Genomic DNA, 138,543 nt, shown 5'->3' with positions numbered 1-138,543 from the left:
GTGCTGAGTGGTAGTAATTTCATTTTGATGTTTTCTTTCTCCAGATTGTGGATGCCTTTTTCATTGGCCGCTATGTCCTGCTGGCTTTCCTCAGTGCTGTCTTCCTTGGAGGCCTCTTCTTGGTTCTAACTCATCATGTCCTGCAGCCAATCTATGCCAAACCACTGCGGTCCTACTGAGTGCTATATGGGAAAACCAAGACCTTGCTCTCCTCTACTTCGATGTGATGGCATTGATGAACAGAAAGGCACCATTTGGAGCCTTGTTTTGACAGCCCTTGTATATTAAGATCAAAGGACTATCCATCCATCAGTAAGATAAATCTCTTATGTCCTGGCTTCCAGAAACAGGGTTGCAAAATTTTCCCTGTGGGGATAGATTCTCACCAGCTTATGAGAGATTTTGCAGTCTTCTTAGTACTTGTACCTAAGAATTTCCATCCTTTGAAAGGGACATAGTAACAGTGATCTGCTTAGAATATATTTTCAATCAAGTCATTAGTAAGTGGATTTTGAGAAAAGGAGCATTTTGGCTTCTGTTGTCCAATAAAAGAACCTGGTCCATTTTGATATGTAAAATTCTTTGTTATGAGGTTAGAATCATTTGGAAAGGAAAGGCACTCAAATTCAAAAGTTATTTTAATGTGGTAATTGGGGAGACTTACTCAGATATTGGTTACTGATGACTCTATGCATGTAATTCCACAGAACTTTGTAAAGGCAATGGGTGTCACTTTCCTCTGCTCTAATATAGCAATAAATAACAGCCAAAGGCCGCCTTTCACTTCAAACTCTTGGCCACAGCTTTCTGAATCCAGTATTTTTATATTTCTAGTTTACTTGGGGATTAGAGGAAAGATATGGTCTGGTTCCATTTTGAAGTCTGATCCTTACTTCCTGGAACTATTTGCAAAAGGGTCTTATGGCTTAAAATTAAGAACCAAGAAAACAAGTTGGAAAAAGAACATTGAGTACATGCCATATGCCAGTAGCACACTAATTCCTTTGAAGTTTATTTAATTTTTATAACAATCTATTATCCCATTTTAAAGTAGAAAAATTGAGGCTTGAAGAGATTATATGACTTGCTCAAGCTTCACTTAACAGCCAGTGTGCACACCCAGTGTGACAGACTCTAGGGCCTGTCTCAGACTGGAAAGAAAACACACTAAGCTTTATGGAGCTCAGATTGAGAGCTTGAGGAAGGTTAAAGCCACTGCTCCTTCTCTTTGTTTGCTGGACCTATTGTCAGATAGTGAAGGTACCTAGTCCTGTCACCCCAGGGGGCACTGAGCTCTAAATTACAAGAGGAGAGAACACATGACCATTGAGTTATGGGCTGGTGAGGGCCACATGTATTATTTCCACACTTGTACTGTTGCCTTATCTTACTCAATTTGGAAAACCTTTGCACATAAGGCTTTATACAGAAAGCTTCAAAGGAAAAAGTTTCTTAATCTGGCCTAAGGCACAGAGGTCAGAAAAGAAAAAACATCCTCCAAGCAGGTTGAAGGAGAGAAGGGAGAAGGCAGAATTATTGAGGGAAGTGGGGCAAGCTTGGGGTTTCATGCTGTCATGCAACTCACACTGAAGCTTCCAGGTGCCTGTGCGTCTCCATGCAGAGATCTTGAGCCAGCCCAAGTGGAAGTTTGACTCATAATAAACACAGGCTATCAACTGTTGCCTTCTTTTGAGAGACTTGCTGAAAAAACAACTCTGGGAAAACTATTATAGGTTCCTAACCATGACTCCATCTTTTTCCCCCCAAAAAAAATACTCAACTATTAAATCAATGGATTATAGCTATGAGGTTTGGATGACTATTTAGATGGAGAAAAATGTGTTAAGGTTAGAAATGATATTCTTTCCCAAACGCCACTGCTATCTAATAGTTTTCTTTGCCAGCTATACATGACAGGCTTGTGTGTTAAGGGCTGGCTTTATGCAAAAAATATACTTTGCACAAAGTGTATTTTAGTGTGGCCTACCTTCTATGGATCCTGAGTTTTTAATTACCAGCTGTGGTAAAATGAATGATAGATTACTTTCTACCTGCATACTCAAAGCAGTCATGTCCAACCCCTAAAAAAAAAAAAACCCATGGCGTTGGGAAAAGAAGTGGAAAGCTGAAAGGGCACACAATGAATTTCACTGGGAGTTCAGCATGGGGGATTCCTATAGTCAGTTTCTGATGTAGCATCCCTTATGCTCATGACCTTCTTGGAGACAGGGCACAGAGGTGATACCTTAAATACAGGCAGAAATCATCTTTGGGTTCCATTAGCCAATCTTTGATCAGTGGCCTTAGAGCAGGTTCCCTACTATACTGCTTCCTACCTAGAGGGGACCCCGTGGCAGAGCCTGGTGATCCCCACCGATGAGAAGGTGGAGAGGGAGCATAAATCCAGGCTTCTATGTACGAAGACAGGTACTTCATGACAAAAGCTAAATTTGCAGGACACTACCCTACCCCGACAATAGAGATCACACTGGGTATTTTTTTGATAAGTTCCTTAAATTTTTCACTTAAAAAATAATGGAAGTAAAGCTGACATTCTTTGTTGATCCACAGTCTCATACGTTTGATGTAAAACTGCAATAGAGCATTCTTGCATCCTACCAATGTCCAGGCACTAGGGAATGCATAGCCATTGATTGATGCATCTGACACACATGCTGCTCTCTCCACATTTATTGTGTGCCCTGGTCCTGGTTGGGTAAGCTGATCGAAGAATGGCTCTCAGGTGTCTTGGCTGTCTTCCTGACTTCAGCCCAGAATGAAGGCATCCAAATTATTTTTAAATGTCTTTACTGTAACATAAAGTAATTCATTTCTTGTTCTGTCCTTTAACACAAACTTTTCTGTCAACTCTATTTCATTGTTGTTGCAGTTGAAGTATTTCTGTTTAGTTTTTTGTTCAATGTGTAAAGAAACCTGCTGCCATTATTTTACAGAGGAGAAGGGATTTGAAAAGTTTCACGGCTAGTTAGTAGTGCGGCTCAAACTTGACATCAGGATTCCTGACATCTCAGGTAGTTTAAAGATCCCTTTTGGCTTTCAAACAACTCTTTATTTTTACTTTGGTTAATCCTACTTCTTAGCTATCTGCACTCACCATTTCCCTAACATATCCCAAAAGGTAAAAGTTTCATTAAAAGGATTCTAATTAACATTTATAGTACAAATAACAAACATTTTATCATAATTCCTTGGCTTAAATCTTTAAGTATTTGGCTGTTGTTATATAGAAATAAATTTCCAGATGTGAGAATCAGAACCGTATGGAAACGAATCTGGAGAAGTGTTGATTATCCTCATAGGAGCATAAAAACTCAGGATTGGAAGAGATTTTATGGCTCATAGAGTTCAATCTTTAATCTCTGTTTCCATCCCAATACTTGGAAATAAGTCTAGTCTTCCACATGCTAAAATCACACTTTTTGTTACACTTAGCAAACATGTGCTAGGCATTTCTCTGAGTACGTTGTAAGTATTAACTTATGTCATCCTCAGATCAACCCTATGAAGTGGGTACTCTTAATATCCCCATTTCACAGATGGGGAACAGGCACAGGCTGCTAAGGTCATTTGCTGGAGATCACTCAGCTCAGGATAAATGGGAGTCAGGATTTGAGTCTGGCAGTTTGGTTCCAGTGTCTAAGCTCTTTACTACTTTATATCATACTTCGTTGCTCCATCAGATGAAAACAAGGTCAGGCCATGCAAATCCTCTTGGTGGAAATACCAAGGAAAAGCAGCTGCGTCTGGTAGGAAAACCAGAATCTTAGGAACTGTGCAGGAGTCTGGGGCAAAGCAACTAAAAGGCACATGGGACCTCAGAGACAACTTCACTGATGAACCATGTGGTTTTGGCAGGTCTCTGCTCAGAGTTTGGCTTTCCCCTAGTTTAGAGATACTAAACAGCTGAGCTGTTAGTAGTAGCATTTTCAAGGACATATACAGCAATCTCTCTCTTAAGCGCTGTCCACCTGGAATGTTGACACTTGGGTTGGTTTTCAGAGGTGCCAATGGAAGACTCAAAGCCATGAGCCAAGAATGTTTTGGTTTTTCAGGTTTGCTGTTGTTGTTTTTACTTGATCTCTGCTTCTAGCAGATCATTGGTGGTTGCTGTTTATTCAAGGGGGAAAAATAATATTTACGAGTTCCTGCACCGCACCCTCTTTTCTCAGTTTGCTTGGACCTAAGAAATGACAGCTGGGAACCAACTCAGGCCCCAGAAGCACAGATAGAATAAGAAAGTTTGCTTTTATGATTTTTTATCACATCACATTGGGGATTGTGAAGACTGTACCTTTGCCAGGCCCCGCCCTCAGAGAACTCTTGGGGCAGTTACACAGGTAGCGTTTATGCTGTTGCCTAAATGCCATGGGCCATAGCATCTTCTGATCTCTGATACTTCTGCCTCCCTCTGTGATTGATAAGGAACGTTGTGATTACACTGGGCCCATCCTGATGAGTCTTCCCATCTCAAGCGCCTTAATCACATTGGCAAAATCTTATTTGCCACATAAGGTAACATATTCACTGGTTCTGGGAATTAGGATGTGGACATCTTGGGCAGGGGTGCATTCTGCCCCACCTTCCATCTCAGGATTGCCTTCCTCTGCACCATCTCCCACCCCCCACCCCCACTCCTTTATGTACAGGGGCTGTTCCTGCATCCGCTTCTCAGGGGTCCTGGCAGCATCTCTCCCACCACTACCCCAACACCTATGATGTGTTTTAAGAGTTCCTCCCCCAGCCTCAGTCTTGGTGGTGGCCTCATGGTTCTAAGATCTATCAAGAGCTGCTTTTCCTTTCTTTTCATTGCTTCTGGCCGCCTCCTCCTTCCCCACCCACCCCCCAACACATGCTAGCCCAGCCTCCCAGTGGATCTCTAAAGGAGAAAGGCAAAGAGTTATTGCTTTTTAATTACAAGTGCTATTGTAGCATCTATAAGGAAGAACATTTTAAGCTTAATTGAGACCAAATGTGAAGTTAAATTAAATGAATAACTAATTAACGTAATGCTCCTGCATTAGACCCGTGTGAGTGCCGAGGCCCATAGAAGAGGCAGGTACCAGGCCTCTGATGAACAGGCAGTGCCCAGAGCTGCCCAGGTGGGCCTGGGCCCTGGGAGATGGGTGCAAAAGGGCAGACTTCAGGGCTGGGGCTCCCCCAACCATTGGTATTTTCCCAACCCCCCACCTATAGCCCGAGTCCTCATTTCCAAGGCCAGGCTCTGAGCTCCCACATGCCCTTTGCACATGTCTGGCGCCTCACTTACTTGCTGGTAGGAACGATGCCTCGTGTTCATTTTTCAGTCCCTGATGCTGAACACAGTAGGGGCTGATGAGTACTCATGCTAACTTCCTCCCTTTTCCACTTCCCCTTGCTACTTTATCAAACTAACCATCCAACTCCTCTGAATTTTTTCTCGTAAGGAAGAATGATTCTTTCCATTGCTGCTGGAATCGCCCTCCTGCCAGCCCTATCTTTATCTGCTGGACCAATAAACAGTGACACTCTCAACCTGAGCCCTGTATTGTCATATTCCTATCTTATCCCCTAACTAGACAAATTCCTCCAGGCCAGGGAGCATGTTTAATATGTATTTGTCTCTGTTTATACCAACCTTATGATGTAGGTAATGTTGCCATTTTCTAGATGAGGAAGCAGGCTCAAAGCTAGTAGATGGAGAAACTGGGGAAGAGAAGACTGAGAGAGGCTTCTTTCCTCCCCTGACCTGTCTGCAGCAGAAAGCAAGCTGCAAGTCTTTTTCCAAGAGCCCCAGCTCCTAGCCCCCATTCCGGAAGCAGGACAGGCCCACACTGGGCTTTATCATGGGGTTGCATCGCCATCTAGTGGCTCAGGTAAGGAATAAAGTTTCTCCTTAAGCTGGCTCCTCCTAAGGTAAGATGGCAGATAAATCTTTTTGGTCTTGAGAGAAGCTTTCATGAATACTGAACATAATGCAATATATTATAGCTCCTGCCCCGGTGGGATCTGACGACTTGGAGGTCCCTGACTGATTCCTGCTTGGAGAGCTGAAGTGACTATCAAGCAGTACGAGCCCTCCCTGTTTGTTACCGTAGGAGTGTGTGCGACCTGTCTCAGTGTGTTGGCATGTGTGCCCAGCTAACGAGCCACCTGTGCACCTGTGCAGTGCCTTGGGAAGTGCAATGGTTGTATCTTGTGCTCCAAGCTCTGGTTTGCTCCGAGTGTCACCAATGTCACAAGCAGCCCCTCCGGGAATGCCTCTTATCACCGGCCCCAGTATACTGGACCTTGTGGTCCTGGGACACCACCTCGACAACCCATGCGAGCCCTGCTCCCTGTGGCTGAGCAGCCCCTACCAAGGACAAGCACAGGCACGTCTGGTAAAAGGCAATCTGTATTGGTGCCGATGGACAGCTTTAGGGTCAGATGGAGATGCCAAGAGTCAGCCGGGCAGGATTTGGGGATTTGGGGTGGAAGAAGGATGCGTGTCAGGAACACTGGGTAGAAAAGGGAGCTGCATGTGGTGCTGAGCAACTGCACAGGCAGAAGCTGCTTGAATGAACCAGGCAGTGCGCTCATTTCCTTCTGGTCTTGTCACCCTGATGCCAAGGCATAAGTCCTTTTTGTGTCCATTGTCTACTTCATTCCTAGAGTAGAGCTGGCATACAGCTGGCAGTCAGTAACCACTGGCATTTCATCCTCAAAACACTTAATACACACACTGCTATTCTTAGCCATGCCCAGCCCCTCTTTCTATTCGCCCCACAGCACTGGCCCTGATGTCCTTTTCCTCTGAGGACATCAGGGGCTGGGACCAGAGTTAGTCAAGGGCGGCACGGGCCCAAGAGTGAATGCTGCTTTTGTTCTGTGCCAAGGCAGCCCCCTTGCCTCAGCCTAGTCCTGGCCCGGGAAGAAGAACGATGATGTTGGAGCAGGGTGGGTGATGGAGTTCTCAACAGGATCAAATGGAGGGTAGAGGAGGGTCCAACTTAGGGAAATACAGAGAAGGAAAAGACTAAAATTCATGCACAAAGGGAAAAAAGATAGGCTGAGCACTTTTGAAATGGAGTGAGATGCCTACTTATAGGTACAGGCTGATTACAGAGATTAAAATTTAACATGAGAAGGAGAGAAAGACATTTTCCAAGCCATGGCCCTATTAGAGCCTTCTGTCTCGGAATCTAAACAAGTGAGAGTCTGAGCATAACCTTCCCTTATCGATATGGAGACAGCACTCAGCTCTGATCCCCATCCTTTCTGCTTATAGCTTCTAGAGCTCAGGCTCTTGAATCTTCCATTTCCTCCTGCTTGGCAGTTCCCCTCCCATGGACAATCTCCTGTACCCTTAGCAGTCCTATGGCTGGGCTGGGCTGGCTTTGTCTCCCCCATCTGTGGAAGTTTCCATTGTCTTGCCCATGGGGAGCATGTTGGAGACCCAGCCGGGACCCTCCATGCTTTTCTTCCAGTTGGAGCTTCATATTTCTTTGTACCTGCATGAAGAGGAGAGAGGTAATGGAAGAGAAAGTGAGACACAACTTAATAAGCTCTTGCCCAGTGGGGAGAGGAAAGGCAGGTTCCTAGGGTCCCTTAATAATTGCCTTTCATGTCTGCTGTCTATAATTAGAGCTCCCTTTCCCCTCTCAGGCAGAGTATGGCCAGCTGGAATGATATTTACAACCATACAACAATTATGCTGCATTTGACAGCTTTACAAAGCAGCATCGCATACCCCATCTTGTCTCAGCCTCTGATCAGCCCTGCCAGGTATTTAGGGACAAGCACTCCCATTCATTCAGAAAATCTGGGTGGTAGGCCCAAGATCCTATAGGGGAGTGAGCAGAGGAGGCAAAACTGTCCAGGGATTTTGGATTCCAAGCCCAGTGCTCTGTCTGCTCAAATGACTGATGCCCCTGAAACAGGCCTTTCCACTGAGGGACCAGCGTGGAACGGTGGTGGTACAGAGAAAAACAAACTACCCTAAGGCCCAGTTCGGTGTCAGGCTGTGCTGGGATGAGCTGAGGCCTTGGGCATATTCCCTGAGTTCCATTCTCTCACCTCTAATTGAGAGATTACTGAGAAGTAAGCTAAGATATCTAAAGCTGGACAAAATTCCAGGCACAGAGTAGTTGCTCATTAAATATTTCTTCTTTTCCCTTCTGCTGCTTTTCTTCCCCTTCCTGCCTCCCCTCAGGCCTGGCCCCAGGGGAAGTAGCTCTGCATCTGCCTGAGAACTCCAGGGCACAGCAGGACAGGGGCTGGAATGCTTCCTGCTTCCAGGGTGTCTTTCTGCTCTCCATTTTCGCTGGGGCTGGTGTCCTCCACAAGGGCAAGTGCTTCCCGACAAATAGCTGGTTACCATGACCCCAGGTGCCTTCTCACATTCACCATCCAGCCCAGGTGCACGGCTCCCGCCAGCTCCTCATTGGCAAGAGGCTCCTGCTCAGCACGGCCAAGGGAGAGGGTCACCTGGCCACTAGACCACCAGCACCAGCAGGTAGCCTCAGCCTCTGGCCAGCCAATGCTTCCAGCCACAACCTATTTGTGCCACCTCCACACCGGCCACCACCAGACACCAGGCAGAAAGCACAGCAGGCCAGCCACCGGCACCTGATTTGAATTTTCCTTTAGAGGCTTTGATTGGTAGTTGCTCGTTTCTGCATACCCCAGGCAGAAGGGCCAGATGGCCTTGGGTTCTGAACTTCAGGAAGCACCTGGTGCTCAGTCTGAGTTCCCAGGGAAAACAATTTCCCCATCTCTGCCTCTTCTGTTCCCTAAAACTCTCCCCAGGGGAAGAGGCTGCCAACCTCTGCGGCATCTCAGACCCCTTGGGAAACACTTGCCAAGCACCATGCTTTGCTTGGGTTGAGAGTCTTTAGAACTGGCTTCCAGGAAAACAGAGAAAGTTGGAAAATACCACACAGGAGAGAGGATTTGCACGCAGACCCTGTTCTGACAGCACATCAGTCACAGACCTGAAGCAAATACTCACAAGAGTCATGAGACTTGAGGAAAATACTATCGCGCGTGGGTTAGGGCCACATTAGAGCTATGGAGACACATGGGGACAACAGAGACAGGTTAGTGGGGCTGGAGCGCGGCGGGGGTTCACACGGCACAGCCAGGGGTGGGCTCAGCGCTCCCCAGGTCTGGGCTGGGCAAGCCTCAGACTGGGTATGGAGAGACTGAGCACTGATCCCCACAAGAACTGAGGTTGGCAGAGGGGCAGCTTCAGCTCGCTGGAGGACTCACCCTCTGTCTCTGGTCAGGGATGACTTCCAGGCCAGGATCTCTTTGTACACCAACCGGCAGAGGAACTGCAGGGAGCCCAGGGCGCAGAGGGAAGGGAGGGCACCATTAGCACTGAGCACTTGGTTCCCAGTGTCAGGGGACCAGCGGGCTGTCACTGGGCAGGGGTCACCCATGGGCGGTGAAGTGCAGCTGTTCTCATTGTCCCGGAACCCCCAGTGGCCAATGCTTTGGACCTCCAGCCTGGGGGCACAGAGCATCCCGCAGTACCCATCAGTGTACCCCCAGAACTCTCACCAAGCAGGCCAGGATGTCGGCAGAGATGAGCATGTAGAACACGTTGTTCCAGCCTGTGGGGGAGATGAGCCCGGCCAGCAGAGGCCCCAGAGCCGCGCCTGCGCAGAACAGCGTCGTGAGGAGGGGCTCCCTCACCTGTCCTGCCCACCTGCGGGCGGTGAAGTGTAGCGGGGGTCTGCCCTGGACAAGGCTCAGCTGTGAGGGGCCAAGAGCTCGTCACATACCTATGGAACCAGTGCCATCGATGATGGCCGTGACGGTGGACAGGGCCTTGGCGTTGCCCTGCAGGCTCTTGTGAGTGCCCTGGGGAGAGACAGTGGAGAGGGGCCCAGCTGGGCAGCAGCCCCGAGCCAGCGAACCAGAGAGGGAAATGGATGCAGAGACAGTGGCCTTGACCCAGCCCTCAGCCCAGCTTACCAGGTCAGCGGAGACCGCAGTGGTGATGAGCGCGTAAGGGCCGTTGACCAGCGCCCCGCAGACGATCAGCATCACTGGGCGTGAGCAGAGACGCCCTTAGAGAGGAGGGGCCGCCACGCCCCAGCCCCCAGGCAGGAGCACCCCAGGCCCCCCACCCCCGAAGTCCCTCCACCCATGCCCCTCAGGGGGCCCCCAAGGCGTTGCCTTTCCCGGGGACTGGCAGCACTTGCGACGTCCTCCTCACCTATGGAGCTGGTGACCCCGTTCTGGCCAATGTAGTTGTACAGGAACATCTGAGAGAGGAGCAGGCGAGGCACAGTCACCAGGCCCGCCCCTGCCAGACGGGAGGCCGAGGTCGTACAACCCGCCCTGCCCCAGAGCTCCGCAGGTCATCTTATTCTTTTTCCCTTGAACAGCCAGACTTCTCTGGTCTTAATCCAGGGATAGAAGTGCTAAAACCTGGTCATCTGTTGTTTCCCTTTCCCCAAACAGTCTTCTCTCATATCTACCCTCAATCTCCTCTCCTTTCCTTGTTCGAGAAGTTTAGCAGCTGGTCTCCGTCAATGTCAGCCAGTCACTAATCCCTTTCCCAAACCCTCAGTCTGGATGTCTTTCCAGGTGCCTGCCCCTCTGCTGAGCCTGGCTTCTCCTCCCCCGACGTGTGCACAGAGACAGCATGTGTGTAAACCACGCATGTGCACACAGGGCAGAGGCCGCACGGTCCCTGCTCTCGTGCTCGTGCACTTTGCCCTTGAGTTATACGCACCATGGGGGCAGCCAAGATCAGCATGATGCAGCAAGTGGTGGCCCTGCCGTTGGTGTGGTCAGAGATGAGCCCCGCCATGATGCCGCCTGGAACACACACCCCCTCACACACTGCCACCCACAGAGGACCTCGCCGTCCCGTCACCTGCTACCCAGCTCTGCCCCGTCACCCTGCCCAGCGCTGGCCTGGCATTAAGAACCAGCAGAGACAGTAGAGAGGGGAGGCCCAGCTGAGCGGCAGCACCAAGCAAATGAACCAGAATGGGAGCAGGGCTGACTCCGGGAAGGTGGTGCCTCCTCTGCAGCCCTCCCCAGCACCTGTCACTACAGGAAGACCAAACACAAGGGCCATCTTTCTTAGGCCAACCCAGCCAGGCAGGAACAGAACTGAGAATAAACCCAGGAGCCTTTTTTGTCCCTAGTGCCACCTGTCCAGGTCACAGCCCAATGGGCCTGTCCCTTCTTTCTGCTCCCCACGAGAGAAGAGGGGAAGGCAGCCTACTGGCAAAGTAGGGCAGGGCCTCACCTATGATGCCACCAACATCGAAGAGCGTAGATAGGTCCCCAGCCTCCTTGGCACTAAAGTGAGCTGTGGAACACACAGAGACGTGGTCAAACCTGGCGGCTCAGGGCAGACATCCTGGAGTGCCACCACCAGCAGAATCCCTGCAGAGCACTGACCCCAGCCCAGAGCCTCCTTTTCTGAGGAAGGAGCCGAGGACCGGTCAGGGTCCCAGAGTGAGTGTGCAGCAGTTTAGGACGGATGCTCTTCTGGCCCCCAGCAGGATGACCTTGACCACTTAGAGCAGCCCCTCCCCTGAGAGCCCTGGGACCTGGATCTGAGAACCCTGCCCCGCCCCCCTGCCCCTGCGACCTTTTCCCTGGAGCACAGCAGCCCTCCATGAACCCCCGGCCCAGCCCCACTAGCAGCAGGTGGACTACAAGCTGCTCACATCTACCTGTGCTCACAAACAGAGCCAGGAAGAAAACTTGCAGGAAAATGGGGACCTTGGGTCATAGGCCTTGGCTATGGTTTAGAAAAAGCAATGTCTAGAAGCTTGAATTGTAGCCCCACCTTCAAGATTGCTTCATACTCTGAAGTCAGCATCAAGGCCACAGCACAAAGAGTCAAATGTCCACCGCCCTAGCTTTCCACTGTCCCAGAGAGAGGCCCACAGGTACAGCTGCAGGGGAGCTACAGCTTAAGACCTAGCTGTGACTAATTCCTGCAGTATGCCGTTCAGAGCAAGTACTGTGTGCCGCAAGGTGGTGGTGTCCCCCTCAGGGCTGTGGGCAGGGCGGCAGCTGGGTGAGAGGTCCCGGCCCTGCTGGAGCTGGGAGGCTCCTGGGGGGAGGGGAGGGTGGGGCGGGCTGCTCCTTGGCAGAGCTTTGTGTTCCTGCTCCAGCTAAGCTCCAGCTAGGTTCCAAGGGAGGAAGGTGGCTGGAGTCAGGATCTAGGGGGCCGTGTACAGGGTAATCCTGCCTATATACTGTCATCTCCTGTGTCACCATGACACAACGAGCTTCCTCTTCTACCAGAGACGGCCTTGGCCTCCTTAAGACCCCTTCTCCATGCACTCACCCACATTGAAGATGTAGAGTGGGAGCCAGTAGAGGAAGGTGTAACTGACCAGCTTGGCAAAGAGCAGACACAAAGAGAACTCGATCACGCCCTGGGGAGCAGGACAGAGGGCATGATGGGAAGGGGCCCAAGAGATCCTGGGCCTGTGGCATTCCCAAGGGCTGGCTTGGCACCACCCAGTACTTTTCCCCACCTGCCACGGCAATCAGCCTCAGATACACACCCAACCTCAACGAAAGCCCTGTGGCTGCTGCTCAGTGTTGTTTCTAGACAAGTCTCCCTGAGCAAGCCACCCACCTCACACATCTCCTGTAAAGAAATTCTGGAAACCGTAGATCCCCCAAGCACCCCATCTCCTGATATCCAACAGAAAAGTCTGGAAAGCACCCCTCTCCCCTCCTTTCCACACATTTCTCACCGGGATCCGGAGTGCCCCGAGGAAGCTGATGGCGGCAGGCTCCTCACATGACTCCCTGGAGCATCTGGTTGCAGACTCAAGGCTACTCTCCCTGTTAGAGTAGGGGCTCTTCCCAGGGTCCTCAGGGTTGTCCTGGTCCTCGCCCGGCCCACCCTGAGCAGAGGAGAGGAACCCTTGCTGGGCATGTCCTTGTACCCCTTCCACCGGCCGGAGGGGCAGCCCAGGCTGGAGGAGGCACATGTCTCTCTCCTGGCCCGACTGACCTGCCAGGCCCATCAGATCGTGCGGGACCAACCCAAGGCCTGACATCGGGTCTGAAATCCCTGGGGACCAGGGCTCCCTGCAGCAGCTCCCCAGTCCTGTCTGGGTCCAGCCCTCTGGAGTGGGAGGGCAGGGATGGGACCGGGAGGGTTCACACTCACATGGTGCTGAGGAGGGGTGCAGTCCACATCTTCCGGGTCTGGAAAAAGAAACCTTCTAAGAAGCTTCCCAACAGGCCAGGCCCTCACCTTGCACTGGTCTGAACTGTCCTGGGAGCCAGCCCCACCCTCTACCCCTAAGGTGGCCAGTGTAGGTCCCTGCAGGAGGGAGCAGGAATGGGGCTCAGGAGACCAGGTGTCTGGGCCTGGCTCTCCTAACAGCCAGCGGTGTCACCTGTGTCTCTGGGACTTCAGTGCTCCTAGCTAGAGTGGCTATAATGCCTGGCCTGGCTGACAAAGCTGTCAGGGAAAGAGATGGTGACACCTGTCTGCACCAAATGCAAGAGATGGTTACTACAGGAATGTTCCAGAACTCCGCCTTCCCCTTTCACACGTCTCAGATTCAACCACTGCTTGCCTGCCCATCATGGGCCAGGCGCTTAAACCACAGTGTCTCACTTAACCCTGCAGAAATCTTATGAAGTGCATACGACTATTGTTATTTTACAAAAAAGAAAACGGAGGCTCTGAGAGGTGGTTTGTCCAAAGTCACACAGCTGGTCCTCCCACTCTGTGGCCGGCAAGCTTTCCAGGGGACCCAGCTGCCTCCTCCCCAAAACAGAGCACTTGGAGGCTCACTCACATTCGATGAGGAAGAGGAAGGTGAGGACGCCTACGGCAGCAGTAACGATGCCAGGCACGATGAACGACAGGCCCCAGTCGTCGTTCACCCAGACACCAGCGATCAGGGAGCCCAGGATGTTGCCCACGGACGTGTGGGAGTTCCACACGCCCATGATGAGGCCTCGCCTGCAGGGGAGGGCAGGCAGGAGAGCAGGAAAAGTAAAAAATGAGGCGCCCTGTTCTCAGCAGCTGCCCTGGCCTAGCTCGAAAGGAGGGCTGCCCACAGCTCCCACATGGCTCCAGGACCACAGCCAGCGAGGAGGGGAGGCCCTTGGTGGATGGGGCCCGCACCCCATGCCCAGCTCCCTGGGCGAGCACCGAGGGCGGGCCCCGTGGTCTCGCTCTGAGGCAGTGTCCTCACTAGGGGATGATTCTGCCCCAGGGGGACATCTGGTAATGGCTGGAGACGGTCACAACTCAGGGTGTGCTCCTGGCATCCAGTGGGCAGATGCCACAGATGCTACTAGACCCCCTGCAATGCCTAGGACAGCCCGAGCCAGGCTCTGACAGCCCAGGAGGGCAACGGTGCCGGGCATGGGAACCCTGCCCTAAAGCAACTTATTCTGCACACAAACCAGTTCAAGAAAAAAAGTTTTGTAGGCTTTTGTCTTCATTCAAAATGGAAATGCATCTACTATGAGAAAAAAATATAACTAAAGCTGCCTGTTCTATGGGTCAAAGCCTCGCCAGCGGGAAAGTCAGCACCGCTCTCTAGCTGCCGGAGCGCTGCCCGGATCTCAGTGCGTGAACGGCAGCGACACGGAGGCAGTGTGCTCCTCTTTCCCCCTGAAATTACATTAGAGGCCACGAGTGGCCGCCTGGGGACCCCAGCCCTCTGCATCCTTCCCACTCCTCCTCCTCGGGCACAAACTCACTTTCCCTTGCCGAACCAGTTGCCGACACAGGCCACCACGGAGGGCCAGCCTGTGGTCTGGACGAGTCCATTGCAGATCTGCAGGGAGCAGGACAGTGGGAATGGGCCCGGGCCGCGCTGCTGGCCCCACGCCCCGCCGCTCTGGGTCGAGGGGCTTCAACAGCAAAGCTGAGGGGCCCCACGCCCCGCACTGCCCACCCTGCCCATGCCCCATGCGCACGTCCACACACACCCAACGCCACCAGCTGGCTTTTCCTCCAGCTCAAGGCTGTTCAGGCAGAGGCCAGCCCCAAGTGCAGGGGAAGTGACGAGTGAATGAAGGCACGTGAGACTGGGAGGCAGGCCCCAGCGCAGTGTGATAGAGCAGTGCTGGGCAGGGGACAGGAGTCCAGCCCCAGCCCTCTGTGGCCTGGGAGTGCCGGGGAGGGACCAGGGGTCTCCAGGGTCCTTTCTGAGACAAAAACAGGCCTGAGTGTGAGACAGAGACTCATACCTGCATGAGCACAAAGTACCAGAGCATATGGATGTTCCAGAAATATCCCAAGCCAAAGAGCGAGGTGAAGAGGCCACTGAGCAGCATTCCTGCTGAGAGGTAGTAGCGGAGGGGGAGCCGCTCCCCGAACATCCCACTGGTGAGGAGAGGTGGATTTGTGGTCAGCCCCCTCCCTGTCCACTCCCTGGCGCTCTACTGCCCTGTTCCTCCCTGCCACACTATGACCTCCCTGCGCCACTCGTCCGGGTGGCCTCAGTGCCCCACCAGCCAGACTCCCGCGCTTGCCCTGGCACTGCCGGCCATGCTCTGCGATGTGGGTGTTGCTCATTTTCCTCCCGCTTGGGTGGCACTCCCTGCCACCCCTGCCACTCAGAGCAGTCTCTTCTGTCACTTTTATGGGCCCAGCTGCCACCCAAGCTGCCACCCATATGCTGAACAGCCCCAACCACTGATCTCCAGACGTGATCTGTCTCCCAGAGTTTCAGGGTCATATCCAGACGCCTTCTGGACACCTTTCCTCGAAGCCCCCAAAGCATTTGAAACTCAACACTTGAACACTGAACTCCTCTTCCTTCTCCTGCCACCCAGCCCTGCACCCCTCATCTGAGGGAAAGCTGCCCCTTGGCCACTCAGGCCACGCCAGGCTGCTCCCTCAGTCTCTCGTCTGTCTTTCCACCCCTCACAGTCAGTCTCCAAGGCCACCCACGCTACCTCCTAACTAGTTCTCCGGGATGTTGGTCCTTTTGCGTGTCCATACTGCTGCCGTAACACAAGCTCTCCTCACACCTGCCCCGTGGCGTGACCAGCCTCCCCCTCTCTCCAGTCCGCCTCACGGCCCTCTCAGCTCGCTCGCTCTGAAACGCCAGTCTGAACAGGACTCCCCGAGGAAAGCCCTTCCGCGCGTGGCTCCCAGGCCCTCTGCAAATGACCTTCAGGCCTGCTAAGACCTTCCTCAAATTTTTCCTAAGCCTGTTAGCAGTTCCTCCCCTGGCTCACGCCATTCACGGTTCCTGCTTTCTCATACTGGCCCTTCTGCCTGGGCCACCTTCTCCACCGGAAACCCACCTAACCTTCCCAGTTCACGTATCATCTCATCTAAGAAACCTTCCCTAACCCCTCCATTCGCCCCAGCTTGGGCTACATGACTGCGTCTGAGCTCCCAGAGCACCTGATGGCCACCTCTGTCGCAGAGCCATCACACAGTTTTGTCACTAGCTGCTGATGTATCGGTCACCCCCACCAGCCTTGAGCTCTCTGAAGGCGGCACCCTGCTTTAGTCATCGCGGATTCCTGGCAACGACACTGCGCTTCTGTGGGAAGCCCATGCTTGCTGCCCAGTGTCGCCACAGCCCAGGACGGGGATTGTCCCAGCCATCTCTGCATCCAGGGTCATCCTTCAAGGATCCCGGTCCCCACCTGCCAACACTGCTATCTGGGTGAATAAACTCAAGAGGAGCTTCCAGGAAAACCCTTCCAGGAAAAAGAACTACTGACAGCGGGACCCTAGCAGGTGAAGGGCGGCCTTGGCGACCGCGGTGAGGGGGGGATGGCTGTGGGCAAACTGTGTGTGCAGAAATCTCGGTCTCACATGCACCTAGACGAGCCGTCACTCCCCCGAGGGGCTTACTTCCACCCGGCTGCCCCAGCTTTGTCAAGGGGAGGCAGCAGCTCTGAGCTGTCCTATCTGCATGGTCACAGGCTGGGCCTGTCATTACCTGATGAACATGCCAATGGCATAGGCCACCAGGAAGGCGTTGTCCACGGCCCCCAGTAACTCCTTGTAGTCGTCTTTGTCTGAAAGCAGATGGGAGAGACAGAAAGCTGCAGGAAGTGCCCTCTGGCTCGGGATAAGCCCTTCTTGAGGAGGAGGGGATGGGGATTTGGGAAGGGCAACCTGCCCTGTTCTTACCAAATGGGGCCCAGCTGCACCACGTGGTGTCATTGAGACTGTAGGTATCATTGTTAGGTCTAATCAGCTCCGAGCAGTTCTGGTGCAGCCGGCTCTGGAGAGGCAATGGGACACGCAGGTCAGGTGTCACGGCATTGCCCCAGAGCCCACTTGCTCCAAAGGGGAGCAGGCAACCGCCCATCCCAACCACACCAGGGCTGCTGCCTCCCTCCAGATTCCACGCTGCCCCCTGCTGGCAGCTCCTGCAGGAGCTGACTATAGGGCAAAGTGGCCACATCAGACCCACGAGGGTCCCTGCTCTCCTACTCCATCCACACCCACCCACACAGCCGTCTCGGTGAATAAACTCCAAAGGAGCTCCCAGGAAACACTTCTGGGCAAGGGCCGCTGAAAGTGGGCACCTGCCAAGGCAAGGGAGCAGTCTGGCCACCGTGGTAAGGGAATGGGGATGGTTACAGACTGAGCTCTGGCCCTTCTATCGGAGGCCTGGCATCTGCTACACCCTTCCTCGCCAGCTGGCCCAGCCTCACCTTGACCACACTGATGGGCTTCCTGGACATGTGGTAACAGGTATAGATGAGGAAGGTTAGCAGCAGGATGAAGCCTCGGAACCTGCAGGCAGAGACGGGCGTCAGGGCTGGCTGCAGGTCGGCTGGCTGCAGGCTGGGGGCCAGCATCCACCCACCATCTGGCAGCCCCAGGGCCTCAGCACCACCAAGCTTTTCCCGTCAGGCTCCCCTTCCAGACACAAGTTCTTCGGGGCAGAGGCCAAGGGGAGGCCAGGAACAGATGCCAGAGGCCAGGGTGCTCAGGGTGACCTGCCTCCCCAGTGACCTGTCCTAGTGCCTGGGTCCTCTGACAGAGCCGGCTCAGCACTCAGCCCCTCCTGCTGCCCTGCCCACCTGCCAGCGCCTCGACCTTTCTTTGGCATCGCTGAGGTAGGGGTGCCTCTGTGTGTGGGGGGGGGCAGAGGTGGGGGAGGAGTTGGAGTAATTTTTAAAGTGTCAGAAAAGATGGGGGTGGGAGGCAGGAGAAGCAGGAGAAGGGTCTGTCTTTAAAGCAAGGTCAGCCAGGCGCGGTGGCCCACGCCTGTAATCCTAGCACTCTGGGAGGCTGAGGCGGGTGGATCGTTTGAGCTCAGGAGTTCGAGACCAGCCTGAGCAAGAGTGAGACCCTGTCTCTACTGAAAATAGAAAGAAATTAATTTGACAGCTAAAAATATATAGAAAAAACTAGCTGGGCATGGCGGCACATGCCTGTAGTCCCAACTACTCCGGAGGCTGAGGCAAGAGGATCTCTTGAGCCCAGGAGTTTGAGGTTGCTGTGAGCTAGGCTGACACCACGGCACCCAAGCCAGGGCAACAAGAGTGAGATTCTGTCTTCAAAATAAATAAATGATAAGGCGAGGCCGACACTCCTCTTAAGCTTAGAGCACAGCAGACACAGGGCCTGCTTCAGCCCAGACCATAGCTGGAGGGAGTCAGCAGCGGGACAGCTGGTGACAGAGCCAAGTCCTCCTCCCAGCCCCACTGCGTCCGTTCCACTGGACAGAAAGCCCATTCTTTCCATGTGTGGCTCACATGTCGCGTGTGCCCCATGCCTCATCCCACGCACAGGTCTGGGGTGGAAAGAGCAGTCCGGACAGGCTCCACTCACAGTTTCCGCGGCGCCAGCCCTCCCCACTCCTGAGGCCTGCAGAAGGCCCCTGAGCCTCCTGAGTCACTCACTGTCTGCGTGCCCAGCAGGGCATCAGCTGAGCCCAGTCAGCAGGCAGGGGCCAGGAAACACATGGAAAATAGACCTCAGAATGGGCCCCTGCCCAGGAGGAAGGGCCAGGCGTCAGGGAAGACCCAGAACCATTACCGATCTCGTGGAGAGGGGTGGGAGGGTACTGCAGCCCTTCCATCCCTGGCTCCATGAGCCTGAGGCAGGACACCGGGTGCTCACTCTGCCCTCCCAAAGAGTCTGCCTCTGAACCCCAGACTCACTTCCCCAAACGGCCATGAAGCAACGCAGGCTACCACTTGTGGAACAAAGGGGTATTTCAGCGAAGCCTGAATTTGAGTAGGGCTACCAGGCCCCTTCTCATGCCATCCCCAGACTGAGCTTCTTTTCTGGGACCCCCATAGTTCATCTTAAGAGAATGAAACCGCACTTGCCCTCTCCATTACTTTGCTAAATAATTATCAGTGCCTTTCCATCCCATCAAGCATGAGATTCCAACTACATAGTCTGGACTGCAGGCAGCTTCTCTGGCTGCCAGTTTCTGAAGGTGCATGGGCAGGATCACAGAGGTCCCTAGGGATGGTAACTGACATCAGCAAGCTTGGTGGCAGCAATGTCTTATGGGTTCTACCACTTGCCATATGGCTCATGACTCCTTGTTCAGGGACTTCTAACCTCTGGGAGAAGTCCTCTGAGATAATTTGGAAAGGGTGTCCAGCTGGCCTTCTGCAAAGAGCAATAGATGGAAGGAAACTGTAGCCCACAGCTAATGCCCTCCTGGAGTCGGCCGGGCGCACTGCCCGGTCTAGGCAACAGCAGCCTTGAGTGATGCTTGTTGCTAATTTCCTGTGTAACCCCATGCAAGTTCCTAAGCCTTTTTTGCCTCTGGTTTCCTCATTGGTTGCACATGGATGACAGCATCAACCCCATCTATCTCACTAGACAAGTGGACACTATAGTATGCTCTAGTCCCTGGGTCCCTGGATGTGCCACCTTTAAGACCCCCAGCTCAGCTGAGCCTACCTTGGCTGACCACACGGGTGTGCTGGGGCCCTTGCCAAGATGTTTGTCCATTGAGCATGGTGACAAATCAGACCCTCTCTGGGTCTGAGAGATTGCCATGGCCTTGAGGCCCCACTGGGGCACCTGGCTGTGAGTGGTCTCCCATGACAGGCCTGGCAGTGAGGCCCTTGCCAGATCTGGGCCCCCAGTGCTGACTGGGAAGCCAGGATGTGCCTCAGAAGATATGCTGAGCCCTCCCAGGGCTGGTCAGTGACAATGGGGGCCCAAAGGAACAGTGTGGCTGCCAGCACCCTTTCTCCTTCCACCGGCCACCATGCTGCTTCAACCCAAGGCCTCAGTCCCCCTCCCCTGCCTGTCTCCTTCCTGTGGTCCAAGTGTTCTTCCCCTCCTGTCCCTTTCGTCTGGAGTCCTGGCCCTCAACCCTTGTAGGAGATGCTGTACCAGAGTGCGACAAACTCATGCCTGTTTCTAACATCCTGGTTCTCTTTGGCAGAAACAAGACTGCTCTCCTATCCACCCTGTGCCCATCCTGTGCCGGGCTCCATGCTACGGATCCAGCAATAGCAAGAGAAATCACAGAGGGTCTCAACCCCTTCGAGCACAGGGGTCGGGGAAAGAGACAGAACTGGTGTGACGGTGCCATAGACGACAGCATTCCTGGGTGACATGGGAGCACAGAAGAGGGACAGTCAGCCCAGCCAGATGACAGCAGCATCAGGAAAGGATTCCAGGAGGTGAGGCTTCAGCTGCCTCTTCAAAAACAAGCAGGAGGGGCCGGGTGCAGTGGCTCACGCCTGTAATCCTAGCACTCTGGGAGGCCGAGGCGGGAGGATCGCTCAAGGTCAGGAGTTCAAAACCAGCCTGAGCAAGAGCGAGCCCCCGTTTCTACTAAAAATAGAAAGAAATTAATTGGCCAACTAAAAATATATAGAAAAACTTAGCCAGACGTGGTGGCACATTCCTGTAGTCCCAGCTACTCAGGAGGCTGAGGCAGAAGAATGGCTTGAGCCCAGGAGTTGGTTGGAGGTTGCTGTGAGCTAGGCTGATGGCATGACACTCTAGCCCGGGCAACAGAGTGAGACTCTGTCTCAAAAAAAAACAAACAAGCAGGAGGTGGCCAGGCCAATGAGGGCCAGGGCAGGGAGGGTGTGCCCGGGAGAGGAAACAGCATGTGCACAAGCATGGAGGCTTGAAATAACACTACTTGTCTTTGGAACTCTGTGCTGTCCAAGATATTTGATGGTGGGGTAGAGCCGAGCATGGAAGCAGTGGTGTCGGGCCAGGCCACGCAGGGCGCTGGGTACCGAGCTGTGGAGTGCAGGCTACCTCTCGAGGGTGATGGGAAGCTAGTGAGAGGGCTGGGATTTCCTAGGCCAGGGGGCGTCCGACACCATCCAGGTAAAGACCCAGGGCTCTCCCCTGTGGACTTTGGCAGGAAGCCCCACACAGTTTCCTCGCTGAAGAAGGGCCAGCTCCCTGTGCCTTTTCCATCCTGCCCGCCACTCCCCGGCACGTGGCAGCACCCAGAGGACCCTGCGTGGTGTATTTCTAGGAGCCGATGTCTATAAGAGAAAAGAGCAAGGACTCAGGAATCACGCAAAAGGTGGTTTCATTCCTTAAATCCATTTGGTTATCTGAAAAGCAGAGAGCTTATTACCTTTCTCATAGAACTACTGACAGGTTAATGAGATGATGTATGTAACAGGTCTTCAGTTGTTCCCAACATCCAGTGGGCACTTAAAACTGACAGCCAGTATGTTTCCGATTTTTAGATGAGGAAGAAGAGGTGGTCCATGCTGCTGTGTTAGGGGTGCAGAATGGGGTCGGAGTCTGGCACCAAGCCCCTCTGGGTGTTGGGAGTTCCAGGTAGATTCACCTGGAAGGTAGAGATTTGGATACCAGTATGGCCCTCTCCTGCCTACCTCCCTACTGTGCATACGGGGGTCTAGATGAAAATGAAGACCCCTAGAGCCCTCCCCTTGCCTGGGATGGGTTTGAGTGTCTCTGGGGTGGGGGGATGGCTGCTGGGGCCTCCCCACAGTGCTCCCTCAGGAGAGACAGGGAGACCGGCAGGTGTCCACACTGGTAGCCCTGCTAGATCCCAGGATTCCAGCCCTGCCCTCCTCCCCAGACTGGTCTGACTTCCCTCTTAACTCTGACACCCAAGATAGCAGGAAAGGCATGATTCCTGGGGGCAGGAGGTCCTCAACTGTGTGATACGAGGCTTCGCACTGGGACTTCCTGCCTGGACTCCACAGAAATGGCAGGACAAGCTCCTAGTCATTCCACAACCTGAGCACAGAGCACTTGGAGCCTGGCCTCCTCCTCTTTGCCTGGTGTTCTTCCCATCCACTTTGGCAGGTGTTCTGAGCAAAAGGCCAAGGGGCCATAATTCAAAGGGCCTGGGTATATGGGTCCGATTAAGGTCTAGCTAGGCCGAGGCCAGGCTGCCAAGTGACACTAACTCACACAAGGGCGGCTGACATGTTCCTCTGGTGTGTAGAACCCATCAGTTTCACTTCTCTTCTCACAAGCCCTTCCTCATGAATCGAGGGGTCCAGAAGAGGAGACGGGGACAAAATACATACAGTTTGGCCTTGCCTAGCTAGCCCTGGGGTGGCTATGAGGGAAGGGATGGCAGCCAGCAGGCCAAGGACCAAAGGCCATGCTGGGCAAGGCCCCCACACCATTCCAGGTGGGGCTGGCTGCCCCGTGACCCTCTAAGTCTTTGTTAGCAAAAGTGGCACTTCTTAGAGTCCCACCTGCTCCCACCCCATACTGGTTACTGAATGACCGAGTCAGACAGAGGTGGACTGTCTTTTAACTACGGCTGACAGTCCAACTTATTCTTTTGAAGGAGCTCAACACTAGCTTTATCGACCTTGTTAAAACTTTGCACTAGAAATTCTTCTGGAGTAGGAACAAGGAACAGCGTCCCAAAGCGGCAACAGAATAAAGACAAACAAACAAACAAAAACCCCAAAGGACCTGCCACCACCACTACAACAACAGAAAACCAAGAAGAAACAACATAGCTGAGGGACACTGACCTTAGGAGATGGTACAAACAGGCCCCCTTTCCCTGGTGGCTACCTTGTCACCCCATAGTCCAGGCTGGCTGTGGCTGCAGGTGACCTTGGCACTTGCCCTGAGGAAATGGGCTTGGTGGCCTGTTCTTGGATTTGCCTGGTCTGAGACTGGGCAGATCTGAAAAGGATAGAGGGCTGAGCGTGCTAAGTACCAGGCTAGGCCGATGGTGACAGTCCCCCCCTGCCCCGCCCTGTCCCTGCCAAGTCCTCCATTGCCACGGGAGGTATCCTGTGGGGAGAGGCCAGCCAGGAACAGGTCCACAGGCCAGAACCCTGAGCCAGGCCTTCAGTGCACCTGAGGGGAAGGCCGGTCCAGGAGGGCGCTGAGAACGGCAGGCACGAAGGTCTCCAGGGCGAGAGCCAGCCCGGGGAGCCATCTCCCGTTGCCCTTCCTCCAGCTGGGACGCAGGGCTTGGCCCCAAGATCCTTCCTGGGGAAGGGAGCCATTGGCTAGTGGCCACAAGGAACTCAGGACTCAGAAGAGATTGGTGGCTAGGGTGATGATCTGGTGATCTTTTTCAGGAAAGAGGCAAAGACAGTACAGGTTGCTTTGCTTTGAGAAGAAAGCGGAGTGGGGGCAGCCTGAATGCTCCTACCGCCCTCAGCTCAGCGCGACCTTCTGTTTAAGCCGCTGGGGTCACTGAGGAAGAGTGTGAGAGCTGGCGGGTGTGGAAGAGGTGGCTGGCGGGTATGAAGTGGGCCTCTCTTCTGAAGAAAGGTTGTGTAAACAGCACGGGTGGAAGTGTGTTGGCGATGGCAGAGCTGTGGCCCTGCCCGGGGGCAAGAGTGCTTCCTCACAGCTCTCCTCACCTGACACCCTCCTTCCCGGAGCAGGAAAGATTCAGGGGACCAGGCTTGAGCCAGAGGCCGAAAGCGAGCGGTGACACCACCGCCCTGCGCCCTGGCGGTATCCACACCAACCCTGCAGTCAGAGAAGGCGGAGTGCTGGCCTTCAGGGACTCTGCCCCTGGGTCCTTCCTCATTTCTGTTGATACTTTGGGACTGGTCAGCTCTGACCTTGGCACTCAGTTGCTACTGCTTAACTGGGAGAAGTAAGGCCTTGGCCGACCATACAGACGATTTCAAAATGCTCACTACCTTCTAGACCGGTCCCTGGGGCCTGAGTCAGACAGCCCCACTCAAAGCCAGTGAGGTACCGGCCAGGCTCCGTAAGGAGGGAAAGAGGAAACAGCAGGGTGGAAGAGGAAGCAGAGAGCGGCTGGGGGAGAAGCTGGCAGTCACGAGGGCGTGGGGGAAGGGACCGCCACACCACAGGCACGCGCTCCGCCCGCCATGGGGGCCGGGCCCCAGCTCTCCCCCCGCGCCCGCTCTTCCTTTCCAGAGCAGCCCCTGCCCTCACCCGGCACCTCTTCACAGGGAAATCAGAGAAAGCCGCACGGCCAGCATCAGGCCCCTGAGCTGACGGGGGCCATGGCGGGACATGGAAAGGATGTCAGACCAAAAGAGGCTGAGTCTTAATTTCTGCTCCTGCCTCTGACTGTGACCTTGGGCAAGTTGTTTAACTTCTGAAGCCTCAGTCTGATCATCTTTTCAGCAAGACAGTACGCTCCTGCTGCAGGGGCTTGTCGCCAGGATTAAATGAGATAGGTGGATGTGAAGATACTGCCACCCAGCACGTCTCCTCTAAGGGAGCATTTGAAGGTACTTCTCCCACACGTTCCCATGGGTGGACGCCAGGGTGTGGCAGTGTAAGCCCTTAGCTAACTCCACAGGCGCATCCATCTGTCCCAGCTGCAGCTCAGCCCTGGCCTTTCCCAGCTCGCAAGGGCAGATCAGGGTGTGGGGAAAACAGCGCCAACGTGGGAGTTCACAGTCCCGCTCTTCCTGCCTGCCCAATCCACCGCCAGCCATTCCTGCTCATCCAGCTGCCTCATCACCTGGTCCCTCCTCCCACACGCTTCTCTTCTCCACGTCCTGAGCTGTCCACCTCACATGCCCCTGGGAAACGGGCCCAGCCCCAGAAGTATCTGCCACAGTCATCTTCCCTGCTGCCAGCTGCCCCCGGGCACGCCCACGCAGACACTGGCGCGGAAGGCAGGCACCTGCGCGGCCCAGAGCTGGGGAACCTGCAGGTGCCCTGTGGCTCTGGAACGCCATGGAAAAGCTATTCATTCTCATCCCGACAGAGGGGATCTGACAGGAGAAGGAGCAATAACACCTTCCCGGCGGAAACTCCTCGGCCTCCACACACCTGACTCCAGCCTCAACTCCAGGGACTGCTCCTGCAGCGCCCCACGCTCCTGTCGGCCGGAGCGCCACCTTTCCAGTCTGGAGACGGGAGACAGGCTATGTCTTCACCCCGTGCCTTTGCTGGCTCTGTGACCTCTGCGCAGAATCCCTCCAGGTCCAAGTCAAAGATCACCTTCTCCTCCTAAGAGGGCAGACTCTCTCCCTCCGCATACCCTGATAAGCACCTAGCAAGTGCTACGTAGGCCAGCGCCTGGCCAAGTGCTTTAAGCAGTTTCTCATTTAATTTCACTACACACTGTGATATAAGTACATCATTACTTCCAATTTACAGATAAGGAAATTGAGCCTTAGGGAGACTAAGTGATTTGTCCAAGGCCAAATGGCCATGCGATCTTTTCCCCATACCATGCTATTATCAGGAAGACGCGGAAAGACCACGGGCTTCCCAGTCAGCCTAACCTGGATTCAAATGCTAGCAATGTGACACCGGACAGGCTTACATAACGTCCCTGTGCTTCATTATCTCCGTACGTTCAGTGGGGAAGCCAACATTCACCTTGCACTTCTACAAGAATTACAAATAAACAATGCCTGGCACAAAGTAGTAGGAAAAGCATAGATAACAGTCAATAATTAATGTTCCCTATGAGGCTGGTGCTGATCTAAGTACTTTACACACTGTGCCTCACTGACACCTCACAACACTCGTATGACACAGGTGGTACTAATGTCCCCATTTTATATATGAGGAGTCCAAGACCTGGGCCAATCCACCTTCGGCTTCCTACCCTGTCTTCTTCACTTCTGCTTAAATGCCCTCCTCGGGGACATGTGAAAGCAGTAAAATGTGACAGACAGTTCATTTCTAGATTTCGGACTATAAGTCTTTGTTCTGTTTCCCTCCACCCCAGCCTGTGTGTTGTTTGGCACAGGAAAGGTGAGCTGAGTTAACATCTCTCTGTAATAATATGATCACTAACAATAACAAGAGCCACCGTGTATTACATGCTTCCTACATGCCGAGCAATTGGCACATGTAATCTCCAGTACTATGTGTCAGACATGCTCCACAAAGCAGCTTTCCTCAGCATTACCGCAGCTGACCTCTCCATTCCGCTGGCTGGTCCTCTGAGTGACACAGCACGAACAAAACATCACCCTTTGGCACTCAATACACAGACCGTGGCCTTCTAAAATTGCTGACTTATGTGTACACACCCTCTATCTACTTGATCCTTAGTTCCAGAAGGTCTTTGCAGGCCTCAGAGTTTAGCATAATAAAGTACCTGCAGTAGACCTACGTTTCGTGTTTGATAGGAATTCAAACCCATTCTCATCAGGGAGGAAGTAAAAGGACACCCATTGAGTACCCACGGTCAGCCACAAGGGGTCAAGTATGTTTACATATATTGTCACATTTATCCTCAAGAACCCACCTGATTTTTACAGACGAGGAAACTGGGGCGGGGTGGAGATAACTATTCAAGGCCCACAGTGGTGGAAGGACTTTAAAACAGGTCTGTCTAAATCTCAGAGATAGTGGAGGGCACAGTAGCCAAATTCATACTTTGAGGAGCATGCAAGTGACATGTGGTTGGAGAAAGTTGCGTAACACTAATAAAACACTGGTGTGTGACAGATTGTTTACAATGATCCGCTCTCCCCACCTCCCATTTTCTCTGAAATATCAGTTACTTTGGCTAAAGGATATAATTAATATACACAAATGAGACTCTGCTAGGAGCAACAGTGGCAGAGACATATGACTGTATGCATGAGAGTGAAATGTGTTTTTATTTATTAAGGGGAAAAAAAAGAGTTTTATCCTAAGTGAAATGACTGGTGAAATGAGAAAGAGGACAGTCAAGGACAAAACCTACTGGATACATTTGTAAAAGATTTGTGGAAAGGGAATTTGATTCTACTATGTGCAAATAATAACTCTGAAAATAAGCAATTAAATGTGTTAAAATTGGCTCAATTTTGGTGAGTTTATTCATGTTGTTTTTACAAAGAGAGACCTGGATAATGACAAAGATGTATTCTTTAGTCTTTTAAAAAGAGAGGTATTGGCAATAATTCAGGTTTATTTGATATGCTAATATTGATCAGTTGCATCGGAATAATTGTCAGATCAGAAGAGATACTCACCCTCCTCTAGGTTAAATTTATATAGGTAAATATTATTTATATAAACATTTCAGAAATTGTAAACTATACGCCGCATGAGAGTTCCTGGTGCCCTCTCTGTCCATGATGTTTCCATCTATCGGCACCTGGTGGTGACCTACCTGCTGACGACAGTGTAGTGTCACCAGCTGTTATTTCAGCTACGATTTAAAACGTTACTCGCTGGCTGCAACTTCTTAAATTTAAATCTAGCATCTTCCAGGCCATCAGTTTTCAAGGACTAATTCCAGACTTAACTGAATCTCTTTAGTTGATATTCTCAGTATATTATGTAAATTATGTCTCAGGGCTTTTGTATGCTATATCTTAAGATTTTTTTTCCCTCTGTAAAAATTATGTTCATCCATTTTTATAAATTAATGTAACATTCACTGTCTTCTTTGAAATTAGCCTTATTATGTTCTTAGACATTGTGTAGAATTTTTGTTTGTTTAGGTTGGCTTCTTTTTGATTTGTAGACCACAGGAGCAACCAAATTGCCTTGTCAGTTGCATTACCCTTATCATGAATTCTCATCAGATTGTTCACTTTTGAAAATTATCAGTAATAAGTTAACCAGCGCTTTTTAAGTCTCCGTCACCCACAGATAGTTTTTATTTTACTCTGTTGCTTCCTAAAGGCCCTGCAATCAACTATAGGATAGAATTTTATTTTATTTTATTTTACTTTACTTTATTTTATTTTTTTAGAGATGGGGTCTCAGTAGGTTGCCCAGACTGGAATGTAGTGGCTGTTATTCACAGGTGTGATCATAGCATAGCACACTACAGCTCCGAACTTCTGGGCTCGAGCAATCCTCCTGCCTCAGCCTCCCAAGGGGGGACTACAGGTGCTCCACCGTACCCAGCAGGCCAGAGATTTTATTGTTAATAGCCAAGAACTGCTCAGAACAGCACCGTACTGAGTACTTACTTTTAGGTACAGACTTTGAATGGCACTACTTAGATAACTTTGAGAACATACTAGTGGACTGACTCAGAAATTCCAGAACTCTTTAGTCAAGAAGCAGATGGGTTTTTGAGATTGCTAACCCAAGATTCAGAGGGACAGAACTAATCCCATAGGACTGAATTAACTGATAAAGGATGACTGTCTTTTATGTTTAAAACATTGTTGCTGTTGCTACAGTGTTCTATTTTCTGGATATATAAGGAAGACCTTTCTCTTTCTTCTTAGGCTATATTAAGCCATAACAATTTAGTGGACTCTGCTTTTGTAAACTGAAATGACATATTTATAAATATCTTATTCCCACTACCTAACTCCTCAGAATTCAGAAACTCTTATTGAGTCTTCTTGCTTTTAATGGCAACATGGTTGTTTGCATAGGTTTAATGAGAATCTGTCTTCTTTTACATCAAGACATAATTAGAAAAATTTGTTATACAACCATGGCCTTGCCTGGAATGTCATATTTGACAAGAATGCCTATTTAATCAGATATAGCCAGGAACTAACATTCACTGTATGGAGCCAATACTAATAGAACCCTCTCAAGAAAACTGGCTTTACTAGGTTCCCAGCTCTCTAAGTTAACTCCCTAACTGGCCCAGAAACCTTAAGATATTTGAGACCTTAAGAAGAGAGGAATTTGCCCGATTTTGTAGGTACACAAGGTAAAACCTGGTGGAAATAATTTCCTGGCTTGGCTTCCTAATCTCAGGATAATACATAGTTAAAGGCTTTTAAAAATCTAATCTAAGATTCCTTAAGAAAACTTCCAGTAAAGCAAACTGAACAAGGCCTATATGGTAAATTAACATTTTTGGTATACCTATATAAATAAATCAGATGAAATCTAATGACTGTTAGATTTTGTGACCAAGAATAATCTTTCTAGGATACTATTTTTTAAGTCAAAACAGGGAAGACAATAGAAAAAAAAACTGCGTGGGGAACCTGTAGCCTCCAAGCTACCTGTGGCCCTCCAGATCCCCAAGTGTGGCCCCTTATTTTACAGAACAAATCCTTTTAATAAAGGGATTTGGTCTATGAAGTTTGGATTTAGTCAAAAGGCTGCACTCGAGGATCCAGAAGGCCACAGGTTCCCTACCCCTTACAGATTCTAGCCTTTTATTCACTTTGAGCTATTTTACAATTCTTCAAGGTAATAGGTAACTGATAAATCATGCAAAATATGTCTATGAAGATAGTTTCAATAGTCTTCCCTCCCAACCTGTGGAAAAACCAGTTTGGTCTCAGTATTCCTGATCTGTAAATGGGTATGTTCTTTAGATTTTCTTTTTTAAATTGTGGTAAAATACATACATATATATATAACATAAATTTTACCATTTAACCATTTTTAAGAGTGGCATTAAGGATATTCACATTGTTGTGCAACCATCACCACCATCCCACTTCAGAACTGCTTTCATCTTCCCAAACTGAAACTCCACACCCATTAAGCAATAACTCCCCATTTCCCTTCTTGGATTCTCCTTTGAACCAGTTAGAACATCTGGCTCCTTCATTATGAGTAAAATAAAATCTTTAACACATGTTCATTTTTATATCCTTATGAGAGTCATGATTTTAATCTTTTTCTGAAAAATATTTTTTAATAGTCCCAAACTCAAAAAAGACCAGGTAAGTAATCCAAATTAGTGAAGAAGGTTGGAAGTGACGAAGACTGTCACCAGTTGGAAAGTGCCTAGGATCACCAACTGTCTTGCTCTGCCCAGGACTGAAAGGGTGGGGGACAAAAGACTTCCTGTTTCAACCAACAAGTTGGTCACCCTAAAAACACCAGCCCTATCTAAAAAGGACTCCTCAATCCTACTAATTTCATTTGGAAATTTAGGCCTGGTATTGCTACATCATCTATTTTTCAAGAGAAGCCAGGAATCTATTCTCGTTAAATTTTATAATTTGTAAATGATGGCGACTAACACAATATTTACCAAGTATGCAATCCAAGCAGACGGCTCCAGCATTTGAATGGCTCGGGGACACAGAGTCAGCAGAACATCTCCGTCCTGCCAGGCAGCCCCTGTGGTGGCCTTCTGTGGCCAGGCGGAAACTGGCACCAGCTCCCCCACTGGGGGGACCACCCAGATGTGGAGCAGCTGCCGCTCTGCTGAGAGGTGCGCCCTTTCCGGGGTGTCTCTCAGCGCCTGGACCCCTCAAGGCAAGCTCCCAGGACCAGTGAGTTCTGGCCTTGGTGCTGCCCAAGGGCTAACAGAGACCGAAGAGGACACTCATGAACCCCCACGGCCAGCTTTTTACGCTGCCACCTGGCTTCCCTTCCCCAGCCTCCAAGTCCGCGTCCCCCAGGTGCTCAGTGACATGAAAGTGAGGTGCTCGGAAGGCTCCCCGGGGTGTGTGTGGCGGGGAGGATGGCAAACGGGAAGTGATGGAGACCCTTGCAGGCGGGCTGGTCTTTGGCAGTGTCCCGTGGCCCGCGGGCTGGGGAACGCGGCGGGCGCCGGGGGGACAGTGCGCGCTGTCAGCCTCCCAGGCTGGCGCCGCTGCAGGAGCCCGACTAGAGCCTGCCAAAGCCTCGAGCGGCGCTGGGGCCGCCCCAGTCCCGAGCCCTCCGGCGTCCCGCCGGCCGGGCGCTGCTGCCTGGCCGCCTCCCTCCCCCAGCCCGCTCACCAGCTGTCCCGGGAGAAGGAGCGGAAGAACCAGACACCCGGAGCCAGGGAGGACCGCATCTCGCCCGACCGGTACCCGAAGCTGAGGCGACGGAGGCGGGCGCAGCGCTGGGCGCGTGTCCCGGACGGGCTGTCAGCGGGGTTTAAATGCCCCGCCGGTCGGCCCGCCCTGGCCCCGCGGCCGGAGGTCAGCAGCCCCCGCCCCGTTGCACCTGACCGCCCTCGGGGTCCGGCCCAGCGCAAACCGGCTGGCCATCCCCCAGCCCGCTCGCTAGCACCGGAGTTTCCGTGCTGTGCTTCGCCTCCCGGGCCAGAGACTGAAGCTCTGTTTCTGGGGATCCTCTTTCTGCTCTGCACTTTCTGCCTCACCACCCTCCAGGGAAATGAAAGTAGCAACCCCAGACATTGCTCTATGTGACGTTCACGCCCGCCCACAGCTGTCCCCTCAGCACTTCCCATCCTGAGAAGCATGGGCCGGGACACAGATTGGGACACCGGGGCAGGAGGGCTAGAGCTGACGCTCAGTGATCCCTGCATCACACCGATCTGACTGCGGGTGCCTCCGGGAACGCAGGAGGTTTTTCAGGGATGGACAATATTTGGCCCCAAACACACCTCCCAGCCTCGGGCTGGAGCTTCCTGCTGTGCTCAGATTCCAGACCAGGTATTGGGCCAGCCAGGACTATACTAGTCCCTTCACAGACCCTGGTCTCCCACCTACTCCTGGAACAGTGTGGCAATCACTGCTGCTCTCCCTTCTGGAGGCAAGCAGCCAGGTGGCAGTGAAGGGCCAGGAGGGCCTACCAGCAGGGACTTCTGTGCCTCTAGCCTTAAGATTTCAGGGTATGTTTGCACATATAAGAAGATATTGTGAGATCCTTGTATGTGAACCCAAGGGTGAACGATAGAGGGGTGGAAAAGGAAGTATCCGCCTGGAGAATAAAGTTGTTAATAGAACATAAAATCAGAATGTGTCTGTGCAAATGGGTTTCAGCCCTAACCCCACCCTGCCCCTAACTTCTAGGAGTGCCCAGGCCCTAAGAGCAAGGTCGGGGAAATGATGCAACAGCTCCACCAAACAGGTTAGGACCCAGAATAATGGGCTTGGCTGCTAGCAGCCCTGGAAACAAGCGAAAAGAAGGTAAGCAGAGTTGTAAAACCTTCTTGTTAATCCCAGGCAGTCAGGGGCATAGGTCTGGCAGAAATGAAGAGGGCAACAAGCCAAGGACAAGAGGTAAAGGAAGAAAGGAAAGAAGAAAGGCCAAAGGAAGGGAGGCACAGATCAGCAGATTAAGTGCGGTGCGGAGAGTTGAAACACCAAAGGAAGAGTATTGCTACCAGCGGCTCACTTAATCAACTCCTTAATCTTACCACACTGTGCCTAGGTGTACGTTCATTGAATTCTTACAAGTCGGTTAGGTGGCTATTATCCATCTGGGTCAGGTGACTTTATCTTGGTTTGCCTGGGCAATCCCAGAAGGCATCTGTTGTCCCAGAATGTGCAAAGCACCAGCTCTGGAGTCAGTAATTCCAGGTACCCCAGGTTAAGGTACCCCCTTTCAAGAGGTCGAAACTAAACTGGAGGAATGAGCTGATACACCCAGGAAGATAACTACTTATTTCTAAAGGACCAAAGGGAAGGATAAACTTGGAATACCAACGAGCCAAGGCAGCTGAAGTTACTCGAAGCTACATGGGGGGAGTGGGCGGCCGCCACCGGAGGAATGGAAGAGACCATCTCTAGAGCTGCACAGGTGCTGTCCAGACTTCAGTAGTGTGGAACTTCTGTCTTTCCATTCCAGATAGTGAGAAAGCAAGGAATAAAGGTCACTACTGCTCATTTTTCATTGCCCCTCTGGAGAAGCTGTGTTCCTGCTTCTCAGGACCACGCTTGCCTGGGCTGGACCTCTCAGAAGGCATTAAGAACACACCGCATGGTAGTATGGCCATTATTCATGGTGTGTCAACAAGTATCTGGGAGTAGGGCCAGTCCTGAAACAGTCTTTGCCTGGACCCTGTTACTTGCTGTGAATTCCAGCCACATATCCCTGTTCAGAGACCGGGATGGCAGTGGAAATTAATGTTAATTTCCTATTAATGTTGGAGTCTTCCTCGCTTGCTCCTGTAGGTAAGTTGGACCATCTCTTTGCTTCCTGCTGGTTGAGGGAGTGACAAAGAGGGATACTGTGGCTCAGGTACCCCTTTACTCAGCTATGCACCCTCACCACTCTTGACTCACCTTCTTGTGATGGGCACCTGTCCACACACAACCCCCTGGAGCCCTGCAGGATGTGGACAGTACCTGAAGGAAATAAGGAGGGAAGGGAGGGGCTACTGAATCAGACACTAAAGGAAAAATCCTCAGTTCCTATATGGATAGCCCTGTAATTTGTCAAAAATGCTTACTATGGTTTAGTATCAGACACTTCTGAGAAAGGAGCCATTTTACACATCAGATCTCTGTTCCAACTGCTAGCAAGTTTCGCTGGCCACCCACAGGACTCTTTGGGTAGTCAGTTAGCTATTTAGGGCCTTTTAGACATGGAAATAAGTGTTGTCCCTGGTTTTATCCAAATGGACAGGAGGACCTGAATGCTTGAGAAAGTCTATGAGGACAAATGCCATGTGAACAAACCTCTAGGCAACAGAACCCCCAAATTTACCACAAACACCAGCTTCGTTCTTTGAACACATTTCCCTCTTCCCACTGCTGTCTTACTAAATAGAGAATAGCATAATTTTTTGTAATAGAATCAAAACCTGGAGCCTTGAATGAGGGGGTATAAGTTCGGATATTAGGAGAAATTGTGATTATGCAAATTACTCAATCTTTTAAAGATTCAATTTGATATTAGACCTTTTTACTGAAAGGCAGAGTGGTATAGTGAAAAGAACATGGGCTTGGAATCAGAGCTAATTCTGGCTCACGTACTTACTACTTCTCTGTCTCTCAGTTCCCTTATCTGTAAGATATTGATAATAGCACCTACCTTGCAGGGTGGCTGTAAGAATTTAGAAATTATACATACAAAAAGTGTAACAGTGCCTGTCCATATTAGTTTTGGTAAGTGCAGTAATTATTATATATATATGAATTCATATACAGTATTGGGATCAGATATTGACTACAGCTGAGAAAAACCAATAGCCATAATAAATGAGAACAAAATATAGGAGTCAAAGGATCAGAGTCCTTAAAAGGGATCAATGGGCATAAGAGAATATGTTTGACCAGCAAAATCCTTAATATCATGTGTTTGTGTCTGTATCTGTGTATGTAGATACACATAACTTAACTCATTGAGTTACTGTAAGAAATCTCACTGAGAAGAGTTACTACTAGAACCCTCCCAGCCAACACAGTCAAAAGATAGATAAGCAAGGTGACCACATATCCAGAAAGATTTTGTTTCTCAATAAAAGTGAAAGTTCTGGGGTGTTTAGCAAAGAAAGTACCTGCCCTGATGCAACTGGCCAAAAGCAAGGGCTTCTGTCTAGTAAAGACAAGATCGATGGTTCAGAATGGCCTGAAGAATGGGCTTTGGGGACCACATCACCCAACCAACAGGACAGCCCTGCTCTCAAATGGTCAACCTCCTGGGGATACCAGTGGTGGCAGCAGGTATGTATGAAAACAGTCTGAAAGCCAGAAGTCCTTAAGAAGGAAGAAAATGGCAGGACACGGAAGTGGTTAAATTATCATCATACTTTCCCAAAGTCACTTCATTTAGAAGAAAAGTTATAAGGAACATATGGTAATGATAAAAGCCACAGCTAACAACAAGTTTTGGTTGCTCTAGTATCTGAAAGTAACCACTCATTTATTCATTTAATAAACATTTGTTGAGTGCCAACTATGCGTGCCAGGCGTGGTGCTATGTGCTGAGGATACACTGATAAGTAAGACAGGCACAGTCCAACCTCGAAGAATTGACAATTGAATGGGACAGAAATGTATAGAGACAATCCCACCTCAAAGAGCTCTGGTAGAACAGATCAACTCAAAGAAGAAATATTAAATAAGTTATCAAGGTATGTTCATACTGCTAGGGTGGCACTGAGAAGGGATCAAATAACTGTGGTAGAGTGTCAGAAGACTTCACTGTAGTATTAGAAGAAGTAGGTTTGAAGAAATGCAAGGTGCGTGCCAACAGGGAAGAGGATAAAGGTAGGACTGACCAGCAGATTGCAGATGCACTAGCATGAGCAAAACAAGGAACCATGAAAAAGCACGCTACACTAAAGAAATGGTGCGTAAGAAATTCTTTGTAGCTGGTGAGGACATGTACATGGTGGGCAGCTGCAGAAGACATGATTGTTTTTACTTGTGGTGAGATAGTGAAAGGTCTTTTTTTTTTTTTTTTGAGACAGAGTCTCGGTTTGTTGTCCAGGCTAGAGTGAGTGCCGTGGCGTCAGCCTAGCTCACAGCAACCTCAAACTCCTGGGCTCAAGCAATCCTTCTGCCTCAGCCTCCCGAGTGGCTGGGACTACAGGCATGCGCCACCATGCCCGGCTAATTTTTTATATATATATCAGTTGGCCAATTAATTTCTTTCTATTTATAGTAGAGACGGGGTCTCGCTCTTGCTCAGGCTGGTTTTGAACTCCTGACCTTGAGCAATCCGCCCGCCTCAGCCTCCCAAGAGCTAGGATTACAGGCGTGAGCCACCGCGCCCGGCCTGAAAGGTCTTAAATATCAACATTAAGGGGTTAGAATTCGCCGGGTGTGGTGGCTCACACCTGTAATCTTAGGAGGCCAAGGCGGGTGGATTGCTCGAGGTCAGGAGTTCGAAACCAGCCTGAGCAAGAGCGAGACCCAGTCTCTACTATAAATAGAAATAAGTTAATTGGCCAACTAATATATACAGAAAAAATTAGCCAGGCATGGTGGCACATGCCTGTAGTCCCAGCTACTCCTGAGATTGAGGCAGTAGGAATGCTTGAGCCCAGGAGTTTGAGGTTGCTGTGAGCTAGGCTGACACCACGGCACTCACTCTAGCCTGAGCAACAGAGTGAGACTCTGTCTCAAAAAAAAAAAGGGGGGGGGTTAGAATTTTATCCTTTGGACAGTTGGGTGCTTTAAGAGGGTTTTAAGAAGGGTGGAGATAGGATCAGATTTGTGTTTTTAGAGGAGAAATGGCCATTTAAAAGCACTTTGTCAAACACCAGTTATGGATAAAGATGCAATAGATACACTTCTGTTCTTTTCACAAAGCACCGCTAAATATACCGTTTTATGTATAAAGCAAACACAAAGCTCAGAAAAGCAGATTAACTAGAGACTTGGAAGTCTGAGGAAAGACACAGCAATGGGTTATCTGGATGAGTGGAGAGTTTGGTTTTTGCTTCATGTATCCTGGACTGTGCTGGAGAAGCCAGCACCGGAAGCACCAATGGCACAGACCAAAAAAAAAAGCTTCCAGAAACACTGGCTCTGTGTAGTCAAAGGACCAAGAAAGGGGTAGCCTAGTATTAGGGTCAACCTACTCCAAACAAAAACACTGCAGCCCCACCCCAGTCTTATCAGCAAAGGCAAAGTGGGGAACCTAGACTTCTACATGCACCTGGCTGTATTGAGGGGTGCCCCACCCCCGCCCCACCCCCAATGTGTCGTGTGAGGTCACGCGGGGAGCAGAAGGAGGCAGCTTCCCCCGCCACACAGGGTGGTGTCAGAGGAGGCCTAGCGGAGAGCTGGAACGCCTGCTCATCCAAGCGGCAATTCGGTGCCCTTCCCTAGCCCCCTTAAGGGTGTCAATTGAGGCCAAGTGGGAAACTTGAACTTTTACCTCCTGATACCTGGCAGAATGGATAAAAAAACATGATCCAAATGCATGCTGCCACTTTCCTAAAGGACTAAAAGGCACTTACGATACCCTTTGTAGCACTACTGGGCACTTACCCCAAACAAGTGAAAATTTCCATCCATACAAAAACCGTACGTGAATGTCCACAGCAGTCTTATCTATACTATCAAAAAACTGGAAATAACCAAAATGTCCCTCAATAGGTGAACAGTTAAACAAACTGTGGTATATTCATACCATGGAATACTACTCAACAATAAAAAGAAATGAACTTTTTTTTTTTTTAAGAGACAGGGTTTCACTGTTGCTCAGGCTGGTCTCAAACTCCTGAGCTCAAGCTATCCTCCCACCTCGACCCCCCAGAGTGCTAGGAAGAAATGAACTATTAATATACAAAACAACTTAGATGGATCTCAATGGTATCATGCCAAGTGAAAAAAATCAATCTCAAAAGGTCACATACTATATGATTTCATATATACAACATTCTCAAAGGGACAAAATTACAGAGATGGAAAAGAGATTAGAGATGAGTAGGAGTCAGGTAGGGTATGGGTGTAGCTTTATGGGGTAACACAAGGAAGATCTTTGTGGTGATGGGATAGTTCTGCATCTTGATTGCAGTGGTGTTTGCATGAATCAACACTTGTGATAAAATGGCACACACATACATGATGTATCAATGCCAACTTTCTGGTTTTGATATTGTGGTTTAGCTATGTCAAACATAATCACTAGGGGAAACTGGTTAAAATATACCCAACATCTCTCTGAACTATTTTGTACTCCCTGTGAATCTATACTTATTCTATAAAAAAGTTTTATAAAACTTGGGGGGGAAAAGCTCTTTGTTAACCTTTAATTCCCTTCCAGTAGTTCTCAGTTTGCTAATGCTAGACATGGGATGGCAGAAATTTACTTTTTAAATAAAACTCTTTCCCTTTGAGAATATGCTATGAAACAGCACTGTCAGCTGCCTGCATTAACTCAAGTTAATATCTAGCTCACACTCATCGGTATGGATATCAGTACTGTGCCTCAGATTCCAAGTTAGTATAACTCTGTTTTTATTGAACAATTTCCTCTGCACCTTTGGAGGACTAGGAGATAATACTCTTCCCCATTCCTCAGACAAGAAAATTTAACCTACAGAGGAGAACAGGCATGCCCGAATCACACAGCTGTGATAGTGGAAAGATGAGATATCAGCTCTCCCCAGGGGCCACTCCATTTGTAGAAGCAGATTCCTTCTTAGCACGTGGGATCAGCCTCTGTCCCTGTGACCAATTAAGCCTAAGATATTGCTCAAGGAGACTGTGAGAATGCCCTCCTGCCTTACACTGCCCCTGTCTTGGGTCTACAATTGGGAATACATTCTTATTGTAACATTGTGAAGCAAGAGGAATGAAACAGGGAGAACAGGTTGAACAAATGAAAATTGGAAATTGGGTTTAGAAATCAAAAAGCATGTGACTTCAAGAACTATGATGCTTTTAACAGGCAAGGACTGGAAGGCCTTCAAGGGAAGAATGTCACTATAAAGATTAAAGAAGGCCTGAATAAATAAACCAGAGCTCCACAATAAAGACCAGAGATAGTTCTGCTGCCCCAAGGTACCGATGGCAGCAAAGACAGGCCCCAGATCTGGAAAAACTCTTGACTCTTTGATCTCCTTTGCCCCAGCAAAATCTTCATCCCAGAATTTCTTTTTTTTTTAGACAGAGTCTCGCTTTGTTGCCCAGGCTAGAGTGAGTGCCGTGGCGTCAGCCTAGCTCACAGCAACCTCAAACTCCTGGGCTCAAGCAATTTTGCTGTCTCAGCCTCCCAAGTAGCTGGGACTACAGGCATGTGCCACCATGCCCGGCTAACTTTTTCTATATATATTAGCTGGCCAATTAATTTGTTTCTATTTATAGTAGAGACTGGGTCTCGCTCTTGCTCAGGCTGGTTTCGAACTCCTGACCTCAAGCAATCCACCCGCCTCGGCCTCCCAGAGTGCTAGGATTACAGGTGTGAGCCACTGCGCCTGGCCTATCCCAGAATTTCTACACAAAACTCTTTAGCATTGGCCTCAGACCCTTGGCTCCTAGTACACTGTTGACACTCCTTGTAAAATACAGAAAGGACAGGATACAAGATTCAGGAGTCAAGACTGAGATTGAAATTCCTGGGAGAAAGAGTCCAGATCCCAGACCTACCTTCTTACAAATTCTTATTCTAAGGCCCAGATGTCCCCTTCTTCAGAATTACGTATCATTCATATGTTCCCTGTATGCCAACGTGTGCTCTAGTAATTTCTATTTTCTTAGCACTATTACTAAACCTTTCTTCCCCCTTCCTAGTAATGAACTGGAACAGGTACTTCCCAGTTTATTATGACAGATCTTAAGCCAGGGAGAGGTGGCTATGCCCAGACATCTCTAGAAAACCCAGAAAACATACCAATTTCTTTCAAGTTTCTGTCTTGCTTTATCAAATCTTTGTCTGTTGCACAGAATGAGAGATAAGGCACACACATTTCAAATTTTTAAAAGCCAATCAGGTTGAAAACAGATGAACTATGAATGAATATAGTCCATTTAATTAACAAGTATTTTTAAAAGTCCAATCTGAGATTTCTTAGGAAAACTTCCAGCAAAGCAAACTAAAGGTCTATATGGTAAATCAACCTCTTCTTGCATCTGTAGAAATATTAATAATCAGATCCAATCTAATGAGATCAGCCTTATTTTGTAATCAAGAATAGTCTTTCTCTGAGGCTATTTTTTATCAATACAGGGAGGCTATAGAAAAAAATGTTGTTTCAGTAGAAAATTATGCATTGTCTAGAGAACACCCCTCTGAAGTTATATAATTTGAGCTTATAGTTCTCCTAGAATTATTTTACAATTCTGCAAATTGTGGGAAAATGTGAAAAAGACCAGCTTCACCTACATTTGCACATTCAAGCCAACATTCCTCTACTCGTATAAATTTGTACATTTTTTCCTTTCCCTGAAATCAGTAATAACATCCACTTACTTCCCTCATGATTTAAATAACATCTTTAGCACATGTTCATTTTTATATCTATATGAGAGTCATGATTTTATCTTTTTCTGAAAAGTATCTTTTAACATACAAACAATTATCACGGAAGGCAGGAAACCTACCTGCCAAATAGAGTTTACAAGTAATATACTGTGGTTGGACAGGTTAATTGCTTCTGATGGAAGAAATCAGATAACTTTCCAGAGAGCAGGTGATAGGAGTACTTTGCTTTAAGGGTTATTAGAATTTTAAAATTGAGAATTTGAAGAACATTTCAGGTAAACAAAAAGCCTGTTAATTCTAAGAGACGCTCTTGCCAACTGACCTTAAATGCCAGCACCCAGTTTCTAGAGTCCCAAGCAGAGGCCAGCATCAACACCATGATATTCATGTAGGGGCAATACCCAACTTGGAACCATTCCCAGTGAATCTCCCAACAGATCATCCGACCTGGCGAGGCTTCTTGTCTCAAGTACTGAGCGAGGAAGGGCTCCTGGCAAATACAAAAGCATGAGACATGATGGTAACTAGGGTAAGTGGCTCATCCATTCAAAGCAATGTGTCTATTTCCTGTATGTCATATAGCAGATCTGTACCACATAATATACTATAGCCTAAACAAATCCCCTCTCCCTTGCTGCCTCAGTGGGCCAGGTAGGTAGTGATATGAATCCAACTGTATCTTACTTCTGGAGTGGAACTAAGTTTCATTAACAGCTATTCATCTATACATTTCCATTTTGCAAAAGGTCAAGAGGAAGAGGTGAGTAAGTGGTTCAGAAAGTGTTATGTTTAGAAAGGTACATATTTACAGAGCATTACCTAAGTCTCCAGCTATCATTGTTTACCTGTGTCGGATGACATTCTTTGATGAATGGAGTCTACTAGATCAATAACAAATACCTTCACAGTTATCAGAGACTTATGTCTAGCTAAACTACTGATTCCTGTTGTGTTGGCTCAAGCTCCAATCTTGCTCAACTTTAAACTTTCTTCCCTTGATCTTCCATCATTCATCTCAGTCTCAGTCCTACTCTTTGCCTTGTGTCTGCCTTCTCAGTCTCTGCTCTGTTTCTGGTTCCCACTAGTCTACAATCTTTGACCCAAGTTACTTATAAGGCAAGAATAAGAAGTTACAGCCATGTGGAACAAGACTACTTGATCCTAAGCCCTAAAAGACGAGCTGTATCACAGTCAAGTTTTATGTGTAGTATGTAAAGTCCTAACGTGTGACAGAAAAAGTTGTATTGGTCACCTACATAGCAAATGCTTTGAACTCCTTAGAGAAACCACTGTGCCTACCTGGGAAAACAGGGTAGACATGTCCTCCTCCAGCTAAACCATAACTCAATCTTGGCAATGTGATAAGGTGGGTGGAACTTGTCAGATGAGGGTACCTAGAGCTTTGAACCAGGAAGGATTTAGACATAGGCATCATCTAACCCGCAGGCTGAGCAATAAAGAAGGCGTGCTAATTTGCAATTTAAATGACACACCCATCTATTTGGCAAACTCTCTCTTCCTTTGATCCTCCACCTTCAAAAAAAATCTGGTTTTAGTGGCAAGAAAGCTCAATGTAGGTTGGACCACTGAATAAAATCAAGTAACTAAATACAAATCAAATGTTAATGCAATCATAACCTAGGGACACAGAAAACTTCTCTTAGGCTGTAATACAAAAGGCCAAATTGGATAGCCCTGTGTTCCTTTGGCTAACTAGCTCATTCTGGCTAAAATATCTGAACATCAAGGATTCTATGTACAGAATGTAAGAGATGAATGCCATGTATCTTGAACTATTAAACACCAAGAACAAGGAATGAGTAAGAATATTCAGATATAGGACCAAGGACATATCATGGTAGTGGTGATGATGACAACAGAGATAATAATTCTGATATTACTGTCCAACATTTACTGTACCTACCATGTGCCAGCACTATGCTAACTGCTGTATATGCACTATCTCATTGAATTCTCACAACTCTATGAGATAAATACTATTACTGTTCTCATTTTGCAGATGATAAAACTGATGCTCAGAGACCCTAAGTAACTGGCTTAAGATTACACAGCCAATATGTGGTAGAACCAGAATTTAAACTGTGATCACAATCTGAACCACTGCACAGACTACCCCACAGCAATAGGGCCTTTGAAGACAGCAAGAAAGAGCTTTGAGAACAAAGAGCAATTTTTTCAATCTCTAGAGACTCTATTCAGAGGCAAGATAGAAACACAAATGACTTTTAGTATCCATGAATTGAACTACATAAATAATCTCTTATCCCCAGCTCACCTTAAGATTTCAAAGCCGCTTTTATTTACTAAGTGACTATTTTGTTCTTTTTGTCATTTCTATCCTATGATCTATATGGTCTTTCATCCTTGATTTCTCAACTTTTAAATGCCTGGGAATTCACCAGATATACTCCATAAAACCAGGTGACTGGATGTCTATCTGATTACTCAGGGTGTGAGCTACATTAAGGGGCTTCATACGGATCTGGTCTCTGGAATGAACCTAATTTCTATTTAATCAGCCTTTTTTATAGAAGGCCACATGGCACTGTAGGCTCTAGGTTCTAGTCACTGCTTGATAATAACTATGTCAGAAATCTAAGAACTAAGGGATATTACTTTCTCATTCAAACCTCCTATTATTTGGGAGGGTAGAGAGGAGGACAGTTATACTGTTAACAAAGTCATTTCGGGCTTAAGTTTTTTGAAGTAAATTACTTTAAAAAATTCAAACATACACTAAAATACAGCGAACAGGATGATGAAACCCCACAAACCTGTACCTACATTCACTATTATCAAGCTTTTGCTAGACTTACTTAATCTCTTTTTTGTCCCATTTTATTGGATTATTTTAAAGTAAATCTCAAATATAATTTTATTTCAACCCTATATAGTTCAGTATCCATCTCCATATATTTTCTTACATACAACCATAATGCCATCATCATACCTAACCAAATAAATCACTTAGACTGTATTCAAATTCCTGACTACTTCCAAGTTACCTTTTTCAGACTGTTTCTTCACATCAGGATCCCAAACAAGGTGCATACATTATATTTCGTGGTACTATCTCTACTAATCTCTCTTAATCTACAGCTGTCTCCCCATTTTTTAAATTGAAGCCATTAACTTGCAGAAGCCATTGGTATCAGTTTTCCTATAGAATGGCCCATATTCTGGATTTCTGTTTCTTGTGGCATAATTTAACTTGTTTATTTCTATTTCCTATAAATGGAATCCTTGCAGCTTTTCTCTTTACATATTGTCATCATCTAAACCAGAAACTGATTTCAATGACTATTTTCTCAATCCCCTCAAGGATGGTACATAACTAGTACCATTCTAGGTGAATAGGAGAGAAGTTAATTTATTATTTTAATACATACAATGGATTCCTTAGAACATTACAGCTTAATTTTCTCTCAGACCCCAGATGAGAAAGGCTGAAAGGCTTGACTATATTCAGTTTCAATCTTTATTCTTTTGGCGAAAACACTTTATAGAAGGCCTTGTATGCTTCATATTGGATCACATCAGTAGGCACACAATGTCTGCCTCTGTCTCTTTTAGTGATGTTAAGACATATTCATGGGTTCAGTTGTCTAATACATTTATCCATTAATTATTTTGGTAGATGTTTAAGCATGAAGGGGACCTATGGCAAGAATTGAGTGGTAACTTCTACCAGGAGTAATCTCATCTTGGGGCCTGGAAAAGATTGATTCCTTTTGAGTAAGACAGTTTGTGGTACAACACCAACTGTCTTACTCAAAAGGAATCAATCTGATGATTTCTCCTTGGCATACTCCTCTAATAGTAATAATACTGAGAGCGAGACCAGAGATGGACCATTCATTTCTACCCTGAGAGTTTTAAAAACCTAAAATCAACCTATTTGAAGTTTTTTGCCCAGCAGAATGGGCCCAGCATTCCAGTAGGATATTTGCTTTTGTCTTTCTCTATATTTTCGAATCCCAAACGCTTTTCTCTAAGCATGAAAAAATATCCAATATAGTACACAAAGCAAGTGATGCTCACTACACTTAAAAACTAAAAGAAATATTTTGCTTCCAAACACAGACTCTATGTAAATAAACCTACATAAGAAAAATAATACCTGCTATCTCCTTTTTTACATCTTAAATGCCTAGAAGATATGAAAGCAGCAGTTTTTAGCCTCTGCACCAATAGTCAATAAAGTTGTTGGGTAGTCAATAAAGTTGTTGACAGTCTTATTCCTGCCCATCATAAAAAGGCTTAAGTAGGTAAGGGTGACGCCTGGACAATTAAGTAATATACTGAAACAATGCAAGGGAGAGAATAAAGAAGTTTACCAAATCAAAGCAATTGGCACAAAATGTTTCAGGTTGGACTGCTCAGGAAAACATGCTGTATGTGCTTTTTGATGGTTATTACAGGAAAATTGGTACATGTATATCCCCAGCTACTACCATAATCCTGGAATTGCCTCTATCACACACGGTTCTCTCTCTTGGCACGGATTCTAGAAATTAATAAAGTTCCCTTCTGGGTAAGAACCAAAGCTATACTTTTATGGGGTTGTGCCTCTCCTGCTGGACTTTCCCATACTCTCCTAAACCCTTCTATTCTGCCTTCCTCTTTGACCTATAAAAATTGCACTACTCTGAGAACACGATCAGTGCTGGATTCGCAGTAGTGGAAAATAAACTTGTACCGCCCTTATGTCATTGTCCACAAGTAAAAGCTACCACGAGTCCACATCTCAGCATGAAGAGTGAATGCACTGAAAAATGAGAAGTCAAAAGTATAAAACATAATTAATAAATTCATAGACTGCTGAAGCTACAGGAGAGATGGAGGTCACTTAGTATATAACCTTCTTATTTTACAAAAGAGAAAACTGTTGCCCAGAGAAATTAAATTATTGGCACCAAATCATAATGGCAATGAGGAAATGGAAAACAAAGCAAAATGATTCCTAATGACTTTTTTTTTTTTTTTTTGAGACAGAGTCTCGCTTGTTGCCCAGGCTAGAGTGAGTGCCGTGGCGTCAGCCTAGCTCACAGCAACCTCAAACTCCTGGGCTCAAGCAATCCTGCTGCCTCAGCCTCCCGAGTAGCTGGGACTACAGGCATGCGCCACCATGCCCGGCTAATTTTATATATATATTAGTTGGCCAATTAATTTCTTTCTATTTATAGTAGAAACGGGGTCTCGCTCTTGCTCAGGCTGGTTTCGAACTCCTGACCTTGAGCAATCCGCCCGCCTCAGCCTCCCAGAGTGCTAGGATTACAGGCGTGAGCCACCGCGCCCGGCTCCTAATGACCTTTTTGAGTAAAGATTACATTAGGTAAAACTACTAATCATGTAGGAATATTTGAAATTTTAAAAAGACATTTATTCATCATTTAACAAATATTTATTAAGAGCCTATTATGTGCCAATCATACCCTTAATAACTGGAGATGTAGCACTGAACAAAAACAGACAAGAATCCCTATCATCATGAAGTGTACAATCTAATGGGGAGAGAAAATAAACATTAAGTAAAATATATAGCATGTCATACAGCTATAAGTATCATGAAGAAAAAATAAGGAAAGGGGATAGAGAGCACTTATGTGTGGGGGTAGGTGAGAAGGTTGCATTTTGAAACAGGATTGTTAGGGAAGGCCCTCTAATAAGGCATATTTGAGCAAAGATTTGAAGGAGGTAAGGAGGTGAGCTAAACATCTAAGGGAAAAGTGTCCCCATGCAGAGCAAACAAATGAAAAAAATCTGAAGTGTCCCTGGAATGTCCAAAGAAGAACAAGGTCAATGTAGCTGAGCAGACTGAGCAAGGGGAAAAGTAGTAGGAGATAGAGCCTCAGAAATAATCAGGATCAGATTTTGTAGGGCCTTTGTAAGGACTCCAGTTTTCCTGAGTAAAATGAATAGCCAAAGAAGGCTTTGAGCAGAGAAGTGGCATGATCTTACTTATTTTGAAGACTGTTCTCTGGCTGTTGTGCTAAGAACAATTAGTAGGGGGCAAGTATAGAGGCAAGAAAACCAACTGAGGGGCTATTATAGTAACTCAGGTGAGACATGATGACGACTTGGACCAGGGTTGTAATGGGGCAGGTACTGAAAAATAGTTGTATTTTGAATATATTTTCAAGGCAGAGCCAACAAGTATTGGATATGGGTTGTATAAGAAAGACAGGAATGAAGGTTGACTCCATGAAGAAACAGAGGATGGAGTTGTTATTTACTGAGATGGGGAAAACTATAGCAAGGAGAAAAATTTTTTTGTTTGTTGGTTTTATCAGTGTGTGCAGGGGTGGAGATCAGGAGATTGGTTTGGGGATGTGTTATCTTTAGCTGCTGTATTGAGAAAATACACAGGGTACAAGCAGGGAGATTACTTGGAAAACTCTTACAGTGATCCATAGAGAGACAATGGTGGTTTGGAGCAGGCATCTGGCAGTGGAAGTAATGTGAATTGCAGATATATTTTAAAGTTAGAGCTGACACAGTTTGCTGATGGAGTGACTGAAGAAGAATGAGAGAGAGAGACAAAGAGGAAAGCCAATGATTTCTACAAGGCTTTTAACTCAATCACTAGAAAGATGGAATTACCATCAACTGATATGAGGAAGACTGTAGCAAGAGCAAAAGTGTAGAAAAGCAAACGTCAAGGGGGCAGTCAGGGTTATAAGAGTCTGAGGTTTAGAGGAGGGATCTGGACCAGAGACATAAATTTGGGAGTTATCAGTAGGTAGATGACATTTAAATTCATGAGACAAGAAGAGATCACCAAATAAGCAAGTGAAAAGTAAGATAGAAAAGATGTCCCAGGACAGCTCTGGGATACTCCCATATTAAGAGACTGATGGGGAAACGGAGATGGGGATTAAGAGAAGATGGGGAAAAAATGGCAAAGGAAACTAAGAAGTAACAGCCAGTTGAAGTTGGAACATAGTCTCACTAAAATGTATTCAAGAATGAATGTGAGGAGAGGAATAGGAGTAGCAAGTATAGACAAGAAGTTTTGTTATAAAAGGAAGCAGAGAAGTTTGGTGGTAGCTGTAGGAGGATGTGGGATAAAGAAAGGTGGTTTTTCTTTCTCTTTCTTCTTTTTAGTTGGTTGGTGCTTAAGATGGGAGAAATCACAACAGTTTTATATACTGATAGGAATACTCCTTTCCAAAGCATATTCATCCAATTCAAACAAGATTCACCACACTACCATCATGAAAGATCATGAAACTCAGGCTTCCTCTTTGGTAGCTGCTAGCTATCCCAGCATTCTCAAACCCCACAAAGATAAATCATTAGACACTGCCTACATATGACTAAATTACAATGGAAAAACATACTCATCCTCAGTTGAAATTTATATTCATAGGCTGAACCTAAAAGGAGACTTGAAAGTTTCCTAATCCAATGCAAACTCTAATCCCATCACCATTCTACTATTAGCTTGATGTCAGTCAAGTCAAATCACCTGTTTTAGATTACAAAACTAAAAAAATGGAACAAAACAAGAAAAAAACTTGTTGTGTAAGGCCAAAGAAACAAATAAATAAAAATCAATACAATTTATCCTAAGAATGCAAAATGGTTTACCATCTGAAAACCAACTAATGTACTATATACTATTAACAGAAAAAACCCACAACACATAATATTAATAGATGCAGAAAAAGCATTTGACAAAATCCAACATCTTTCCATAATAAAAATACTCCATGAACTAGTAACAGAAGGAAACTTCATCGACCTGATAAAGGGCATCCAAGAAAAACCCACAGCGACCACCCTTACATAATGGTAAAAGAGTATATGTTTTCCCCCTAAAATAAAGATGTCCACTTTGCCATTTCTATACCCCATTGTACTAGGTAGTATAGTCAGGGCAATTAGGAAAGAAAAAAAAAAGTCCAAGTTGAAAAGAAAGAAGTAAAATTATCTCTATTTGTTAGAGTAAAGAATCTCATATATAATATAAAAAAATCCCAAGATGTCCTCTAAAAAAGTGATTAGAACTAATAAATGCAAAAGTCAACTGGATTTCTATACACTTGTGATAATCTGGAAATGAAAACAATTCCATTTACAGTAACATCAAAAAGAATAAAATACTTAAGAATAAATTTAACAAAGTACCAATTTTATGCTCTAAACACTATAAAACATTGTTGAGAGACATTAAAGACCTAAATGAATGGGAAGATGTCCCATGTTCATGGATCAGATAGCAATAGTCCCCAGATAACTGACAGATTTAATGCAATCCCTATCAGGATCCCAGTTGGCTTTTTGTAGGAAGGTGATCTTAAAATTCGCATGAAGTAAGTGACTCAGAATAGAAAAACAACGGTGAAAAAGAACAAAGTTGGAAGCCTCCATTTTTCAACTTCAAAACTTACTACAAAGATACAGTAATCAAGACAGATTGTACTGGCATAAGGATAAACAATAAATCAATGGAACAACTGAGAATTGAAGAACATCTCCTGTCATTCCAGTGAGGCAAATAAGTCTCTGCAACAAATGGTGCTAGAACACAGGTTATCCACATGCAAATGAATGAAGTTGGATCCCTACCTAATATCATATATAAAAATTAGCTTAAAATGAATCATAGGCCTAAATATAAGAGCTACACTGTAAGATTCTTAGAAGAGACAGGCATGGTGGCTCAAGCCTGTAATCCTAGCACTCTGGGGGCCAAGGTGGGAGGATCACTCAAGGTCAGGAGTTTGAAACCAGCCTGAGCAAAAGCAAGAACCCATCTCTACTAAAAATAGAAAGAAATTAATTGGCCAACAGGCACAGGCCACCATAGATATTTCCATATATAAAAATATATAGAAAAAATAAGCTGGGCATGGTGGCGCATGCCTGTAGTCCCAGCAACTTGGGAGGCTGAGGCAGGAGGATCTCTTAAGCCCAGGAGTTTGAGATTGCTGTGAGCTAGGCTGATGTCATGGCACTCTAGCCTGGGCAACAGAGTGAGACTCTATCTCAAAAAAAAAAAGATTCTTAGAAGAACACATAGGAGTAAATCTTTGTGACCTGGGATTAGGTAATTAATGGTTTCTTAGATATGACCAAAAAAGCACAATTCTCCTTCTAAAGGTAAATGAATTGGACTTTATCAAAATTAAATAACTTCTATGCTTCAAAGGAAACCATTAAGAAAGAGAAAAGACCATCCACAGAATGGTAGACAACATTTGTAAATCATATATCTGATAAGAGAACTATATATAATATATTAAGAACTCCTGTAAGTCAGAAACAAAAATATAAATAACTCAATTACATAATCTGAGACCATGGTTCATGCCTGTAATCCTAGCACTCTGGGAGGCCAAGGCAGGAGGATTGCTTGAGGTCAGGAGTTCAAGACCAACCTAAGCAAGAGCGAGACCCTGTCTCTACTAAAAATAGAAAAAAATTAGCCAGTCAATTAAAAATAGAAACAAAAAATTAGCCGGGCATGGTGGCCTGTGCCTGTAGTCCCAGCTACTCGAGAGGCTGAGGCAGGAGGATCACTTGAGCCCATAAGTTTGAGGTTGCTGTGAGGTAGGCTGACATCATGGCACTCACTCCAGCCTGGGCAACAAAGCAAGATTGTCTCAAAAAAAAAAAAAAAAAAAAAAGGACAAAGGATCTGAAAAGACAGTTCTCCAAAAGAGACATATAAATGCCCAATAAGCACATGAACAAATAGATGCTCGACATCAATAACCATTAGGAAAATATAAATTAAGATACAAGGAGATACCACTTCATATCTCCACTGGGATGGCTATAAGTAAAAAGACAGATAATGACAAGTGTTGATGAAGATGTGAAGAAATTTGAACCCTTATACACTGCTGGTAGGAATGTGAAATGGTAAAGCCCCTTTGGAAAACAGTTTGCAGTTTCTTAAAAGGTTAAACATAAAGCTACCAGAGGACCCAGTAACTCCATTCCCAGGTATATACCCAAGAGAAATGAAACATGTCTACCAGAAAAACTTCTAAACAAACATTCAATGTAATAATTTGTAATAGTCAAGAAGTGAAAACAGTCCAAATGTTCATCAACTGATGGATAAATAAAATGTGGTGTATCCATAGAATAAAGTATTATTCAGTAGTAAAAAGAAATGAAGTACTGATACATGCTATAACATGGACAAATTTTGAAAATATTATGCTAAAGGAAAGAATCCAGTCACAAAAGATCACATATCATATATTCTATTTATATGAAAAGTCCAGAATAGGCAAATATATAGGACAGAAAGTAGATCAGTGATTACCTAGGGTTGGAGGAGGCCTGGGGGAGGGAAAATGACAACTGACTACCAACAGATGTGAGATATTCCTTTTATTTTTAATTGAAAAAATCTTTAATTGCTTTAAAACTAACCTAAAATTTATCACTGTAACCATTTTTAAGTATATAATAGTTCAGTAAAGTATATTTACATTGTTGTGAAACTGATGTCTAGAACTTTTTCATTCTGCAAAACTGGAACTCTAAACCCATTAAACAACAACTCCCCATCTAACCCCAGCTCCTGGCAGCCACCATTTACTTTGTCTCTATGAATTTGACTATTTAGTACCTCATATAATAGTATTTGTCCTTTTGTGACTGCCTTATTTCACTTAGCATAATGTTGCAGTGTGTGACAGGATTTCCTTCCTTGTTAAGACTGAATAGCATTCTATTGGATGTATCACATATTGTTTATCCACTCATCCATTGGTGAACATTTGAGTTGCTTCTACCTCTTGGCTATTGTTAATAATGCTACTATGAATATGGGTGTGCAAATATCTGTTTGAAATCCTACTTTTAATTCTTTTGGATATATACCAGAAATGGGATTGCTGTATCATGGGGGCTTCTTTTTAGAGTGTTGAAATGTTCTAAAATTTGATACTGGTGATAGTTGCACATATATTATACGAATATAGTAAAAACCACTAAATCTTATATTTTAAATGAGTGAATTATATATGATTGTATATAATATGTATATTATATCTCAATACAGCTGTTAAAAAAATACAACTCTTAAAGGCTGAATCCAGTATATAATTACTTCAAGGATTTCAACTGAATTGGATAATTAATCTGGTTAAATAAGCAGTTAATTTTGTCATTCAGGTAATTTTGTACCTTATTTTCAATGCCCTGGCTAGATGTTTAGGCATTTTTTGTGACATAACTTAAGTGCTTCTTCAGCACTACACATTAGAGAAAGTAGGAAAAAGAAACTATCAGTATCTATCTTTAATTTATAATATTAAACCTTTTCATGTTTTACATCAGGAAATACTATGAAGAAATAACAAATTCATATCAACTATGGCAATTTTTATTTCATTTTCCCTTTGCTGTATCATTCACCAGATATTTTAAAATTGAAAAAATAAAGCAGGACTTTACTCATTTTGACTTCAGATTTCCTTTCTGAAATGTCACTCACAATTATTTCACATAGAACATATTCAAAAGACAAAGGGTTTATTCCCCTTTTTTGCAATAAAAAATTACACAATTAAAAAGTCCTATGTCCAATGTCACTGACTAGGGAGAGAGGCAATACATTAAAAAAATGGAGCAAAAATATTTTGAGAAAAAATATGTATCAAATTCAGATTCTTATCTTTAATTCCCATACAAAATTAGAAAAGCTAATGGCAATACAGATGGCCATTGATGCTCGGAACTCATTTCATCACTTTCTCTTCTGCTTCATCCAGGCATTTTTCAGTATTGTCAAGCTCAAAGATACAGTTTTAGAAAGACAATAAATGTGATAATCTCAAAGATTTCTCATGACCTCTTCTGGTGAGAGCAGAGCAAAGTAAGAGAAATCTTTCTAGTCTGACTAATCATTTTTTAAAATAATAAGCTCCATATGGTTCACGACAACGATGAGACAGGTTTGGAAGTCAACTTTCAATCTTGGTTCCAAGGCAGAGATTGAAACAATGGTTTATGATATAATTATAAAGATAGTTATTATGCAGGACAGTATTTCCTTCCAGACTATACATCCTATATACTTTAACAACTTTTCTTAAAAAAATCTCTCAGGGTTGATTTTAAATGAAGGCCAAAATACTACCAGTTGATTTCAGAGTCTTATTACAGATTTTTCAAAGTCCGTCTGTGTGCAGAAGCAAAATTACGAATGGCCATTCGAAGAGTTGAGTTCCCCTCAGAGGTATCACAGGAGTTGATGACTGAATGTAGTGCCCGAGTATATGCTGCAAATAAAGGTTTGCACAGTGATGAATAAAGTCAGATTCTAAACAACTCTCCTATTCTCTATCCTATTAGTACTGCTTCTCTACCCAGAGTCTCATAGATATACACTTTCTTTTTTTTTTTTTTGAGACAGAGTCTCACTCTGTTGCCTGGGCTAGAGTGCCGTGGCATCAGCCTAGCTCACAGCAACCTCAAACTCCTGGGCTCAAGCAATCCTACTGCCTCAGCCTCCCAAGTAGCTGGGACTACAGGCATGTGTCACCATGCCTGGCTAATTTTTCTATATATTTTTAGTTGGCCAATTAATTTCTTTCTATTTTTAGTAGAGACAGAGTCTCGCTCTTGCTCAGGCTGGTTTCGAACTCCTGACCTTGAGCGATCCTCCCGCCTCGGCCTCCCAGAGTGCTAGGATTACAGGTGTGAGCCACCGTGCCTGGACTATATATTTTAATTATCCAGAGAATAAATATTTATTGAGTATTAACTATGTGACAAGCACTCTGTGAGAACAGAAAAGATAATGAAGAGGATGGACACAAAAATAATTAAATTGAGGCATATACAAAATGTCATCACAGAATAAAGTTAGGAATGAATGAATAACTGTTTAGGAAAGGATGGAAAAGATTTCCAGAAGTGGTAACATTTAAGGTGGGCCTTGAAGAATTAACAGGAATAAAGGAAAGAAGGCATTATAAGCAGAGAATTGCGTGAGTGAGGAGCAAATAGTGTAAAAAATATGGCATATAACGGGAATAGCAAGTTTGGTAAGGCTAGAGTACAGCCTGGGGCCAGAGAGAAAATATGGCAAACATGCCATGCATTTTGGACTGTAATGTTTTAGAATAGAGGAATGACATGATCAGATTTGTGTTTTAAGAAATATTAACTCATAGGATTGATAAGAAACTCAAACCATACAGATGGGGAACTAAGAATATAAATACTGGCAGTATTTTCATTGTGTACATGAGGCCTACATAATGTCCACAGTATATGGAAACAGAAACATTAGTGACAACAGGACAGACTCCATTTTTTTCTAGCTGGGACTCCTGATAGAGTATATACTGCTCCTCATTTTCCCCTGTTTCCTGGCAGAACTGGCAGTCTAATGTGCACATATGGTAATAAGTCTGTGTTACATATCATTAAAGTATTACTATTTGGGTAACAGAGAATTCAACTGGACAGAGTCCTAACTTACATAAAAGACAAACCCTAATAGTCTTCAGTTAAAAAAGGACCATGAAACTCAAGGTCTCCTACAATGGAATGAACTGAAAATATTTCCTCAGCATAAATGGGGACAAAACGATAACCAATCTCAAAGAGAAATATATAATAACTCACTATAATTATTTTTATTGCCTCATATAGTTGTTTTGTAAAGAGCAGTCTCTGATATAAACAATAGTAAATGACTACTATCACTATTCTTAATGGATTTTTAAAATTGTCATTAGGCCCCAACTATTCCTTTAAGAAACTTACCTCTGTGGTTTTTATAGAAAATACAATTGTTGGCACAGGTATCAGGATGAGCATCCCAAAAATCAGGACCACAACAGCACAGTGGAGGTAAAGTAATATTATACAGCTGCATTTTCTCCTGGATCTGGGCTCGTAAAGCTTCTACATATCTATAAAAATAAAGTATGATCAGGCAAAGTGAACTACTAGAAAGAGAGTGAGTATGAATCCTCATTTTACAGCCAGCTTTAACTGTTAAAACTATTTTATATCTCTGTGTCTCAACTTTTCCTCTTTGTACTGGGAAAATTGCAGTGCTATTCCCAAGTAGTACTAGGGAATCAAGAAATATTCCCTATTTGGCAAAGTTATGAACCCCTAAATGAGGAAAAGTATGAGAAGACATAGTCAATTATCATTTAAGAAAAATGAGAACACTGACTCCCTACTAAGTCTCCTCTAGAGCCAGAATTTCATGCAGAACTTTTCAGATTACCTTAGGTATTCCTTTTCTCTCTGTTGCTGTTTTTCTCTGGCTCCTTTTATTTCTTCAAGTTGTAACTGGGCTAATATCTCACTCATACTCTCCTCTTCATGAACACTCATTCTTAAGATCCTCTGCTCTTCAGCATAACGTTGTTGCTCTCTCTTTTTCTTAATTCTGAGAATAAAACCATAATGTAGTGAGGAATTTCATAAAATTATTATTTAAAATTAGCTTCTAGATCCAAATAACTCAAAAAATTCCCAGAAACAAAGGAATCAGGAAATCAGTTTAATACCCAAAGAATATCTTTAAAAATTCCTGCTGGCTGATTTGAGTTTACCCTCTAGCTTATCTATCTATATATCTTTTTGAAAGAGAATGAGCAACAGCTGCTATCAAAAGAGTTTTTCTATAAGAATTCTAGCACAAGAGCCTTCTTAGGCCAAGACTACACATAAACAGGACTTCTGTTTCTGGCCAAAATAGAATAACAGGGCCTGGATTTGACCTCCTATCTTAAACACCCCCCAAAATTTAAAAAGTAAAAAAGTAAGTAAACCAGACAAATACAAGAAACTATGGTTTTCTTTCTTTCTTTTTTCCCCTCATTTCTCCCCCCTTCCCCCGCCTTTGGAGATTTCTCAAAGAAGTTTCCTCATTTATTAAGTAAATTTAATTTGTATAAATGCCTTTCAGCAAAAGCAAAACAAAACAAAAACAAAACCCTTTGGACTCAGCTGGCTTCTCTGGTGAATTCTGCCAAACATCTAATGAAGAAATAACACCAATCCTCTACAAATTCTTTCAGAAGATAGAGGAGAGGGCACCACTTCCCAGCTCATTTTATGAGGCCAGGATAACCCTGATACTAAAACCAAATAAGATATTATAAACAAAGCAAACTACAGATCCAAATTCCACATGAGCACTAAAGCAAAAATCTTTTTTTTTTTTTTTTTTGAGACACAGTCTCACTCTGTTGCCCAGGCTAGAGTGCTGTGGCATCAGCCTAGCTCACAGCAACCTCAAACTCTTGGGCTCAAGTGATCCTCCTGCCTCAGCCTCCTGAGTAGCTGGGACTACAGGCATGCCCCACCATGCCTGGCTAATTTTTTTCTATACATTTTTAGTTGGCCAATTAATTTCTTTCTATTTTTAGTAGAGGCGGGGTCTCGCTCCTGCTCAGGCTGGTTTCAAACTCCTGACCTTGAGTGATCCACCCGTCTCGGCTTCCCAGAGTGCTAGGATTACAGGCGTGAGCCACCACGAAGGCCCAAAAATCTTTAATAATATTAACAAACCTGAATCCAGCGATATGTAAAAATGATAATGCACTAAATTCCAGGAATGAAAGCTTGCTATTTTATTATTTTATTTTATTTCAGCATATTATGGGGGTACAAATGTTTAGGTTACATATATTGCCCTTGCCTTACCCGAGTCAGAGCTTCAAGCATGTCCATCCCCCAGATGATGCACACCACACCCATTAGATGTGTATATATTCATCCCCTCCTCCCTCTTCCCTCCTGCCTGACACTCGATGAATGTCAATCACCATTGTATTTTGTGTCTGAGTAGAACTCCATGGTATATATATAGCACATTTTATTATCCACTCATGGATTGATGGGCACTTGGGTTGTTTCCACATCTTTGCAATTATGAATTGTGCTGCTATAAACATTCGGGTGCAGAAGTCTTTTTTATAGAATGTCTTTTGTTTTTTTGGGTAGATGCATAGTAATGGGATTGCTGGATCAAATGCGAGTTCTACTTGCATCTCTTTGAGGTATCTCTGTATTGCTTTCCGCAGAAGTTTAATAGTTTGCAGTCCCACCAGCAGTCTATGTCTCCGCATCCATGCCAACATTTATTGTTTTGGGACTTCTTGATAAAGGCCATTCTCACTGGAGATAAGTGATATCTCATTGTTTTGAATTGTATTTCCCTGATGATTAGAGATGTTGAGCATTTTTTCATATGTTTGTTAGCCATTAGTCTATTTTCTTTTGAAAAGTTTCTGTTCATGTCCTTTGCCCACTTTTTGATAGGGTTGTTTGATTTTTTCTTGCTGATTTTCCTGAGTTGTATATAGATTCTACTTATCCCTTTATTGGACATGTAACATGAGAATATTTTCTCCCATTCTGTAGAAATGGTTTTCAAGACACTGGACATCAGGCAACAAAGGACACTGGTCCCGGACAGATGGGAAACAAATGAAATAAGCCCTGTAAGTGCCAGAGGTTACTACCTTAAAAGTTTCTAGACAGTGGCATGGGACAAGAGAATTAAAGTGGAGACTGGTGGGCTCCTTGAGTTGAGGAGAAGGAGCTATGAGTGCAGGGAGACAAAGGCAAGTAGAGTTCACACGACAAAATGCCAGAGAGAAGAAAGCTGCTCAGAGAGAGAACCCAAGAGATGAACAGAGTCTCCTTCTAGCACACAGCAGAGCACTGACTGGTGCATGTGTGAGAGGAATTGACCTGAGGCTAGGGAAAGAACCATCCAAAATAAGAGGAAACAGTGCCTAAAGGTCACATAGCACTGGAAATAATGCTTGTTTCCATGAGTCAGACTTGAAAAACTCAAAATTCACAGGGCATTAGGTAGAGTTTTCAGCAAGATCTTACCTTAGTCATAGGGAATAAAATTAGTCCTATATTGAACACTGCTCATGAGCCACCTAAACAAATTATAAAATCAAGTCCTCAAAGTAACTTAACTGCATACCATAACAAAGCTCAAGAAAATTTACAGGAATGCAAAGATGTTCAGCAATTAACAAGGTAAAGTTCACAATGTCAGACATCCAACCAAAGATTACCAAGCATGCAAAGAGGCAGGAAAACACTATATTGATTTCAACTATATTCTTGAAATCAAACTTACAGAAATAAAAACTACAGTTTCAAAACTACAATGAGATAGAAATTATCCAAAATGAACCAAAGGAAAAAAAACCTGAAATAATAAAGAGAGTACCAAAAACCCTCCAAATAATAAGATTATAAAATGGGTAAAAAATTTAAATAAACATTTCTCCAAAGATGATATATAAATTGGCTAACATGCATATGAAAGGATGCTTATTATCACTAATCATTAGGGAAATACAAACCAAAACCACAATGAAATTATCACCTCACACCCATTAGGATGGCTACTATCGAAAAACCAGAAAGTAACAGGTGAGGATATAAGAAAGTAGAACCCTTGAATACTGTTGCTGGTGCAGCCACTATGAAAAACAGTATGGAGGTTTCTTTAAAAAGTATAAATAGAGGCCGGGCGTGGTGCCTCACGCCTGTAATCCTAGCACTTTGGGAGGCTGAGGCGGGCGGATTGCTCAAGGTCAGGAATTCTCGAAACCAGCCTGAGTGAGACACCGTCTCTACCAAAAATAGAAATAAATTAATTGACCAACTAAAAATATATATACAAAAAAATAATTAGCCGGGCATGGTGGCACATGCCTGTAGTCCCAGCTACTCGGGAGGCTGAGGCAGTAGAATCGCTGAGCCCCGGAGATTGAGGTTGCTGTGAGCCAGGCTGACGCCACGGCACTCACTCTAGCCTGGGCAACAACGTGAGACTCTGTCTCAAAAAAAAAAAAAAAAAAGTATAAATAGAGCTACCACATGGTCAACAATCTCACTTCTGGGTACACATTCAAAAGAATTGAAAACAGGGTCTCAAGGAGATATTTGTACACACATGTGCATAAAGCATTAATTCATTATAGCTAAGAGGTGGAAACAACCCAAATGTCCATCAGAGGATGAACAGGTAAACAAAATGTAGTGTATCATACAATGGAATATTAGTCAGACTTAAAAAGAAAACCTTGTCATATTCAACAACATGGATGAACCTTAAGGACACTATGCCAAATGAAATAAGCCAGTCACAAAAAGACAATGTTCAATTATACTTATACGAAGGCCTAAAGAAGTCAAACTCATACAATTACAAAGTATAATTGAATAGCAGTTACTGGGGGATGAGAGCAAGGAGAAAGGGGGAGTTGTTTAACAGATACAGAATTTCAGATTTGCAAGATGAAAAAGTTCCAGAGATCTGTTTCAAAACGAAGTAACTATACTTAACACTACTGAAATGTACACTTAAAAATGGTTAAAATGGTAAATTTTATTTTATATGTTTTTTACAATTTAAAAAATATGTCACATAAATATATGAATAAGTGAATAAAAAAAGATGAAATAATTTGTTTTCAAAAACTGAAAGAATTCATCTCCAGTAGACTTACAACTACAACAAATGTTAAAAGATATCCTTCGGGCAGGAGGAAAATGACACTATAGGTTATAAACATATATAAGGTTTTTCTTATTATTTAAATCTCTGTACAATTGTCAATTCAAAACAATATAATAACAATGTATTTTATATGTAAAAGTAAAAAGCATGGCAACAATAGCAGAAAGGATGAAATGCGAGAAATGGAAGTATACTACTGCAATATTTCTTATACTATTCATGAAGTAATACAGTATCACTTGAAGGGTAGACTGTGAAAAGTTAATGCTATATACAATAAACCCTAGAACAACCAATAAAATAACAAAACAAAGGGTTATAGTTAATATGTCAACAAAGGAGATCAAATGGAATCATAAAAATACAAAAGTGTAATTCAAAAGAAGGCAGAAAAAGAAAAAAAAGGGGACAAAGAAGAGGTAGAACAAATGAAAAACAAACAGCAAGATGACATACTATCTAACCCAATTAATAATTATATCAAAGGTAAATGGCCTAAACACCACAATTAAAAGGCAGAGATTGTCAGATCTAACAAAAGTCAAAACCCAAATATATGCTATAAATAAGAAATGCATCTTAAATATAAAGGTGCAAATAAATTAAAAATAAAAGAAAAAGATATACTATGATAGACTAGTTAAAAGAAGGCTGGAGTGGAGATTAGCTATATAGAAAATATCATCAGACAATGCAGATTTCAGAGCAAAGAAAATTATCAGGTATAAAGATCACTTCATAATTATAAAAGAATGAATCAATTAAAGAGATATAACAACCCTAAACATTTATGTACCTAATAATAGGGCTTCAAAATATATGACGCAAAGACTGACAGAACTGCAAGGAGATAAAAACCCAGTTACAGCACAGATTTCAATATCCTTCTCTCAATTGTTGATAGAATAAGTAGGCAGAAAAATGGCAAGGATATAGTAGAGCTGACCACACTATTAACAAATTTGACCCAATGGACATTTATAGAACACTCCACAACATTGATAGAATAGCAGAATATTTTTATATTGTTAGGTTTTTGAACTTGGAATATTTAGCAAGATAGGCCACATTCTGGGCTATAAAATTGAAAGGATTCAAGCCCCATATATGGCACACTACTCTTGGACCACAATAGAATCAAATTAGAAATCAGTAACAAACAGATCCTTGGAAAAATTCCTAAATGCATGGAAACTAAGTACACTTGTAAATAACCAAGGATCAAAGAAGAAAAAAAGGACTAAATGAGAAAAAAATATATGTATTTTTTGGAGATGGTGTCTCACTATGTTACCTGGCTGGTCTTGAACTCCTGGGCTCAAGTGATCTTCCCGCCCATGTGCCCATCTAAAATTAAAGGACATTTAAAAGTGAATAAAATGAATCTATTCTTGCTGCTAAAGAGTATTTTGTGGAAATTTGTATCACTAAATACTTGTATTAGGAAAAAAAAGGCCTCACATCAATGACCTCTACCTTAAGAATTTTTTTTTTTTAAAAAAAAAGGAAGAGGAAATCAAGCCTAAAGAAAGCAGAAGAAAAAGTTTAAAGGTTGAGTATCCCTAATCCAAAAATATGAAATCCGAAATGCTTCAAAATCCGAGACTTTTTGAGCACAAACATAATATTCAAAGGAAATGCTCACTGGAGCATTTCGGATTTTAGATTAGGGATGCCAAACTATTAAATAGTATAATGCAAATATTTCAAAGTCTGAAAAAATCTGCAATCCAAAACTCTTCTAGTCCTAAGCTTTTCAGAAAAGGGATACTCAACCTGTAATAGACATTCAAACAAAAATCAGTAAAATAGGAAACAGAAACATAATAGAAAAAAATTAACACAATCAAAAGCTAGTTCTTTGAAAAGATCAATAAAATTGATAAATCTCAAGTTAGTCTGATCATGAAAAAAGAGAACAGATTATTAATATCAAAAATAAAAGGTGGCCGGGCGCGGTGGCTCACGCTTGTAATCCTAGCACTCTGGGAGGCCGAGGCGGGCGGATTGCTCAAGGTCATGAGTTCAAAACCAGCCTGAGCGAGACCCCGTCTCTACTATAAAAAATAGAAAGAAATTAATTGGCCAACTAATATATATATATAAAAAATTAGCCGGGCATGGTGGCGCATGCCTGTAGTCCCAGCAACTCGGGAGGCTGAGGCAGTAGGATTGCTTAAGCCCAGGAGTTTGAGGTTGCTGTGAGCTAGGCTGATGCCATGGCACTCACTCTAACCTAGGCAAGAAAGCGAGACTCTGTCTCAAAAAAAAAAAATAAATAAAAGGTGATATCACTACAGATTCTACAGATACTAAGAGGATAACAGAAGACTAAGAACAATTTTATACTAATAAATTTTGCAACTTTGATGCAACTTAAATAAATTTGGCAACTTAGAAATACCACTGATTCTATGTAAACTCTTCCAATAAAATTGAAAAGGAGGGAATACTTCCCAACTCATTCTATGAGGCCAGCATTACCCTAAATCAAAACCTGACAAATATATTAGACAAATGTCTTTTTAGAGAAAGAAAAGTATAAGCCAATATCTTACAGAGCATAGATGTAAAAATTCCAAACAAAATGTTATCACATCTAATCAAACAACATAGCATTATAAAAAGATAACACATTATTACCAAGTGGGTGTACCCCAGGAACACAGAGTTGGTTTAATATTCAAAAATTAAACAATGTAATTCATATACAAACAAACTTTAAAAAGCATATGATTATCTCAATAGAAAGAAAAATAATTTGAAAAACTCCAACATCCATTTCTGATAAAAATTCTCAAATAACTAGGAAGAGAAGGAAATTTCCTTAGTCTGATAATGAGCATGTATGAAAAACCTACAGCTAACATTATATACTCAATGGTGAAAGACTAGTCAAATGCTTTCTCTCTAAGATCAGGGACTAGCCATTCTCATCACTTTTATTCAACATTGTACTAGAGGTTCTAGCCAGTGCAATCTCGTAAGAAGAAGAAATAAAAGACATCTAGATTTAAAGAAAGAAGAAAAACTGTCTTTATTTGAAGATGACTTAATCACCCTGTAACAAAATCCAATGGAATTGATAAATAAGTTTAGTAAGGTTGCAGGGCAAAGAATCCATATCCAAAAATCAACTGTGTATTTCCATATACAATCAGAAATGGAAATTTTTTAAAAGTACCATTTATAATAGCATCAAAAATATGAAATACTTAGTGATAGATTCGACAAAAGACATGAATGACCTATACAATAAAAACTATAAAATATTGCTAGAAAAAAATTAAAGAAGGGCTATATATGTAAATGGAGAGATATATCTGTTCATAGGTTAGAAGACTAAATACTGTTAAGATGTCAATTCTAAATTTTCCCCAGGCTGGGTGCGGTGGCTCACACCTGTAATCCTAGCACTCTGGGAGGCCGAGGCGGCAGATTGCTCGAGGTTAGGAGTTTGAAACTAGTCTGAGCAGGAGTGAGGAGTTTGAAACCAGCCTGAGCAGGAGCGAGACCCCGTCTCTACTATAAATAGAAACAAATTAATTGGCCAACTAATATATATAGAGAAAAAATTAGCCGGGCATGGTGGCACATGCCTGTAGTCCCAGCCACTCGGGAGGCTGAGGCAGTACGATTGCTTGAGCCCAGGAGTTTGAGGTTGCTGTGAGCTAGGCTGATGCCATGGCACTCACTCTAGCCTGGGCAACAAAGCAAGACTCTGTCTCAAAAAAAAAAAGTAAATTTTTCCCAAATGATCTACAGCATGAACATAATCCCAATCAAAATCCAAGAAGGCTTTTTTGTAGAAATTGAAAACTGATTTTAATTCAGATAGAAATGCAAGGGCCTTATAATAGCCAAGACAACTGTGAAAATAAAAAATGGAAGGCCTAAATCTATCTGATTTCAAACTTTGTTACAGAGCTGCACTAATCAGAACCTCATAGTATTAGTGTATGTATAGACAAATATACCAATGGAACAGAAGAGAAACTTAGAAATAAATCCATATATATGGACAACTCATTTTGACATTTTTATTGAGACACAATTTATAAACCATAAAGTTCACCATGACCATGATGCAATTTGAGAACATTTTCATTACCCCATAAAGAAATCTAGTACTCATTAGCAGTCATTCTCCACCTTTGCACCACCAGCCCCTGACCCTAGCAATCATTAATTTTTCTACTTCTATAGATTTGCCTAGTTTAGACATTTCATATAAATGTGATCATAAAATATATGATCTTTTTATATTAGCTTCTTTCATTTGGCATAATGGTTTCAAAATGCATCCATGTTATATTACTACTACTACTTTCATTTTTATTGCTGATATTCCATTGTATGTATATACTACATGTTATTTTTCTATTCACCAGGTTTTGGACATTTGGAGTGCTAGTTTCCAAAGTGCTGAATTTTACATTTCCCACCAGCAAAGGATTCCAATTTCTCCACACTCTAACCAACACTTGTTTTAATCTTTCTTCTTTTTATTATGAACTGGTATCTCATGGTTTTGTTTTGTATTTCCCAATAACCAATGATGCTGAGAATCTTTTCATGTGCTTATTAGCCATGTGTATATTTTCCTGGGAGAAATGTTATATTTAAATCCTGTCCACTTTTTAATTTAGTTAATTGTCTTTTTATTACTGAGTGATATGTAACAGTTCTTTATAAATTCTGGATACAAGTCCCTTATCAGATATATGACTTACAAATATTTTCTCCTATTTTGTAGTTGTCTTTTCACTTCCCTGACAGTTTTTAATTTTGATGAAGTCAAATTTTGATGAAGTCTTCTCTTTTATTGTTTGTTGGACAACTGATTTTTGACAAACACACAAAAGCAATGCAGTGGAAAAAAATATAGCTTTTTCAACAAATGGGTATCCATATGCAAAAAATAAGCCTCACACCATATATGAACATGAACTCAAACTGGATCACAGACCTAACTGTAAAACTTTTAATGATAATATATCTAGAGAAAAAAAGAATAAAATCTTTATGACCTTGGGTTAGCCAAAGATTTATTAAATATAACACCAAAAGCACAATCTATGAAAGAAAAAACTGAAGAACAGGAATTCATCAAAATTTAAACTTCTGCTCTTTGAATCCAGTTTCACCACGTTCTCCCACCACCTGAGTGGCAGTGGCCAGGCAGCCCAGCCTGCAAAGGCTCTTGGCCGACAGGCATCCAGCATGCGCCCTCCCCACTGCCAAGGTGCCAAAGAGGAAGGTGAGCTCAGCCAAAGGGGTGGTGAAAGAAGAGCATAAGAGGAGATGGAGCCATTGTCAGCTAAATCTGCTCCTGCAAAAGCAGAAATGAAGCCAAAAAAGTCAGCAGGAAAGGATAAATCTTTAGACAGAAAAAAGCTGCAAACAAAAGGTAGAAGGGGAGGCAAAGTGAAAATAGGCTGAAGTGGCTAACCAAGAAACTAAAGACTGACCTGCAGAAAATGGAGAAACTAAAACCAAGGAGAATTCAGCCCCTAATGCAGCAGAAGAGGAAGCCAAGTCTGATTAATATCATGTACCATGTCTCATCATTCATTGGTCCCTGTCTCCCTTCTTATAAATCCACAGTAATATTTTTATCAGCTATTTTATAAATGTAAGTTTTTTAGTGGCATTAGAAACATTTTTAAGAAGGAGAGAATTCCACCTCATCCCATTTTTTAAGTGTAAATGCTTTTTTTTTAAGAGGTGAAACCATTTGCTGGTTGTTTATTTTTTGGTAAAACCAGAAAATGGTGGGGGATATTAAATTATGGGAGGCTCTGTCTTGAGTGTCAGTTTAACAGTCTCTTTAAAAATGAAATATACACCTACCATATGATTCAGCCATTCTACTGGTAGGTATTCACCCAAGAGAAAACGTAATATATGTCCATACAAACACTTGTACAGTAATGTTGATTGCAGCTTTATATATAATATTCCCAACTGGAAACAACTCAAATGTTCATCACTCTATGAATAGATAAACAAACTGTAGGATACCCACACAACAGAATACTATTTAGCAACAAAAAGGAATGAACTCTTGATGCAGGCAACAATTAGAATGGATCTCAAAATCATCCAGCTGAGTAAAAAGAGCTGGACTCAAAAGAGTACACGTTGTATGATTCCCTGTATATAAAACACTAGAAAATATAAACCAATTTATGGTGACAGAACGCAGACCAGTAGTTGCCTGAGGAGGAAGTGGCAGGGAGGGGAGGGAAGGAGAGACTTTCTTGAGGACACTTTTGGAGACAATAGATACGTTTACTATCTTGACTCTAAGGGTGGTTTCCTGTGTGCACACGTGCATGTGTGTACGTGTCACAAATTATCAAATTCTATACTTTAAATATATAGTTTATTATGCATCAATTATGTCTATTAAAATAATCCCCACTTATAAGTAAAGAGGAAATAAGCGGCTCATCAAAAAGCGTAAGTAAAGAGCTTCTGTTAAGAAATTTGACTGACTCTGGCGGGGTGTGGTAGCTAATGCCTATAATCCTAGCACTCTGGGAGGCTAGGTGGGAGGATCACCCAAGGTCAAGAGTTCAAGAACAGCCTGAGCAAGAGTGAGACCTCGTCTCTACTAAAAATAGAAAGAAATTATCTGGACAACTAAAAATATATATAGAAAAAATTAGCCGGGCATAGTGGCGCATGCCTGTAGTCCCAGCTACTCGGGAGGCTGAGGCAGCAGGATTGCTTGAGCCCAGGAGTTTGAATTTGCTGTGAGCTAGCCTGATGCCACAGCACTTTAGCCCAGGGAACAGAGCAAAACTCTGTCTCAAAAAAAAAAGAAAGAAAGAAATATGACTGACTCAAGACTAGAACTCATAAACACATGCTGATGAGGCCAGTTACTAAAAATTACTTTGAGACAAATGAGCTATTGTTTTCTGAACAGTAGTATGAGCCAATTCACACTCATACCACTTTAATAACTCATGGACTGCTGAAAATTCTGGGCTTCTATCCATTTGTGGAAGGCCATTGACTCCAGCAGAATTACAGCCTTCCATTTTGTAAGATTAACACAGGTCTCAGTTAAAAACCAGGACTAGAAAAACAGACAAGAGGTGGTAGTTGTGAAACCAAGTCTGTCCAGATTCTCACAGCTAATCATTGGCCACCTCTAGCAGAGTGACAAGGCCACTTTAAACAAGGATTTTCTTATAATTGCTCTCCCACGCTTGCTACCCTTTCTTGAGCTACAACTGTAAATCTAAACTGAGCATTCCTCGAAGAGGATAGAACATAGTTTTTATGGTTTGATTAAAACTCAAATGCAACATAAAGTTATAATAGGGGAGAGGTGAAAATCTCATTATTGCAACTTGGGCAGAGGGATATGTTTTTAAACAAGGGAAGATTAAGATTTAAAGGTATATTAGGCAGTGTACTGGGAATGTGAGGGAGGTAATGTGGAAATAGGCCAAAATAGGCACATGCATATAGCACACTTGACTTTAAAATACATGCCACTTGCTTTCTTAAAATACAATGTGTGAAATGAGTTAGAGAATGAAAGAAAAAGATTAAGAGAGTACAAAAGTTAAAAATAAGCCTGAGACAGGTACTGTAGGTTAGGAATCTACTACATAGAGATTTTTTTTTTTTTTTTTTTTTTTTTTTATGAGACAGTCTCACTCTGTTGCCCAGGCTAGAGTGCTGTGGTGTCAGCCTAACTCACAGCAACCTCAAACTCCTGGGCTCAAGTGATCCTCCTGCCTCAGCCACCTGAGTAGCTGGGACTACAGGCATGCACCACCATGCCCAGCTAATTTTTTAATATATATTTTTAGTTGTCCAGCTAATTTCTTTCTTTCTTTCTTTTTGTTTAGTAGAGACGGGGTCTTGCTCTTGCTCAGGCTGGTCTTGAACTCCAGAGCTCAAATGATCCTCCCGCCTCAGCCTCCCAAAAGTGCTGGGATTACAGGCATGAGCCACCACACTTGGCCTAAATAGAGATCTTATTCTAAAAAGAACCAGTAAAGAAAAGTAACATTCATATTTGTTACATTCAATAACTCTTAACCTTGTGAAATAAGAAAATGTAAAAGATTTTCCTGTAAATAATGAATCAAATTGAGGTTTTCAATGATGAAATTTAAATGGATACAAATGAATGACCACAGAGAAACTTAGTGTAATTCTCTATGCCAACTATTCTCTACACCAGAAGCAAACTAAGGGCTAAAACGTCAGCATTGTTTTTTAAGTGCTAACACCTTTGCTCTTGGTAACAGAATGATTACTAGAAACAATGGAAACAGTCACTTTCCCTCTCCTTAGCTATTCCTCTCCTTACAAACACCATGAAAGACAGTTGTCTAGATTTTCTATCTCTATTTCCTCACTTCTCATCCACTCCAATATGGCTTTAAGATCCATCATCCTACCAAAACAGCTAGCCCTACAGTCATTAGTGGCCTACATGTTCTTAATAGGGGCAATATTGTCCTCAAGTGAGCAAAAAGACTTGGATATTAAAATAGTTTGTAGCCCTCCAAAAACTCATAGTACATAAACAGAAATACATTATATCTGTGTATTAAAATTTTATGGGGGGAATTAGGAAAAAATGTCTAAAAAGGTTCCATAGGGGAGCAATGAAGAAAAGGTTGAGAAATACTGATCGGGCATTTTAGTCCTCATTTTACTTGCCCTCTCAGAAATATTTAACATTGGTAACCACTCCTTCCTTCCTGAAAACTTTCTCTTCTTCAGCCCCTGTAATACATACTTTCCCTGAATTTCCTTGTATACCCTTCTGCACCATCCTTGTCTCCTTTGCAAACTTATCTTCCCTACATTTTGTTCCTCAAAAATCAGTCCTAAGCCTTCTCCCAAGGTGACTTTATGTATGCCCTCTGCTTCAGTTACCGCCCACTACCACCTGTAACTCACAAAGCTACAGCTCTGCCATAGATCATTTCCCTGAGATTCAAATCTATTTATCTACCTGACAATTTGATATCTCCACTTGATATCTCACAGGTATATTCCTGGGAAAAGAATCCACAGCTTTGGTCAAATTCTCAGGTTAAGAAAAACTGCCATACAGTAGTTTCAGAAGGGATCATAACATTAAAAATAATAATGCCAACCAGAAAAGTTGATAAAAACAATTATTGTAAAACAAGCTTCTATTCTTCTCTAATGTCTTAAAAGCTTTTGTTGTAAATATACCTTTTAGTTGATAAACAACAGAAAGGAGAGTAGGTCAGAAATCAATGTCAATACATCTGTTTTTCCCAGAGCAATGAATGAGAATACAATCATAGTGGTTTTCTGGTTATGCCAGAAGGGATTCTGAAACCAGTGTCAGGTTTTCAGTAAAAGAGAGGTGAGAATATAAAAGATTGCAAATTGGTTTATAAACTTGCTAGACTGCACATTTGCACAACTAAATAAGTAGATGTCAGTATTTACATTTTGAAAAGAATTCTGAAAGTAAAGTGATACCACAGAGAAACTGCATTAAAAATATATATTCTTATAATTTCAACATTTTATAAACTTTTTGTTAGTCATTTTTCATATGATAAAACCACACTACTAATTCTTTACAAAGTTAAACTAAAATAGAGACCTAGAACCAAAAGTGAGGGCTACCTTTTGACTATGGATTCTTTCTTCCTGAGAAATCACAGAAATTTGCCAACATCAATACTTTCAAATAAAAGTAATCCTGCTTCTAAGATTAAGAAACAGGTTTATTTATTTCAGGAGTAAAAGAGGTGTCCTGTTAGAAAAATAACTTTTCAAGGAGGTGGAAGAAATCTGCCTTGTTGGTACAACAAGATTAAAGTCTAATCTAATGCAGTCTAAATCTCTGCTTGCTGAGCCTGTTTTTCTGTTCAACCTTTCTCTCTCTCTCTCCATTCCCTGATTCTGATAGTATTCTTCCTTAGTGATTTCAGAAAGGAGTAAGTTCTAATGCATGATAGCAGAGTAGGGTGACTGCAGTTAACAACAATGTATTATACCTTTCAAAATAGCTAGAAAAGAGGACTTGAAATGTATCCAATGGATAGAAATGATTAATACCCTGATTTGATCATTATATATCAGATGTAACAAAATTTCACATGTATCCCATTAATATGTAAAAAATAATGTAACAACAACAAAAAAGAAATTACTAAGAATAATTTAACACAAGCACTTTAAACTCAATTATGCCCCAAACTAAACTTATCCTCTTCACCTCTTGCCTTCCTGGCAAATTTGTTTTATAGTACCCTATGTACCTGGTGGCTCAAGCCATAAATCTGGAATTTATCCTTGAATTCCCTCCTAACAAAATCCTATCAGTTCTCTTGACTGCTCTTACAACTACCTCCTCTTTGCCTCCCTGGCCTTGTCTTATGTGACAGGCCATGTTACAGACTTCAAAGAAGTTAGGTGAGGGAGTCAAATAAATGTGGGGTTGAATCCCAGTTCTGCTACTTCCTAATTGTGATATTAATCTTAGCAAATTATTTGACTTCTCTAGGGCTCATTTTCTCATCTGTAAAATGAAAAGAATAAAAAAATCTACCTTATATAAGGTTACTGAAATGAGTAAATGTAAAACACTCAAACACCATGCCTAGAACATGGTAAAACCCAATGAAGGTCCTTGCAGGACTGTTCTATGTAAAGCATGTGACACACAGTAAGTAGTATAAATAATCTTTTAGAAAATTAATTTCACTTCTCTAAGTATGTTACTTCGACAACCTCCTAACATTTACTCGTAGTCATCTTGTCTATTCCCCATGATGCCTCTAATTGGGCCCTAACTTTTCAGGATAAAGTCCAAATTCTTTTTCATGATATAGTAAGCTCTTTATGATCGTGTCTTTCCTTATTTCTTAAGACTCACCTATTGCCATTCCTTTAGCTCCAATCACATTAAACTCAGAAACGTCAGGTTCTCTCATGAATCACTGCTTTTGCAATGCTATTCCTTTTGCAACCATAAACACTGTATACTTAGACTACACTAAGTTTACAAACAAATTTTTCTTTCTTCAATAATAAATTAACCTTGGTTTATGGTAACTTTTTACTTCATAAACTTTCATTTTTTTTAACTTGACTCTTTTATAAGAACACTTAGCTTAAAACACAAATAGATTGTACAGCTGTATAAAACTATTTTCTTTCTGTATATACTTAGTCTACAAGCATTTTTTTTTTTTTTTGAGACAGGGTCTTGCTCTGTTGCCCAAACTGGAGTGTAAAGTGTGATCACAGCTCACTGCAACCTCCATCTCTCAGGCTCAAGTGATCCCCCTGGCGCAGCCTCCCCAGTAGCTAGGGATGCGCCACCATGCCTGGCTGATTTCTTTTTTTTTCTTTTTTGTAGAGATAGGGTCTCACTATGTTGTGCAGGCTGGTCTTCAACTCCTGGTCTCAAGCAATCCTCCCACCCCAGCCTCCTAAAGTGCTGGGATTAAAAGCGTGAGGCACAATATCTGTCCATTATTTTCTGTTATTTAATTTTTTTTATTATTTCTTTACACTTTTTGTTAAAAACTAAGTCACAAACACACACATTAACCTAGGCCTACACAGGGCCAGGATCATCAATATCATGTCTTCCTCCTCGACATCCTATCTCACTAGAAGGTCTTCGGGGGCAATAACACTCACGAAGCTACCATCTCCTGTGATAACAATGCCTTCTGCATATCTCCTGAAGGACCTGCCTGAGGCTGTCTTACAGTTACCTTTTTTTATATGTACAAAGAGTGCACTCTAAAATAACAATAAAAAGTACAGTAAATACATAAACCAGTAACATAATTATTTATTATATTTTTTTTTAATTATTTTTTTAAAGCCAGTCAAATTTAGCAGTGGGGGGTTGAATACCAACTTTAGTGACACTAATGTTAATAAGTGCTGATAACCCACTACCATTGGACCAGTTATTTATTATAATCATCAACTATTATTATGTACTGTACTTATGTGCTATAATTTTTTGGTATTTAATTTTCATTTATTAAAATAATACTTTAAAATATAAAAAGCCTATAAAATTAAGATAAAGCTAGTACCAACTTGCTTTAATTCTTCTTTTTTTTATTTCAAAATATTAAGGGGATACAAATGTTTTAAGTTACATGTATCGTTTTTGTAATACCTGAGTCCCAGCTATAGGTGTGCCCATCACCCAAATAGTGTTCATAGTACTCATTAAGTTGGTTTATTTCACTCCTCTCCACCCTCATTTCCACTGGTTGATTTCTACTGTGTTTGACTTCCCTCTTTGCACAGGTGTGCTCATCAATTAGTTCTAATTTAATAGTGAGTACATATGGTGTTTGTTTTTTCATTCTTGAGATACTTCACTTAGGAAAATGGTCTCTAGTTCCACCTAGATGGTTATAAAAGGTATTTTTTTTTTTTTTTTTTTTTTTTTGGAGACAGAGTCTGGCTCTGTTGCCTGGGCTAGAGGGCTGTGGCATCAGCCTAGCTCACAGCAACCTCAAACTCCTGGGCTGAAGCAATCCTGCTGCCTCAGCCTCTGGAGTAGCTGGGACAATAGGGATGCACCACCATGCCTGGCTAATTTTTTTTGTATATATATTTTTAGTTGTCCAGCTAATTTCTTTCTATTTTTAGTAGAGACAGGGTCTTGCTCTTGCTCAGGCTGGTCTCGAACTCCTGACCTCAAGTGATCCGCCTGCCTCGGCCTCCTGGAGTGCTAGGATTCCAAGCATGAGCCACCACGCCTGGCCTACAAAAGGTATTAATTCATCTTTTTTTATGGCCAAGTATATTCCATGGTATACATACACCACATTTTATTAATCCACTCATGAACTGACGGGCACTTGGGTTGATTCCACATTTTTGCAATTATGAATTGTGCTGCCATAAACATTCAAGTGCAGGTGACTTTTTGATGAAAAGTCGTCTTTCTTTGGGTAAATACCTAATAGTGGTATTGCTGGATCGAATGGTAGGTCTACTTTTAGTTCTTTGAGTAATCTCCAAACTGTTTTCCATAGAAGTTGTACTAATTTGCAGTCCCACCAACAGTGTGTAAGCATTCCTCTTTCTCTGCAGCCACACCAGCATCTATTGTTTTTGGACTTTTTAATAAAAGCCATTCCAACTGGGGTAAGGTGATATCTCATTGTGGTTTTAATTTTCATTTCCCTCATGATTAGTGACACTGAGCATGTTTTCATATGTTTATTAGCCATTCATTTTTCCTCTTTTGAGAAGCTTCTGTTCATGCCTTTTGCCCACTTTTTAATAGGGTTACTTGGTTTTTTTCTTGCTAATTTGCTTGAATTCTTTGTAAACTCTGGTTATTAGACCTATATCAGATGTGTGGCTTGCAAATATTTTCTCCCATTCTGTAGGTTGTCTATTTGCTCTGTTGATTGTTTCCTTAGCTCTGCAGAAGCTTTATAATGAAGTCCTATTTATTAATTTTTGCTGTTGCCATGATTTCCATTGAAGTCTTAGTAATAAATTATTTGCCTAGGCCAATATCTAGAAGACTTTTTCCTATATTTTCCTCTAGAATTGTATGGTTTCATGCCTTAGATCTAAGTCTTTTATCCATCTTGAATTAATTTTTGTGAGTGACGAGAGGAAGGGATCCTGTTTCATTCTTCTGTGTGGCTATCCAATTTTCTCAGCACCATTTATTGAATAGGGCTTCTTTTTCCCAGTATACATTGTTGTCTGCTTTGTCAAAGATCAGTAGGTTGTAGGTAGATGGTTTTATATCTGGGCTCTCTGTTCTGTTCCATTGGTCATGTCTCTATTTTTGTACCAACAGCATGCTGTTTCAGTTACTATAGCCTTTTAGTATAATTTGAAGTTGGAGGATGTAATGCCTCCAGGTTTTTTTTTTTTTTTTTTTGGTGTTTTTTTTTTTGCTTAAGATTGCTTTGGCTATTCAGGTTCTTTTCTGGTTCCAAACAAAGCACAAAATTATTTTTTCTGGATCTGTAAAGTATAGCTTCAATAACTTGATAGGGATTGCATTGAATTTATAAATCACTTTGGGTGGTATGGACATTTTAACAATGTTGATTCTACGTATTCATGAACATGATATGTTTTTCCATTTATTTGAATCCTCTGAGATTTCTAAAGACTGGCAGCACAGTAGGTTTGTTTATACCAGCATCACCACAAACACACGATGCATTGTGCTACAACATTAAGATGGCCACAACATCACTAGGTGATAGGAATTTTTCAGCTCCATTATAATCTATGAGACCACCATTGTATGTACAGTCTGTCATTGACCAGAACATCTTTATGTGGCACATGATTACATTTATCTGCTTCCCTATTAGTCAGTTAACTCTATCTAGTAAGATCCTTGAGGACTGGGATCATATCTTTCATTTCTTACATACCCTATGTCTAAGATAATGTCTACCAATTAATAGATGTTCAATAAATAGCTGCCAAATTAATGAATGAAACCCTATCACTTAATTTTTATAACTGGGTGAGGTAAAGCAGTTATCAATTCCTGTTTACAAAGCAGATGTATACCTATTTTATTAATAGAATGTTGCTAAGAGGTTTTGTCTTCAGGTTAAATCATATAACCTCCATGCAAAGGTGGCATTAAATGATTTAGTTTCTTCAATAAGGAAAAGGCAAAAAATAATTTGTAATTTTTTGCCAACTGTCAACAATAAGATTAAGTCTTCTAATACCATCTGTAAAACAATCAAACCTTCATATTTTATTCTGATATCAAGAGTATAAATCTGAGAAGGAAAAGATTATCCAGTAGGAAATACCAATAAAACAAAAGCCTTAAGCAGAAAAAACTTCCTAAGAAGGTCAGCAGTGTTGCTAAAGAAGAATTCCCTACAGACTACACCATGTGGTAAGCATGTCATAAGAAGATTTAGGTGAGGCATAAACTACCCACAGCAGGAGTATACTGGCTTCAGTTAAATGAAATGAACTAAATTTCTATTTTGTCTTTTTACCTGATAGCCTATAAAATGCTTATATATGAGAACTGCAAAACTGAAAGATTTTTTGATGCAGATCAGATCACAATTATGACTTAAAGATTAGTTTACAGTGAAACAAATCTGGTCTAGATATAAGAATGAACTTCCTGAGAGACAACATCATTAGATTCTGAAATTGTTATACAGAGAGATTATATAACTACAGCTCTAAAGAACATTAAAAATAGAAAAGATCCTTGAAATATTTAAATAGAATTCTGCCTAAAAGCTACACTAGACATCTTCATAAAGATTTTTTTTCTAAGCATCCCCTACCCAAGTCTAAAACACACACACTTTTTTATTGCAACAGTTTTTGTCAGGTTGCTTTTAGGACAACAGTATTATAATGTATTTCAAGAAGGAAAAAAAGTATGAGAGAATAAAAACATATACAAAGGAACTATTAAACACCTCACACACAGGAAAACTATTCTTACCAGTGGGTTGCCACATAAAAATTTCAGGAGTCTCTGTACCCTTTGTTGAAAATAAGCAGGATATTCAGCAGGAAGGGTCCCCCTATCACACAGATACACTTAGGCTTCAAACAAACTAATGATAAAAACTTAAAAATTAAGAAATATAGAAAGGATAGAAAAAGGTGATTTATTTTACCATCCAAAGACAATTCTTTAACATCTGGAATGTATTATTTTAGTTAATTTTTTCATTGTATAATATGATTGCTATAGTTGCAAAATGTTTTGTTTCCATTTGATCCACAGATTGGGAAAAGGACAGAGGTGATTAAGAAACTGCCCTGAGCTAGAGGAAGAGGCTCAGACAGAACCTCCAAGGACAGAGGCCTGCAGCAGTAACCCTCAAAGGCCATTGTGCTAATATTTTACTTAGAATTTTTTCATTCATGTTCATGAGAGAAATTAGTCTATAATGCTGCTTTCTTATAATGTCCTTGTCAGGTTCAGTATTAAGGTTATGTCAGCCTCTATAATTATTTGTGAAATATTCTGCTTTCCATTCTCTGAAAGAGTTAATATAAAACTTGAAGCTATTTTTTTCCCTATATATTTGAAAAGAATCCCCGATGAAGATACATCTACCTGGATCTGAAATTGGACTTTTCTTTACGGAAAGATTTTTAATAACTGATTTTATTTCTTTCAGTGACTTGGGATTACTCAGATATTCTATTTTTTCTCCTGTCCATTTTTGTTGTTTTGTTTCCAATTTGTAGGCGTTTATTTCATTAAAACTATCAAATTTTTTTAGCGTAAAGTTGTTCATAATGTCCTCTTACTATCATTTAATGTCTGTAGGCTCTGTAGTAATGGCTCCATTTTCATTCCTAATATTGGTAAATTATATTTTCTATCTTTTCATTGATTAGTAAAAGCAATATATTCCTGGCAAAATTAAATTTCCGAAGAAGCAACTTTTGGCTTTGATTTCCTCTTTTATATATTTGTCTTCTATTTCACTGACTTCTGCACTTATCTCTATGCCTACTTTTTTCTAATTTGATTTGCAATTTTTTCCAAGCTTCTTAAGATAGAAGGTTAAAACACTGATTTTTTTAGCCCCTTTTCCCCCCTAGTATATTAATAATTGCAATCAAGGCTCCGATATTCTCTCTAAGCACTGCTTTAGCTGCATCTGAGAAATTTTAATGTTTTATCTTTATTATTATTTTTTAACAGTATTTCCTAATTTCCATTGTAATTTTATCTTTGACCTAGGATCCTTTAGAAATGCACTGCTTATTGGCCAGGCACACTGGCTCATGCCTATAATCCTAGCACTCTGGGAAGCTGAGGTGGGAGGATCACTTAAGGTCAGGAGTTCAAGATCAACCTGAGCAAGAGGGAGATCCCATCTCTACTAAAAATAGAAAGAAATTAATTGGCCAACTAGAAACATATATGGAAAAAATTAGCCAGGCATGGTGGTGCATGCCTGTTGTCCCAGCTACTTGGAAGGCTGAGGCAGGAGGATTGCTTCAGCCCAGGAGTTTGAGGTTGCTGTGAGGTAACCTGATGCCATGGCACTCTAGCCCAGGCAACAGAGCAAGATTCTGTCGAAGAGAGGAGAGGGGAGGGGAGGGGGGAGGGGAGGAAAGGGGGGAGGGGAGGGGAGGGGAAAAGAAGAAGGAAAGGGAAGGGAAAGGAAAAGGAAACGGAAAGGGAAGGGAAAGGGAAGGGGAAAGGAAGGGAAAGGGAAAGGGAAAGGGAAAGGAAGGGAAGGGGAAGGGAAGGGGAAGGGAAGGGGAAGGGAAGGGGAAGGGAAGGGGAAGGGAAGGGGAAGGGAAGGGGAAGGGAAGGGAAGGGGAAGGGAAGGGGAAGGGAAGGGGAAGGGAAGGGGAAGGGAAGGGGAAGGGAAGGGGAAGGGAAGGGGAAGGGAAGGGGAAGGGAAGGGAAGGGAAGGGAAGGGAAGGGAAGGGAAGGGAAGGGGAGGGAAGGGGAGGGGAGGGGAGGGGAGGGGAGGGGAGGGGAAGGGAAGGAAGAAAAAGAAAAAGAAATGTACTGCTTATTGATTTCTGGCTTACTATCACTATATTCAGAGAACATACTCTGAAAAATAACTCAAAATATGATTGATTTTGGAAAATGTTGCATGGGCACTTGAAAAGAGTATATTTTGTCACTGTTCTTGTTTTTTTTTTTACAAATGTTTTCATTTTTCTTAAATAAATATCTAAAAGTAAAGTGGCTAAGTCATAGGGTAGGTCTATGCTTAACAGTATAAGACACTAAAAAGTTTTCCAAAGTGGTTGTGCTCTTTTCCACTTATACTATCATTATATGATTTACAGTTGTGCTACATCTTTGCCACTATCTAGTCACTGTTAAGTTTGTTGTCTTTTTCCCCTAAGCTATTCTAATGAGTCTGAAGTAGTACCTCATTGTAGATATAGTGAGTTCATATTTTAAGATTATATTTTTTGATTATGGATTTTCTATTTGATTTTATTTTATAGCTTCTAATTCTGTGAAGAAATTCTCCACATTTCATTTACTTTTTTCTCTTTCTTAAGTTACTTGAGCATATTACTAAATTATTTTAAAGTCCTTGTCTGCTAGCACCAATACCTGTGTCACCCGTGAGTCTGCTTCTGTTGTCTGTTCTTGGTCTTGGTTTTTGGACATCTAGTCCTTTCTAAGTATGTACTTAGAAAATTTTGACTGAATATTGACTATTGTTTTCAAAAAATTTCAAAGGCTCTAAATGATGTTATTACATATAACCAGAGAGAGTTCACTGTTTCTCTGCTAGGCAGAAAGAGCAGGGTTCATCACATTAATCTAGTTAAAACTGGATTAATTAAGTCCAAACTGGGCTGGATTAAGAATCAGGGCTGCTTTGTAGTTTAGGTAAGGCTTATTCTACAGCTGCTTAGACAATCTTCTTAGTGCATGCTCTCCCTGGCTTTTGATTGAAAGCCTGTTATGTACATTCCTCTCCCCCATGCCAGTGGGTCCTGAACTCTACATCTTCTCATCACCACAGACTAATAGATTCTTACTCTGCTTTCCAGATGTTTTTCACTTAGCTTTTGGCTTTCTTAGATTTTTGCAAATGTCTTGAAGAGAAAACTGGTCAAATATTTGTGACTCCTCAAGTCTCCCATTTTGTTGCTTCCGTTCCTTAAGACCACCAAAAACTCTGCTTGTTTCTCTGGCACCCAGCTATAGCCCTGTATCTAACCTAATTTCATGTTGAAACATACATTAAAAACTCCTAAAGAAATGTTTAGTTCTCATTGTTCCTAGAATTCTAGTTCTTTATTTCCAAATGTATATAAGTCAGCCATCCGTTAATATTTCACAGGTGCCTCAAACTCATTGTCTAAAACAGAACTCACTAGCTTTCTGACAAATCTGTTCTTCTTTGGGCATTCCCTATCTATGTTAATAGTATTGCCTTTCATTCAGTTATCCAAGAAGAAAGATAGAAACTACCCTTGACTCCTCACTCAATACCAAACCCAATTGATCATCAAGTTCTATGGAGTCTACTTCTTAAATATTATTAAATATGTCACTCTCCCTTTCCAGTGCCCTCATCATCTCCCACCACAACTATTATAATAACTCCTTAACTGGACTCTGCCTTAATTTTCTGTCTTATTCAGACTATTGTGAACTCTGCTGGCTGTCAGAGTGATCTTTATAAGATACAAATCAGATAATAAGACTTTTGTCTTAGTATATCAAGAATGAAAAAACAAGCACCACATGTACTCACTAGCAAATTGGTATTGATGGATCAACACCTAAGTGGACATATAGGAATAACATTTATCGGGTGTTGGGCAGGTAGGAAGAAGGAGGAGGGGATGGGTACATACAAACATAATGAGTAAGATGTGCAGCGTTTGGGGGATGGTCACGCCTGAAGCTCTGACTCAAGTGGGGGCATGGGTAATACAGGTAACCTTAACATTTGTATCCCCATAATATGTTGAAATTTTTTTTTAAAAGTGAATTAACTAAGTAAAAAAAAAAAATCTTTCAACAGCTTTGTTATGGCCCTCTGCCACTTTACTTCACTTGGGGTTTAGCCACCTCAAGTTTTCACATTATTTCCCAGACATATTTTATGCTTTTATACTAAGTTTCTTGACCATCTGACAAGCTTCAATTCATCCTTTAAGAGGCAGCTTGAGTATTAACTCATCTATACAGCATTTCTTAACCTCTGCAGACTACCCCTGCCTTACTTTTAGCATTATAATTTTTTTGTCTCTTTTTATCCATTTATCTGGCCCTCCTTTGGTAGTAACAGGTATTTTTTATTATAATTCTATTTAATGCCAGATACAATGTTAAGGATGCTACATACATTTCTCTGTTTAATTCTAACAACAAACTAGAAGACAGATATAATCCTCATTATATAATTAAGGATACTGACACTCAGAGGTAAAGTAACTTGCTTAAGGTTATATAGCTAATAAGGGGTACATTCAATTTAAGTCCATTTGATTCTAAACCTGTACTATGAACCACTATCTTGTCACATATTCAAGTTTATATTCTTAGCATATAGTACAATGCCTGGCCTGTAGTGAGGTCTCAATAAATGTTTGCCTTGTTGAAAAGTACTAAACAAGATAGCACATGAAAGCCCTAATCAATTATATAAAACTCAGCCTGAATACTACTATTTCCTTTCACCCTGAATCTGTTTATGTTTATTTTTCTAATTCATCATCCTTATCCTTGTCCCCCCCAAACATATATTTATCAACCTAGTCCCAACTAAAATATAATAATTTCTTTTATTCTCCAGAAAGAATCAGTAATCCCTTCTTCTGTGTTCTCATGGACTCTGTACCTATTTCTGGAATTGTACTATTAATAATAATCATATTACTTATTTGCATGCATTTGTTTATCATCCCCCACCCAAGTTAGATTATGAATTCTTCAAGAAAAGGAACCACATTTTATTTATCTTTGTATCACCTAAACCTAGGATAGTGCCTGTGATATAGAAGAGGCTAAATAAATGCAGAATCACTCTTAGACCTGGATAAGAGGGAAGTCTTTGCTATAAGACCCACATTTTTAATAGTCCCACTTTGGTCTGCCTCTGACCATAACTCTCCTCCAAGGTCCACTAAGTGGCTAGAGGAATATGCACACCTGAAACCAATGCCAGCCCATCACAGCCTCTGCTCCAGGTATCCAGGTCACTGAAATTCTTTAACTTTTCAAGGGCATTTTCTGGGTCTAGATAGCCCTGTTCCCCAGATTTGTACTCCTGAAAGCAAAGTGCACCTCTGATGTATGGACCTAGGCTCAGGGGAATGTTAAAGGGTAGCTACTTGCAAGGCTGGGATATCTGGACTGTTGAGCATAGAATGTATCCAAGATTCTCTGCAGTACAAAATACAGCAATGGGTAGGAAGAGAAAGTGGGTGGGCTGTGGCCTGTCTCTCCCTAAGCTGCCATGTTCCTGCATGTAACTCAAAGTTGTCCAAGAATTACAAATTTGAACCTGACCTTGTAAGTTATTATGAAATCCTATTTGTCAAGGTAGGACAATAAAATATACTTCATTTAACCACTTTGCTATGGCGCTCACTGGCCGTGAAACCTTGCCCACAGCCGGCACTCACAGTCTACACAATAGTTTGTGCTGTGCATTGACGGCAAATCTGTTTTGCTCTTGTGTGATGAGGAAAGCTTTAAAGCACTGAAAGCTTATTTTACTTTACAGACAGCTTTACTTGTAATGTAAATCAGAATAGGTAACATATACATATATGTTTTTATTATGTTGTTTTTAAATGTTCACAATTTTATTTTGATAAATGAAAAATTAGAAAAGTCATTATCACGGCTGTCAGCTCAAGTCCACACTGGGCTGTGCGCCTTCATATCACGGCTGCCGGCTACAGTCGCTGTGCGCGTTCATCTGTGGCTATTGACTATAGTCGACGCTCATACCAAAGTGATTAAAATTTTTTTAGCTTGGTTTATGATATTTAAATATTTAGATGTAAGGTATATGAGCCTAAATTTATACTTGAGCTCTGTCCCACTAATGGGAGAGGCAGGCTTAAATGAGTGATTCCCATGAAAACAGTACAAACATATGAAAATACATGTGAAAGCACTTAAAAGAATCAATAAATACTTTCTTTGCCATGGTTGCTACACCAATGGAAATTGTTGCTTTTTAAAAAAGAATTCATCTAAATAAAGAATACTTCCATTACAAACACAATCACCCATTAAAATAAAGGAAAACTTATTAGTAATACTAGAGAAGAAAGGGATTACTGATTAAAAATTTTATTTTCTTTCACTGAGTTGAAATAGCATTGAAAAGGAATTAGGAAACTTTTAGGTCCAAAGACTACACATTAAGCTATGTGAACACATTTCTAGCACCTTAAAGTAACCCTATAGCAATTTTTGTTGTAGTATTATATACAACATTACAAAATAAAAATGTTATTGACTTATATAGCACTTCGCACATTTCAAAGTATTTTCATGTTATTATTAACACTTTGTTTAGTGCCTTGCTATGAATAGTAAGTCAAGGACATCTGATGAAATAAATCCTCAAATTAGATCCATAAGATTTCATTATAACTTTTTTTTTTTTATTTTTTTTATTTATTTTTTTTTTTTTTTGAGACAGAGTCTCACTTTGTTGTCCAGGCTAGAGTGAGTGCCGTGGCGTCAGCCTAGCTCACAGCAACCTCAAACTCCTGGGCTTGAGTGATCCTTCTGCCTCAGCCTCCCGAGTAGCTGGGACTACAGGCATGCGCCACCATGCCCGGCTAATTTTTTTATATATATATCAGTTGGCCAATTAATTTCTTTCTATTTATAGTAGAGACGGGGTCTCGCTCTTGCTCAGGCTGGTTTTGAACTCCTGACCTTGAGCAATCCGCCCGCCTCGGCCTCCCAAGAGCTAGGATTACAGGCGTGAGCCACAGCGCCCGGCCTCATTATAACTTTTTATATATTGTTTAGAAGTTGGAAGGCTCTATGAAGCTTATCAAGACAACTGAGGTTGAGCTCTGAGGGGAATTCAGTAATAACTTGTATATTAAAAAAGATAACTGATAGAAAAGAACTTCTTCAACTTGACAAAGAACATCTACAAAAAATTTATAGCTAACAACATACTTAATGGTGAGAACCATAAGTTTTCCTGCTAAGTTCAGAAACAAGGCAAGAATGTACCTTCTCATCACTCCTTTATAACACTGTACTGAAAGTCCTAACTAATGAAATAAGACAAGAAAAGGAAACAAAAGGTACACAGATTGGGAAGAAAGAAATAAAACTCTGTTCAGAGATGACATGATCATCTATGTAGAAATAACAAAAGAATCACTAGACAAACTCCTAGTACTAATGAGTGATTATAGCAAGGTTGAAGGATATAAGTTTAATGTATTAATACAATCACTTTCCTACATGCCAGCAATGAACGGGTGGAATTTGAAATTAAAAGGACAATACCATTTACATTATCATCCCCCCAAATGAAATACTTAGGTATAAATCTAACAGAATATGTACAAGATCCATATAAGCCAAATAACAAAACTCTGATGAAAGAAATCAAAGATTTAAATAAATGGAGAGATATCCCATGATCATGGATATAAAGAATCAATATCATTGAGATGTCAGTTCTTCCCAACTTGATCTACACAATTAATGCAATGCCAATACAAATTTCATTAAGTTATTTTGTACATATCAACAAACTTGTTCTAAAGTTTTACATGGAGAGGCAAAAGGCTCAGAATAGCCAACACAATATTAAAGGAAAAGAACAAAGTTGGAAGGCTGGAAGTATCCAAGTTCAAGACACTCTATAAAGCTACACACCCCAAATGCTGCTGCAAGCATACAGGCCTATCACCACCATGCCAGGCACCTGCACTTGTCAATTCGGGAGCCTGGGGATCAGACAGCTTCATTCACTACTACCAGTGCCTAAATATACCTTCTGGGGGCCTCACAAAACTCAACAGCAAAAAAACCAAATAATTCCATTAAAAAGTGGGCAAAGGATCTGAATAAAAATTTCTCAAAAGAAGATGTATAAATGGCCAACAGGCATACCAAAAAATGCTCAACATCATTAATCACCAGGGAAATGCAAATTAAAAATATAATATCATTGAAAAAGAAGACCCCAAAGGCAATCACAGCAACAACAAAAATAAATAAATGGGACCTGATCAAATTAAAAGGCTTTTGCACAGCCAAAGAAACTGTCATGAGAGCAAACAGACAACCTACAGAATGGGAGAACATTTTCACAAGCTATACATCCGATAAAGGGCTGATAACTAGAATCTATATAGAATTCAGGACAATCAGCAAGAAAAAATCAAACAACCCTATCAAAAAGTGGGCAAAGGATATGAACAGAAACTTTTCAAAAGAAGACAGAATAATGGCCGATAAACATATGAAAAAATGCTCAACATCTCTAATCATCAGGGGAATGCAAATCAAAACCACAATGAGATATCACTTATCTCCAGTGAGAATGGCCTTTATCAAAAAGTCCCAAAACAATAAATGTTGGCGTAGATGTGGAGAGATAGGAACAATCCTACACTGCTGGTAGGACTGCAAACTAGTGCAACTTCTGTGAAAAGCAATATGGAGATACCTTAAAGCGATACAAGTAGATCTATCATTTGATCCAGCAATCCCAATACTGGGCATTTACACAAAAGAACAAAAGACATTCTATAAAAAAGACATCTACACTTGAACGTTTATAGCAGCACAATTCACAATTGCAAAGATGTGTAAACAACCCAAGTGCCCATCGATACATGAGTGGATTGATAAAATGTGGTATATTTATACCATAGAGTACTATTCAGCTATAAGAAACAAAGGTGATATAGCACCTCTTGTATTTTCCTGGCTAGAGCTGGAACCCATTCTACTAAGAGAAGTATCCCCAAAATGGAAAAATAAGCACCACATGTACTCACCAGCAAATTAGTATTAACTGATCAACACTTAAGTGGACATATAGGAATAACATTTATCGGGCATCCGGCAGATGGGCGAGGGGAGGAAGGGATGGGTATATACATACATAATGAGCACGATGTGCACCATCTGGGGGATAGACACGCTTGAAGCTCTGACTCTGGGGGAGAAGTGGGGGAAAATGCAATACACATAACCTAAACATTTGTACCCCCATAATATGCTGAAATTAAAAAAAACAAATATAAAAAAATATATATATCATATCATCTCACCCCAGCTAGAATGGCTACTACCAAAAGACAAAAAATGCCAAATGCTGGTAAGGATGCAGACAAAAGGGAACTCTCACACACTGTTGGTAGAAATGTAAATTAGTATAGCAATTATGGAAAACAGTATGGAGGTTTCTCAAAATACCAAAAATAGAACTTCCATATGATCCAGCTATTCCACTACTGAGTATTTAGCCAAAGGAAAAGAAATCAGTATATCAAAGGGATACCAGAACCCCCATGTTTACTGCAGCACTTAACAATTTACAATTGTCAAGATACTGAATCAAAAAAAAAAAAAAACAATAAATAAATAAATAAATGATACTGAATCAGCCTAAGTGTCCATCAACAGATGAATGGATAAAGAAAATGTGATATATATACACAATGTAACAGTATCTAGCCATAAAAAAGAATGAAATCCTGTCATTTGCAGCAACATGGATGGAACTAGAAGTCATTATTTAAATGAAATAAACCAGGTACAGAAAGACAAATGTCAACATATTCTCACTTATATGTAGGAGCTAAAAAAAAAAAAATGTTGATCCCATGGAAGGAGAAGGTAGAATGACAGTTACCAGAGGCTTGGAAGAGGGGAGAGAATGAAGAGTTGTTGGTTAATGGGTACAAACATAGAGTTAGATAGAAGAAATAAGTTCAACTTATTGATAGTGCAGGAGGGTGACTGTAGTTAACAATAATTTGTTGTATATTTCAAAATAGCTGAAAGAGAAGCTTTGAAAGGTTCCCAACACAAAGAAATGAGAAATGTTTGAGGCCATGGATATACTAAATACTCTAATTTGATCATTACACATTATATGCATATATCAAAATATCACATGTACATCATAAATATATACAATTGTTACATATCAATAAAAATAAATAAATAAATCTATAGTAATCAAGATAGTGTGGTATTGGCAAAAGAACAAACAAACAATGGAACAAAAAGAGAGTACAAATACAGATCTACATAAGTATAGTCAACTGATCTTTGACAAAAGAGCAAAGGCAATACAATGAAGAAAAGAGAAGTCTTTTCAACAGTTGGTACTGGACCAACTGTATATATCCACATGAAAAAAAAATGACTCTAAACGTAGCTCTTATCACTGTCACAAAAATTAACTTGAAATGGATTATAGAGCTAAATGTAAAACACAAATCTGTAAAATTCTTAGAAGATAACAAAGGAGAAAATCTAGGTGACTGTGGGTATGGCAATGATTTTTTAATGCAAAAGGCACAATCTATGAAGGAAAGAACTGATAAGTTAGACTTCATTAAAATTAAAAATGTCCACTCTGCAAAAGACACTGTAAGAGATAAAAAGACATGCCACAGACTGGGAAAAATGTTTTCAAAAGACCTATCTGATAAAGACAAGTTATTCAAAATTTACAAAGAACTTTTAAAACTTAACAGTAAGAAAACAAACATCTAGATTTAAAAATGGGCAAAAGATCTGAACAGACATGTCACAAAAGATATACAGATGACAAAGAAACATATGTAAATGTGCTCCATATCATATGTCATCAGGAAATTGAAAATTAAAGCAATGAGATACCACTATACACCTATGAGAATGACCAAAATTCAAAATACTGACAACACCAAATGCTGACAAGGATATGGAGCAACAAGAACTTTCATTGATGGTGGAATGTAAAAAAGCCACGTTGGGAGACAGTTTGGAAATGTCTTATAAAGCTAAATATATTCATACTGTATGATCCAGCAAGCACACTACTTGTTGTTTATCCAAATGAGCTGCAAATTAATGCCCAAATGAAAATCTGCCCACAGATATTTATGGTGACTTTATTCATAATTGCCAAATCCTTGGAGCAACCAAGATATTCTTTAGTAGGTGAATGAAAAACTAAAATGTGATACATTCAAACAATGGGATATTATTCAGTGCTAAAAAGAAATGAGCTATAAGTCATAAAAAGGCATTATAAAAACCTTAAATGCACATTTCTAAGTATAAGAAGTCAATCTGAAAAGGTTACATACATACTGTATCATTCCAACTATATGACATTCTGCAAAAGGTAAACGCATGCAGACAGTTGAGTTCCATGGTTCCCAGGGGCCAGGGGTAAGAAGGGAGAAATAGGCAGAGCACAGAAGATTTTTAGGGCAATGAAACTACTCTGTATAAAGTTGGACACATGACATTATATATTTCTCAAAACCCATAAAATGCACAATACCAAGAGGGAACCCTAGTGTAAATTATGGACTTTGGGCAATAAAAAATATAGGTTCATCAAATGTAATAAATGATACCACTGTGGTGTAGAACTGTGACAGTGGCAGAGACTATGCATGTGCACAACATAGCATATACAGGAACTCTGTGTTTTCCACTCAATTTTGCTGTGAACCTAAAATTTCTCTAAAAAATAAAATCCATTAGAAAGTCAAACAAACAAAAAAGACATAGCTGTTCACCATCTTCCAATACTCTACCCAGATCAAAAATAGTTGTTTCCAATACAGATCAGAAATCAAAATCATTGTCTTTTTCTAAAATTTAGCCTCCAAAAACATAATTGGTACTTTAAGACCCATGACAAGGATCAAAGAACTTACTTTTCAATTTTCTTCTTCTGTTCTTTTTGCCTTTGTTGTTCTTTTACTTGTTCTCTCTCAATATCCATAAAAAGTCGTCTATGTCTCAAATATTGCTTTTGACGCTAAAGGAAAGAAGTTAAAATTATTAAGATTCTGCTCTCAGAGGAGCAGAAAGAAAACCATGATATAGAAATTACATGAGTTAAGTTTTTAATTTCTTTCTGTCTATGGTGACTCAGAATATCATATACAACAAGAATTTTATATTTGCAAGCATATAGCTATTATATGTTAACAGACAAATCAGAGAAAGAAGTACATGCTTAGTTTGCCCTTAGTACAGTCCCTTGTCAACAGTACTTGAGGAAATGATTGTATTTGATATGATAAGATATATATTATATTTACTCTGTATTCCCAAGTAGTAAGTACCATAAAAACAGGGCCAAGGAAAGAATGTGAGAGGTATTTTATAACAGAATAGTCACATCAACTTTTCAAAATTAAAACTGTATCACAAAAGGATACTCTATGCCTAACCTAACATGGCAGGGAGGAGGATAGAAGGGCTGAAGTATATTAGAGCATCATACTCATAAATGGAACAAATATAATAAAAGGAAGTGCTACTACACTGCATGTGATCTATTCACACCTCTGGATTTACATATTCTCTTTTAAGTATACAAGCTACTCAAAAGGCAAAAAGCATGTATATATATACTAGGGCAGTGTAAGGCTATTTTGTAAAAATTATTAAAAGCCTAAATAACAGTTCTTAATATTGAGGAGGTATCAGAATCACCAGTGGTATTTTTTAAAACACTAATACCCTAAATCTACCTTTTTGGATACTGGTTTAGTACATCTGGTTTGGATCTAGGTATTTGTATTTTGTAAAAACCTCCACATTTGATTCTGGTGCATGGCCAGAGTTAAGCACTGTTGGTTTAAACTAACTTTAGATTGAAAAGAAAAAGAAAGGTATCCACAAATTAATAACCTTCCTTTAAATAAGTTATAGTGACAAATATACCCTAGCTGGAGAAATTCACTAGGTTTAGATCTCTGATTTTACATCAATGTACCCTAATTTCTACAAGCTTGGAAGAGAAATTCAACATATTATAATGATTCAAGCAACTTTTCCTCCTTAATCTATGGAATTTTTGGTATTAGCTCCTTAATAACTGTAAATATTTCTAATTTCACACATACTATCACAGTAGAAATATTGGTATCCAAAAGCAGTACGTTTACAAACCTCTTTCTTATCTTCTTCTTGATCTACTCCAGACTGAAATGCTAGTGGAGCTTGGAATTCAGTGCTTAACCCTGATTGATATTCATCATAAACCTGTTAAAAGTCCAGTTACACAAAGTGAAAACATTACCAAAAGATACCCCCATGAACCATTTTGATGTTTTTATCTATTGATTCTTTTCTTCTGCAAACTTGAGCTCAACTGGATAAAGCTGCGGTCCCCAATCCCCAGTCCAGTCCATGGCCTATTAGGGACCAGGCAGCAGAGCTCACCCGCAGCTTGCCCTGCCCCCCAGACCCCCGCTGAGTTCCTAAGTTTCATGGAAGACAGTATTTCCATGGACTGAGGGTGAGGGGGGCGTGGAGGGTGGGGGGAACCGAGCCAAGCATCATCTGCATACTCACAGCAGCACCCCATCACTCCTGTCACTGCCTGGCCCCCATTCCGGACACCCACCCACTCCTTCCATGGAAAAGCCATCTTCCACGGAAGTGGTCCCTGGGACCACTGGGATAAAGAACCAAAGAATATAAAGTAAAAGAAAAAAGAATGAAAGGAAGCAGTTTCAAAAGGAATTAACCAAACAAAAATCAGTAAACCAAAGAAAAGGATTCAGGTCAAAACCACAAATGAACAAATAACAAATCAAAATGTTTAGAATGAAAGTTCCTTTAAAGTGGTCATTTGAAATCACTCTGTCATGAATGTACTTGGGATTGAATTCAGAATATACAGCCAGATTCCTTCGTATCTCAACCACTTTTAATTTACACAACTCTCTTCATGGGTGTGGGTCCAAAGAAAATATTGTATCAGTTAACTGGCATGACATGCAGGAAACTGGGGCTAATTTCTACCTATATTTCCTAGGAAAGCCTTATGACATAACCTGGTATGCCTGCTTCGACATTATATGGGTCAAATTATGATCTCTAACTTTTAGAAATAAAAAAATTTAAAGTTTCTTTTCTCTCTTTAATTTAAAACATTTATTTTTCAGCAAGATTGTAGGATACAAGATCAATATACAAAAATCAGTTGTATTTCTATACTTATGATGAATAATCTAGAAAACAAAATTAAGAAAAAATGTCCACTTACAATACCATAAAAAAAGAAATATAAATATATACTGTGAAACCTAGAAACATTGTTAAAAGAAATTAAAGAAGACATAAATAAATGGAAAGGAAACTCCCTATGTTTATGATTGGAAGACCTAATATTGTAAAGATGGCAGTACTCCCCAAATTGATCAACAGATTGAATGAAATCTCCATCAAAATTTCAGTTGACTTCTTTGCAGAAATTGACAAGATGATCCTAAAATTCCTATGAAAATGCATGCGATCCAGAGTAGCTGAGACAATCTTGAAAAAGAACAAAGTTGGAGCACTCACTATTCCCAACATCAAAACTTACTACAAAGGTATATTAGTCAAGATAGATTTTACTGGTATAGACAGACATATATAAATCAATGGAATAGAACTGAGAATCTACAAGTAAACTTTTACATTTATGATCAACTGATTTTTGATAAGACTAAGACATTTGAATGGAAAAAGAACAGTCTTTTTAACAAATGGTGCTGGGACACAGGTTATCCACATGTAAAAGAAGGAAGCTGGGCTGGGTGCGGTGGCTCACATCTGTAATTCTAGCACTCTGGGAGGCCGAGGCGGGCAGAGGAGTTTGAGACCAGCCTGAGCAAGAGCCAGACCTCGTCTCTACCAAAAATAGAAAAAATTAGTCGGGCATAGTGGTGCATGCCTGTAGTTCCAGCGAATCTGTCACAAAAAACAGACAGACAAAAAACAAACAAAAAAAGCTAACACACATGTTCTCACTAGTAAGTCAGAGCTAAACAATGGGTACACATGGTCATAAAGTGGTGTAAAGGACATTAGAAACTTCTAAGAAGGGAAGAGGATGGGAGGGGAGTAAGAGATAAAAACTTACTTATCGGGTACAGTGTACACTATTTTGGTGATGGGCACACTAAAAGCCCTGACTTCAGCATTATACAATTCATCCATGTAACAAGAACACTTGTATCCCCCAATATTTTGAAATAAAAGTTATTTTTTAAAAATTAAAAAGCTTATAAAATTAAAAAAATTAAAGAATAATGGCCAATAATTTCTCAAATTTGGTGAAAGATATAAATTTACAGACTTAAATAGTTCATCATACCTGAACTGGGATAAACTAAAAAAGAATTATACCCAGACACATTATAATTTAACTGCCAGAAACCAAAACTAAAAAGAATTTTGAAAGCAGCTAGAAAAAACTCACATACTACATATAGAAGAACAATGACTCAAACAATTACGAATTTGCTATCAGGGCCAAAGGAGACCAGAAGACAGTGGAATTTTTAATGTGCTGAAAGAAAAGAACTGTCAACCCAGAATTCAATATCCAGTACAAATACTTTAAGACTGACGACAAAATAGACATTCTCAGATGAAAGAACACTAAGAGCAAATGTGCCATCAGGAGACTTCCACTAGAAGAAATGCTAAAGGAAGTTCTTTAGGCTGGAGGAAAATGATACCAGGGAGGAATGTGAAACTTTAGGAATTAAAGACAAGCAACGGAAAGAGTAAATATATGGGTAAATATTATAGACTATTTTTCTTCCCTTAAGTTTTTAAAAATGATATGATTATTAAAAGCAAAAAAATTATCTGATGGAATTTTCAATGTAGGTAGATGGCATACATATAACAATTATAACATAAAGGGGGAAGGGTAAAAAGATTTATATGATTGTAAAGCTTCTACATTTACTTAAAGTGGTAAAATATTAACTCAAAGTAGACTGTGAAAGGTTTGGAATGTATATTGTAATCACCAGAGCAACCACTATAAAATAAAATAAAATAAAGAGATAGAGCCAAAAAGATAATAGATCAATTAGAATAAAATTAAGTAACATTTAAATAAAGAAACGTCTTCTTGAAGCCATGATGCAATAATGGAATTGGATTTAACCTCTAGCCTGGAATGACCAAACAAACAAACAAACAAAAATCTATGAAAGAATTATTTTTGGACATTGGACATAAGGAAGAACAGGACAGTGATTCCTCACAGATGGGAAACAAACACAGTTAAGGACTACAATTGCCCAGCTTATTGCCTAGAGAATTTCCAGTCCACTGCACAAGAAGAGAGATCCCAGACAGACCTTGGCAGTCTCCCTGAGGAGCAATAAGAAGAGACCATACTGCACCTTCAATACTTTGCTTGCAAATCTCCTCAGCTAAATGTCTAAGTTCATTGCTTCCAAGTTCTGCTTTCTACACAACTGTATGACACAATTTAGTTAAGTTTTCTGCCACTAAATAGCAAGGATCACCTTTCCTCCAATTTCCAATAACGTGTTCCTCATTTCCTTGAGCTTTCCTGCTAGTGCATTTAATGTCCATATTTCTACCAATATTTTGCTTATGACAATATAGATATTCTCTAAAATGATACAAGCTTTCTGTCATGGGCCTCAAAATTCTTCACTTCTACCTGTTTACCCAATCTCAAAGCCATCTCCACATTTTTTTTACATATTTGTTGTAGTAGTACCCTATTCTCAGTATTAAACAGGAAACAACCCAAATGTCCATCAATAGGAGAATGAATAAACACAGTGGTATATTCAAATAATGGAATACTATACAGCAATGCAAAGAATAAACTACTGATGCAGCAACATAAATAACTCTTATAAATGTTATACTGAGTGAGAGGAAACTTTCATAACACAATTCATACTGTATATGAAGTTCTGGAACAGAGAAAACTGATAGTAGAAAAAAATCAGAACAGTGATTGTTTCTAGTAGAAAAAGAGTAAGAATTGACTGAGAAGGACCATGAAGGAACTTTCTAGGCTACGCTAATACACTATTTCCAGATATAGATTTGGATTACACAGACATATGTATTTTTTAAAACCAATGAAGGGTATTTAAGAGACTCTTAAAGCTTATATAGTCCATTTATGTAAATTTTACCTCAAGGGAGGAAAAAAGCAACTGTAAACAAAATTTAAATTCTAGTTAATGATATGCATGCTGAAGTGATCAGGAGTGAAGTATAGTGATGTCTGCAAAACTTACTTTGAAATGCATAAGATGAACTAATGATTGGATAGATGGATAGATTTAATAAAATGTTAATTGTAGAATGTAGGTGGTAAGTATATGAGTGTTCACAATAGCATGCTTTCAATGTTATATATGTTTGAAAGTTTTCTTAAAAGAAAACAATTCCATTTACTATAGCTTCAAAAACAGCAAAATACTTAGGAATAAACTTAACCAAGGAGGTGAGAGACTTGTTCACTGAAAACTCCAAAATATTGCTGAAAGAAATTAGACACCAGTAAATGGAGAGACTCCCATTTTCATGGATCAGAAGACTTATTGTTAAAAGTCAATACTACCCAAAGCAATCTACAGATTGATACAATCTCTACCAATATCCCAGGGGCATTTTTTTTGTACAAATAGAAAAATCCATCTCAAAATTCATATGAATCTCAAGAGATCCCACATAGCCAAAACATGAACAAGAACAAAGTTATAGGTCTCACAATTCCTGATTTCAAAACTTATTACAAAGCTACAGTAATCAGAACAGAATAGTACTGGCATAAAGACAGACATATAGACCAATGGAACAGAATAAAGAGCTTATTAAGAAAACCTGGCATATATGGTCAAATGCTATCAACAAGGAAGCCATGACCATACACTGGGGAAAGGACAGTCTCTTCAACAAATGGTGCTGGGAAAACTGGATATACATATGCAAAAAAATAAATGAATAAACCTGGACCTTTACCGTATACCACATATAAAAGTTAACTAAAAATGGATTAAAGACATAAACACAAGAGCTAAAGTATAAAACTCTTAGAAGGAAACATAGGAGAAAAGCTTCATGACATTGGATTTGGCAATGATTTCTTGCATATGATACCAAAAGCAAAAGCAACAAAAGAAAAAATAGATTGGACTATATCAAAATTTAAAACTTTTGCACATCAAAGAACACTATCAATAGAGGGAAAAGGCAACCCAGGAAATGGAAGAAATTATCTGCAAATAATATATCTGATAAAGGGTTAATATCCAGACTATATATAGAACTTGTATGACTCAAAAGCAAAAAAAACAAAACAAAACAAAACAAAAAACAACCTAATTAAAAAACAAGCAAAAGCTTTCAATAGAATTTCTCTAAGGAAGATATACAAATGGCCAATAAGCATATGAGAAGATGCTTAACTTCACTAATCATTAGGGAAATGCAAAAGAAAACCACAATGAGTTATCATTTCACCCCCATTAGGAGGGCTATTATCAAAAAAACAGAAAGTAACAAATTTTGGCAAGTATGTGGAGGAATGGAATGGAAACCTTGTATACTGCATGTGGGAATGTAAAATGGTACAACCACTAAGGAAACAGTATAGCAGTTCCTCAAAAACTTAAAAACAGAATTCCCATCTGATCCAGCAATTGCACTTCTGGTTATATACCCAAAAGAATTTAAAGCAGTGACTCAAACAGATATTTGTATATCCATGTTCATTTTAGCATCATTCACAATAGCTAAGAGTTAGAAGCAACCCAAGTGTCCATCAATTGATAAATGAATAAATAAACCACAGAATATACATATAGAATAATAATATAAATATTATTCAGCCTTAAAAAGGAAAGAAATTTGGTCACATATTATAGCATTATGCTAAGTAAAATATGGCAGTCATAGAGGAGCATTTGCTCCTCACTCATGTGAGGAAACTAGCATACTCAAATTCATAGTGCAAGGAATAGAATAGTGGCTGCCAGGGCCTGGAGGAGCAGAGAATAAGAAGCTATTGTTTAAAGGGTATAGAATTTCGGTTTTACAAGATGAAAAAAGCTCCAGAGACAGACGATGGTAATGGCTGCACAGCAGTGTGAATGGACTTAATGCCACTGAACTGTACACTAACAAATAGTTAAAATGGGAAATTTTATGTTATATATTTTATCACGTTTTTTTAAGAAAAGATGTGACTACATTAACATGTATATAAATGCTTATAAAGAGGACTAGAAGGATGCACGTAACTTTTGACAATGATTAACTTTGAAGAGAGAATTAGAAGAATTAGTAGACGTGGCCTTGAGAGGGACTTGTACATTTTTTTTCTATATACTTCTACATTGTTTGAATATTTTACAATAAGAATTTATTCATGTATTGCATTTATACTTTTAAAGGTATATAAGCAGATTATTATTCTTATCTCCCAACATTTCATTTTTAAACATTAAAGTTATCACACATTACAAGAAATACAGAATCATTTCTTCATCCTTTCATTCTTTTCTTTCCCAGATTCAGTCTTAAAGCATAAGATTTTTCCCTTTTAAAGTTTTCCAGGTGAAACTATATCACATTAACACAGTGGTTGTAATTGAGGGATGATATTGTCCCCCAAGGTACATGTGGCAATTTCTGGAGGCATTTTGTTTGTCACAACCTGGGTGGGAGGAGGACTGGGGACAGAATAAAAACCAAGGATACAAAGAAATGGAAATATCTCCGAGAGGTTGTTAGGTTGTTAGTATACCTGAGTATCTATATACCTATGCTACATGTAAAACATCAATGTATTATCTTACAGTTTATTACAGTAAGTGAAAGAAGAAAGCTATAGAGCAATGAATATAATGCAATGCCGTTATATAAAATGAAACACATGCACACCCATACCAAATCAAAGCCATATTTGTGTGTACATGTAAATGCAAAGAAAAAGGTCTGGACAGTTAAGTTTCAAACTGTTCATAGTACATATGTCTGGAAAAGGGAAGAAGCTGAGGAAATGGAATAGTGAAAGATAACTTTGACTTTTACTGTTTACTACCTTTGCTTTTGTGTTTTTTAAATTTTAACAAAAATGCATTCTTTTATTAAGCACTTTTTAGACACTAAAAATTAAACCAATTTCTAAAAATAAAAGGTTCTCTGGCTGTACCATGAAAGATAAATTGGAATGGAACAGACAGCTTAAAGACAGGGAAATCAGGTGCAAGGCTGCTATAATAGAGAAATAAGGGCCTGAGCTAATATTATGAAAGTGGAACAGAAAGGAAGAGTGAGGTTCAAGAGGTGAAACCACTAAAACCTGGTATTATCAATAGCATCAAAGACTGAGGCAGAAAAGGGACCTGATAATTCCTAGGATTCTGGCTTATATGACTAAGAGGGTAGAGGAATTGTTTGAGCAATATGTTCAGTTTAGAACACCTTCAGTTTGAGGTATCCGTGGAATATCAAAATTGAGTTAATTGACAAGTAGTAACAGTTGGATGCTGGAGCTCAGAAGAAAGATCTGCCCTAAAGACAGATTTCAAAATCATCATCATAACATGTAGTTGCTGAAGACACAGAAGTAAAAATCAGAGAGACTGTATTAAGGGATGGGTAAAATAGGGCAGAGCCTAAAGAACACACCAACAGAAAAGAAGCCCAGGAAACAGAGAAGACTCACAAAAAGTGGCGAGAATTTTAGGAGTAAATCTGGAAGCTGCAGTGTTATAAGAAGGCTCATGCCTATAATCCTTGCACTTTGGGAGGTTGAAGCGGGAAGATCATTTGAGGCTAGGAGCCTGACACCAGCCTAGGCAACATAACAAGACTCCATCTCTACAAAAAATAAAAATATTAACTGGTCACAGAGGCATGTTCCTCAGCTACTTGGGAGGCTGAGGTAGAAGGACTGTTTGAGCCTGGAGTTCAAAGTTATAATGAGCTATGATCACTCCACAGGACTCCAGCGTGGACGACATAGCAAGACCATAAAAAATAAAAAGTTTCAGTTATATTATTAACAAGGAGAACACTGGTAACTTTGAAAGAGCAGTTCAAGAGTACTAGTGGGGACAGAAATCAGATTATAGTTAACTGAGAAATCAATGGATGGCAGAATTGGCTGTGATCATGTAAAATTTTATTCACAGATCACAACTAGGTCAAAAAACAAGAATCACGAAGGAATTATATATGTTCAAAACAGTTGTGTTTGAGTGATATGTGATTTTTTTTTTTGCTTTCTACTATTCTATATTTTACATGTTTTATAAAATGCCCATGTACTAGTTTTATTATCAGAAAAGAATAATTGCTTCATAATCATCTGCTTAAAAGAAACTTGACTTGGAAAGGAAGAGAGAGGAAATGGCAGACAGAGTTAGACATAAACCTGAGGATTTTATTTTTTTTTTTTTGAGACAGAGTCTCACTCTGCTGCCCAGGCTAGAGTGCCATGGTGTCAGCCTAGCTCACAACAACCTCAAACTCCTGGGCTCAAGCAATCCTTCTGCCTCAGCCTCCTGAGTAGCTGGGACTACAGGCATGCACCATCATGCCCGGCTAATTTTTTCTATATATTTTTAGTTAACCAATTGATTTCTTTCTATTTTTAGTAGAGACGGAGTCTCGCTCTTGCTCAGACTGGTTTCGAACTCCTGACCTTGAGCAATCCTTCCAGAGAACTAGGATTACAGGGGTGAGGCACCACGCCAAAGCACTAAACCCGAAGATATTTATTTAGTGGAAAAGACTTGAGAATACTTACAAGTTAAGAGGGAAGAGCTAAGAAAGGGAATGTGGTTAAAGATATGTTCATGATACAGGATAATTAATGGAGCAAGGATCTAGAAGTAAGGAAGACAAGAGAATCCAGAATATGGATCCAAAGAGAGACAGCTCTTCCTCTGAGATAGGAAAAATAATAATGGCAAAAAAAAAAAAAAAGAAATAAGGCCGGGCGCTGTGGCTCACGCCTGTAATCCTAGCTCTTGGGAGGCCGAGGCGGGCGGATTGCTCGAGGTCAGGAGTTCAAAACCAGCCTGAGAAAGAGCGAGACCCCGTCTCTACTATAAATAGAAAGAAATTAATTGGCCAACTGATATATATATAAAAAATTAGCCGGGCATGGTGGCGCATGCCTGTAGTCCCAGCTACTCGGGGGGCTGAGGCAGAAGGATCACTCAAGCCCAGGAGTTTGAGGTTGCTGTGAGCTAGGCTGACGCCACGGCACTCACTCTAGCCTGGACAACAAAGTGAGACTCTGTCTCAAAAAAAAAAAAAAAAAAAGAAAAGAAATAAAATGGTTCAAGCAGTTACCGTGTGATAGTTTCTATTTTCTTTACAAAAGTTAAGAGTATGCAGGTGTGGCAAGAAGTTTTAAGGAGAGCTTAAGGTTTAGAATAGTCAGCCTGGGGCACTGGAGGGGAAGCTGACAGAGGACAAGAAAAATGCTAAGTAGCACTGGGAACTTGGCCATGATTGGAAACTCCAGGTATGAACATATTACAAATCTATACTATTCAAGTATTTTCTTTAATAAATTTGGATTCTTTGGGAGCCCAAATGGAAAAAGGACTATTTCAGTATTGAGAATTTTCAGGGATAGCGTGGCAGAAGGACAAGAAGAGGTTCAGACCACCAAAACTGTACCCTGAATTGAATAGTCAAGAATAGGGGTCCCTCTTCCGTGCTTTGTGAATGTCCTATGTGTGGCGGCCTGTCACCTTAGCACAAGCCCAGCCATGTTAGAACAACCAGCCATTTTGGTTAAAGGGTTACTTACTATAACCTTTAAGCTGGGCCTGGAGGAAAGAGGGCTGGACAAACAAAGCAATTAGGGCCTGGAGGAAAGAGGGCCGGACAAACAAAGCAATTAACTTATAACTGATTGATTACGCAGCTATACAGTACTAACTGATGCTATCTGCTTCTATAACCACTGCTTGCTCAAACTCATTTGTTAAGATCAGGCCAGGGGGTCTGAGGAAGGTCCCAGACCCCCAGGCTTGGAAATTATTACCAATGTGTTCATGTTGTGTGCTTAATGTCACATATGGTGCCATGGTATATAAACTTTGTAAAATTGACAGTTGGGGCCACACTCTGAACCTGGTTACATCTACTGTGTTTCCCCAAGAATAAGACCTATCCATAAAATAAGCCTTAGCAGGATTTGTAAGCATTTGCGCAATATAAGCCCTACCCTAAAAATAAGACCTAGTAATGGGCGTGGCTACGCAGCATATCTGCATAACCCATGCATTTCATAGCGGAGCAGTAAAGAAGACGAGCAGCCCTTCTCATCTGCCTCATAAGAGCTCTATTGCTCGACCTGAGAGATTGGGGCCAATGGTTCTAAAGGAAATAGAGTCGCAAGAAATTCAGGATGGAATTTGGGGTTTGGAGAGTTATAATGATGTTCCAGAAGAAGACGACTTACTTAACTATATTTGAATAAATGTAGATGGTTGTACCATACTTAAAAAAAATAACACATCCCTTGAAAATAAGCCCTTGGGTGTCTTCTTGAGGAAAAATAAATATAAGACCCTGTCTTATTGTTGGGGAAACACAGTAGGTTGGAGGGTGCACAGCTGGAGTGTGAGTCTATAAAGACTCACTCTAAACTTCAATTTGACTCAGTGGTTATTTCTCTCGCTCGGGGCCATAACACTATGCATCCTTTATCAGTAATTATGTTGCTTCATAATTATCTGTTTAAGTAGAGGTCTCTCTTCTTTAAATTGTCTGAAATTTTATTGTGTCTTATTCACAGCTAGAACTTAATGGCTAATACCTAATAGTTGCTCAATAAATATTTAATTGATGGCCTAATTCATTTAAAACATACTGAGAGACTACCAGGTACTAGCCACTGTTCATATAACGGTAAACAAAACAGGTATGGCACTTCCCTCATGAAACTTATAGACTAGTGAGAAATCTCTAGAGCAGGGGTCCTCAAACTTTTTAAACAGGGCCAGTTCACTGTCCTCAGACCATTGGAGGGCCGACTACAGTTTAAAAAAACTATGAACAAATTCCTATGCACACTGCACATTGTGGCCTTTCTGGTTGGTCAGTCCTTAGAGACTCCCTATCATAGACCAAACATCTGTTCAGTCCTCAGAAGCCCCCTTGACATGTTACCTGTTCTTTCTTGGAAGTTCCCTCTGGTTAGTTTGTTCCTCCTAGTAGACAAAGCATCTGCTAGTGCCATCTATTTCTCAATGTAAACCCCTTAACAAAGAATCTGTTCCCCTTCCTCCTTGTCCCAACCTAACAACCTGAGGTAGGAAAGAGCCTGGCATAGAGTTCAGGATATATAAATGACAATGTAGAATAAAATATGACTATACCCTTAGGTAAACCTTACAGACCCAAACTAAAAATCACAAAAGACCTATGATTCAGTCTTGAAAACCTCAATGCAAACCTTACTTTCTGTCTTTTTTCTTCCTTTTCATTCTGCTCATGTAAAAAGACCAAGAGGAAATTTCTCTTTCATATAGCCTAACACTGCTAGTTGTCTAAGACTTTGTTTTCAAAACAATATAAAAATCACAAAATACAAATTATCCAGAGAGGGGTAATAAAGTAGATTTCAGCTAAGCCATGGAAAAATCTTAGCAGGCCCAAGATATTGTAACATTTTCTTAAAAAACTCTATATCTTAACTCAATACCCCCAAACCTTAGGCAATATAACCTTAACAAGCTCCAGCCCAAACCTGACTAGTTTATTTCTTGGTGACCCTACTTTATGCTCTACTAGCTTACTGATGGAGATCTAGTCCTGGCCATTGAGTGGAAGATCCTCATAACTCTTATCCCTTACAAAGTGCTCATTTCTTCCCTTCTCACACTGTAAAAAACAATGGCCACCAGAAATATACCTTTTATAAAATAAAATATATATAAAATATAATTTTTTGAATACACAATAAGTGCTCCCAACAATACCCTAGGTGTCAATAAGAGACCTAAAATAATCTTAGATCAGGATGGTTCTGCATACCATGAAATAAAATAGGAATCTGCTTCTTGATCACCCTTACCATTTCCAGTTTAGTAGGTGACTATAATCCTGTCTAAATTCCACTGCTCATACTCTATGGTCTGCTCTACCTGTCGTATGCTGGAAGCATCTCTCTGGTGCCTGGGTAGAAGATGCTGATGGCCATCAAGAAGCAAATCCTCGGACCATCTTTCAGCTGTCCCAACAGATGGCTGCTGCCTAAAGTATAAGCTCTAAAAGATACAGAAGCGCTTGCCAAATGTATTAGCAGTGACATAGTAGTGATAATACTGTAAGCTTCAAGGATAGCCCTGAAGTAATCTAAATAGGTCAGAATAATCTGATATATTGTGACATAAAAGTAGACATTATACTTCTTGTCACCATTATGGATCTTAACTCTACTTACAATACAATCTTAAATCGCATCTACAAAAAACAAGGACAACAGTATCTATCTCCCATGGTGACTGAGAGAATTAAATGAGATAATGCATATAAAATTCTAAAACCATTTTGGCTATAGTAAGTGCTCAATGAATGTAAGCTGTTATTCATAATATTAATACTATTGCTAATATTAATAAGAGAAAATGCTATCATCATCATCATCTTTATTGGTAACATAGCTCTGACAAGTCTGGTGCAAATGCTAATTACTTTCTGCTGCTTACTCTTTACTATATTCTGCTCTACCTGCTCCCTGACAGAGCCTAGATCCTGGATTTCACATAAAACATATTCATGGCACTCTGGAAATAACTCCTTTCTCCTTCTTTCACCTGTCATATTATGTGAGGCCTGCCCACAGCTCCTGTGCTAAAAGACAACATGAACACTGGACATAAACGATCCAAGCAGGAGCATCATGCCTGGAGCAACAGTCAAAGCCTTAGTGAAGAGGCAGGAAGTAATTTCAACAGGTCAAAATGGTGTGATACATCACAGAACAAGAGGACATTATATTCCTTGCCCATTATTACCAACCTTAACACAAAAACCTTGAAGCAGTTACTACACTGCCCTGTCAATCTTGAGTCAAAACCAAAGCAATTTACTGTCTACTACTTACTCCTCACTATATTCCACTCTACTTATTCTCTGGGAGAGGCTAAGTCTTGAATACTGGGTGAAACATACCGATGGCACCTGAGAAGCAACTCCTCTTGCAATCTCCCATTTCTCAAAAGATGAGGGCTGTTTGATATATTTTTCCTAAAGGAACAACGAAATACAAAACTGATGTGTCCAAGCACAAATGATGGGCTAGTAACACTATTATAGACCTCAATGACAGTCACAGAGTAATGATACTAGGTGATGATAATAGAGCACAGTTAAACAGATGTGTGTGTGTTTAACATAAAAATTTCTAAACATATACCAAAGCAGGCAAAAATGGTATAATAAATCCCAAGATATCCTTCACCTGGCTTCGACAGTTAGCAACACTTCTCTTTTTCATTTATTCTTCCACTTATTTTCATAGAGTTTTTAAATGCAAATTATTCTGGTACATTTTGAAATTACCAAAGACATTATACTCTTAGCCTAACTCTGGAGGTCTTAATTCTATGTATCCCACAAAGAAGCTAGCTTGACAAGCTTCAGTCCCAATCTCACGTAATACAATCCTCCTACTGTCTTCTGCTCTACCTGTTCTCTAGGGGAGGCTTGGTCCTGGATTTTATTAATAGGTATAACATACTGATGATATTCCAGAGGCAATTCCTCTCTCACTCTTTCATCTCTCATAAAAGATGAGGGCTGCTTGAGAAACATGTTCCAAAGGAACAGGAGAAAACAAACTTTCTAACCAAGACAATATGCTAACCATAATATTGTAAACTCTAGTGAGAACGCCAAAGAAATGATACCAGGCAAAAATATCCTGATACCTTTTGATATGAATGAGGACACTATACTTTTAGTTTAATTCTGTAGACCTTCATTCTTAATTACAAACCATGGACAGAATAGTTGGACAAACTCACCAAATCTTAAATAATTTAGGATCTGATACTTCTTCCTACATTGTTGATGTAGGGGCAGTATGCCTGTGGTAATACTGTGAGCTTCACCAAGAGTTGAAGAATAATCTTGGTAAATTAAAACTGTCTAATTCTAGAATAAGATATGAATGTGACATATCAACTTTTGAAATGACTAAACTGATTTAATATAGTTCACTAGATCAGGGTCTTTTGCACTGTGAAGCGCAAGATAGAACAGAAAGAAAGGAGGAGAGACCAGTAGGAACTGTCTATGCCAATTCTTTCTGTAGCAGGGCCTCTGTTCTAATAGGATTTAGGACTATCTTTCCACTAATATGGGAAAGAATAAAAGATACCATATTCTTAAGTTAGCGCCAAAGTCCCTGATTCTATATTTCAAATTGCCAGTTATTGAGAATTTATAAAACCCAGGTACTTTATTTCTTATATCTTTATCTCCTTTTTTATTCTGCTCCACCTGATCTCTGATGAGGTCCTGGTCCTGGGGTTTAGGAGTCACATACTGATAACCCGCCAGAGAAAAGTCACCTCTCCTTTTTTCATCTGTCATATTAGAGTATGGCTCCTTAAAGTGTACTTTCTAAAAGAAAAAAAATACAAATTATAAATTGTCCAGTAGAAGTAATATAATGGCAATAATATTCTAAGTTTTATTGAGCGCCATCAGGTAATTTTTCAAAAGCCAGGATTAATGTGAAACATAACAAAATAAAACAGAAAATGATTATTTTTTGTGAGCTCTGAAGTTTCGGGGAAAATAATCTTTGCAAGCTTCAAACTAAACCCTAAACAATTCAGTTCCTGCTGGTTTCCGCCCTTTTTCTGTTCTACCTTGTCCTTCATGGAGACCTGATGATGCCTGCATAGAAGATCCCGACGGACATCCAGAGGAAGTGCCTCTCTCCCTATCAACATTGATGTTGGCTGCTTCAAATTTGCTTTCTAAAAAAGAACAGACACAAAATATCAATTGTTCAGTTAAGAACAAGAGGTTAACTAAGACTTTAAATTTTAGTGATAATTCTGGAGTTAACAGAGGTCAGAGTATAACTGGTCATCTTATGGAATAAAACAAAAAACTATATTCCACAAAAGTCCAACCATAACCCTAAGTAATTTACTTCCTGCCTTTCTTCTTCCTTTTGGTCTAACTGATCTCTGGTGGAAGACTGGCCTTGGAACCTGTGTAAAAGGTACTGTTGGGTACTTGTGGGCCACTCCTCTTTCCATCTTTCAGCTGTCAAAGTAGATTTTGGCTGCCAGAAATATTTTTCCTAATGAAGAAGATTAAAAAGGAAAAAGTAAGTTGTTCAGAAAAAAGTAATATGCTACTGCTAATACTTTAACACTTAGTAAGAACCCTGGAGTTTTGAAAACTTAATCAGGAAACTACTTTTCCAACTATGGATTTCCAAATCAGCTACAATATTACAGGCATACTTCATTTTATTGTGCTTCACTTTATTACTAGAGATATTACACTTTTTACAAATTGAAGGTTTGTGCAATGCTATGTTAAGCAAGTCTACTGGTGCCATTTTTCCAACACTTGTGCTCACTCCTTGTCTCTACGTTACATTTTGGTAATTCTCGTAATATTTCAAACTTTTTCATTATTATTATATCTGTTATGGTGATCTGTGATCAGTGATCTTTGATGTTACCATTCTAATTGTACCACAAACCATGCTCATATAATACAGTGAACTTAATTGATAAATGTTATATGTATCCTGATTGCTCTACCATGGGGCCAGCCCCTCCCCCAGCCCACCCTGTTCCCTGAGATACAACAATATTGAAATTAGGCCGATTAATAACACTACAGTGGTTCCTAAGTGTTCAAGTGAAAGAAAGAGCCACATGTCTCTGACTTTAAATCAAAAGCTAGAAATGATTAAGCTTAGTGAGGGAGGCATGTCAAAAGCTGAGACAGATGGAAAGCCAGGCCTCTTAAGCCAAATAGTTAGCCAAGCTGTGAATGCAAAAAAAAGTTCTTAAAGGAAATGTAAAGTGCTACTCCAGTGAACACATGAATAAGAAAGCAAAACAGCCTTGTTGCTGATGTGGAGAAAGTTTGAGTGGTCTGGATTAGAGATCAAACCAGCCACATTCCCTTGAGCCAACTCCTAATCCAGAGCAAGGCCCTAAGTCTCTTCAATTCTATGAAGGCTGAGAAAGGTGAGAAAGGTAAAGAAAAGTCTGAAGCTAGCAGAGGTTGGTTCACTAGGTTTAAGGAAAGAAACCATCTCTATAACATAAAAGTGCAAGGTAAAGCAGCAAGTACTGACATAGAAGCTGTAGCAAGTTATCCAAAGATCTAGCTAAGATCTCTAATGAAGGTGACTACACTAAACAGATTTTCAATGAAAAAAAAAACAGCCTTATATCGAAAGATGCCACCTGGGACTTTGATAACTAGAGAGGAAAAAAATCAACATCTGGCTTCAAAGCTTCAAAGGACAGACTGACTTTCTTCTTAGTGGCTAATGTAGCTGGTGACTTTCAGTTAGAGCCAGTGTACATTTACCATTCCAAAAACCCTAGGGCCCTTAAGAGTGATGCCAAATCTGCTCTGCCTATGCTCTATGAATGGAACAAAGCCTGGATAATAGCACATCTGTTTACAGCATGGTTTACAGAATATTTTAAGCCCACTGTTAAGATCTGCTCAGAAAGGCCGGGCGCTGTGGCTCACGCCTGTAATCCTAGCTCTTGGGAGGCCGAGGCGGGCGGATTGCTCAAGGTCAGGAGTTCGAAACCAGCCTGAGCAAGAGCGAGACCCCGTCTCTACTATAAATAGAAAGAAATTAATTGGCCAACTGATATATATATAAAAAATTAGCCGGGCATGGTGGCACATGCCTGTAGTCCCAGCTACCCGGGAGGCTGAGGCAGAAGGATCACTGGAGCCCAGGAGTTTGAGGTTGCTGTGAGCTAGGCTGACGCCACGGCACTCACTCTAGCCTGGACAACAAAGCAAGACTCTGTCTCAAAAAAAAAAAAAAAAAAAAAAGATCTGCTCAGAAAAAAGATTCCTTTCAAAATATTACTGCTCATTGACTATGCACCTGGATACCCCAGAACTCTGATAGAGGCGTACAAGGAAATTAATGCTGTTATCATGCCTGCTGACACAACATCCATTCTGCAGTCCATTGGTCAAGGAATACTTTTGACTTTCAAGTCTTATTAAGAAATACATTTCGATGGCTACACCTGCCATGGATAATCATTCTCCTAATGGATCTGAGAAAAGTAAATTGAAAACCTTCTGGAAAGGATTCACCATTTTATATGCCATTAAGAACATTTGTGATTCATGGGAGGAAGCCAAAATATCAACATTAAGAGGAGTTTAGAAGAAGTTGATTTGAACTGTCATGGATGACTTTGAGAGGTTCAAGACTTCAGTGGAGGAAGTCACTGAAGATGTGGTAGAAACAGCAAGAGAACTAGAATTAAAAGTGGAGCCTGAAGATGTGATTGAATTGCTACAATCTCATGATCAAACTAGCAGATGAAGAGTTACTTCTTGTGATGAGCAAAAAAAGAGGTTTCTTGAGATGGAAACTACTCTTGGTGAATATGCTGTGAACATTGTTGAACTGACAACAAAGGATTTACAATTTTATATAAACTTAGTTAATACAGCAGCAGCAGGCTTAGAGAGAATTGACTCCAATTTTTAAGGAAGTTCAAATGTGGGTAAAATGCTATCAAACATCATCACCTGCTACAGAGAAATCTTTCACAAATGGAAGAGTCAATTGATGTGGTAAACTTCATTATTGTCTTATTTTTAAAAATGGCCACAGCCATCCCAACCTTCAGCTACCACTACCCTGATCAGTCAGCAACCCTCAACATCAAGGTAAGACTCTCCACCAACAAAAAGATTAAAACTCACTGAAGGCTCAGATGATCCTAAGTACTTTTTAGCAATAAAGTATATTTAAATCAAGGTTACGTACATTGTTTTCTTAGACATAATGCTATTGCACACTTAACAGACCATATAATAACATGTAAATATAACTTTTATATGCACTAGGAAACCACAAAATTCATGCGAATCCCTTTATTATTAATACTATATCTGCTTTATTGTAATGATCTGGAAGCGAACCCCCATAATATCTCCGAGGTATGCCTATGGTAATTACAAATCCCACTCCAAACCCTAAGTACCTTATTTTCTTATTATATCTCCTTACCACTCTATTTTACCTGATCTTTGGGTAGAAAATCCTGGTCTTGAAATTTAGGTAGAATATTCTGGTCTATGGGGAGAGCACACTGGTCTTTTGGTAGAAAATCCTGTTTTTGACATTTGGGTAGAATATTTTGCTCTTTGGTTAGAACATGCTGGTCTCTGGATAGAAAATCCTGGTCCTGATATTTGGGTAGAATCTTCTGGTATCTGGGGAGAAAATCCTGGTCCTGACATTTGAGAAGAATATTCTGGTCTTTGGAGAGAACATGCGAGTCTCTTGGTAGAAATTCTTGGTCTTTAGGTACAAAATCCTGATCCTGACATTTGGGTAGAATGTTCTGGTCTTTGGGAAGAAAACAGTGGTCTCTGGGTAGAAAATCCTGGTCTGTAGGTAGAAAATCCTGGTCCTGACATTTGAATAGAACATTATCGTCTTTGGGGGGAACACACTTGTTTCTGGGTAGAAAATCCTGGTCTGTAGGTAGAAAATCCTGGTCCTGACATTTGAGTAGAACATTACGGTCTTTGGGGAGAACACACTTGTTTCTGGTTAGAAAATCCTGGTCTGTAGGTAGAAAATCTTGATTCTGATATTTGAGAAGAATACTCTGGTCTTTAGGGAGAACACAGTGGTCTTTGGGTAGGATATCCTGGTCTTTGGGTAGAAAAGTTTGGTTTGGGGATAGAAAATGCTGGGCTGCCAACACAAAACTCCCATCTCCTAACTCAAAACTCTGGGCTTTCAGTATAAAACCCTGAGTTGCTGTCTTAGCCTGGCCGTCTAGCTCAATGGCCTGGTCTTCTGGCTTACCAAACTCGCATTCTGGCTCAATAGCCTGAGTATCTGGCTCAAAACTCTGAACTTCCAGCTCAACACTCTGAATTCCTGTCAAATCACCCTCAGTTTCTGGCACATCACCTTGAGTTTCTGTAAAATAATCCTGGGCTTCTGGCAGAATATCTTTAAGGCCCTGAAGATGTAACTGCTTTTCCTCTTCCTCTTCTATCTTAACAAATGGATTTTTGAATTTTATTTTCTAAAAGTGAACATAAACATAAAATATAAAATGTCAGGTAGTAGCAATACTCAAGGTTTTTTGCAAGATTCCTAAAATAATCTTAAAATAATATGGCAGTCAAACAAATTACTAGAATAAAATGTGAAATTATAGTCTTTGCCTAACTTAACAAAACCTAAATCTACAATCCTAAACCAATACAACAGTATTGGCAATACCTAGTCCAAATCTCAATTAGTTTACTTTCTCTTATTGCTTTACCTGAACTCTGCTGAGAGGCTTGTCCTGGTCTTCAGAAAGAATATCCTGCTGGTTGCTCCCAAACAAATTTTCTCTCCCTTTCTCGTCTGTCACAACAGATGAAGATTCCTCGTAGGCAAGTTCCTAAAGAAAAAACCAAAATTAAAAAAAAAAACACAAGATTTAGCTATTAAAGTAGAAACAATGTGATTGCAATAAAATCCTAGGCTTCAAGATACTGCTAATATAATTTCAGTGGGTCAGCAGAGTCAAACATTATAAAATGTTTACACTGTAGGACTGTACACTGAAGACCATAGAGCATTGTTGAAAAAAATTAAAGATGATCTAAATAAATGGAAAGACACCGCGTTCATGAATCAAGAGAAAATATTGTTAAGATGTTAGTATTTCCCAAATTGATCTATAGATTCAAAATACCTATCAAAATGACACTATTTTTTTACGGGAGGGGACAGATTAATTAATAAGCTAATCATAAAATTCATATGGAAATGCAAGGGACCCATAAGAGCAAAACATTCTTCAAGACAAAGTTGGAAGTTTCATTCTTCCCAATTTCAAAACCTACCACAAAGCTATAGTAATTAAGACACTGTGATACGGGCACAAGAGCAGACATACAGATCAATGGAATATAATTGAGAGTTCAGAAACAAACTCTCACATTTATAGTCAATTGATTTTCAACAAGGGTGCCAAAACAATCCAATGAGGAAAAATAGTCTTTTCAACAAATGGTGCTGGGAATAACTGTATATCCACATTCAAAAGAATGAAGATGAACCACTTCTTCATAGCATACATAAAAATTAACTCAAAATAGATCATAGGCTGGGCGTGGTAGCTCACACCTAGCACTCTGGAAGGCCGACGCAGGAAGATCATTTGAGTTTAGGAGTTCAAGACCAGCCTGAGCAAGAACAGGACCCCATCTCTACTAAAAAAATAGAAAGAAATTAGCTGGACAACTAAAAAAAAATATATATATATATATATATATATATACATACACACACACACACACACACACATATAAAAATTAGCCAGGCATGGTGGTACATGCCTGTAGTCCCAGCTACTCGGGAGGCTGAGGCAGGAAGATCACTTGAGCCCAGGAGTTTGAGGTTGCTGTGAGCTAGGCTGATGCCACGGCACTCTAACCCAGGCAACAGAGTGAGATTCTGTCTCAAAAATAATAATAATAATAATAAGATCACAGACCTAAAAGTAAGTGCTACAACTATAAAATTCTTAGAAGAACGCATAGGAGTAAATTTTCATGATCTTGTGTTAAAAATGTTTAGTAGATATTACATCAAAAGCACAAACAAAAAAAGAAAAAAATTGGACTATACCAAAATTAAAAATTTTGTGCTGGCCGGGTACAGTGGCTCACGCCTATAATCCTAGCACTCTGGGAGGCCAAGGCAGGAGAATCATTTGAGCTCAGAGTTCAAAACCAGTCTGAGCAAGAGCAAGACCTCATCTCTACTAAAAAAATAGAAAGAAATTAGCTGGACAACTAAAAATATATAGAAAAAATTAGCTGGGCATGGTGGCGCATGCCGGTAGTCCCAGCTACTTGGGAAAAAGGACTACCTTCAGCTGAGGCAGAAGGATTGCTTGAGCCCAGGAGTTTGAGGTTGCTGGGAGCTAGGCAGACACCATGGCACTCTAGCCCAGGCAACAGAGTGACACTCTGTCTCAAAAAAAAAAATTTGTACTGCAAATTATACCATTAATAAAGTGAAATGACAACCCACAGAATGGGAGAAAATTTTTTTGATAAAAGACTTGTATCCAGAATATATAAAGAGCACTTACAGCTTTATATATTTAATATATAAAGATAAATAATCCAAATAAACATCTGAATAGACATTTTCTCCATAAGAAGTATACAAATGGGTAATATATTAGCACATGAAAAAATATTAAATATCATTACTCATTAAGAAAATGCTAATCAAAAGTACATTTTAGCCAGGCGAGGTGGCTCATGCCTGTAATCCTAGCACTCTGAGGCCGAGGTGGGCGGATTGCTCGAGGTCAGGAGTTCGAAACCAGGCTGAGCAAGAGTGAGACCCTGTCTCTACTATAAATAGAAATTAATTGGCCAACTAATAGATATAGAAAAAATTAGCCAGGCATGGTGGTGCATGCCTGTAGTCTAAGCTACTTGGGAGGCTGAGGCAGCAGGATTGCTTGAGCCCAGGAGTTTGAGGTTGCTGTGAGCTAGGCTGATGCCACGGCACTCACTCTAGCCTGGGCAACAAAGCGAGACTCTGTCTCCAAAAAAAAGTACATTTTAGTGGATGTGAAGATATTAACCACTTCATGTCCACTAGAATAGCTATAATCAAAAAGACAGACAATAACAAGTGTTGGAGAGGATGTGGAGAAATTACAACCCTTATATATTGCAGGTGGAAAACAGTTTGGCAGCTCTTTAAAATGTTAAACATAGACTTACTGTATGACCCAGCAATTCCACTCTTAGAAATGAAAGTCCCAAAAGAAATGAATGTCCACACAAAGACGTGTACACAATTGCTTATAACACAATTATTCATAAAAGTCAAGAAGTAAAAACAACCCAAATGTCCACCAACTGAGAAACAGATAACCGAATGTGGTACAGACATACAATGGCAATAAAAACAATGAAGTACTATACTTATACATTCATTAAAATGTGGATGAACCTTGAAACGTTATACATAGTGGAAAAAAAATAGTGACAAAAGATCACATATCATATATTCCATTTATATTAAATGTCCAGAATAAATACACCTATAGAGACAGAAAGTAGATTAGTGATTGCTTACCACTGTGTTTAGGGGGAGGGAAAGAACAGGGTATGGGGGCCTCTTTTAAAAGTAAAGAAAATGCTCTAAGTAAGATTGTGGTAACAGTTGCACAACCTCATGAATATACTAAAAACCAATGAATTGTACACTTTAAATGGGTGAATTGTATGGTATATGGATTATATTTTAATAAAGTTTGGTTTAAAAAAATATTGGACATTGTAATCTTAACCCTTAATCCTATCCTTAATTAGCTGTGGATAGTTCTAACAAGCCATTGTTTCTCCCCTCTATTCTTTACATTTCCCTACCTGAATTTTGATAAAATTCTGGTAATGTACAGTAGTTAAAAGACCTTGATGGATGTTAAAGGGAAACTCTCCTCTTCTTTCTATATTTATGCTGATGGATGCTGGTTTTCTAGAAAGTACTCTCTGGAAAAAATAAATAAATACAAATATAAATAGCTCTAGGGAAAGCAATATCCTCATGATACTAAGTTGAGTTTTTATGACAGATCTAGAATGATTTTAGAAAGCTTTGGTAGTCTAATGTAGAATAAAAGAAAAAAAATAATGAGTTTGAAGTTTACTTCAAAAGTACAAACAAATCACCCATATATCAAACATATGGAATGAAATAGAATGGTAAGAGAATATATTAACTGTATAAATGACAACTTGTCCATATTCTAGCCAGTGACAGTTTCAGAATATTCATGATTTTAGTCTTTGTGATCTGACAGAGGGCAAGCAAGTATATGTTCTACTTGTATTTCCAAATCTTGAACATTATAACAACCAGACAGATTCTAATATCACTAAAGTCTAAAAAGGATATGAAACTGGGGTTCAACTCAGTTATACATTGTCCTTTCTGACTGGCAGTTTCCCATTTCGCACAACTGAGAGGGTAGAAAAATCTTCAGATTTGAAGGAAAGACTTGATATAAATGATAAGAAAAATTTCACTAATTTCTCATTAGTAGATTAGATTTGTTTCTGATATTTCTTCCTGAAAAACACATGTAATCTTTGGAAGCAAGCCGTCAGCCTGAATTCATCACACTATAACAATAATGAATTACACTTAAATGGCACCTCTGACGTATAAAACTGGTTTATACAAGGATGTTATCTCCAACTTAATCCTCCCTTATACTGGATAATTATTTCTGTCAGACCTATGAATAGTATTCTTTCTGGAAAAACACCAAGTGGAAGGTCTAAGTATGTTCCAAACAATTTAAAATACCAGTCTTAGGATCTGATAACCCCTTTTTTTTTTTTGGTTTATTAGAAAGTGTCTAATCACCTCATTCTAACAGTATCCTGGTGTCAGTCTAATGGCTCAAATTATGATACTGCCAAATCCATGGTAGGAATTAAATTGTAAAGAAACCAAGCCTCTGGGAAGAATTTAGGTACAAAAGAAATTCTATCTTGAGAGCCACAACAACCCTAGAAAAAGGGAACCACCATAATGAATGGATCTAGGATATGTTGCTATATGTGGACATACCTATGCCAACTTGTTTTTAACATTTAATTATAAATTTCTTAATTATCACTGAAAAGGGAGATATTATAGTTTAATATTCAACCAAACATAGAGGAGACAAATGTTTTTGATGGTTAAGATTCTTAAGGAAAAATTACAAAAAAACAAATATATATATATATATGTATATATATATATATGTATATATATAAAATCCAGGAAAATGTAGAGAAGACAGTTGAAGATGGCAAAAAAATAATAAAGTAAACAAGACTAATGGTCTATTTTACTAGATGCTGCATATCAAAATTTGAAATTAATGCCAAAGTTAAGTAAACACCGGAAAACACATGAACTTAGCATCCAAATTTGTGAACTCTGAAATAAGCAGACTCCAAAACAATGTCATTTTACAAGTATAGACTTAAATATCCTTTTAGGTCTAGCTCCACATTTAGATTCCAATTATTCACTCTAACTTTATGTTTTGTATTGATTTTATTCCTGATCAGAAGTAAAATAGATTTATGAAAAATTTTTTAAATAAAAAATTTTTTAAATAAAAACATAAAGAGAAGAAAATATTACTACCCAGAAATAATCACTATTAACCTCTTGTGCCATTTTTATCCAGGCTTTTGTCTACGCACAAAGCATTCTCTCTTCATCTCTTTATTTTGCTTTATTTTCCTTCATAGCACTTAACATTTGTAATTATATTTTGTATTTATTTAATTATTTATTATATGCTTCCCTACTAGCACAGAAGCTCCCTGAGGGATCTTTGTCTATCTTTTCACCACTGTAAGTCCTGTTTCTAGAACAATGCCTGGCAATCATGGACATCCATAAATATTTATTAAATATATATTTTTAAATTGAGATATCATATATAACTTTGTATCCAACTTTATCATTTAACTTTACTTTTCCTTTCACTTTCTCTTATCCTCAGATACTCTTTGAAAACACAAAAATTTTTAGAATGGTTGCATATGGATATATCATAATGTATTCAAGCATTCCTTACTATCAGATATTTAAGATTATTTCTAATTATTTAACAGTTCTAAATTATGCTGAGATATAAATAAATCTTTATCTGAAATTCTTATCTCTATATTTATTTGTTTGTTTATATTCAGGAAATTATGGGGGTACAAACATTTTGGTTGCATGTAATACATTTGCACTGCCCAAGCTAGGGCTACAAGTGTGTCATTAGTTGTGGGTTTACCCCTCCCCAACCCTTTCCCCAACTGGCACCCAATGAGTATTACTACCATGTGAACACCTTAGTGTTGGTCATATCTCTATTTTTAAAAACAATGCATTCGAAATTAATTTACCTCTTGGGTGGGAACGCTTTTCCTTCCATCATCTGGAAACACTGATGCCTTTTCTTTAGTCACAGTTTTAAAGGATGCCAGCCGGTGACGTGCCTGTTTCATAGTTTGACTAAGCTGTCAGGGAAAGAGAAAAAAAGCAAACCAAAATAGGTTAAAGTGGTTTTGGGGGGTTTTTTTTTCAGTTTTTTAAAATTGATATGTTATATATTTATGGGGTTCAGGCATTTGTTACATGCATAGAATGTGTAATGACCAAGTTGGGATATTTGGGGTACCCATCATCTTGAGTATTTACCATTTCTGTGTATTGGGAACATTTTCAGTCCTCTCTTCTAGCTACTTTGAAATATTCAATACATTGTTAATAACTATAGTCACCATACTCTTCTATCAGTAGAATTTATTTCTTCTATTTAGTTGTATTTTTGTACCCATTAACCAACTTTTCTTCATCCCCATCTCCCACTCACAGACTCTTCCCAGCCTCTCATATCTACCATTCTATTCTCTCAGGTTAAAGTCTTAATACTACATGTACCAAGTGTTCCAACAGGAAAACAGCTCCCTATTATTAAAAAATGCCAGACCAAAGACAAGAGGATTACTTGAAAAGGATACTTTGATTTGCTGATAGTGTGGTACATTATGGTCATTATTCTGAGAGACTGTACTTCACAATTTGATTTAAAGGCTGTTACTCAAATCAATTTTTATAATGTATGCCTCATATTAAGTAGATACACAAAAATATCAGAATTTAAAATCTAAATTAATACACTTGGAAATTACTGAGCTAACCTATTCCCTACCTTCTATCCATCTTTTCAACAGGGAGTTATTTCTTCAACTGGTCCTTATGTGCTTAATTTTTTATCACTCCTTGCTAGAAGACTATTTCTAACTCCCTTAAAACCTTTTTTGTCCTTTATTTACATGAGTCCTTCCTCCACCCCTAATATTTGAAGACTAAAACTAGTCTTTTCCCAGATCTCCCTTTCTCCAGGAAGCCTTCCTAAATTATTAGGTCATTAAATATGAAATGTCTGATTTCAAATCAAAAGTTTAGTTTATTGTATCTCAAATAAGAAGCAGTACAATTAATGAAAGTATGCACCTAAACTCTTAACACAGTTTTGCTATCTTAACGGTAGCTTGTTTATGCCAGCAACGAAGAAGCCTGGAGAGTGAGTGGCAATGAAATTTTGAAAGGCATTTAACAGAGCTTGTTGATAATTGAATATTTTTCCTTGCAAGAAGTGGTCCAAAGCCTGGAAGAAGTGGTAGTTGGTGCAACATCTGGTGAATAAGGTGGATGACGGAGAGTTTCCAAGTCCAGCTGCTGTAGTTTTGAGCAGTGTTGTTTGTACAATGTGTGGTCAAGCATTATCTTTTTTTTTTTCCGACATATTATGGGGGTACAGATTTTAAGGTTTCAATAAATGCCCCTTCCCCCTTCCCCCCCCAAGTCTGAGTCTCCAGCACGACCATCTCCCAGATGGTGCACATCTCACTCATTATGTATGTATATACCCGCCCCCCTCCCACCTGCCCAATACCCTATTACTGTAGTACCTATGTGTCCACTTAGGTGCTGCTCAGTTAATACCAGTTTGCTGGTGAGTATATGTGGTGCTTGTTTTTCCATTCTTGGGATACTTCACTTAATAGTATGGGTTCCAGCTCTAACCAGGAAAATATAAGATGTGCTATATCACCGTTGTTTCTTAAAGCTGAATAGTACTCCATGGTATACATATACCACATTTTATTAATCCATGCTTGGATTGATGGGCACTTGGGCTGTTTCCACAGCCTTGCAATTATGAATCGTGCTGCTATAAACAATCAAGTGCAGGTGTCTTTTTTGTAGAGTGTCATTGGATCTTTTGGGTAGACGCCCAGTAATGGGATTGCTGGATCAAATGGTAGACTCAGTTGTATCGCTTTAAGGTATCTCCATATTGCTTTCCACAGAGGTTGAACTCAAGCATTGTCTTGCAAGAGGATTGGCCTGTCTCTGTTCAGCAATCTCAGCTGCTTCCACACAAGCACTCTCATCATTTCATCCAACTGGTTGCAGTACACATCCATTATAATCGAATGGCCAGGTTTCATAAAGCTGTAGTGGATAATAACAGCGCTGGACACCATTAGACACCATTAGCTTTTCTGGATGAATATTTGGTTTTGGACTGTGTTTCGGCACTTCATCTTTAGCCATTGTGCTGAATGCATGCAATTGTCAAAAAGACCCCTTTTTCATCACACATAACAATATGATGTAGAAATGGTTCACCTTTATGTCATGACAGCAAAGAAATGTAAGCTTTGAGACGATTTCTCTTCTGACACTCGTTTAATTCATGCAGAACCCATCTATCCAGATTCTTTACCTTACCGATTTGTTTCAAATGGTCACATATTACTGGAATAGCAATGTCAAACCTTGCTGCTAATTCACATGTAAGTTGAGATGGATTCGCTTCCACTACAGCTTTCAGCTCATCATTATCCACCTTGGTCTTAGGTCACCCACAAGGCTCAATTTCAAGATTGAAATCACCAGAACAAAACTTCTCAAACCATCGATATGTGCGTTCATTAGCCACATCCTTCTCAAACACTTTGTCAATATTTCGAGTTGTCTGTGCTGCATTGGTTCCATAATGGAACTTATATTCGAAAATAACACAAATTTTTTACTTATTCATGGTTTCACAAAATTGCTCTAAAATTTTTTTGAAAGATAATCACAAGCCAAAACGTGCATTTGAAAGACTGAGGAGGTATCTTCACAACAAAAATAAAACAAGAAGTGTCAAAGTGAGACAGATATAAGACATAAGAGATATCAACTGTCAAATTTAGTACTTAAGAAAATCGGACAATTCAGATTTAATAACCTAATAACTTAGAACAGAAACTCAAACATCTCAACAGAACCAATTTGTTTCAACTACTCTAAGTAATATTTGATAAATGACTATTAATATTAAATATGTTGACTTTATGTCCATTCCTTATCTCTATCTATTAATAACAATTAATAATAACTTCTTCCAGTGATATGCACCTATGCACCTATTTCACAAAACTGCAAAGAATATCCCATTAGGGGAAAGAAGAAATAAACTATGTATTTTTTAGGATATGCACTGCATCATGTGGAGGAAAAACATATCCCCATACTACTCAGTGAAATTAGAGTAAAGCCAGGACCACTTCTAACCCATTCATTGAAAGTTTAATGATATCAATTATCTCTTGAAGGGAAATGATGACTATGACTTTTAGATGTAAGTAACAAACACTTTATGATTTTTACTAATAAAAAGCTAGGGATAAAAACACTCTCTCACTACCAGCCCAGTTTGTGTGTGTGTGTGTATGTGTGTGTGTGCGTGTGTTTTAAAAACAATGTATCACCTCTGCTCTGTCCTTGCCTCTAGAGGTCTATACCTCTAGCCAAAAAAATCAGATTGAAATATATTACTCTTTGTTCTGCCAAAAGGAGGACTTCTAGATTTGGTTAGCTGCAGAGCGGATAAAAGCGTCAAGATAGAGTTATTCACAATGCAAAAACAGATATACATTTACTCAAAGTTATTTAAAAAAAAACACAGAGCCATGAATATACCTGCTTTTATTCATTGCTGTAAGTATGGGAGGTATCAGTGCCCCATACTATGTGACCAAGGATTCAAAATCTCCATTGTAACAGATTTAAAATAGGGGTTCAGAATCTTCATTTCCCCATCAAATCCAAACTTCTATTAGAGTCAAATTGATTATAGTCCTATAAACAGGATATTTATATATCCAGCAGTTGGAATATGCATCATCTTTATTCTGTTTCTCTGTCATTACCATAACCCTTCACCAAATCTCAACTTCGGAAAGGCCCTTTCAGTGACCTGTCATGAGGGTTGTAGTAGACAGAATAATGGCCAGCCAAAGATACCAGGTCCTGAACCCAGGAACCTGTAAATGTTATTTTATAAGGAAGAAGCGCCTTTCCAGATGTGATTAAGTTAACAGTCTTGCGATGGGGAGATAATCCTGGATTATCCAGATGGGCCCTAACTGCCACCACAAATGCCCTTAAAAGAGACAGGTAGAGGGAGATGCAACATACAGAAGAAGAAAAGGTAATGTGAAGATAACAGGCAGAGATTGATGTGGTGCAGTCACAAGAAAGGAATGCCAACAGACACCAAGAGCTGGAAAGTCAAGAAACAAATATTCCCCTAGAATCTGCAGAGCATGGCAGTGCTGACACCTTGATTAAGGTTCAGTGAAACTGATTTTTGACTTCTGGCCTCCAGAACTGTGAGAGAATAAATTTCTGTCATTTTAAACCATTAAATTTCAGGCAATTTGTTACAGCAGCCACAGGAAACTAATATATAGACCAAAGTTAGTAAAGAATTAAACAAAAACATAGAAAATAAGGGGATATTATAAATAAAATTATCTAATAATTAAAGTTAACAGATTTATAAGTATATTTCTCTTATTGCAAGATAATGATGATCATTACCTGTATATGTGTGTGAGTATGTGTACAGGGTGGGTGTGTATATATTTATTTTTATGTATGTGTACATATTTAAATGTGTAGGTTTAAGTGTGCATATGTGTATGTGCATGTGTTATATGTGTGTAAATACTCAAAATATAAAATTTGAAGAAAATTTTTTCATACTAGAATGTTAGGCACACTCTTTATTCTTTTGTAGCTGTTAATTGTTATTAACGAAGACTAGCAGTAAATCTCTGACCAAAACTTAAAGATTCCCTGATGGAAATGAATTACTCTTAATTACAGAGAAAACCTAGCAAATGAAAAGTCAATATAATTATAACTACAGGTAAAATAAAAACCATACATAGAAGGAAAGTAATCATAGTTTACTCTTGCCTCACCTATAATTAGTGTTTCCATAGTCATAACAATATAACTATAAAGAGAGGGTGAGGGATGGAAACAGTACATGTGTAGTGGCAGCAGGGGATAGAAAGGGAGCGAAATCTTCATCCTTCCTAGTGGGACTCAATAGAAATGTCTAAATTTTTTTTGAAAAATCAAGAAGGAACACTATAAGCATATTACTTAGAAATATAAATTAATATCAAAAGAGAAAACTAAAAGAATTCAAATAGTTGCTTTTCAGGAGAAGGAAATGAGGGAATGGACAAAGTATTTCTGTTTTTTAAATTATAAATATTGCTACAACTATGTATTTTACTTGTTTAAACTATGTGCATATATATTTTAATAACACTGAAAATTTAAAAAAGGGAAAAAAAATTCCCTGACAATTTCTCTCAAAAAGCTTACTCTCTATGAACCACATAAGCATGTACATGCATTTTGGGTTTTCATATTGTGTATATATATATATGTATGTATATGTATATATGCACATATATCAGACTTTAGGAAAATCCTAGAGAACATGAGCCTAAATTTTCTTCCATCCAGTAGAAAAACCATTGCCAACAAAATTTTGCTTGCAGTAAGCACTAGAGACTATATCCCAGAAGTACCACACAACCCACAAGCCCTAATAAAGGGGCAGCCCTTGGTAGCCTCCTCCCTAGCCTTAGCTGATTGGAGCAGGGGTTACATAGTAGTATATCAAGTTAATATAGGTCTTGATGCAATGTCTTCTGCATACAAAAGGTGAATTTTGCACACAGTAACATAACTTTAACAATTAGCAAAGGAAACTGGGCACAGTGATATGTGCCTATAGTCCCAGCTACTCGGGAGGCCAAGATGGGAGGACTGCTTGAGCCCAGGAGTTCGAAGGCCAGCCTGGGCAACATAGCAAGACACCCCCATCTCTAGACCTAGACCTAATGCAAAAAGGCCAGCTGGGCCAATAAAGATTCCTAATCTCAGATAATGAACTAAGAAATATTCAGATAAAAGTTGAAGACAGGACCTGAACCTAAAAGGTCCTAAACTAGAGAAAAGAGGCAAAAGGAGCCTTAAGTATGCCAAAGTTACTAAGCTGTGAAGAGAAGAGAATAGCAATTAGTAGTAGAAAAATAAGTAAATAAGAGAGAAGCACACATGTAGAGAGAGAGTGACTATCCCAATTTTGCCTGAAACTGTTCCAGTTTTAGCACTGAAAGTCCCATGATCTGGGAAACCCCTCAATAGTAAGCAAATGGGGAAGGCTAGTCACCCTATAAGAGCAACTGAATCAATCAAGTTAATGATTAAATACTAGTGTGAAGATCAAAGATCCCATGCTCTTGGGGCCATTGGAGCTACCTGAGATCCAGAAAAACTCTCCAGTTGCAGACTTTCTAAGGGAGTTTGGACTTGTATGAGATTCTGATTCTTCCTTTATTATCCCATATGTATTGCTGACATAAACCTTCTCCTTACTTGGGTTAGCTGGAGTTCTTGCAGCCAAAAGAGCCTAACTGAAACAGTAAGTTTTTCCAATGGTAGATCACAGAGAATTTAGCAAGTTATTTTACATTACTTAAACCTTTACTACAGAAAGTAATTATTTCTAGGGTTTTAAAAAGCTGGAAAACTGGTACTGTGAAGAGGGAATAAAAATGAAAACAAGATAGTATAAGACTGAATGAGAAACAAATAAAAAGCTGGAATAGACCAGGCTAGAAAAAAAATAGTGGCAAACTGAATAATATATAGATAAATAAAAAGTTACTATATGGTGAGAATAAAACAATGATTAGTTATTCTTCAATTCCCCTCCAAAATGCAGTTGTCAAGGGACACCATAGGAACTCAATGCCTAAAGATAAATATCAGTCCTAACAAAAAAAGGGGCTTGGTTCTATTTTATGTGACCACTTGGATTTCTTCCAGTTCTACAATTCTTGTTCCTAACTTTAGGTGCCTAATCTTATCTGATCTTCAAACAGGAAGGCAATACCAAATATTAAGTAAAGACTGGTGTGGGGTGGAGGTGGCAAAATAAAAGAGACTCTACCAAATCACATTTTAAACATAGCATTGTGTTCACTTTGGGGGTTCATATTTGGAGAAGAATATTAAAAATTAAAATAGCATGTAGAAGAAATTTACCAAGGCATTAGCAATATAGAAACACCCCAAAAGAAAAATGATAACTATAATTAAATACTTGAAGTGCTCTTAGGTGGTATTTTATTCTTTATTACTTGAGGGCAAAACTAGGACCAATGGATAAAAGTTATAGGGAGGAAGATTTTGACTCAATATGTTGAAAAAAATCGCAATAATTTTAAGCCTTCTAAAAATGAAAGAAACAGTCTGAGAAAATAGCAGATTGCCCGACAGTGGAAGTATTCTAGCAAAACTTAGATAGCCATATATACTGTGTTTCCCCAATAGTAAGACAGGGTCTTATATTTACTTTTACTCAAGAAGATATCCTAGGGCTTATTTTCAAGGGATGTGTTATTGTTTTTAAGTACAGTACAACGATCTACATTTATTCAAATATAGTTAAGTCATCTTCTTCTGGAACATCATCATAACTCTCCAAACCCCGACTTCCATCCTGAATTTCTTGCAACTATTTCCTTTAGAACCATTGGCCCCAGTCTCTCATGTCGAGCAATAGAGCTCTCATGGGGCAGATGAGAAGGGCTGCTCAGCTTCTTTACCACTCCGAGATGAAATGCATGGGTTGTGCAGATATGCTGCATAGCTACGCCCATCACTAGGTCTTATTTTTGGGGTAGGGCTTATATTGCACAAATGCTTAGAAATCCTGCTAGGGCTTATTTTATGGGTAGGTCTTATTTTGGGGGAAACATGGTATATTAGAGATGGTATAAAAAGAATTCCTTAGAAAGAAAAAGGCTAGACCAGATAATATCCTTTTTTAACATTTAAGGTTTAGATAAATTCAAACATATACAGAAGTAAACAGAACACTATAATGAACCTCCCTCCATGGACATATCACCCAGTGTTAACTTTATTAACTTCTAGCTTGCTTTATCCATAACTCCCTACTTTACCACACCCTTATATTATTTTGAAGTATATTCCAGACATCAAATCATTTCATCCTTAAATATTTCAACACGTCAAGTGAACTTTTAAACTCTTCCAACTGTAAGATTCTATGTTTCTATAGCTCTGACACAAGAAAACTGAAAAGTCTACTAAGATGCAGAAAGTGAATTATGTTCACCATTTGTTTTATCAGTTCTAAATAAACTAAGGGAGTTAGTGTGCTTGAACACTCATTGTCCAGTTTCCTAGTGACATCTAGTGGATAAAAACTGTAACAGAAGTGGTCACGATTAAAAGGCATCTATTGTCATGGAGTTGTAAGGGCAAAAGTTTACAGGCCCAAAATAGTTATTTACGTCACTAAACATTTTTCCTTTCAAGGGAAAAAAAAAAAAACAGGGCATAAAAGCTTTGTAAAATTGTATAATATTTAAGGCTTTTCATAACCTGATCTCCTCCTAACTTCATTTTCTGTTTCACTCCTTTATAAATTATCAATTAGAAATGCACCATCACTTATAACCAAATATATCAAGCTCACTATAGGTTCTAGGCTTTAAACTGTTCCTTCCATCTCAATTCTCTTTAATTTACCAATTAAATTCAGTTTACCAATTCAAATTGTATAGTTCAATTACATCTCTTCCATCAATTCTTCCCCTATTATTTCCTTGGAATTTAAAAATTTCTGAACTTCCATAGCACTTTATTGCAAAATATAGCAAATGTCTCCACACTATTATCTAATAGACTAGGGGTCTATTACTTTTATATCTCTACCTGGAAATATAACCCATCGAGGGTCCTATTTAACATTTCATTATTATCCCTACAATGCTTAAAAAACACAACATATTCAAATACTGCTACCTGAGGTGTTCTAATCACATATTACACAGATGAAGTAAAATCCTCACTACAGTGAGCTGTATAGCTATAAGCACGATGAAAACAAGGACTGTGTCTATCTTAGTCAATGTTTTATCCTTCATACTTTATGTAGTGCTAGTTCAATAAATATTTACTAAACAAATTGTTTATAATCTTAAAAAAGACAAAAAAGATTATAAAAATGACTATTACAAAGTGAAAAACAACAAGAAAATGTCAATAGTTTTGGACAAAGAAAAAAATTTTTAAAGTATTTCAGCATGATAAAACATGCTTCTAAAGCTTTCCTTATTTATACTATTAGCACAATCAGATTATGATCAAGCATGTTAATTTAGGCAGTAATATAGCTTTTATTTTCACATACTCTTCATTTTCCACATTTTCTCTCTTGCTCTCACCATCCCTAGAAATATGTTTTCAAGTAAGATGAAGAACAATTACCAAAGCAGAGTTGAAAACTATATCAATTGGACAAAAGCTGAGGTGCACTAAGGAGGAAGGAAGTTGGCTGGATGGAATAAAGTGATTTGAGTAGATGAGTCTACTCACAGTAATTAATTTTTTAATTTTAGTTATATAAAATCAGTCACTAAATAAAATTTACATTTTCCCCAAACTGTGGATATGTTAAGGATTAATTATATTACTTAACCTACAACTACAGATCCATTAATTGTGATAATCAGATTAAAAAAACAGAAATAAGAAAAAAGAGACAAAGATAAATAATAAATGAAATGCCCCTTATAGGTACTGAACCTTTTTGCAACAAAGGTAAGAATTACTTCTGTCTATGCTACAAACTGACAATAACTTACCCAGAACATAATTTCAGTATAATTAAGAAATTCTATGTTCTTTGATCTAAACCTCTTTCTAATATTTTGAATTCTTATACTTTGCCATCTGTCTTTAGATAATTCTAAAATATCTCAATAAAAATAATATAAGTCTAAAATGTATATATAAAAACAAGCATTATCCCCACTATTCCCCCAAGGGTAAAAAAGGGGGTGATTAAAAAACAAAGTTGAACTTAAACTTAATCTCTTAACTTAAACTTAATCCCTACTTCATATCCTATATATATCATATTTTTAGTTTTGAGGATAGAGAAAAAAAATTATAGACATAAAATAAAATGAACATGTACTTACAGCCTGGGCTTGTTGTTGGAATAATTCATTCTGATTCTCTCCATTTTCTATTTTATCCTCAAGCATCTGAGAGGCGGGCAACCTAGAACTTCCAATAGCAGCATTCAAATTGTGTGGATAAACACTTGTCCTTTTAGGAGTTAAATATGCTGGATCTGAAGATTGCATGGCTATAGAGCCTTCTTTTTCTGCCTACACAAAGGAAGAAAGGGGATAGTAAGATTCCACTTCAACTCAAGCAATCAAATAACACCTCTAAGCAGTCCAGAAGATTTTAAAATGGGGAAGAGGGCAGGCGGAGAGTTTAGCTGGCAAAGGAACTAATGTTTACCAGGTACCTGGTAATAATAATTTAGTTTACCTCATCTAATTCTCACACAATCCTGTGGGAGAAGTAGCATATCCCCATTTTATAGATGGAGAAACTATAATCAGTGAAGTTAAGTAATTAGCCCAAGGTCACACAGCTAATAAGTGGCAAAGCTAGAATTCGAACTCAAGTCCAAAACCAAAACTCTGACATTGTTTCTAACTATTTGGTGAAAGCAAAACAGTGAGTCAAAACACCATAGCAATGAAACATGGTTTCTATACATACTAGTGGCCTCACTAGTTATTCAGTGATATAAAGTGATATGTAATCAAAAAAAAGTAATTCCATTACTGCCTAATTAGCTTATCTCCTAACATACATATTTCCTTATTTCTTTTTTGTGGGGGTGGGGTTTGTCCTTTTACAAACCCTTGTGTCAAGGGCTACACACATACTTTCTTACTCAGGCTCACTTTTGAACTTACTGCTTCATAAAACTTCTGAAGCTGTTGCTTTTTCCTCAGCCTAATTTGTTGATTTACTCGGCGTTTGACTTGTCTCTGAAAACATTTCAAAGCTTCTTGTTTTTTCCTTAGCTGTTCCTTTAGTTCTTCTTCAATAATATATGCTGAAGTCTTTAAAGATAAAAGATAGAAAATGAACTTAAAAGTCAGCAGTTTTGTCCATTAGGGCTGTTGTAAACACACAACTCACGCACAGCTAGTGAGTACTAACAAATTAAACCAAATCACAATCTAAAAATTGGAATTTGTGAGTACTCAAATCAAATCTTAATTTTTTATTGAACTGGAACTAAAGGTGTCTTCACTATTCTTAATGAACTAATGCAAACCAATCTTATGTTACACATTTCCTAAAAAGAGTAAACAGCCCAGCCACACCAGATTGCTCACCACCAAATATATCCTATTGTAAAATGACTTTATATTCAGATTTATGCTTCATTTTTAACCTTGCATGACCTTCCTCTCATCTCCATCTAGTAAAGACCTACTCAGTCTTCAAGACTACCTAATACCTACCCCAGGTACCTTCCACAACACTGCCTTCCTCTGAGCTCTCTTATGCTATGGCAACTCTCATTTTACTGATAGTACAGTACTTCCTGATTCCCCTGCTAGAGTCAGGGGAGAGCGGGAAATGTATTTAATTCTCCTTTGTTTCCCCTACAGCATACCATACAGAGCGTTAACTTTAAAGGTACTCGATAAATATTTATATAATTATTCAATTCCAAAACATATTCTAAACAATCTGGAACATCTTATTTCATTTGAGTCCCTGATCTGCATTCACCTCCTCTAAGTGCTCTGAATAACAATCACAGTCAGCATAATAACAGTAATGTTATTAAGAACATGCACTTTACATTATACTACTCTATCCTCAAAACTACCTTTGGTAGTAGGTACTTTTGCCCCTTATGTTATAGATGAGGAAGCTGGAGTTCAGAAAGATTAAGCAATCTTTAGTAGCAGACCAAGCTCCTATAGCAGACTAGTAGCAGAGCTAGAAAATTCTGACTCTAACACTTATGTTCTTCTATACTGCATTGCTTTTCTCTTAACTATGTCTTTCTTTCATTAGGAGTTTTTAAATTAAATAAAATCATCATCATACCTCCTATCTATTCCTTCTTCTAACATAGTGATTCCAATTTCTAATTCTGAAGGGTAACTCAGGTTATTTTACAGGCTGTCATTAAATTCTCAAAATCAAATAATTCAAATTTAAATTTAAGTTAAATTTTCCATGAAATCTAGCCCATAAACTATTCTACAAGAATATGGACCATAGGAGTGGAGTGTTCAATACAAATATCAAAGAAAAATTAGGTAAAATAATTCCAAAGGAGAGATAGACGAAACAAAGCGTAAACAACTGACCCAAGTTAACTCAAGCCCCAATAAGTTTAGGGCATTCAGCCTCTTTCTTACTTCCATTTTTCTTTGTACATCCCTCTTTTACTTGATAAGATTATTAAACATCTTATTGAAGTACATGATCGATTAGATTGAGGATCTTAATTGTAAAATAAAGAGTATACCAGATTTTAAAAACATTTTTCTTAGCAAACACCATTATGTAAGACAACCAGAACGAGAGTATGTTTTAGAACTGAGCAATTATACACCATTTATTGAGTACCTTCATAGTCAAGGCTCTGTACCATACATAGGCTGTAAGGGAAACAAAGAATTAAATATATTTCCTGCCGTCTAAGAGCTCATAATCTAGTGGGGGATTCAGGAAGTACTGTGCTTGATCTGTGGGACATTCAGAGGTTCCCAGAGTCAAATAAATGTTAGAGATGCTGGGTTAAACAAAGTTAAATATTGTTTTTATTGCACAACTAACTTCTAATGGCCCCTTTGTATCCTGTGAACTATCCAAGAGGGCAACATAGAATGAAGAGTTTCTCAAAACAATCAAAGAACACATTTTAGATAATTCACGCATGATGGAATTAATGTTTTCATCATGTAGCAGTTAGTCTCCAAAGACAATCTTTACTCCTCCCCTCAATGAATCTAGCCTACTACTATTCACGCTTTTGTGTAGTCCTCTTCCACAATGAATTTGGTCTGGCTCTGCATATCCAACAGAACAAGGCAAAAGTGTTGGCTTTCTGACTTTCCTTGCAAAGTCATAGGGCAATTTCCACCTGGGGCTCTTGGAGTGCTCACTCTGGGGGAAGCCAGCACCATATGAGAATTTTGACTACCTTGAGACTACGTGCTATGAGGAAGCCCAAACTAGCCAAACAGAGAGGCCATGTAGAAAGAGAAACATATTCAGCCAGCCCCCAGCCATTACAGTGATAGCCCAGGTGCCAGATATGTGACAAAGAAAGCCATCTTGGACACTACAGCCCAGCAGGTGCCACATGAAGAACCAAAGAATCCAAGCAATAGCAAGAACCCAATCAAGCTGTCCCAGACATGGCCAGCTATTTGAACCACACTAGCAGAGGCCCCAGACACTGTGGAGCAGATAAGCCATCACCTCCCTGTTCAAATTCCTGACACACAGTATTATTATTTGCTTTATGCCACTGAGTTCTGAGGTGGTTTGTTACACAGCAAAAGATAACCAGAACAAATTATAAAATGATGCAATAGCCATATATGATATAGGACAGTAGTGTCTCTCTGATGCTCATTTAATTACTGTGGGGAGGTGGTCGGAAGCTATGGCATTTTTAGGAATCCTGATGGCCCCTTGACATTTTGGGGACAAAAGGGGGATATCAGTTTGCCTTTAAAATAGACATGACCAACCAAGCCTTAGAAGTAACTATTCAGCATCTATTTTGAGCTGACAAAGTTACATCTATTAATAAGGGTGTATTCCCAGACCAGATATGGTAAAGCAATAAAGAGTTCTATTAGATGCTTGATCAAACTCCCTTTGGCAGAATTTTTTAAACAAGAAAAAGGAGACATATTTATGCATGCTCTAAGACTTCAATATTTTGGGTTAATGTGTAGGAATATGAGATTCAACCCTTTTTTTTTTTTTTTTTTTTTGAGGCAGGGTCTTGCCCTGTTGCCCAGAGCTGGAGTGCAATGGCACAATCATAGTTCACTACAACTACAAACTCCTGGGCTCAAGCTATCCTCCCATCTCAGCCTCCCTGGGACTACAGGTATGTATCACCACACAGGCTAATTTTTTAACTTTTTTGTAGGTGAGCCACCATGCTCAGCCTTCAACCCTTTGTAATATAGAAGAAGCTTGATAGTACCAAATTTTAGGCATTTTGATACATTATAAAGATGTCATAATTGGAGCAATTTAAAAGCAGTGTCAACAACTTAATTACCAAAATACATTTGTACCAAATCTTACTGATTTTTCTAGGATGTTTCTTGCATTCATCCATTTTCATTCCCACTTCAACTAACCCCTTTTCAAGGCTTTTCCTCTCCCTTACAACTAAAAGTGTTTTGATGCTACACTTAATGGTTAAATTGTTACAATTATATTCTAACTTGTCCCCAGGATCTAATCTCTCCCTAAACTCCAAAAACTTTGAAACAATTAATCTAATCAAAACACTGTTTGATCATGAAATTCACCTGTAAATATTAAACAATTAAAGTCATTTCTTTCTCCAAAATTTCCTCTGGTTCCTTACCACCCCTATTTTCCATAATCCTGTCATCCCTCTACTAAACTTTACACTTCAATCAATCTAATCTACCCTTAAAACCCTGAACACACCTTGTTTATTTGATACTCTCCCATTCTCCTAAGTATAAAACTCATCCACTTCTCTGATTATTAAAATTCTTCATTACACTTTCCTAGGTCACATCAACCCAAAATCATATCTTCTTCTTTGATTAAGCATTATATTCTTAGCATTTAATCATATACTACTCAAGCTCTTAAAATTCTTTTTTGAAAATAGAGGAGGAATAAATCAATGAATACATATGTACAAACCTAAGTAAAATAAGTGGCTATATTCCATTGCATTTCTACTTAACATTTACTTTAAACATGTCTCTAGAAAAAAAAATATGCTCTTCACATATCAGGAAAAAAAAGAAAAAAGAAAAATAAACATGTCTCACTTCTCTTCTGAGATCAAGTAAATTAAGAGAACATACCTCATAATTTTCCACTTATGTTCAGCAACCTATGTTTACATACAGAAGACATTTTGTGCATTCCACAAATATTTACTGAGTGCCTATATTTATTAGGCAATATTTATTTAAACGTGAGGATGTGATGATAAATAAGATTTGTTCCCTATGCTTAAGGAGCTCATACTGCATCAAGAAAAGTAGATATATAAGCAATCTACTAAAATACAACATAGTCAGCACCACAATAAAATTAGAACAAATAACTAAGGGGCATAGTTTGGTGAAAGACTATCAAATACCTTCTTAAATAACTGCTCTCATGTGTTAACTGGCATATGAAAGTCATCAAGTAAACATGTACACATATAAACTTTGTATAAGTTTCTCCTCATCTGAAGTGCTCCTCCCTACCATCTGTATTTATTACATTTCCATTCTTTAAGGACCAAGAAAGACTGTATTCCCTCATTCATTCAACAAATACTTCCTAGAGACCTACTATATGCCAGGACAGGAATAAACAAGACATAAAGGTGTCCTCAGAGAATTTATAGTTAAGACTTTCTCAGAATCTCAGTTAGAATTCCTTTCTCCTTTATTTTATTACTGCATTCTGCCTGAATCTCCATTACAAAATTTATCACAAACTTTAAGCAATCAATTAATGTTACTTGAAGTGTGGCCCACTGTCATCTGTACTAAATTGCAGTGTCTGGAAGACGTAGACAGTGCCTGTGTATAGTAAGCAATCAAGGGTTTGTGAAGTAAACTGATACATAAATAGAGAGATATATATCCTGTCCTATATACATTATAGTCTGTATAGTAAGTGAGCACTAAATATTTAATTATGCCAACTAAAGCTGCAGCAAGTTTTGGCAAATACGTGTTTGTTCTACAATCCTAATGAAAGAACATATCTATTTATGAAAGAATAGAAACAGCATCCTCAGACAGCTCATGTTTATCTAAGCATCAAGGACTAGAGAAAGCTCATATAAAGTCGGGGGGAGGGGCATCATATTTGGATCAAACTGACACTCACAAATGCTGGGATTTCCGAACTATTTGCTGAGGCAGGTTCCACCCACACCCCAACTGGTACTATAGCCTGGTTCCTCTCAGCCAGCACTGCCAACACGTTCTTGCTCTTCAAGGGGTTTAAGGCCAAGGGCAACCTTGTGGGTTTTCGAGACTTCTTGAGGGGAGCCATACTTCTCGGCATCTGTGACTCCTGGTTAGGAGAAAGGAAAAGCTTAAAGTCTTCAAACCACCACGTTAAAAGCTCAAATCCTAACACATCGCCACAGGCCCCTGTAAAGGAGAGAAGCCCTGGTGGAGGCAGAAGCCGGGCAGGAAGTGCAAAAACAAGGATTCTAGAGAAAAAGGAAGAAAGAAGAAAGAGGAAAGATAAAGGAAGAGATAGGGAAAGAAATGAGAAAACGAAAGGTTTTTAAATTGCCTTCTCGAAGGAACAGGGATGAGAGGGAAGAGAAAAAAAGGATCGGACTGAGAGAATGAAGACTGCCTGGCGTCGGGCTCAGCAAGGTGAGAAGGTGGGAGAGACGGCAGCAGCCAGAGGGAAAGGCGGGGGAGAGACCTAGGTCAGAGGCAGAGTCCAAATACTCAGCATCCGGTTATGGGGAGAAGCGCTGAGCGGCTGTGGGACGCCCGGGCCAATTAAAATCCTGCTTCTGAGGTCCCGGGGACCCACTCTGCTGAGAAAGCAGTGGCCAGGTACCGGCCCGCAGCTAGCCACAGTCTCAAACTGCTCGGGGTACTAAGGCAACTGCTCAAGTAAACCGCCACTTTCTTGTGAGCTGCTCCGCCCCGCCCCGCCCCGCCGTGGCCTATACCGCCCCTTCCGGGCCCCGCGTCTCCTCCCCGGGCTAGGCAGGCCTGAGAGGCGGGGTTTCAGGCTGCGATGGTTTCGTCACTTCCTCTTCCTGTGCGGCTGAGGGGGCGGGAAATGGCGGGTGCGCGGGGTGCCTGGGTAATGCTCGATGCGGGGCGCGGCAGGCAGACTGTGCTGAGACCTGCGATGAGGCCATCCCAAATCCTCAAGAAAAGGGATAGGTTGGGCTGATGATCTTGTTGACCGGGCGGGCCATGAGTCTCAGTTGAAGGAAGCAGGGGAAAAGGATGGTAAAGGAAGGCGGGCCTGGTAGGACTTCTCAAGGAACAGACTGAGCTAACAATAAATTATACAGATCTTTGTACAGGTCATTACGTTCACAACGCGATTTCATACATATTCTTATATTTGGACATCACAACCTCGTGAGTGGTCTCCTTTAGCTCCTAGTCCTTGTGTAATCTAGGGACAATTATCCCTGTGGGATACCCATTTATTCATTCATTTAACATATATTATTGCCAGTTGTTTATATACCAGTACTGTTGCTAGCACCGGAGATATATAGTCATAAACAAAACAAATATCGCTTGCTTAGGGAATTTAAAATACAGTGAGAGAAAGTAATGGAATAAACACATGACTAAGTAAATGTGTCATGCTAATGCATTCTGTGGAGTAAAAGCAGAGAAAGAGGATAGGGGGTGTGTTGAGGGTGGGGAATGGGGAGATGAAATATTAGGTAGGATGTCCAGAGAAGGTTGACTGAGGTGCTTTTGAGCAAAGACTTACATGAGATAATGGAACAAGCCAGTGTAATCTTCACGGAAGTATTTTATAAAAGAGTGTTCCAGGTCTAGGGAACAAAGGCCCCAAGGTGGGACATTGCCTAGTTGAAAAACAGCTAGGAGGATAGTGTGACCGGAGCAGAGTGAGAGGGGCAGAATGCTGAGACAGATGTCAAAAGTTCAGGGCTGGGCCATTGTGTGGAGCGTTGTAGCCACCATAAGGTGTTGAGATGGGGAGCCACTGGAGGATTTTGAGCAAAGGAATACCATAACGTAACTTAAATTTTTTTTTAAAAAAATCATTATGGATGCTGTAGTGAGAATAGACTGAAGTGGTAAGGGTAGAAACAAAGGAAACCAATTAAGGGACTATTCCAATAATCTTGGTAAGGGATTATGATGTCTTAGACATCTCTACCAAGTGATGGTAGAGATGATGAGAAATGGTTGGATTCTGGATATATTTGGGAGGCAAGACTTTCAGGATCTGAATGTTTGAATATAGATTGTGTGTGAGAGAGAGAAATCAAGGAAAACTCTAGGAGTTTCATCCTCAGCAACTGACAAGATGCAATTACCATTTACTGAGATGGTGAAGATGGTGGAAGTAGGTTTGGAAGCAGGAAGATCAGGAGTTCAGTTTGGGACAGACTAAGTTTTATTTATCTAATCAACATCCAAGAAAGTAGTATGATAAAAAAAAAAAAAGGTATCTGAAGCTCAGAGGAGAGTTCTGGGCTAAAAATAGAAATCTACGAGTAGTTGCCTATAGATTTAAAGCCATGAGGTTGGAGGGAGTCACCAAGGGGCTGAATAGAGATAGATAAGAAAATAGGCCATTAGACTGAGCCCCAGGGTATTCCACTTTACAGAGGCTGGGAGTAAGAGGAGAATGCAAAGAGATTTAGAAGGATCAGTCAGTAAACTGCAGAAGAAAACTAGTGTGATAATTTTGAAAGCCAGTGAAAAAAATGTTAATTTTAGAAAGACCATCTGTGTTAAATCTTGCTGATAGGTCAAATAAGAGAACTCGAGAAAATTTACTATTGGATTTAACAATGTGGAGGTCATTGTTAACTTAAAAAAGAGCAGTGTCTTTGGAGCAGTTAGAAAGCCAAAGCCTGGTGGGGTAGACTTAAGAGAGAGTGGGAGAAGGAATTGGAGACAGCAATTTTAGACAACTCAATGAGTATTGTTGTAAAGGGACACAGAGAAATGGGTGACTGAATGTAGAAGTAGGGTCATAGGAGAGTTTTTTTCTTTAAGATTATGACATATGTCTTTTGTTGATGGGAATTATCCATCAGACAGGAGAAAACTGATGATGCAGGAAAGAGAAGGGAGACTTTTTGCAAGTACAGTCATGTGTCACTTGATGGGGCTACATTTTGAGAAATGCGTCATTAGGCGATTTCATCATTGTGTGAACATCGTAGAGTGTACTTACACAAATGAGATGCTATTACCTACTACACATGTAGACTATATGGTATAGCCTGTTGTTCCTAGGCCACAAACCTGTACAGCATGTCACTATACTGGATACCCTAAGCAACTGTAACACAATGGTATTTGTGTACCTAAATTTATCTAAAAACACAGAAAATGTACTGTAAAAATACAGTATTATAATCTTATGGGACCACCATCATATATGCAGCCTGTCATCGACCAAGACTTTTTATATGGCACATGATTATATATCCTTATGTGGGCAAGAGGGAATGGGATCTAGTGAACAAGTGGAGGGATTGGCCCTAGCTAGAAGGAGGGATAGTTAATTATAATAATAACAGTGAATATGCAGTATACTGATAGGTAATGTGGTGGTAGGAGCTTGTGGAAGTTCTCTTCTGATTGCTCTATTTTTTTTTCTGTAAAATAGAATTATAGTCAGCATCCAAGATAGCCCCTAATGATCCTCACCTCTTGATGTTCATACCCCTGGTTTGTCCCCTCCCCCATTTTATCTAGGTTGGTCTTTACAACCAATAGAATATGGCAGAAGTGAGGGTATATCACCTCAGAGATTAGGTTATAAAAGACACTGTGTCCCTTTCCTCTGGGGGAAGCCATGCATGTTATTAGCAGTCCTATAAAGAGTTCCACATCTCAAGGAACTGAAACCTCCTGCCAATAGCTCTGTAAATGAGCTTGGAAGTAGATCCCCCAGCCCATATCAAGTCTTCACAGACTGTACTCTCAGCCACCAACTTGACCGCAACCTCATAAGAGACCCTAAGCCAGACCACCCAACCTGAAACTTGTAAGATAATATTTGTGTTTTAGGATGCTGAATTTTGGGATAATTTATTATACAGCAAGAGATAACTAATACAGATTAGTTGTTGTTGTATAACTAATTAGTTATACAAATTAGTGACAAATTAGTAATATCACTAGAGGAAGAGATGTTGGTGGTTGGAGGAAGGAAGAGAAGGTATAAAATGGTTTTCCAGAAGAGAGGAAGTGTGAATTAGAGACATTACAATTGCTAAATGGCCTTAAGGACCCAGTCAGCATGATTGAGCATTTTTTTTCAATGGCATGGTTATAGGCATAAAGTAGATGCAGAATTGAATTTTAGCCTGGGTTGAGGTCTTGCCAAGATATTACTATCAAGCAAGAAAGGGGCAAGGGATTAATTAAATGATTGGTCATGGAATTTAAGGTAGGTAGTGAGGGAAGAGAAGATAAGTGACAGATAAGGGACAGTACAAAGTTGGTAGGGTCAAGAGGTTGTAGGTTCCCAAGAGGTTGGGGGTCTAAGGTTTGTTAGAGCAGGATACTAGGAAGAATGTGCTCATAAGATGAGAGGTGGTGGTCTGAGAGTGAGATGCTTGAAACTGAGAGTATGGAGGGGTTGTGGTTATTGGTGTTGTCAAAGTCTACAGTATGACCAAGTGTGTGAGTGCTGAGCAAGGTTAAAGAACAAGATCACTGAAGAAGAAGAGGTCATAGAAATGAAGGGCCAGAGCATTGAATGGATTATCAATGAGGATATTGAAATCACTAAAAAATATGACAAGAGTAGTGTTGGTGAGAGCCAGGAGCAACCATCTTTAAGGAATTTCAGGAAAAGCCTTGGAGGTTGGTAGGTGAGTATAATTTGGAAAACAGTACATGATAGAGTCTGAGGGGTGAGCTTAAGAAAAATGGAGGAGATAGTTTAGAAATAGTACTGAGTAACTGAGTAGTAAGAAGGAAACCCATCCCACCTCCACCCAGAGGGGTAAGGAACAGGAAACAAGAGACTACTGGAGAGGGCCAGAGGAAGGTTGAATTGCACATTTCCACACACACACACACACACACACACCGAGAAGTGTTAATAGGTAGCTCCTTGCTCTTTCCAACCTTTTACCTCAAGGTCTATGCCTCCACTTGCAGCTGGGCCAGTGGTTTCATAAGAATCTTTACTCTCCATATGTTCAGAGAATTCACGTCTCAGACCCTACTCCCATTTTCTGACCTCTTTAACAAGGCTTATATTCTTTATGGCCAAAGTTCGTTTTTTAGCAAAGAAACTGTTTGCTTAGAAACATCTATCTGCTTCAGAAACTTAAAAAAAAAAATGGGTGTTGCTGGCAGCAGATTATTGAGCCTCTGCTCCAAAGTACTCCTCATCAGTTGGATAATCCTTTTTCTTTGTCTAGGGGATCCCTGGTCATGTCTACACAAAGCCCTGAGTCACTGGGTCCTTGGCAGCAGTCCACCCCACACAGAACTGATTGTTTCATGAGTACCAGGGAGCAATTTGCTGTTGGGTCACTACTCTCTTGTTTATGACTGGCTGACCCACACCTGTAACAAATTATAAAACTTGGTCATGAGTCAGTCCTCAGGGCCTGGCCCAAAGAGACCCTCTGTAGAAGTGCCAAACTGACATATCCTCAGTCTCAGGGGGACTGGATGTCAGGGACTCAGCCCGAGACAGCTGAATCACACCACTTTCACTCCCCTCCCCTCCCCAAGTTTGAGCAGGGTCTTCAGGGCTAACCAGTGTCCCGGGCTATTTCCTGAAAATGGACCACAGTACTGTCCTCCTTGGTTCCTCCTCCTCCTTATCCACCTCTCAAAATGACCTTTCTAACTGGAATAACTAGAGGGTTCCTTCTGCTTGCCTATGCAGACTAGGTTTTTGTGGTAGTATTTGACTGTTAATGGCACCAAGAGCAGATTGCTCCAGTTAAGCCCAGTTTTCTCCACGGCATCTGCTGTGCTGCTTCTTGCAAAAGATTCTCTAATTTTATCATGGATATAGAAGTCTTTTTCTCCTTCGTCTTGGGGTGTGATGAAAAATAATTAACCCGGGGGGTCTCAGCATCTCTCCACATTACCAAATATTCCTCTAAGGTGGTCAAGAGAAGCACTGCCCAGATCATCCTTCAAAGAAGGGCTTGTTGGCCCAGCTTTTGGGAGTGTTGTAGTCCCTTCCACTGTCCCCTCTTTCAGGGACTGCCTCACCCTCCCTTTGAGGAGCAGCTACACCCCATAACTGATGGATACAGGCATGTAAAGGCCCAGCCATTTGGGTTTAACTTGAAACAACTCTGATGGACCATGATTTCAGCCTCAAAGAGACCTGCAATGTTTCAAGCAGATGATCTCACCAATTTAAAGTCCTTCTTCCTATTCCCCGTTGACCTTGGGGAGCCTCTGAATTAAACTAACTCTCGAGGCTATCCCACCTTTAGAGAGTCTAGAGACTTTCTAAATGTATGAGTTAATAAAGTTGTTTAGCATTACTACCAATTTGCATTAGGTTTTATATTATTTGTAATATAGCCTTGAGATGAGCAGAATAGCGGATTCACTTGGTAAATATAGGAGAATAAGGGAGACAAGCAGAAAGAATCAGAGCTACCTACAAACATTTGCTCCAGGAGCTACCTCAAGAAATTGAGTCCTCCAGCTCCAGATCCAGGTCTTGTGTAGCTTGTGTATGCAATATGCCTCTTCTCTGATGTAACTTCTTTGAAGCCAAAGACACTTAACTAAGGAGACTTTTAAACTTACTATAAAGCTGGTTTGGGACAAAATTATTTTATCTATCCTTGTTACTTATATTATTCACCATACTTTTAACTTAAAAAAATGTACTCAAAGTATAAAAATTACAATCATTAAAGATACTTTTAAAATATTACAAGCTCTAAAAGCATTTTTAAAAGAGGAATATTAAAAATGTTTTATAGATGGCTCTTTAGATAACTATTTAGAGAAAGCCAAACTATTCGTGTGTGTTCTGCTATGATTGTTAAAATTATCTACTAAGAATAGTCACATTTTCTGTATCCCAGATCTCTAGGGACCTCATATTACAGGAGAGAAAAGAGACTTTAGAGACAAACTTGGGGTTATATTGTGAGTCTGCAATTTACTGTCTGTGGTTAAGTCACATTATCTGAATCTTTGTTTCTAGATCTATAAACTGAGGGGTAATAGTTGACCTTTCAGGGTTTGTTTGTTTTTTGAGACAAGTACGGTAATATATGTAAAATGCAGCACACATATTAGATTTTCAATAAATTCTTGCTAATTCTTTTTTTGAAGCAACATAGAAGTCAAGATAGAAGTGATAAAACTTTAGGAGAGTTTAATTTGTCTGCCCAGTGTCCCTTCTCCCATTTCCTCTAATAACAGCCTCACCAGTGACTATAGGGTTAGACACATGGCTCAGCCTAGGATAGTATTTTATTCTCCTTACTACAATGATTGATCCAGAATTGTGTATGTGACCCGAAGCTAGGCCAACCAAAGTCCTCTGCCTGGATTTTTTTTTTTAACTACATTCACCAAGAATCTTCTTCTCCTCCTTGGATGATAAGCTGTACTGTCAGATGTACTAACCACCAACTACATATGCTATTTAAATTTAAATTAAATGAAATTTATAATTTATTTCCGCAGATCCACTAGGCGCATGAGACCAATGGCTACCATACTTAACAGTACAGATATAGAATACTTACACTATCTCATTTCCAATTATTCCTGCTCTCTCCAAAATTTTGTTACATGATGCAAGAAATTCCTCCCACACATAGAGTTGTTAGAAGGTTAAATAATATTCTAAAAGATAATTTGTAAAGGGCAATGCAAATATATTATCAGTGACATGTGTAGATGCAGCTTTCCCAATGTATTCCCGCTCCTAGACAGGGATCGTGTCATCTATTACTTTTGAATGTGCCGCCTTCCCCCCTCTCCCACATCCCACTGCTCTTATTCACGTCTGGAACATGGAGTACTCTTCACACAGTAGGCAATTATCCGATGCCGGCCAGCTGATTTCCACTTCTGTGCCTCCCTCTTCGGGAGGAGGGTGAGCGAAGCGGGGTGGGAGTGAATCCTTCTCCGGGACATGGTTGGTGGGTGGACATCATCTGAGGACCTAGGAGGAGGGAAACAATGAAGCCTTTCATGAGTTGGGGCGTAATTTGTGGCTTTCCTGTGATTTTTCAACCTGTTTGTATTTGACCACTGAAGCTTTACAGGAACAGAACTCCAGAGATGTTCTCTAGAAAGTCCTGCTGCATCTTAAATAGGTCTGCAAAAGCTGGGTCTTTCCCTTTAATGCCAATTAATTTCTCCTCTTTGTTCGGCTAGAGAGTTGCTGAACAGGGCACGTTTAGCAACCATGGGCACAAGCCTGAGTTTCTCTCAGTTTCTGAGGGGGCAGGAATTCTATTCAGAAATCAAAAATTTACTCTCAGCATAAAAGGCTTTGATGTTCTCCCCCATTTTCCAATATGGAAATGGGAACACCTCCTCTCTGCCTTCCGAAAATTTGCCCAGGCCCCCACGCCACCCCTGGGATCATGTCTTTCTCCCAAGAAACTCCACGCCTTGGGGAGACACCATATCTCTGCAAAATCCTTTTCCTCTGAGTGACTCTTCATGGTTACAGAAACCAGCAGGCAGCAAAACCAGTGTTCAGGATGAAGACACTGGGAAGGGTAGGAGGAGACTTTTGACCGCATCTCCACTTTCTATTTGATGTTTTTCAGAAGTGACCCAGAGTAGGGCCACCTAGGAGAACTTTAGAAAGAAAATGAATTTTTAAAAAAACGTCCTTGGGGAGGGCCATTCCTCACTGTCCTGGCTTACAAAAAGCTTGTTTTGTTCCAACGGAGCTGGCTAATCTGTCTCTTGTTCAGAGGTTGCTGTAGGAGCTGAGCCCTGCCTCCTCTCAACACAAAGCCTCACACAAATTCCTTGTTTCCCAGGCAATGCTCTGCAGCTCCACAAATTCTCTGGCTAGTGTTTGCCTCCTGAGTCCTCTCTCCGTTCCGGCAAACTGAGCTTATGGTAGGGACAATGCCAGTACCCTTAGCACGTAGGTTTCTGGAACAACAACAACACAAAACCAAAATACTTTCAGCAATATTAGTGTGAACAAGGAATGGGCAGAGAAGGCCACCTTACATCTTGAGCTTAGGCAAAGAGTAGATGCTGGGCGCAAAAGGTTAGACCAGGAGGAGGACTTCCTACTGATAAGTAGAGGGGGTAGTCAAAGGCCTAAGCTTTGTTGGTGATCAACCTGAGTTCCAATCCAAATCCTGCCACTTAGTAGCTATGTGACCCTAACAAGTTACTAACCTCTCGAAAGTTTAGATTTTCCTGTTTGTAAAATGAAGCAAAATGACTCACTGAACACTCAGACATACAAAGCAAAGGTAGCACCTTCACGTCTCTGTAGCTGCTGTGGTCTTCACTGCTCAGGGTAGCAGAGGAAAACTAAATGTCACTGCATTCAGTGTTGTCACGTAACATAAGCCCAGTCTGGCCCAACCGTTTTAGCACTCTCTTTAGGTAGCCCAGTCTGTGCTCAGACAGCTCAGGCAATGGCCCTAGCAGTCTTTCCGATTTCCTCCCCCAACTCCTGCTCCTCTCTAAGAAGGGATGGGGTGAGTGTAGGTGCTGTGGCTGAGGTGACCTGTGGCAGCAGGGGGAGACAGTGTCCGTGGACCCATTTGGCATTCTCAGGACTGGTTTCTGCGAGTCTAGGCTGCTCCCTCTCTTGCCTGGATGAGCTACAGGCTGGCTGCCACCATAGCAGTTGGTGGCCCCAGCTGCTGCCTCTGGCCTCAAAATCCCTGTACACTGTAGCACCTTTGCTCCGTCTTCTGCTTTCTGCCAGTTCGTTCCCCTCTCAGCACCTCAGAGTCCCCTCAAGGGTTTGTGGGCACTCAGGCCCTTAAAATTCTGTGTGTGTACAAAGAACCTAACTGCCATCCCAAGGGGACAGGGCCGATATTGAGAACATATAACAGATCCTCTTAGGGCTCCATCTGTCACGTTTTTCTTTCCATGGTCCTTCTGCTTAAAAAAAGCAGACTTCAGGCTTTCTATTTCCTGAACATCATACCCTCCTTTTACACCCAGCACATAAATCTCAAGGCCTAGCCGCCACAGACAAATGACACTCATCTACACTATAAGAAAACCCTGTGATCTGGTCCACAGTCTGCTCCGTGATATATCAAAGGGATAGATAAAAGAAATTAGCATATCCCTTTGTCCCTAACAAAGACTGGCTTTTAAGCCTTTTGTCTTGCTGATTTTAAAATATTGTTTTAAATATGAGAAGCTGAATATTGACTTTTTCTTTTTGTTTGTGGACCTGCTGTAACATTATTAGCTCTTCCAGAGGCACACAGGTGCCTTGAGTTGTCTCGGGAACAGTCATAAACACAGAAATGCAAAAGGAAAAAAAATCCTATTTATATATTTCAGAATATTTTTGGAATTCCTCTGTGAAGTTCAGAATCAATGCTTCCAAATGCTTCCTCCCCTGCCTGGGCTCAGATGGTCTATGCAATGATGCTTCAGTTCTATAAACCTCAGACTCTCTCCAGTGTGTAAAAAGAGTATTTAGAGAGCTAATTGCTGCATTTATAGAACCAA

The 138,543-nt window shown here is 40.5% G+C and overlaps 3 protein-coding genes across 9 annotated transcripts in view; 1 reads left to right on the top strand and 2 right to left on the bottom strand.

Moving 5' to 3' along the window:
* Window positions 1-1,969, top strand: part of TMEM218 (transmembrane protein 218) — a 6,807-nt gene extending 4,838 nt beyond the window's left edge. For both annotated transcript variants that reach the window (XM_076002621.1, XM_012745320.3), the window contains one exon: window positions 45-1,969. In XM_076002621.1, the coding sequence (XP_075858736.1) occupies window positions 45-179 (135 nt within the window). In that variant the 3' untranslated portion in view covers window positions 180-1,969. The remainder of the gene's footprint in view (window positions 1-44) is intronic.
* A 4,407-nt stretch (window positions 1,970-6,376) lies between these two features.
* SLC37A2 (solute carrier family 37 member 2) lies at window positions 6,377-31,312 on the bottom strand. 3 transcript variants are annotated; one of them, XM_012752506.3, is made up of 19 exons: window positions 21,510-21,892; window positions 21,179-21,414; window positions 17,635-17,716; window positions 17,105-17,198; window positions 16,911-16,989; window positions 15,196-15,331; window positions 14,704-14,780; window positions 13,788-13,954; window positions 13,148-13,185; window positions 12,726-12,878; window positions 12,308-12,398; window positions 11,252-11,314; window positions 10,727-10,812; window positions 10,205-10,253; window positions 9,961-10,034; window positions 9,768-9,846; window positions 9,544-9,641; window positions 9,250-9,314; window positions 6,377-7,490 (listed from the first exon to the last, which is right to left on the bottom strand). In XM_012752506.3, the coding sequence occupies exons 3-19, from the start codon at window positions 17,662-17,664 to the stop codon at window positions 7,475-7,477; spliced, it is 1,395 nt and encodes a 464-aa protein (XP_012607960.1). In that variant the 5' UTR covers window positions 17,665-17,716; window positions 21,179-21,414; window positions 21,510-21,892; the 3' UTR covers window positions 6,377-7,474. The 3 variants fall into 3 exon arrangements, with proteins under 3 accessions (XP_012607960.1, XP_012607958.1, XP_012607961.1); XM_012752504.3 differs by lacking the exons at window positions 21,179-21,414; window positions 21,510-21,892 and adding an exon at window positions 30,940-31,312; XM_012752507.3 differs by lacking the exons at window positions 21,179-21,414; window positions 21,510-21,892 and adding an exon at window positions 30,246-30,874.
* A 20,376-nt stretch (window positions 31,313-51,688) lies between these two features.
* Window positions 51,689-129,040, bottom strand: CCDC15 (coiled-coil domain containing 15). Of its 4 annotated transcripts, XM_076002620.1 has the most exons (16): window positions 128,588-129,040; window positions 128,033-128,221; window positions 122,851-123,000; window positions 122,053-122,244; window positions 112,006-112,119; window positions 109,468-109,590; window positions 106,341-106,463; window positions 105,075-106,097; window positions 101,302-101,424; window positions 100,486-100,599; window positions 99,970-100,044; window positions 86,929-87,021; window positions 85,683-85,786; window positions 54,018-54,182; window positions 53,543-53,691; window positions 51,689-52,047 (listed from the first exon to the last, which is right to left on the bottom strand). In XM_076002620.1, the coding sequence occupies exons 2-16, from the start codon at window positions 128,210-128,212 to the stop codon at window positions 51,926-51,928; spliced, it is 2,850 nt and encodes a 949-aa protein (XP_075858735.1). In that variant the 5' UTR covers window positions 128,213-128,221; window positions 128,588-129,040; the 3' UTR covers window positions 51,689-51,925. The 4 variants fall into 4 exon arrangements, with proteins under 4 accessions (XP_075858735.1, XP_075858732.1, XP_075858734.1 ...); XM_076002617.1 differs by lacking the exons at window positions 99,970-100,044; window positions 100,486-100,599; window positions 101,302-101,424 and having other exon boundaries at window positions 128,588-129,038; XM_076002619.1 differs by lacking the exons at window positions 99,970-100,044; window positions 100,486-100,599; window positions 101,302-101,424; window positions 109,468-109,590 and having other exon boundaries at window positions 128,588-129,038.
* Window positions 129,041-138,543: the final 9,503 nt, after the last annotated feature.

Source organism: Microcebus murinus, chromosome 4, assembly GCF_040939455.1.
Source record: "Microcebus murinus isolate Inina chromosome 4, M.murinus_Inina_mat1.0, whole genome shotgun sequence".
Taxonomy (NCBI): domain Eukaryota; kingdom Metazoa; phylum Chordata; class Mammalia; order Primates; family Cheirogaleidae; genus Microcebus; species Microcebus murinus.
Note: the sequence above shows the minus strand (reverse complement) of the source record. Positions and strands in the feature narration are given on the sequence as shown.

What these genes read in the sequence shown, in the direction of transcription:
- SLC37A2 (XM_012752504.3), bottom strand. Translation starts at nt 30,998, where the DNA reads ATGCGGTCCTCCCTGGCTCCGGGTGTCTGGTTCTTCCGCTCCTTCTCC. An exon ending in GCCATTGGCATGTTCATCAG is followed by an intron (nt 15,332 to 16,910) that starts GTAATGACAGGC and finishes TCTCCTCACCAG; the next exon opens with TGGGATGTTCGGGGAGCGGC. An exon ending in TCGGGGCACTCCGGATCCCG is followed by an intron (nt 12,399 to 12,725) that starts GTGAGAAATGTG and finishes CCTGCTCCCCAG; the next exon opens with GGCGTGATCGAGTTCTCTTT.
- CCDC15 (XM_076002620.1), bottom strand. Translation starts at nt 128,212, where the DNA reads ATGCCGAGAAGTATGGCTCCCCTCAAGAAGTCTCGAAAACCCACAAGG. An exon ending in TTCAGAAGTTTTATGAAGCA is followed by an intron (nt 122,245 to 122,850) that starts GTAAGTTCAAAA and finishes TCCTTTGTGTAG; the next exon opens with GCAGAAAAAGAAGGCTCTAT. An exon ending in TTTCTATAAAAACCACAGAG is followed by an intron (nt 52,048 to 53,542) that starts GTAAGTTTCTTA and finishes CTTTATTTGCAG; the next exon opens with CATATACTCGGGCACTACAT.